The sequence below is a fragment of the Podarcis tiliguerta genome, assembly GCF_965153285.1.
Source record: "Podarcis tiliguerta genome assembly, chromosome: 3".
In the NCBI taxonomy this organism is placed as follows: Eukaryota; Metazoa; Chordata; class Lepidosauria; order Squamata; family Lacertidae; genus Podarcis; species Podarcis tiliguerta.
The window spans coordinates 29,797,257-29,912,583 of NC_139536.1; the positions used below are offsets into that span (position 1 = coordinate 29,797,257).

Here is a 115,327-nt window from a genome sequence, read left to right on the forward strand (position 1 = left end):
GTCAAGGCTTAGATGCCTATCCCACCCCAAGAATCCGGCATTCATTCAAACCATGCATTTCAAATACTGTATATAATCTAACCGTCCGAAGCTGCATTTCGCAGTTCGATCTAGATTTTTATGAGACCCTGAGTCAAAAAATGGTAGTATATCCCTCCCCTCCTCAAAGGGGTAAACGTATTAGAAAGGAACAAGGGCACGCGCACCACCCGCCAAGCTTTTCCACCTTTCCCTGCTCCTGGAAAACCCGCTGCCCTATACCAGCCGCGGCCGCAGGGAGATGAGACCGCGTCGGGGTGGCGCCACGCTCAAGATGGCGGGGTCGCCTGCGCGCCACGCTCAAGATGGGCGGCTGCTCCCCTCCCCTCTCCCTCTCTCCCTGGCCCAGACCTCTTCCCGGCAGTGATTTCCGGAGCGAGAGGGATTCCGTCCCATGGTAACAGGGCCACGGCGGGGGACGCCAGAGGGGCTGCTCACTTCCTGCCCCGCAGAGAGACGCGGCGCGGAGAGAAAGGGAGAGGACGAGGACGAGGGCGACGAGCTCCACACGCGCCCCCTCAGCAGCAAGCCGGGCAGGGACCGCCCCTCGCAGGGACCCAGGTAGGAATTGGTCCTGCGCTCCGCGGGGTGGGGGACGGGCAGGGGGCTTCTGCCCCGGGGATTTGCACAGGTAGCCAGCGCCTCGGTTGCAGAGGAGGCCCAGCCTTGTCTGTGCGGACTGGGGAGGTGAGCGCGCGACTGCGGGGGGAGCTGCGAGGACCCGCTGGGGAAGGGAGGAGGAGGAGGGGGCCCCGCTACTCGTGAAGCCGCGCTTGGCCCAGCAAACTGGGGGACGAACGAAGGGCTTGCATCTCTGCAAGCCTGGCTCTACGGTTGGCTGCAGTACCCTTCCCTCCTGAATAATGCTAAAAGTGAAGAGTTGCGGGGTTTTTTTTTTACTCACAACAGCCTCCCTCTTGCAGAGCTTAAGCATCTTCTTTCTCGGGTCTCAGTGACAACTCTCGTATGCAATTGTTTGCAAAGTGTGTAGAATTTTCCTGTCTCTTGCCCGCCCCACAAACCCCTTTCCAGTAGTGCATAAGGTCCAGAATACCCAAAATGAGCTTCACATCCGACTCTTTGTTAGTACTCTATCCATCTTCTGGAACGGAGGAGGATTTCCTTAGGTAGACTGTTGCTTTCCTTAGGTTTCACCCCAAATTTAGGTTTCATCAACAGAACGGCTTTGTTTTCCTGCACTCTTCACATGCAAACATGCCCTTTGTATGTGTCGTTCTGCATATTTTGGGGAGGAAACTTGACTCATTTTCCCGCAGGCATAGTCAAGGTAGTGATGTTGATTTAGCTATCACACTTGATCACTTTCTGCTTGGGGCTGATGGGAATTGTAGTCCACAACATCTGGAAGGCACTACTCTGGCTACTCCTGTATGATGTGCTCCCTTTTTGAATTCTGAATTGCACAACAAAGAGCATTGAAGGTGACGTGGGGAATTTCAGGGATCTTTTATTCAGCTAAATATGTGAAAAGAGCTAGGAAGGCAACACAGTCTGTGTTGTTCTCCATCTGTGTCAACTGTATGGGGACTTTCGTGTAGCTCAGTTGTAAAGCACACATTCCTTGCACAGAAAAGGTCCCAGGTTCTCTCCCTTGCATCTGTAGGAAGGATTGGAAAAGGCCAATGTCTTCAGAGCCTGCATAGATGTTGCCAGTCATCATAGAGCTAAATGGACCAATGGTCTCCGCATAAGGCCACTTCCTATGTTGCTGGTTGAGGACTGGACTCTGGGGATCGGAATTGCTGAAAGAAAAGGTGCTTTGTGATCTCCATAAATAGAGCTGTCTGGTCATGTTATTATTAGAAATAATAACATGACCAGAAATAATAACATGTTCCACTTTGCAGGGAGATGGGAAATGTTCCACTGATGGCTCATTCTTTGATTCGAATAAGACTCCTTTAATTATTTATTTTCTGTGATGCAGGATTTTTATTCTTGCATGTTTGAATTGGGTATTAAGAGGATGCTTATACACACATACAGTATCTTTCTAAAGGGTCTTCTACAGATAAAAGATACATGTTGACTGAAGGTCAAGCATGGAAGGTGAAATTTGAAGGAAAGGACCACATGGTTTGTCTAGTCCAAGGATATAGTGCCCTCCAGTTCTAGTTAGACTTCAGTTTCCATCATTCTGACTGTTGGCCATTTTAACCTAGTGTCGCCTGCCTGCCCTAAAATTGGATCCGATTCCAAAGCCACCTCTAACACTTAAGTCAGAGACAGTAGGGAATTTCACCGCCTTTTGGGGTTAATTGAAATTATATTTGAATGCATTATCCTATAAAGTTTCTGTATGCTGGGTCAGACCATTCATCCATTTCGTTAAGTATTGTTTACTTCGCCTAGCAGCAGACTCAAGGTCTCATGTATTTCCCAGTCCTGGCATCTGAGAGCCTTTAATTGGAGGTGCCTGAGAGTGTACATGAGACCTTCTGTGCTGGTTCAGTGAGCCGCAGTCCCAATAATCCTTTGGTTAATTATCTGGTGTACAAGAATCTGCTACATCAGAATATTTACATTCCTGTGCTAAGCACATATTCAAAGCAAAGAAAGCTCTTTTAACTTTAGCCATAACATTTATAAAACGACTGCTGCTTGTCTTGGATTGTTCAGAATTAATAAAGGCTCTGGTCATTTTATTACTCTGTAGTAGAAACAGGCTCCAGATATTATTCCACTTATTTATTTTTTACCTCAGAGGGGGCAGAATTTAGTTTGGGTTTGCAACAGGGGTTGCATTTTTAAAGTACTGGAAGTGTTCATCTCCCCTCTTCCAAATATATCAAGGCTTGACATTATTTCTTTTATCATTGAGGTGGGTTAGAACATGTCATTTTCCACTGTTTGTGTGTGTGTAGTTTTTTTTTTTTTAAAAAAAACCACATTGACAACATTTGGTTTCCCCCTTAATTTCCCCTTTCACTCCCCGCCCACCATAAAAGAACTCAGACATAGCTCATTGATAGAAATGAATACAAGAGAAATAAAGGTCACTTAATTACCTGAATAAAACATTGTTCCACATGTCAGAAGAACCTTGGCTGGTCTTCCCTTAAACGGAGGTGAACCTAGAGTTACAACCCTTTGCATACTTACTTGGGAGTAAGTCCCACTGAACGTAAGAGGGATTTAGGTCTGAGTAAACTTGTATAGGATTTCATTACATGTATGTCAACAGCGTAGTAGGACCATCATAAAAATGTTGTAAGGTGAACCTTTTTATATATTGGTGCTCCTCAGCAAACCTACAATCATGTGAATTTCCTGAGTTGATGAATTTTTAAGGTAGAGCATGCCTAAATTAGAAACAAAACAATTATTCAGTAGTAATGTAAACCTTCGCACCTCATTGGCTACCCAGCTGATTTTAGTAGTTGCTTAGGTTTCCTGTTTGGAATGGGATGTAGAATTCTGGATACTTTCCAGCACATCTGGTGCAGGAAGAGGAGAAAGAAGCAACCCTTTAAACTCAGCCTTCCCCAGCCTAGTACCTTCCAGATGCTTTGAACTGCAGGTCCCATCATTACTGACCATTGGTTGATGGGAGTTGTAGTCCATAAATATTTGGAAGGCACAAGCTTGGAGAAAGATGCTCTAACTTCTCTGTTGTGCCTCAGGGATTTTTTGTTAGTGAAATGGAAGTGGCCTTCAGCCATATTTTGGCCTGTTACTATTTCAGATATTGGGTTATCTATGGCAAAAGACAGAAGGAGATCATCCCAGAAAAAGTATGAACATTTCTTCTTCCCCCACACCCCCTGCTTCTGCACTGGAGATGTAGACCGTGTCAAACATTGGAACTTGGAATATGTTTTAAAGGGTTTTCCAGGAACAAAATAAAGACTTCTTACAATGCCGACTCCTAAATCTTCATATTTTACAGCAGTATGTGTCAGTTTCCCACATAAAGCATCTCTTTTCAAATGCTATGTACAGTATTCTTCTTTGAGATTAGTCACCCTCTTAAAGTTGGCTAACAGACCAGAGTTAAGGTTTTTTGTTCTTTTTCCTGGTAGCTTAAATCCTTAAGTCACAAAGTGATGGGAAACAGGTGGGGGTAGGTATTCTGGAAGAATACAGTTTGTCACTCACATGCAATGTCTAATGAGTTGTACTGAATTTTCAGCCACATTTTGGAACATTTCAAATAATTCCACTAGGTGTTAGCCAAGGGGTGTATGAATGAGCATGTGTGTGTTTGTGTGTGTGTAAGAGAGAGAGATGTCAGGTGACAACATCTTGGAATATTTCAAATCTGTTGTCAAGCCCGCATAACTGGGATCATCTGAGTGTTCCTTTTTTATCAGCAACCACCCAAAAAGGGCTAGAATTGTAAAATCAATGGGGAAAAAGCCCAAGCACAACTAAGTTTTGAAGAAAAAAAAACCCAAACTGCTCAGTTCATAAAATTTCAATAAATATTTCTCATCTTCCTGGAATCCTCTTCAGATGTTAATGGTTTGTACACAAAACTCTATCCTGAAGATTTGTGGCAGCTTAACAGTGTTTTAAAAGCATTAAAAAGCCTAATCAGTGAAAATAAAACCTACTATTAAAACTCTTCCACCATACCAGACACCAAAAACCAGACTAATTTTTTTTAAAGCCTTAATAGCATTTCCAGAAGATGCTCACATGCTACTTTGGAGGAATCCCTGGGGAGGGGGAAATTGAGGAGCAGAACTGATGGACAGTGACTTAATGTGCTCTTGCGCTCTTAAAAGTGGGTTAGTAACTTTTTGCAATATAAGTAGTATTAGAAATTCTCCCTTCTCCATTATGTGTGGATGTTTTTAATTAATGCTGAAACCATATGAGGCTATTTGCATGTATTGTATACTATTGAAGAAGCTTCTCTCACAACACTTTCTAACTGTGACTTCTTTTCTCTTTGTGCTGACTGACTGCTGAGCTTCTTTTTAGAAGTTATTTCACCTAAGTTTGTATTACATCTCAGAACTAGTGGCTTGGATCTGTTCTGTATCTGAAATCAGTCTTGAAAGTGGACCATAGTAAGCGTGTGTAGTTGAGCTGCATTTACATTTTAAATTTGCTAGTGTCTTGCCCAGTAAGGCCTTCCTAAAAGGTAAAGGACCCCTGAAAGTTAAGTCCCATCGCAAACGACTCTGGGTTTGCGGCACTCATCTCGCTTTACTGGCCGAGGGAGCCAACGTTTGTCCGCAGACAGTTTTTCCGGGTCATGTGGCCAGCATGACTAAGTCGCTTCTGTCAAAACCAGAGCAACGCACGGAAACGATGTTTACCTTCCCGCCGGAGTGGTACCTATTTATCCTGCTTGCACTTTGATGTGCTTTCAAATTGCTAGGTGGGCAGGAGCTGGGACCGAGCAACGGGAACTCACCCTGATGCGGGGATTCGAACTGCCAACCTTCCGATCAGCAAGCCCTAGGCCCAGTGGTTTAGACCACAGCGCCACCCACGTCCCAAGGCCTTCCTACACAGACACATTTTTAAATAAGTTACTTTCATCAGATGAAGGCTTATTTAAAATGTTGCGTCTGAAAAACCTATGACTGTTGTTATGAAATCCTTTAAATCAATGTAATTTCTTCACTAGAATTTTTTCCCCTCTGAAAATGTGTTGCAAACATTTAGTACTGTATTTCTATACAAGCTAAGGTTGAACCTTGACAAGATGGAGTTGCTGCAGACTGGAGTTCCCGGGTTTAGGAATTGGGTTCACAGATTGTTTTGGGTGAGGTTGCACTCTCCCTAAAGCAGAAATAGGGAATGTGTGGCCCTCCAGATGCTGTTGGACTACACCTTTCATCATCCCAGACCATAGGCCATTGTGGCTGGGGCTGATGGGAACTGTCATGCTTGCTCTGTGTTCCTGGACAGAGATAGCTTAGTCACATGCCCCAGTAGCTTCCCAGCTTGCCCACTGTAAGATGCTCTCTGTGGAGATGCCTTTGAAGGTGGTTTGGAGGCTGCAGCTTGAGCAAAATGCTGTGTACGTACTGACATATTCAGTGACATACACAGTTTGGAAACATTTGCACTGGCTACCTGTTCATCACTGAGTCCAATTCAAGGTGTTAACTTTGATGTTAAGCTCTGGACTGTTTGGGGCCAGTTAGCTGAAAGACTGCCTCTCCTGATATGCTGAGAAGACCCTGTTGGTTGTGCTATCATTATACTTGGTGGGAACCTGGAACAGGGTCTTCTTGATTGTGGCACCCTGGCTCTGAAACACTCTTCTTCCCTGCTCTCCCTCTCCCAATAACAGGCAGACTCCTACATTGGGTGGAATCTGACAGGTTAAGGCATTTCTGTTTCACGTTGACTTTGAACACCATTAGTGACTTAGGATTGAATTGTTATTAGATAAAGGATTGAATTCTGATTGAATTCTGTACTTCTGATTTTAACTAAGATTCTGTTTTTGTGTAATTTGGCTTTGTGTTATGTGTGTATTTGTACAAATTATAACCTGTCTTGTGACCACGGGGTGAAGGATGGGATATACATTGCTTTAAATAAAAGAAATATAGAAAACTGTTTGAGCATTGTGAAAATGTTAAGTTGTACAGTAAGCCCGCAATTTACACACCTAAAACCAAAATAGTGTATAGTCAAAACACATTGGGTTCAATGGCGGGTGGGATTGCCAAAGTAATTTCCCCCCCGAACCTCATTCTCTTTCCGTCCCCTTTTTATTTATATTTTATTTTTTGCTGAATGCGCACAAGTTGTGCAAGTTGTGAGCTTACTGCATTGCATTGCACATTCTAGTTACAAATCCACAATTTTAAAACCGTAACCACTTAAAATGGTAAAATATTTGCACCTTGAGAAACAGGAGAAGTGAATTCTTCTGTTCCTTTTTAAGTTAGGTGTATTTAGTCCTAGAGTAAACTTACTTTAAAATTCAAGGCTCTGTTGGGGGGCTAAAAAAATAAAAAGGATTAGCTGTGGGAACAATTCACACACCTCCGGTTTAGCTGGAATGCTAAAGAATGATATTTCTCACATTACAGTTGTGCTTCAGGGTTAATGGCTGATTTAAAGGTGTGAACTAAGAATGCTTCATTGGAAACCTTTTATTTCTCAACCATAAATTACTGTTCACTGCATGGGTGTGTGTCTGTGTGTCTTTAAGTCTGAACAAAGAAAATGCTTACTAGTCTATTCATACAAAGTTGCTAGTTAAGACTTTGCCATAGGCTGCAAAATTGCTTGGTAGATATCCCTTTCTTCTGGCAAAAGATGCTGGTAAACTGTGGCCAACATTGTCTCAGAACTCTCTACTGTCTCTGAATTAAAATACAGCACTTCTTAATCCCTGTTTGTTTACTGTGTGCCGTTCCCACATCAAAAAGGCCATTTAAACTTCTATTCGAAAATCTTGCCATTTCTTGGGTCTCCTTCACCACTATCATTTATATCCTGCAGTGTATTGATTGATGGGTTAGGTTAATCAATTTTTAAAGAGTGCCCCATATTAATTGGGTAGTGGATTTTTAAGAAATTCTGTGACTCTCAGGACTGAACTGTGTGTTCCTTCTACTCTTGTGGCGAAACAGCACAATCAATTATAGATGGGAGAAAGGAAACAATTATGTTGGGACATTCAGGGTTTTTTAGGGTTTATTTTTTGGAAAAGTGGCCTAAAACTAATACTATACAAATTTGTCTATCTAGGTTAGAATATACAGTGGATGCTCAGGTTGCGAACGTGATCCGTGTGGGATGCATGTTCGCAACCCGCAGCGGCATGTCTGCGCACGCACGGGTTGCAATTCAGCTCTTCTGCGCATGCGCAAAGCACGATTTAGCACTTTTGTGCATGCGCAACCCCCGAAACCTGGAAGTAGCCCATTCCGGTACTTCCAGCTTTTAGCGGAAGTAACCTGAAAAAAATGCAACCTGAAGCGTCTGTAACCCGAGGTATGACTGTATATGAGTGAGCTTGCTCCAGTGAGAAATTATTCTGGGTTCCTTTTTTGCTAACAATACTAGAATTATAAGAGGGTTGGGTTGTTGTTTTGTTAAAAGGTGAGATGAGGTGGTTGAGTGATGGGTGGGTCTGCTCACCTGTCAAAACGTCGCACAGGGTGGGGCAGCCCAGCCAGCCAGCCAGATCTTTTACCCCACACCTCATTTAGTGGGTTTTATGTGGGACTCGGGTGGCTCTGTGGTCTAAGCCACTGGGCCTAGGGCTTGCTGATCGGAAGGTTGGCGGTTCGAATCCCCGTGACAGGGTGAGCGCCCGTTGCTCGGTCCCATCTCCTGCCAACCTAGAACTTTGAAAGCACGTCAAAGTGCAAGTAGATAAATAGGTACTGCTCCAGTGGGAAGGTAAATGGCGTTTCCATGCACTGCTCTGGTTTCGCCAGAAGTGGCTTAATCATGATGGCCACATGACCCAGGAATACTGTCTGCAGACAAACATTGGCTCCCTTGGCCAGTAAAGCAAGATGATGAGCCCAGAGTTGTTCGCTACTGGACTTGACTATCAGGGGTCTTTTACCTTAACCTTTTATGTTTGACTTCAGATAACTGCATATTTAATCAAGAATTGTGGTATTAGCAAACAACATAGCAACAGCCCATTTTTTCATGATATGGTGTGGTATAATGTTCTCATAATTTGTAGCTTCTTTCTGAGGAAATGGGAAGAAAAAGAGAGTAAATACACCCCCCCCCCCCATCGTCAGCAGGTTTGCTTATTTGGAAGTATATATGTTCAGATAAGTGTACACCTAGGATTGCAGCCTAGGAGATGGAAAGGGTGAATTAATATCTGCACATCTAAAACTCAGCATCACCATAGTATCGTAATGAATAGCTATGTGAGCTTTCCTTGAGGCTGCCAGAAATTTAAAAATTCCTGTTGTTGGAGTTTAATTGCAGGAGTAAAGATTTAGCTAGATTACGCAACGCTTTAATTACATAAGAAGATAAGCTGTCCCAAGGTTTGTCATTATCGTAAACAATAGTCCTCTGAAATTTTACTATTGGTAACTAAAAGATGTCTGTAAAAAAAACTGAATGCAAGTTGAATGTAATGTCCCTTTGACAGTTTTATGTAGATGCTTAGAGCCTTGCACTACTTGGAAGTAAGCCTCCCCAAGTTCAGTGGTGGGGTTGCTTGCTAGTAAATATCCCTAAGATTGCAGCTTTACAGTTTTTGGAACCAGCCACTGATGAAGTAGACTGCTATGTCTGAGAAACTTGTTCCTGCTTGCTTTCTAATGTGTCACATTGGCTTCAGACATGCCTGCACATCATGCATGCTTCTTTGTCCAAAAGGGTTCTTAAAATATAGGTTTTCACTTTGGCATACATTCACATCTGAATATTGTTTTGCCTCTAGTGCTTTTTATGGCTTGAAAGCTGCCCCCCCCCCCCAAAAAAATAGCTGGCTTCAAGCACTACTTAAAAAATGTCTGTGATTTATTTATGGCCTTCTAGAAAGTGACTAGCAAGATGTAAAGAAAACTATTTTGGATCAGTTCTGAAGAAAACACATGTGGTGCTTGCTTTTCCCTTTCCCCTTTCTGCAGTGTTCACCCTTACCCCAGTCTTTTTTATTTCAGTTTTGTGTTGGCTCTGGAGGTGGTGGCTTCTTATCTTATGTTGGAAAGTCATACCTGTTTTCATGCAGTCCAGAACAGAGCTACAAGCTTTATTTCTTCAGTGGTTAACTGTGGGATGGTGTCTTAGCCTCTCTACTGGTACCAGCTAAAAGGCAATAATAAAATATCCCCAATTGCATTTTTAATTTTCTGAAATATTTTGAAATTTTATCAATACTTAATAAGGTACTTGTATTCTGCTGCTTTTTACCCATTTGAAAACCAGTGCTTGCTGTTGTTCAGTAGTACACTATACCTATATATATTGCTTTAATGTACAGGAAGAAAATCAGAACAATCTATCTACTCAGAGGTAAAGTCAACTCTGCACAAATTACTTCTATGGGTGTATATATTTCAAGCAGCAGGTGAAACTGCTTCAGTCATCGGAGCGCTGCTTATCTCCGAAACCTCAGACAACAAGTGGTTAATTGTGAAACGCTGTATAAACTGATAAAAGCATTGCTGTGGAAGAGCATGTGTAAAATTATAAATCATCCTTCACAACCAATGTTGGCCATAGCTCTGAAAGACACTTAGGCTGGAAACACATCAGAACTGGATAAAACCCGTAATGTGTTTCTTCATCACCTTAGATCATGAGCCAAATACGTCCTGCTCCATATCTTCAACAGCTGCCTGGAATGCTGTGCCAATCCTAAAACGCTGTGGAAGGCAGAATTTTATTGCAGGAACTAAACCTGGCAAAACTGTTTTGCGTGAGTTTTTCAGTGACATGTCCTATGGTTAATCTATTTCAGCCTTGAGATTCCAAGCGAACTTTAGAGCAAGTTATTTGGCTAGCTAAAGATTTTTATTGATTTCCTCCCCTGCCGAGCCATTGTGCTATATATTATGCTATTCTGCCGGGGTTCCTGAGTTTAAATTTGCCAGTTTGAGCATATCTTGTCACTTTTGAAAGATCTGCAATGCACCAAATTGTTCCTGGACACATTTCAAAGTTCTGATGTTAAAACCCCAAATCATTTGAGACCTGGTTATTTGAAGGACTGCTGTTTCCCATATGAATGTGTATTGGGGTTTTTTAAAAAAAAAATATTAGAGAGAAGAGGTACATCTCTAGGTACCTGAGAGAGAACATGTTCTTCCCTGCAACTGATATTGAGAAGTATGCAGCCTCTGTTCCTGGAGGTACTGTACAGTGGTACCTCAGGTTACATACACTTCAGGTTACAGACTCCGCTAACCCAGAAATAATGCCTTGGGTTAAGAACTTTGCTTCAGGATGAGAACAGAAATTGTGCGACTGCGGCGCAGCAGCAGCGGGAGGCCCCATTAGCTAAAGTGGTGCTTAAGGTTAAGAACAGTTTCAGGTTAAGAACGGACCTCTGGAATGAATTAAGTACATAACCAGAGGTACCACTGTAGTACATAGCCGGTGAAGACCTCTTCATTTGTAGCATCATGTCTGTGAAATGCCTTCCTTACACGAGGGGAGGGCACTTAACATTGACTAAGGTAACAGTGACTGTACCTACTTACTTAAGAGTAAACCCCATTAAACCCAATATGACTTATTTTTGAGTAGAATGATGTATAGGATTTTACTGTTCGGCACAGAGTTAAAACTTACTTTCATCAATATGTGATTACTTCAGGATTTGCTATCTTAACAGCTCTGCTTCCTTACTGTTTCTGACTAAATGGTTTAATTTTGTTTGAGTTTCACTGGTTATGCTGCTGTTTTTTATTTTTCTCTCTAATGGCACATTTCAATTTTGTTATAGGCCGCTTTGTAGATCTTTTGATGTGGAAACATGGGATACAAATGTTGAAATAAAAGATTCCTCACGTATCTTCCTTAGAACAAGACTTTTGAAATGTCCAGTCACACGTACTTTGATTTTATTGTTCTCAACAGCTGTTGCTGACTTCTTAAAGACAAGTGGAACACACTCAAAACATTTTAAAATTAAACATCTTAAAACCGGAATTAATAAAGTTGTCTCAGCATGATGAGGAGTGTTTTCTCTAGGGTGTTAATAGACTGACTTGTCTATATTGTACACATTTACACTGGAGTAAGACCCAGTGAACTCAGTGGATTTCGCCTCGGATGATACATGTATATAGGATTGCACTCTGAATCTTATTGCAGTGAGCAACTTGCAGTTTTGAAATACATGTACAATTCAGTAAATCTTATATTCAAATACTGTCTGTCTGAAGCAATTTCAGCCAGGAACTTAAACATCAAATATTTCTCCCTGTGTTAAACTTGGTCGATAATGACTCGTATCTGTGCAAAATGTAGTGCTGGCTCTATGTGTTCATCTGAGCAAATGGAAGTTTATTCAAACCTTTCCCTTTTAAGTGAAATCCCTGGTGCATTACATGAGCTAAAACAAATTCAGACATTTGGTTTTCATTAGCTTTGTAACTGAAACGAAAACATATTTAATCCCAGAGTATTTTGAAGTTAATGTGCAACTTTGCTGGGAAGGTATTTAAACCGTGGTATCAGTTGCAAGTCGGCCACATGCCAATGTCTCAAAACTGTCACTGAGCAAGATGTTAAATTACTTTTAACGTGCACAAGATTACATTTGTGTGGTGTAGTGGTATGAAGAGATTTGGGTGAGGTGCAAGGGAGGCTTGAGAACAAAAGCAACTGGTGAAAAAAACAACTGATAATGAAAAGCAAAACCAACCCTTGCAGTTGTTTCTGCAGTGATGGCTTTCTTGTGGCCATTGTGCAATTTTGTCAGCGACAGGCAGGAGTCTGAAGGGTGGGCAGAGGAGGCAGGGGGCAGGAAGATGACCCAGAAGAAAGAGCTGGTGATTTGTGGGGTTCGGTGCTACCTGTGAGGCAGGGGGAGAAGAAGAAGCTGGGCAGACAGAGACAGAAGAAAAGCAGGCAGAGAGAGAGCTGCAGGGAGGCGTAGAAGTGGAAGAGACATTTTCACAGAGATAGTTGGCTCCTTAGAATCTCCTCCATCCCCTCCCCACAGTCTCCAAGGTCAAGGAGGGGCTTAAAGCAGCGTCAGGAGCAGGTGGAGATGCCTCACAGGTGAAGTCGCTTGTGCACACCACATCAGAAGAGAGGGTTTAAATCAGTGATGGCCAAACTTGGCCCTCCAGCTGTTTTGGGACTACAGTTCCCATCATCCCTGACCACTGGTCCTGTTAGCTAGGGATGATGGGAATTGTAGTCCCAAAACAGTTGGAGGGCCACGTTTTTGCCATCACTGGTTTAAATTGCCTGGAGGAGGTGTGGTGCGCTGTTGCTGGGATGGAGCACAGGTCAGAGGAAGGAGATGTCCAGCTAGCTATTTAGCAAGAGATACTTGCACTTAGGAGCTGATGTATTCAAGTGCTTTGCCAATAAAGATCTAAACTTCCAGTTGCATGGCCTCCTTGCGGGGGACCGGATGTGCTCAGGAAAGATCTGTCCTTGCTATTCTACGTGGGAGTATTTAGTTTGAAATGAAAGCAACTAGGGCTGTCGTCTCACTAAGGAAATCTTAGCTGGATAAAAAGTTTTAATTAAATCTGCAAGAATTGGCAAATGAATTAAAAACAAGGGAAAATATACCTTATTTGTGGGGGGAGGGTTTTTTGTTATGGCGATGGATATGTGTGTTATAGCAGGCAATCTCTTAGAAGAGGCCTCCTGTATAAGTGTCAGGGGGAGGGAAAGATCATGCATTTCCCAAGATGGTGCCCACCTCCTGCAATTTTCATAAATACCTGTGTTAAAAAAATATTTTTTCTTTTGAAAAATTCCAAAAAAAGGACCTTGACAATCAATCCAGCCCAGCCCTGCAGGCCTACAAAGAAGCATTGAGGACAAAGATTGTGGAACATAAACAGGAAAGAGGGCATAATGGAGAAGTGATGAGGATGAGAGATCCCAGGGCAGGATGCGACCAAAGAAATGGAAAAATGTATCGACAGGACTACACAATGTGCTGATATAGGATGCTTGGATTGAAGGAGCATGCTATTATGGGCAATTATCATGTAAAATACTATTTATTGTTACTCATTTATATACTGCTTATATGCCAAAATAGCTTCTAAGAGCTTATAGAGCCTGCCAGCTATTCATCTGAGAACTGCTCTCAGTGTAAATTATGACATCATCATCATAATTATCGAATCGTAGAATGTTAGAGCTGAAAGAGACCCTGCGAATCATCTCACCCAATCCCCTGGAATGGAGGATTATACATTTGTCCCATACGGGGATCAAACCTGCAACCTCGGCATTATTATGAATGTTTTCTATCCAGTTTCTTATTTTGTTTAAGGGATAGTATATGTTACTGATAGAAAAGTATAGAGTGACTGCACAGTGTGTTTTTTGTTGTTGTTTAGTCGTGTCCGACTCTTCATGACCCCATGGACGCCAGGCACTCCTGTCTGCCACTGCCTCCCTCAGTTTGGTCAAACTCATGTTAGTAGTTTCGAGAACTCTGTCCAACCATCTCGCCCTTTGTCGTCCCCTTCTCCTTGTGCCCTCCGTCTTTCCCAACATCAGGGTCTTTTCCAGGGAGTCCTCTCTTCTCATGAGGTGGCCAAAGTAACTGATTTTTCAGGTACTATCCTAATTGAATTATTCATATTTCCTTACCCTGATTATTTATTTATTTATTTTATTTATTGAATACATTTATATATCGCTTAATACCAGGACAGTCTAAGCACTTTACAAAAAGAAGTGTGTGTGTGTGTGTGTGTGTGTGTGTGCGCAAACGATGAAACTAAAATACTGCAATACAAGATAAAACAGTAAAATCTCCCCTCCTGCCCAAAGGCAAGAAACACAGCACATTTCGAAAACATCTTAAGAGTCAGCGACCCCTTTGCTTTGTTGCAAAGGTTTCAAATTCTTCTCTTCATATCACATAAGTTATTTTGGTGTCACATGAACTGCTGTGTAAGTGGATGCTTGCAGAATTGGTCTTTTATGCCTTGGAGGGAATAGTTTAGCCTGATTTTTAAAGGAGGAGGAGGAAGAGGAGGAGGAGAAGAAGAATGATGATTTTAACATGGACCTGTCTTATATATTGTATAGTATCCAGTGCTGTCACTTTGCTGATGGAAGGTGTGAGCAGAACAGAGAAGGATGCAATTTTTAGTGACTGCACCCCACCAGTCCCTGAACTTTCCTAAATTTGCTCTGGAGGCTTGTGGAGCCCAGAGCAGATTTTGGGGGTGCAGGGTGCTTCAGAGGAGAGAGAAAATCTCCCTCCTCTTTCACCTGACTGATGCCTTCTATCAGCAAAGGGCAACAGCACCAGATACCCCCTGTTCTTTATAGCAGCTCATTGGCTATCTTGACTTGAACAAGAGTTAGCTCGGGGGGGGGGGGTGTATTTATTTAACATTCAGGAAAAGGGCCAGGATCCTTTCAAAACTGTTCATAGATTTAAGGTTAGGTTTGGAAAGTTCATGGTGAACATACCAGTTTGATGTTTAAAAGTACAATATATGTCAAAATGTCTTCAAATAATTGGGCCTTAATGGCAAAGTTCTGACCATAACTGCCAGGCAGAAACAGCCATCTGTTCTCCATGTCGTTTCATTATTTTCATGCATGCTTGAACCATCCTTTGATTTCCACTTGCTTACTCCGTTTCCTTTGAACTGTAATGTGCTTAATAATTTTTAGGAATGTGAAAGCCTGAAGAATTTAAAAGATGTATATTGGTGTCTCTTTAAGGTAGCAAATTGGAACTGACAACCTTTAAAAGGTTGTAATATTAACTTGAAGCTTTTTCTTTTTCTTTAAGAAGTCAGATTAAGGATGCTCAAGATGGAAATAATCCAGTTTTGCTTCTAATGCAAGTTTGCCAGCTAAAATAGGGCAAATGTGCTTCCAAAGCTAATATAGAAGTGGTCAGAGTACCTTTGCCAAAGAGCTGCCTATTAAAATCTTCACACTGTCAGGTCCCTCAGGCTCTGCTTCTGATATTGCAGGAAAGACTTCTGATGTCAATGCACCATTCCTCTTTTTTGGGGGGTGTCATTTGATAGTTCAGTACATTGCAGACCTTTGATTTATTCAGATATATTTCTGAATTTCTTGTGGCTCTTTCTGTTATGCAACTTATTCACACTTCCTTTTAAAAATCAAAACTCCAGTTTTGGAGAGGGGTGGTACAAAAGCGTTTTATTATAACTCACCCCAAGAAAGAAAGAATGTAAAAAATTATACGTATCTGAACTGTAATATTAGATTTTGTGTGTATTTACTACATTTTAACAAATACATTGTGGGAAGAGCCAGCAAAGTTCAGTATATAGTTGTAATGGCTTCTACCATACTTTTTCCGGTAAACGTAATATTCTGTTTCATTTAGGAGATTTTCTGTTGCTTCAGCACAATGATGATCTATGTTTCCTTGATGTACCTCCGGTGTGCCCATCCAGTGCTAATTAAAATGTATTCTTTATTACCTCAGCAGTGCTGAGCCAATGGATTTCATTAGGGAACCATTAAGAAAACACCTCTTACCTTTTCTTCTACAACAGAAAACTTACTCATCCAGTAAAGTTTTTTAGAAAACAGAACAGCAGAACAGAACAACACTACTCCATTGTGGGCTTGGATGTTGCCTTACTTTAGAGCAGGGTTTTCAAACTTGGGTTCCCAGCTGTTTTTGGACTACAACTCCCCTCATCCATAGCTGACGTCATGGATGATGGGAATGCAAAAAACAGCTGGAGACCCAAGTTTGGGAAACCCTGCTTTAGGGTAGGAAACTCCAGCCTGTGGGCCTGTTCTGGCCTGTCAAGGGGGCCAGTTGGCACATGCCATTTTCCCCAAACCTTGCCCACCTGTCAACCAGGTGATGCTTGCAGTATGCAGGCTTCAGCTGTTGTGGAATGGAGAAAGAAGTGATTTGCCAGTGCGTTGCTCAGAGCTTCTTAAAGTGCTGAGCATAAGGCTAGCAAGGCCCCATGAGCTGTGGTATCCAAGGGATTTTATTTTGATGTCTCCAGACAAAGCAGAGGTATCATAAAGCTATCATAAAAAGCTGAGAGAATATTTCAGTCCCGGATGAGAATGGAGCTGTGAAAACATATTTGCAAAGGGCAAGGAATAAATGTTAAAGATTTATCAATATGCATAACATTGCAGCTGATGGAGGGTAAATTACCAAATACCATTATCTCCAAAAGCACACAAAATTAGCCAACCAAGGAAAAGTCAGAGTAAAAAGTTTCATAGAGTCTGAGGAGAATGACTCTAACATACTGTCCAGTAGCACCTTAGAGACCAACTAAGTTTGTTCTGGGTGTAAGCTTATATATAGTGGGAGGGTGGGACTACTGTAGGACTAATTGCAGTCATTAACAGTTGTCAACAGGTTTACCATACCCATTGAGTTAATCACTCATCCCCTACTACCCTTCTGAGAAAAACCGCACCCCACCCTCCCACTATATATAAGGGTCTGGTGACTTCTTTTTCAGTGTATCTGAAGAAGTGTGCATGCACACGAAAGCTTATACCCAGAACAAAGTTAGTTGGTCTCTAAGGTGCTACTGGAAATTTTTTTTAATTATTTATTTGTTTAGACTGCATCAGACCAACACGGCTACCTACCTGAATGTAAATCTACAGACGGCAATATGAGGGAATTGTAAAGGTGGTGTATTTTCTTTTTCCTTATTGCTGATTCTGTTTGGTGCAATAAATACTTTCTGGTCCAGTTTGGGCTACTAAATGGTAGTTTGAACACTGCATCAGGCAGAATGGAAAATAATCAGCTATATGGAGACCACATTATACTCGCATGGTTTAAACCTCAGCACAGTAGGACAGAATGCTCATAGTGGGTCAAATCCTTTTGCAAGCATCTATAGTCTTGTGACTAAATCCGAATAGATGGTATTTTTCTTGAAACTGGATTCCCTTTCCATGTCTCTATAGAAGGAAGTGGTTTAGCCAAAGAACACATTTAAGGACACAGAATTTAATTCTGCTGTAGTCGAATATTCAGTTTTGATAAGAAATAAGCTTTTGGACTAGGGATATTGTGTACATTTTGAATTCAAATAAAGTTTCCAAGAGCCTGTTAGTGTTATTTTTTATCTGAAAAGATTAAAGTAGGCTGTTATTGCCTTCTGTCTCAACTTTCCTATTAGCCGGCAGAATTATTTCTGCTTCACTGTTCCAGATTGTTAAGCTGTTGCGGAGAAAGTTATGGGCATACGGCTAGAAATTTCTGATAACCTCATGGCTTAGTCCAATTGATCCTATTAAAACTATGCATAATCCACCGTTGCCGGGGGGGAGCAGTGGAGTTTCTTTGCTCTTACACTCCATATATTTTTACAACCAGGAGTTGTTATTGTTGTAATAGCGCTTGAAATGCATTTTTTTAAAATCCAAGGAAAGTAAGTTTTGTTTTTTCATTTAATTGAAGTGCATTGTATATACAGTGGAACCTCGGTTGTCGATCACTTCAGAAGTCAAACGTTTCGGCTTCCGAACGCGACAACCTAGAAGTGAATGCTTCTGTTTTCAAACGCGCCTTGGAAGTTGAACCACTTCCGAGGAGCATTTCTCCATTTTCTCAATTGATTTTGCCGACTGGCAATTGATCCTCGGTTGTCAAACGTTTCGAAAGTCGAACGGTCTTCCAGCATGGATTACGTTTGGCAACCGAGGTTCCACTATAGCACATGTGGGGGAACTTCTGGGAGAAATTTGCTGTGCGTGCAATGAATTGTTTCCCATGAATCAACTAGTTGCCTCTGCTTAAATAGCTGGTCTTTGGGGTGGTACCGGGCCATGAATGGGAAGGATGGAATATTTCTGATATGAATTAAGACCTGTTGGCCTTGAGCCCCAGAAGAGCCTCCTATATCTGTAGGGCCAGAACCTGAACCCTTCTGGACAACGTCCTCTGAGTCTGAGATGCCAAATAAATGCCTTCCCAGAACCTCACCAGTGCAGCTGTTCAAGGAATGCACCAGCCAGGAGACCAGGGAATGGAGTGCCTGTCTTCAACCCAGCAGCTCGGCTCTTTAAGAGGACCTCGCCTGTCCACCAGCTAGAAGACTAAGGGAATGGAGTGCCTGACTCTAGTTCAGGAGGCTGGCTCTTTGAGAATCTACATCTGGTCACAAGGGAATGGAGCATGAGAGAGAGGTAGTCTCGAGAGCAGGAGCTTAAAAAGGCTTGGTCTGCTCTCAGTCTTCATTGGATCAAGTTGATCACTCAGACCTAGCTGCGGTCCTGCAACACCCTGATCAGCTTTGCTTCTAGCCTTTGCTTGTCATGCCTGCCAACCTTGGTGTCAGACCCATAATCTTTCTTTATGACCATCCTCTTTAACTTTAGCCATATTTCGATTTTGGATCAGTGGTTCTCAGACTAAGTGGGCTCCCTGAGTAGAGCATGCCTGGCTGGAAGGGGTGGGTGGGAGACACATTCCATCTAGAGCAGTGATGGCCAAACTTGGCCCTCCAGCTGTTTTGGGACTACAGTTCCCATCATCCCTGACCACTGGTCCTGTTAGCTAGGGATGATGGGCGTTGTAGTCCCAAAATAGCTGGCGGGCCAAGTTTGGCCATCACTGATCTAGAGGGTAGACCCAGCAGTGGGCAGAACTGAGACACTTTCTTCCAAGTAGCAGGCATCGTGTTGATGCAATCTAGACTGCTTTGCAAACCATGGACACTATAGGGAGGGCATCCAGAGCTGGGGAGGAGAAACGAAAGGCCCATTATACAATTGAAACTCTGCATAGCATTGGAAACAACCCTAAGAAAGGAGATAGTAGAAAACCTACCTCTTAACAAGGACTCTAGTCCAGGAATCATGAAGAATGATGCATACATAATGCCATAATAATGTCAGTTCCAGATATTTTAGATAAATTAAACTCAGTTTTACAGTTGTTATATATTCAAATAGTGCATTGAACATTGGCGAGTTCTTCTATAAACTAGATATACCCAGCAAACAAGGTGGTCCAATATGATCAAATCAGCAACAGCCTAACAGTATGTGAAACCATCACATTATGGATTACTTTTCTAGGGCCTACTTTTGAATATAGTGGTACCTCGGGTTAAGTACTTAATTCGTTCCGGAGGTCCGTTCTTAACCTGAAACTGTTCTTAACCTGAAACACCACTTTAGCTAATGGGGCCTCCTGCTGCTGCCATGCCGCCGGAGCACAATTTCTGTTCTCATCCTGAAGCAAAGTTCTTAACCTGAAGCACTATTTCTGGGTTAGTGGAGTCTGTAACCTGAAGCGTATGTAACCTGAAGCGTATGTAACCTGAGGTACCACTGTACATGGGATACCTAAGGGAGTTTGGTATCTTTGATCTCCCTGGTCCCGGATCCTCCCTGACAGTTTGGCAAGTTCTGCATATTCTGTCAACTTCGCCTGCCACTCCTGTATAGTTGGTATATCTTGTACTTTCCATCTTTGGGCCAGAAGGGTCCTCGCGGCAGCTATAGCATACATGAACAGATTTTGATCTTCTATTTTAATTTCTGTTCCTATTCAGCCTAATAGACACGCTTCCGGTCTTTTGGGGAAAGTATATCTAAGTATTTTTTTTGAGTTCATTATAAATTGATTCCCATTTTTTTTTTTACCTTATCGCAGGTCCACCACATATGGAAAAAGTCCCCATTTGCCTTTTTACATTTCCAACATTTTCTTTCTTTTTTCCTATACATTTTAGCTAATTTTACTGGTGTCAAATGCCATCTATACATCATTTTTAGCAAGTTTTCCTTTAAAGCCATGCATCCTGTAAATCTCAAACCCTCCTTCCATAATCTTTTCCACGCATCCAATTCAATGTTATGCCCAATATCAATTGCCCATTTTATCATTGATTCCTTTACTTCTTCGTCTTTTGTATACCATTCTAGCAATAAACTATACATTCTTGATAAAATTTTATCTTTACAGTCTATTAACTCGATTTGGAATTTCGATTTTTATCTTCGAACCCATTTCTCTTTTTGTCTTCCTTTAATAAGTCACTGATCTGGTGGTATTGCAGCCACCCTGTTAACATCTTTTCAATTTGGTCATATGGTTTGAGCTTTATCCCTTGGTCTGTTTTCCTAGTAATATCCTCATATGTTGCTCTTTCCCCTTCCATGTTTACTTTTTTTGTTGTCAACACCTCAATTGGTGATATCCACCACGGTCTTTCTTTCCAGGAGGTTTTTATTCCGATCCCATACTTCATATAAAAATTTCCTAATCACATGGTTTAGAAAACCTTTATGTACCTTTACTTTGTTGTACCATAGGTACGAATGCCAACCGTATCTATTGTCGTGGCCCTCTAGATCTAATAGGTCAGTGTTTTCTAAAGTCAGCCAATCTTTTAATCATACCAAGCACAAAGCTTCATAATATAAAGTCAGGTCTGGTAAATCAAAACCTCCTCTCTCTTTCTTATCTACTAGTATCTTCATTTTTTAAATTTTTTTAAAAGAACTTGCCATAGTTTGCTGTGGTCGACACAGTCAAAGGCTTTTGCATAGTCAATGAAGCAGAAGTAGATGTCTTTCTGAAACTCTCTAGCTTTCTCCATAATCCAGCGCATGTTTGCAATTTGGTCTCTGGTTCCTCTGCCTCTTCTGAATCCAGCTTGCACATCTGGGATCATCAGATCCCAGATCTGACCATCTTAGCCAAAAGCAAACAGTGCTTGGTAGATATGGATTGTATTTTCATAAGCTTGCAATTTTATATTGTAAATGTATTTCAGTGTGCTGCTTTAATTCACAATGTTTGCCTCAGATCTGCGAGCTGCTGAAGCACTAAGTTTGAAGTTCTGACAAGCAGATCTTGTCTTCAGGTAGATCAAACGTTTCGTGAAAGGCTGAATCAGTCTTCACTTCCAGTAAGAAATGTTGGCTATTTATTATGTCATAAAGACACAGTAAAATGCATCTTAGATTTTTGTGTTTCTTTGTTTAGAGTATTTTTGTTTAAACCCCATTTTTAATTTTCTACATCAAGTTAACAGCTAGGTTAACCGTTGCATCAAACAGATTGATGTGTGCTAGTAAAATAGAGGTTCAGTTAATGTTTCCCTTTCATCAATTTCCATTGTAAAATGCAGCAGCTGGAGAACTTTGAAGAACCACAATAGTATGTACACGTAGCTACTTGACTTTAAAGCAGTGTTTATTTTTTGAGGGAGTAATTTTTTCCGAATGCTTTGAAGTTCTGGTCATCATCTCTAGAGATGGCTTTGTAAAAAGATTACACGAGAGTTTATTCTTTAACGGGATTAAATCAGTGTTTTTGTTTTTACCAGCTATTACTATGCTACAAACTGTGTGGGGCAGGGCAGGTGTAGGATTTTATCATGTTCGACTATATTCCTGTGTGGATATTTACTTTCTTGACATAGCTGTATTATGATAATGAACAGGGTGGTAAGAGATTTCCTGTTTTGGCAGATTCATAATCACAGAACATGGCAAACGTGATTTTGTGTGTGTGGTGTTACACCAGTCTCTTACAACAGCAGTATGCATACATGTACACAACTTAAAATGTTCACATATGTGGAGCTAGAACCCCTGATTGGTCCAGGCTTCCGAGGAGGATGCACACAGGTCTTTATAAATGTTTTGCGCTTGAATATGATAGCCATACTCTGCTTATGGCCTTTCCCCAGTTGGTGTAGAAGTTAACTTTTATTTATATTTCCCTGGATCTTTGTTGGGGTATGTTCTTACACTTTTGGGCAGCTGCACCTATACCTTAAAATTGATCTGCTCATTTAGTATTAGTTATATCTAACCTCTTTGCAATATATGTTTAGGGAAGTTTTTAATGTTTGATGATGTTGCTTTTTTATTATTGTTATTGGAAACCCAGCCAGATGGGCAGGGTATAATTAATTAAATTATTATTATTATTATTATTATTATTGTCTTCTTGAGCCTTTTCCATAAATGTTGAGTAAGAATGTATTATTCTCTTTTGCACAAAAATCACATGTTATAACTGGTGTGGCTCCATACTTCAGGTGATAATTGTGCTCCTCACTTAAAAACACGACACATGTAAAGTGTGAAGGATATTCTAAACTTTGAGCATCCAGGTATTTGCATCACAGGGGCCGTTACTGAATCAGGACTATGCAGAGATGTGCGCGTGGATCTGAATCAATTTTAGACAGTGACTTTGGAAATTAATGCATGTATATACAGCAGCTTTGGTCTTTTGGCAGTCATTAAGTAGTTAGTCTGAAACTAATTAAGCCCCATGAAGGATTTATGGCATACCTTGTCATCTCCCTTAAATATGTTTTTCACATTGTTGTAACATCTTCTAAATGGAATTTTAATGCATGCTTTAAACTTGATACTGATTGCCAGTACAAACTATCTTGAATTTTGGGCGGGAAAGCCCTAGGCACAAATCCTGCAGCAAGGTCCTCCAGGGTGAGGAGGTTCACATCTAGTGGAAAGGAAGCCCTGTAACCAGGAACCCACCACTCCCCCCCCCCTTATGGGGGGAGGGAACCATGTTTAAAACTGCTAAGTAGAGATAGCTATCAACCTGTCCCCTCCCTCTCCCTGCCCTGCTTCCTCCAATTGGGGTTCCCACAGGTGATCACCCCCAAATGGTAATGACAAGAGTAGCAAGGCTGGTTGCGCCAGTGATTTTTGAGGTACCACTTCAGGTGACAATGGGACCCTGCCCGACTTCCCTTGTGTGGTGGCATTTCTTTGCTTGTTCAGACCCAGAAACCTCCTCCCTAAATAAATTCACACTTGACTCAAAATTTTGGTTTGGTATTTGGCAGAATTTAGGCCACAACTTTATTGATTACAGACAGTGACTGGTTGCATAGGCCATGCAGGTAGCGCTGACCCAAGACACCAGCATAGGTCAGCCAAGGGTGAACACCTGGATAAGCGGAAAGCCGGGCACAGGCTAACTCTGCCACCCAAATGTCCCCCTGGACTCAAGCACGGGCACAACCCCCTCTCAGGGGTTAACCAAACCATTGAGTCCCTGGATTCCTTTAACGGGATACCCCTCACACAGGGATGACGAGAGCGTTCTCCCATCCCTATCACCTGAACCAGAGCCTATCCGCAACCTTACAAGTTGTGATGATTTGCTACGCGGCAGGCAAAACCCAAATGGCTACAGCCTATCAGCCAAGTGGGGAAAATTCCTGCAGTGCCCCAGTCCTAACGACAGACGACACACAACAACATAGTAAGGTCAAGCGCAACAAGCCCTAAAAGTAGAGAGAGGTGGGCGGGTGTTCCGAATGCATGCGCCGAAAGACGAAGCTCTGGGTCATGTGCATGGGCATAAATAGGTCCCTCAAACCATTTAGACTGCATCCCATTGGCCAGATTGTACCCAGCTTTGAGGGACCTAACATTCGGGTGTTGTGGCTAACCAATTGTACCCACCCACAACACAGGGTGTCGGTTGTCCAGGTCTCACCGCAATTCGTGCCCTCTTTAAGGGAGGACCTGATTTGCCTGAGGCTCTCTTCCTGTGTGTGTATATATATATATATATATATATGCAAATGCTGGTAGAGGGTGCCAAACTGGATCTTTGACCCTGGTGAAATAAAGGCTAGTTTCGCCACTGCTTGTATTATGTGCATGTATCTCTTTTAGTCTTGAACAAGTTATGACTGGGTGTGTGCTCACTGGAAGGACAGATCGTGAAGCTGAGGCTCCAGTACTTTGGCCACCTCATGAGAAGAGAAGACTCCCTGGAAAAGACCCTGATGTTGGGAAAGATGGAGGGCACAAGGAGAAGGGGACGACAGAGGACGAGATGGTTGGACAGTGTTCTCGAAGCTACCAGCATGAATTTGACCAAACTGCGGGAGGCAGTGGAAGATGGGAGTGCCTGGCGTGCTCTGGTCCATGGGGTCACGAAGAGTCGGACACAACTAGACGACTAAACAACAACAAGTTATGTATAATATTCAAGGAAGGTTATAAAGAATTCTGGTTTTGTGTAGGGGTGTCAGAGAATATGTAAGCTTCACCTCTCATGGAGAACCTATTGTAAAGCTAGAGATTCATTATGAGACACTGACCTGCGATAGCTGTGTTTTGCGATGGCCTCTGGCTTTTGTGGGGAAAAAATTAGAAACCAGAGCCTTTCCATAGTGCAGTAATAACAATATTGCGACCCTTTTCTTTGGGCAAGTTAGTTAGAAAGCTCTCTTTGACTTTAATTATTAGTTTACCCTGCCATGTGAGCAGAGCACCTCCTAAATCCGGTTTGTGCCTTGAAGGCGTGAGAATTTCTCTACTGCTTGAGGTCTGTGCAAATCATCTGCACTACAAAGGAATCACATCTCAGTCCATTTTGGTAATCTGGGAAGGACAAATATTTAGAAACGGCTGTGTAACAATAGCAAAAGGAGAAGTAAATTAAAGTGTGCTGGGATCTTGTCCTAAATTGTATTTGACTTGAAGTTCAAGAAGGAGAAAAATGCCTTCTTTGGTTTAGTTTTTTAAATGGGAGAAGGAACTAGAGCATCCCAAGAAAGCAAAAATAAGCATTTGCTTTGTTGTTTTTAAAATAGTGTCTCAACTTTTTAATTTGATTTTTTAAAAATACATTGGTGTAGCACAAGCTTTAATTTATAATTCAGAACAGTTGAGAAATGGTTTTATTTGTCTTGGCTGTTGCACCTTTATTTAACATACTTAAAACATTTATCCTCTGTTGAGCTTTAGAGATCACGGTGAACATGTAAAATTAGGCATTAGCAAATAAAACTCTCAGTATAATATTACAGCACTGCAATATTGTGGAGTATTTGTGTATATTCTGCACATGATCAGAAACCTGCTCCACCTTACATAAATATGCTTCAGAATAAAATAATTAAAAGTGCAATTAAAAACACACCATAATAAAGTGAAAACTCTGAGGCCCTGCCGTTCTGCCCAGTATCTGAACTGGGGACTCTGAGGCCTGATTTATAGTTGTTGTAGAGAGAAGTGATATAAAATTATTAAATAGTGAGTGACCTGACTTGGTTCTCTGAAGGTTTTAGAGCCTGCTTCAGGCACAAAGAGAAATGGAGTTGTGAAAGATTGTTCTTTGTAACAGGCAGACTTTACGAAGTCAGTGGATCCTGAGACAGACGGATGCCAACAAGGGGAAAGTGAAACAAGTAGATTGGCCATGCCTGGCTTAAATACCTAAGAGCCTGACCTTTTGATCCAGCAGGGGAAATACAGCAGGACCTTCTGCCTGCTGATTTTAGGCATCCAAATATTTCTAGTCAAATATTTCTAGCTCAAATCTCCAGCTGTAGCAGGTAAAAAACTGATTTTTGTTTAGTAGTCTTTGTTGGAAGAGAACAGAGCTGCAGAGAACATTCAGTGTGTGAATTATAGAATCATAGAGTTAGAAGGGACAAGCAGGGTCATCTGGTCCAACCCCTTGCAATGCAGGAATCTTTTTGCCCAAACCCACAACTCTGAGATTAAGAGTCTCATGCTCGACCAACCGAGCTATCAGGATCATAAGAGGTTAATTCTGTTATTGGTCTAACTGACAGCAGACTTAATTGGCTGGAGGTTCTAGTCTGTTGGGTTTCGGCTGTGAGTGAAGAAGAAGATTGAAATTTGAGTAATGGAGGAATTGGAGAGGAAAGTGATTCTGCAGGCAGTTTGCTCCCTTTTTAGGCTTGACATAACAAAGACAACCCCCTTCATTTCTCATCATATTATATGTTGTTCTTGTTCAGTTGGTTAGCATTAAAGTATTATCAGAATTTCATTTTCTCTCTGGACTCGATTCTGCTTTATTCTTGTCAGTCTCATAATGGTTGTTGGACACGTTAAACACACACAAACAGTTAAGTGCAAGGTATTGAACCTGAGATCTTTTATGTACAGTACTTGAATTTAGGAACATGGGCCTTTCTCCTGGGCATGGTCAGCCAATTGGTGCCAAAGAAGGATAGAACTTTTTTTATGTATGCAACAACAGCAGCAAGAATACTCATCGCGAAGTATTGGAAGACACAAGATCTACCCACCCGGGAAGAATGGCAGATGAAGTTGATGGACTATATGGAACTGGCGGAAATGACTGGCAGAATCCGAGACCAGGGAGAGGAGTCAGTGGAAGAAGACTGGAAAAAGTTTAAAGATTATTTACAGAAATACTGCAAAATTAATGAATGTTAAAATGCTGGAATGAAGTTATATGGCTTTAGTAGAAATGTTATAAGGATTTAAGTATAAATAGATTAATGGAATTTTAAAAGTAAAATAAGGTTAGAATGTGTTAAGATAATTATACGACAGATAACAGAGGAAGATGGAAAGGAATTGCTGAAACATTTGACAGAAGTGGAATACAAAAAGGGAGGTGTGAGGACGTCGGTGAAAGAAGTGAATGAAAGATATGATATTGAAATTGTTTGAGTGCTTTAAATTGTCTTGTTTGGTTTTGTTTAGTTTAATGTGTTTAGTGTTATGTAGTGTCTTTATACTGTATCGTATTGGTTTTTATTTTTCTGTTTATGTTTGGTTTTGTAATGTTTAAATTGTTCAAAAAGTAATAAATATTATAGAAAAATGGGAAAAAATGAATTTAGGAACATGTTTCCTGAGCAAATACAGTGGTACCTCAAGTTACATACGCTTCAGGTTACATACGCTTCAGGTTACAGACTCCGCTGACCCAGAAATAGTACCTCGGGTTAAGAACTTTGCTTCAGGATGAGAACAGAAATCATGCTCCCGCAGCGCAGCGGCAGCAGGAGGCCCCATTAGCTAAAGTGGTGCTTCAGGTTAAGAACAGTTTCAGGTTAAGTACGGACCTCCGGAACGAATTAAGTACTTAACCCGAGGTACCACTGTAGTTTGAAGTCCAAGTCAGTCCTCATACACTAAATCTCTTTCAGCTCCTACCTTCCAGCCAGGCAAGCAGCCACACAATTTCTCTGCCATAACAAAAATATTCTCTTTCTACTATAGCTCTATGAAGACCCACTGTTTTTTTTGGGGGGGGGGGTTGAGCTGGCTAGTTTTATGTTTTATTTCCTTCTCATTACTGTACTTGGAAAAGCACAGATTTGCCATAAGGTTTAGCCAGATTATTTAATGATGAGAAGCAGTACAAAGTCATGGTTCTGCTCTTAGTATATTTTAGCAGAGCCTGCTGTATGGCTGGCTGCTTATTCAACATCTCTGTGAATGTTAAAAGAACAATCACATTAAAAATCACATTAAAATTACTGGTCCATGGGTTTGTCACATTCTAAATTGCTTAACTTTTTGCATTCAATTAGACCAAATGAAAGTTGTTTTTTTTGTCAGAACAATTTGGTAGGTAGCAATGTCAGTATCTGCTTGTCTTCTTTTTCTTTCTTTGTACTTGCCTACTTTAAAGTGCTTTTGTTTCTGATCTTCATGAGCAACTGATGATGAGCAGAGTGAACGAGCATTGATGGTACTCTCAGTGTATTGTGCATAATTTCCCCTGACCTGAACTGTAGGCTGTATTGTTGGGTAGAAGTGTGATACAGCACACCAACCCTTCTGAGAAATTATAGGGGTGGAGCCAATCCAAACACTGTTTTCATTAGCCTTCAGATTACTGAGAATGCTTGTCAGAAACCTTTGGTTTTGGAGGGTGATGTCATGGTCATTGCACACGTTGCTTTTACAAGGGGGGCAAATATACAAAAAAAGCCTTGTGCAGTTCAGCCCTGAGACTGGACATGATGACACTTTAACAAGTATATCTTGGAGAGAGGGAAAAGGAAGGGTCTGTCCAAAGGAAAATGTGAAACTTGTTATTTTGCATTTTATGTACCGTTGGTTGTTACTTTTTATATATAGTTACTCCAGGTTATTTGAGATCACTTTGATTAAGATCCTACAACTCAAACATGCATTTGTTTTAATATTAAGGCTACATTCCTAAGGTTGCAAGGGAGAGGAACTGAAGACATTTGAACTGCTTTATCCTGCACCTGGCTGGGCCTATATGCAAGTTTCCAACAACAACTGTACTCTTAACGCTTTCCCTTCCCCTTTGACTGGCAGTGGCTTTTCAGACAGGAGTCTTTCTCATCCCTACCTGGAGATACCAAAGATTGATCCTTGGACCTTTTCCATACAAAACATGTGGTCTACCACGAGGTAGAGGGAAAGGGAAGGAGAGATTTAGACATGCTCAGATGTTTATTTAAATTTCTCTCTGGTTTGTGGCCTGTCACAGTGCCAGGGGGACTTTGGACCCAAGCCACAACTCAAGATAGCAGCCCCCTTCTGCTTCTTCAGATTATGGAGCTCTAACATCTGCTGGCTTTGAAGGAACCAGCCATAGGGAGGGAGTCTATGACATCAGATCTCTTGACATTGGAGGGGTAGATTTGACCTAATTTGCAGCCCCTGGAATGCCCTTCCAGATATTGTAGGATTACGCTCTGGGTTTCTTCATTTTGACAGTTTTCAGGGTCCTACTATAGAATCATTATATCGGCCTTTGTTTCCCTACCATTGGGGAAGGCTCAGGGGAGAAGTTTGGTTTTGCAGATGGGTTGTTTCAAAACAGGGATGGATCTCTTACCCACTTGAGAAGTTGGCTGCTTCTTTGTGATGCACACTCATCCCTGTAGCTTTCAGATAATTTTCACTTCAAGGCAGAGGTGCCCCTAGTAGGCTAATTTTGTGTGTGTGTGTGTGTGTGTGTGATCAGACCAGCACCTAATTGGTGCTAAACAAATGTTTAATTCATGACAAAACTTTCTGCTTGAGAGCAGCACCTTCATTTCATCTTTAATATGTTTGTATCAACACCAGGTAAATAGCCTTTCTGTTTTCTTGAAATTGATGACTATTTCATGGTCAGTTACTTTACAGAGGTTGACTTATGGGGAAATGAAATTGCCCTCAAGTGTATCGATCAGGAATCAGCTTCTGATTTGATTCCAAACTAGATTTTATTATGGCACTTCCATGTGCTTAAACAAGAATTGTCCCGGGAACTTAGAGCAGGGTCCAAGTTTTAAGACAAAAAGGGGCATACAGATGAAATTCAAAGCCTCCTAACCTGCAGCCCCCACTCATCCGCTGTGCATTGGCAAAACACTTTGGGGAGAAAAGCTGTAGGTGATGGGGTAGTTTTGTACTTTGTGAACTCTGTGAACTCTTCTTGGCTTCAGAATCAGACCCTTCCCCACAAATGTTCTTGATTGATTGGGGAAGTTCATGTTTAAGTGCATGGGACTGCCATCATCAATTTTATTTTCGTCCTTGGCTTCTCATTCTTACTGTGTGGATTGTAAAAGTTATACTTATAGCGCTATTGTGAAAGCAGCATCTAAACTAGCATTGATGTATATTAGTTTGATGCCTCTGTCATCACTGTAGAAGACTGTTGTGCAGTGCCTAACTTGCTGTTTGGAAGAGTTCTTATCCTGTGCACATCTCCTTCTGGTAGCTTAAAAAAATCATTTGTCATTAGTTAAATTTATGGTGGCAGTTTTAGATTTTGAGGAAGCTCTAGTGACCTCTCAGGTAATTCAGTGAACCTGTCACTAATAATTCCATTCCTTAGCTAATAGTACAGCGTTTAATACAGAAATTATGAGCTAGGCCTCTTTCCACCCCAGGGAAGATTTTTTTTTTAAAAAAAACCATTTTTGAAGGGTCATGGTGCATGTGTAATGTATTTAAACAGGGGTTAGGAGATTTTGTACTTTGAAGAGGAGTTAAGCTTTCTCTAAGCTCTAAAAGTGTTCTCTTTTTAAGAAGACTCTTGGTATAAATCAGTTATATAATAACCCTTGATTCTTAACTTTCTGTTCCTTACCATGAAACTATACACAAATTAATATGAACGCTATTGGAATATCGGTGTACTTCCAAAGTTTTACATAGTTCTAGTATTACAACAGTTCCAACTTGCCCAGCCATATACAGTATGTGGGCTCTGTCCTCATAACTTTCTGGCCTGGCTACAGGTTTAGGGACTTGGGAATGTGAGAAGAAAGAACGTTGTTTTAGGCTGTTGAAGATTGAGTCTGAGGCTGGCACTGTCTGTCTGTCTGTCTGTCTGTCTGTCTGTCTGTCTCTGTGCTGTGGTTGGCATGGAATTAATTGGCAGGCTCATATGTTGTGTGGAATTTGTCACCATCATCAGTATTTTTTGGAACAGCTTCCATTTTCACTGGTGTTACAGATGCTGAATAAATTTTTGAAAGGAAACTGAGAGCCTGTAGAATGCAAAGGCTGACAAAGTTTATTTGGAACTAAGTGTTAAAACACTTATCAGCATTACCACACACTTTTAAAAGTAAAAGAACACTGAGAATTACAGGTGGGTTTCTCCCGCCGCCACCCCCAACTTGGTTGTCATGGGTGCGGGGAGAGAACCAATCTCATATGCGTAATATTAGCTTTTCTGCAAGTACAGCTCTTCACTCATTGCTGTTGGAGAAGATGGAGCCTGAAGCGCCTTCACATATAGCACTTCCTAAAAACAACTATGATATATATTGTAGTCATATAATTGATCATCATTCAACTATATTTTCTTACTTGTGAATAACAGTGAGGAGGCTGACAAATCCTGCATTAGTTTAAGGGCTATGGAAAGCTGTGCAGTGGGAGCATATACCTCCTTCATTGCTCAAGCTTTAAGTTTTTTGAACCTTAAGCTGGTGCAATTGTAAATGGGTTGAACCTTTCCCATAGCCTTGGTGAGTTTGGAAAGGAGCCCTGATAAATTTGTGGCAAGGAGGCACAATGGATTATTTCCTTCTGTCTCTTCAGAGACTGTCAAATCGATGTAATGTCAGTGCTTTTTTTAAAAAAAATGAAGTTATGAGGCTACTTATTTTAATAATAATAATAATAATAATAATAATAATAATAATAATAATTTTTATTATTTATACCCCACCCATCTGGCTGGGTTTCCCAGTACACTCAAAATGGTGTACTTGCAAGAGTGAGCCAACACATGTGCAAATAATCTTAAATGCACATGATGATTAGAGATTTCTATGACTTATTGCCTTGAAATTAATGATAACTTTATTAAATAAGTCACAGTAAGTTAAAGTCCCTTAGCAGTGTACTAGTTGTGCTAGTGGAATGGCTTGCACAGGAGACGGGCAGGAAGGCAGCACACTTATTGTTGCTAGTTGTGCCTGATACTTGTTGCAGAACAAATTTCCGCAAGTGTTGCAATGGATTTCTTATTGTGAAGCCATTATTCTTGTGCTTAATGCTACTGCAACAACCCTTGCACTGACAGTCAAAAAATGTTGAATTTGGGCTTCTGGTTTGAAGAAAATAGTTGAATTTATGCATTGTTTTCAAATAATAATAAAAATTACCTCATATATTTGTTGAACTAAGCCCTTTTAAAAGTTACCAGCTTATAATTAGAGCTGGTGGTTTTCCTTTAGTGTGAGCTATGCAAAACTGGAGTGTCCCAGAGACATTTAACACATGCTTTTGAAGGCACTGAAGGTTAGCTCTCTCTCAAAGCCCGGCCATTGATTTATCTGCATGCAAGAGGAATTCCCAGGCTCCCATCTCTTTGCCAAGAGACAACTAGAAAATATTGTCTCCGCATTGGAAGAGCTGTGTTTGGGCAGTGCTCTCAAACCCAAGCAGCCTAGTGAATAAACATTTAAATTTGTGCTCAAACAACATTTTCTCTTGCCTTGTCTGCTTCAGCCTTCATTAGTGTGTCAGCAAATCTCAGATCAGATAAAACCTTCTGTATGAGCTGTTGCAATGACCATTTGCTCAAATCACTTGGACCTCTTTTGTAAAGAAAAAAAACCCTGTAGTCTTAATACTTATTTCATTACCCTAAGCAGGAAAAAGTGTAGGTGCTGAATAAAGTCAGCTATTAGAGTCCATGGTGTTACAGTTCTCTGACTTAAGCATCAACCTCCCAGGTTGATGCCATAACTGTTCATTTGATAAAAGAAACATTTATGAGAGCCATATACATAGCTTAAGTTGTCCCTAATTGAACATTCACAGCCTCCCCCTTTGTGTATGGAAAAACTTTAGCACAGGCAGATTCCAGAAGCCTGCAGAGAATGTAATACAGTGTTATAGAATATTCATTTGTTAAATGCCAAAAAACGCAAATCGAGTAAACCAAATGAGCCATCATAAGATGCAAAGCAGCACAGATTTATTTATTTTTTAAAAAAATTAATGGCTGCACTCCGATTCATCTAGCCATGTAAAGAGTTGATATCATCTCATAAAGCTTAAAAACATAGCCATGATGAAAACAGACATAAAACATCAATAACAGTCTTGCATAATGCTAGTTAATAATGAAAGGTAATGTTCTAAATTAGCCGAGTGAGTTTTGCGACTGGCAACCATGTGGAAATCTCTGGATGCTAGGTTGGCAATGGACGTCTCCATCTAGCTGGCCCCTCCAGTTTTCTTAAGCAGGCAAGCAGAAGAGCTTATTTATTGTATTTATATCCCACCTTTTTCTACAAGGAGTGCATGGTTCTTCCACGGCTCAGTTAATCCACACAACACCCTTGTGAGGTAGCTTAGGTTGAGAAGCAAAATGTCACATGGAAAAGGATCTGAAATATTTTCCTTGAAGCTTGAATCTGTTTTATTCTGCGTTGCTGTATTTGATATACCGGTATTTGATGTTTAAATGTGTTGTAAACCGCTTTGTGTTTTTTCCCCTTTAAAATGTAAAGCAGTATACACATGAAATGAATAAGAACAATAATTGGACCTGCGCCAGTAGCAAAACACGCCTGGCACTGGGGGAATTTTGAACACTGCTGCAAGACCCTGAGACGTAAATGCTATGTGGTCCAGCATCACCTAGAACCAGCTACCCACATATAAGTAGAATCACTACAACCCAGTGTTGTCTCCACCCAGCTTGGACCGCTGCTCCAGAATTCCATGACTGATGATACCGAAAGCTGCTGAGAGATCTATTGTTACCAGTTCTCCTGAAACTAGTAACAATAGAGATTGGCAGGACTCTTCATGATACTAATAGTAATTAATTAATACATACCCCACCCATCTGGCTGGGATTTTCTTGAATGGTTTCCCTTGAATACAGTGTGGCTTCCAAACTTGTAAGAGTTGACCAGGGTGTGGGTGGGTGCAGTTAGACAGCTAGCTCCGATATGGTGGTTGTGCTTTTCACCTTGTCTTAATTCTCACAAGGTAGAATTGAGAATACTTCCTTTTTGTTCTAACAGCATTGTACATAAATGGACAGGTGATGTCTTTTCTAGATGCCTGCCAAGCAATGTAATCAGTGTGTAACATCATGATGGTGGGATTTCTAAAGTACCAACCTTGTCCAATTTATGAAGTGCTGCATGTGGCTTTTTGCATCATTTATTATGTTTACGGGTGATGGACTCATATCATCTCCCGCCTTGGCTGCTTGTAAAAATAGCCCAGTCTGGGGGTTTGCGTATACTTGTTCAAGTTTCCTATTAGTTGTAACTCATAGTGGAAAGCCAACACCTGTGATAATGGAATGCATATGACTGTGTAACTTTGTATAAATGTTAGTACAGCTGCACTCCAGTGTAAGTCATTTATTATTGGTGCATGTTTGTCAGATCAGGCAACTTGCTTGAAGTTACAAACAGGCGTGTTAAACTCTACTTTAGAAAGCCAAGCTTCTATGACTGTTGAAACAATTTAATTTCCTCATCCAATTTTATACATTTTGAGAAAGGTACACATTTTGAATGTTATTTGAAACATGCAAATTTTTGCACCTTTTTATATTTTAAACCATACACTGCAGTTGTTTGATTTCTTTCAATAATTTTGGTTTACATCAGTTGTTTAACAAGGCTTTATGGTGTATGATGGGGGAACGACTGAATTGAACTGCATGATTTGTTTGTGTTGCGACTTTTAAAATCATAACATAAATTTTAATATTTACATTTTTATACTTATTCTGAGATCACTTGCAGTTACTTTATGTGGTACTACAAATGCATGGCAAGTTGCTGTTATGAGTAGCCAAATACACAGGAAATGTGTCAAAATGAGAACATATTCACAAACAACTAGAAATTGTTGAAGGCATTATTCCTCCCCATGTGTGCACTGTTGCACATGTGAGAAGGGATAAGCATAGTGTCCACTCCCTGCTTAATGCTTGGGTACCATAGATATTTTCTTATTTAACAGAATAATGCAATCCTCTAGCCATTTTCCTCCTCTTGTGGATCTTGCTTGGTTTAAAAAATGACGTGTCCAAGGGTTTTATCATCTGGGGGAAGGAAAATGGGCACAGTGATGTAGTAATAGTAGTTGCTAGTAGTAATTTTTCACCGTACATAGGACAATGTGGTCTTGAAAGATACCATACCATCAGCTGTCTCAAAGCGACAACTTAAGTCATGGTACACACCAAACCTATCCATTCTTAAGGAAATCAGCCCTGAGTGCTCACTGGAAGGACAGATCCTGAAGCTGAGGCTCCAGTACTTTGACCACCTCATGAGAAGAGAAGACTCCCTGGAAAAGACCCTGATGTTGGGAAAGATGGAGGGCACAAGGAGAAGGGGACGACAGAGGACGAGATGGTTGGACAGTGTTCTCGAAGCTACCAACATGAGTTTGACCAAACTGTGGGAGGCAGTGGAAGACAGGAGTGCCTGGCATGCTCTGGTCCAGGGGGTCACGAAGAGTCGGACACGACTGAACGACTAAACAAAAACAACACACCATAGTGCATGCTGTTATTCCAAGATCAGATGAGGTTGTCTTTTAGTTGTCAGAATAACTGGACCTTGGGATACATTACGAAACAAATGATTGAATTAGCCAGCAGGGAAAAAGCAAGTCAGACTGTACTTATTTAATTTCTCTGGACTTATTCCTGCATATTTGCAGAATATAATATGCATGTATGCATTCTTATGTTTATAGGTCCATAAGTGCTATTAAGGTTGGCATAGGACCAGCTATCATACCTCATAATACGCCACCAGAGCTTTTAAGCTGCTAAGGTAAGATACATATGACCCAACTCCACCAATGTCACACATTCCTTTGCTTATAACCAGCTGACTGTGTGTAGCGGAGATCAGCCTGTTTAACAGATTTTGTGGTTTGATTGAAACTCCACAGGTGTGTGTAGTGTTCCTTTTGAACTCAAGAGGTTATATTGTTGGTTAGCTTATCCATAAAGAATTGAAATTAAAGCATGCCTGCTGAGGTTATTAGTTGGCCTCTATTGTATGAAACCCTTTTGGTTTCTTTACTTAAATGCCTGTCTTCACTACACGTCTCTATCACAACCACACCTATTTATTTATAGAAATAGAAGATTCTTGTGTCTGAAAAGCAGTAGGTAGCAGAAAATTGGCCGATAAAATCATGCTTGTGGGAAATGATCATCACTAGTCATAGAAACAAAACAGACAGATTTCTGCTGTTCATGAATTGTGACTTCACAGCTGAACTAGGCATCTTACTGCTTTTCATACGTGTTTAATAATAAGTGGCTGCCATAGAGGCCAGTTGCATTTCTATAGTCTTCCATTGGTTTTCAGCCTGTCTTCACATGTTAACAAAATGCTTGTTCTTATTTTTGAGAGTTTGGCTACATCTTTCTTCAACATTTCTCTGGTTACTAGGATGCTGCATACTGCTAAGCTGAGTGATATGTGCAAGTCTCTGGTTTGATAGTAATTAATGTCTGGGTCTGTATTGTCAAGGGCTACTCTAGTCTCCAGACAGTAGTCCTAGGGCTAGAATTATATTGGGCTATACAACTTAACCCTTTTGCACAAGCTCTTGCTCACTAATAACGCCTTCAAGGAGGTAATGGCCAGAGTATTGCATATAAAACCTAAGGAATGATATTCCACTGAGGTGCATAGAATCTTTTTCGCAGCCCTTGACTATTGTAGCTTTCCCAGGACAATGGTGCATGTCATTTGTGGAAGAGTGTGGTTCCAGTTACCTTTAAAGGAACAATTGCATAACTTGGGAATTCTTGGGAATTCTGCCCTGTTTAGGGAAGTTTTTAATGACTGATGTTTTAATGTATTTTTAATCTTTTGTTGGAAGCCGCCCAGAGTTTATTATTCCTGTCTCACCTTTGCTCCCGGATGCTTAGTTGACAGTTGTACCCATGAGTGTCATTCACCTCTTCTGATATAGTGTAATAAAAAAAGTAATGTAATATGTACAGTGGTGCCTCGCAAGACGAAAAGAATCCGTTCCGTGGGTCTTTTCGTCTTGCGGTTTTTTCGTCTTGCGAAGCAAGCCCATTGACGGAGTAGCACTATTAGCGCTATTGGCTAAGAAAAGAGCTAAAAACGGCTTTTAAACACTTGGGAGATTAGTGGTTTTGCTACTAAAATGCTTTTAGCAGCTTAGCGATTCAAAATAAGGGGTTTTGGAGCAAAAAAAAAATTCAAATTTTTCCGTCATTTTTCGTCTTGCGAAGTGCCTCTGCAGACGGAAAACCCTTTCGTCTTGCGGGTTTTCCGTCTTGCGAGGCATTCGTCTTGCGGGGCACCACTGTAATATGCCTTCCTGGAAGACGGTGATTTGGGCACTGTGGTATGTTCCTTTCTGGATTAATTACTGCAGTGCTCTGAATCACAGTGGAGATACATTTTATTTCAGTGATTTAAATCAACAAGTTAAAAGGCTGATTTAAGAACATAAGAAGAGCCCTCTGGATCAGACCAGCTGGCCATCTAGGCTAGCATCATGTTCTCACAGTGGTGCTATGGGAAGTCTGCATGAGCACACCATGTAGATTGATAACTCAGTTGATTAGAGCGTGGTGCTGATAGCGCCAAGGTTGCAGGTTCGATCCCCAGTTGCATGTTCCTGCATTGCAGGGGATTGGACTAGATGATCGTCAGGGTCCCTTCCAACTCTACAATCCTATGATTCTTCCTATTTCTGCTCCCTAACATGCAATGTGCTTTGGCCATAGCTGTGTCAGGATCTTCAACCAACCATCCACTACAACCACAGGATGTTTTTTCCTTGTCAGTTACTGCCAGTTCAGGCACCATATATGTGAGGTTAGATTTTTATTTATTTTTAATTTTTGCCCCAACTCCCATCACTTTCCGCTTGTTTGTTTTGCCTTTGCAATTTTACTGCCCATTTACCAAGTTTGGGTAGATCCTTTTCAAACTCCTCTCAGTGCCCTTTTTGTTTTGACCATTTGTTGTCACCAGCAAACTTTGCTCTCTCGCTATTCACTCCTAACTCCAGGTCACTTATGAACAAGTTTAAAAGCTCAGGTCCCAATATAGATCCTGAGAGACCCTACTTCCTACATCCTTACATTGTGAGAACTGTCTTTGTTTTATTTTTTTACCGTCTGCTTCCTGTTCTTTAACCCACTACTGATCCATAAGAGGCCTGCCCTCTTACCTCATGAGTAAGCTTGGTTTGCTTCCTCTTTGATGAGGGACTTTTCCAAGAGCTTTTTGCAAGTCAGAGTATGCAGTGCCATCTAGATCGCCCCTATCCACATGCTTTTTGACACTCGAAGAACAAAACAGCTTCAAGTGGATTTGTTTAAATATAAGTGGTCTATAAAAATAATCCAAATAAATAAACACTAAAAAGGTCATACAGGCAGGGTTTCTTTTCACAAAGACTTATTCTAAGTCAGGGGTAGGCAACCTAAGGCCCGGTGGCCAGATCCGGCCCAATCGCCTTCTCAATCCGGCCTGTGGACAGTCCAGGAATCAGCATGTTTTTACATGAGTAGAATGTGTGCTTTTATTTAAAATGCATCTCTGGGTTATTTGTGGGGCCCGTCTGGTGTTTTTACATGAGTAGAATGTGTGCTTTTATTTAAAAGGCGTCTCTGGGTTATTTGTGGGACATAAGATTTCGTTCTTTTTTTTCCCTTCCAAAATATAGTCTGGCCCACCACCTGGTCTGAGGGATGGTGGACTGGCCCATGGCTGAAAAAGGTTGCTGACCCCTGTTCTAAGTGCTTGGTAATTCTAGCTTTATCATCAGTATTGCTTTCTTTCAGTTTTCCCAGAACGGACATGTAATTTTCTAGATCTTCCTGCCCTCTATCCCTTTATAAAAATAGCTGTTACACTGTCCAATTTTCAGCCTTCTGTAATGGAGGCTGATCTTACAAGTTAAAATTTTTTGTTAGAAGATAAGCAATTTCACGTTTGAAATCTCTTGGGTGGATGCCATCTGGAACTGATGATGTATTGCTTTTTATTTTGTCAGCAAGACCTTGATTTCCATCTCTTGTCACAACTGTTTACCTCAGTTTCTCAAACTTCCTTCCTGAGAAAATTAGTTCAGGGACTGGGCTCTGTCCTGCATCTTCTTCAGTAAAGCTGCAACAAATTCATTCAGCTTTTGTTGTTTAGAGCGTAGTGCTGATAACGCCAAGATTGCGGGTTCCATCTCTGTATGGGACAGCTGCATATTCCTGCGTTGCAGGGGGTGGACTAGATGAGCCTACGGATCCCTTCCAACTCTACAATTCTATGATTTCCTCCTTTTGCACACCTTTTGACCTCAGATTCCGGACACATAAATTGTTTGACCGCAGATTCAGCAGACATAAAAGAAGGTGATTCGTTTATGCCACCACAAGATTTGGTGGCAGTGGCATCTCCAGATGTAAATGTCTTTTAAAAGGGTAGACAGGTTTGTGGAGGATAGATCCATTCAACATGATACCTAAATAGAACCTTCCAGGTTCAGAGATGGAATGCCTCTGCATACCAGTTGCCGGGATCTGGAGAACAATGGGAGAGGATTATTGCCTTTATTCCCTGCTTGTGAACTTCCCAGATGCATTTGACTGGCCTGGCCTCTGTTGGCAGCTGACTGTTGGAGTTGGTAGACTTTTTTGGGACTGACCCAGCCGTGCTTCTCTGCTGTTCTTAGTGTAGAGTTGGGACTATGTTTGCAAAGTGTAGTGAAAAATCCATATACGTGATAGATCTTACAAATGAGGTACCTGGACGCTGGAGTTTAAAGTTTCTCTAAAATAGCAAACCAAATAAGGCCATTTGAAAGGGTCTTAATCTAGCAACTAGCTCAGTTTAAGGGGAAAAAACACAGATATGTTTAGCAGCAATATTATGAGCGTCTCCTGCAGAAACGGGGGGGGGGGGGGAGCCATGTTAATGGTAATATCCTGCCTTTCTAACCTTGCATGGAAATCAAGCCTTTGCCATACCAGCTGTTACCACTGAGCCCTTGCCCCTTGAGGCTCATTAGGAGAGAAATTCGGCTGTCCAATAGGAGAAAGAGAGCTGGAAATTCCAGCCCCCAACAAGCCTGATTTAAGGCAATTTGCATGTGCGTGTCATACAGAATCCTCTCTGCAGTATTGCAGAGCAGCCTCAACCAGCTATTTTGTCTCTGCTGTTCTGAGCAGTTAACCAACAGCTTTTGCCGAGAAGACTTCATGAAAGATCGTGCATATAGCTTTGAGTTTCCTTTAGTTCGTTTCAAGATAACGATTTTAATTCTTCCAACACTGTTCTTATTTGGCAATCAAGGAGAGATTTCTCCCCCAAATATTTATCTCTAGTTTCTGCACTACATTTTTTGATGCGGCTTAAGCCAGGAATTTCAGAATAATTGGGTGAGTTAATGCAAGTATTAAGAACTTATGGGTTTGTTTATTTGTTTTTGCAAAGCTGTGTTAAGTATGCATATGATTGTTGACTTACAATGAGACTGCAGTTGAAGGGGGAGAGTTAAGAAGCCCGTGGCAAAACTTAACGGGCTGCCAGGGAACGTGTCTAAAGTAAGAGATTTCCTGGTTTTGTTCGGACCCAACAGGAGGCAAAATGCTTTTATAGTGATTGAAGAGAACAAATGCAAGTGGGTATTGTTTTTAAGGAAGCAGAATGTGCCTGCAAAACTGGCAGAAGGCATTCAGCAATTAAACTTGATTGGTATCTTAAATTTACTTGGGGATATGCATGTACAACAAGCAATTTTCTCATCTGATAAACTGAGATTAGGAAACCTGCACTGAATGTCATTTAAAACATGTTCATCATATGCCTATTTAGCATACTAAAATATTGTATGGTTTATGACTTTTTTTACAACAAAACACAGTGCAGAAGTCTAAAGGTATTCTAAATATATTGTCACTTTGAAAAGTGTGCACATGTTTAGATACAAAAACATTTAACCAATTATATGCTAAAATCATAGCTCAGCTGTCCTTAATGATTCCTGTGTATCAAAGCCAGTTTAATTTAATTCAGCTTTGCAACTTTTGTTAGCAGAGCACACTGGGAGGTTCTAGATAATACACATTATCCAAAATTGGTTTCAAACTTACTGTGTTATGTGCCTTTCAAAGGCATGTAGCAGAACAATTATTTTACAGTTGTGCATTATCTTAACAGGATTTTCTACTGCTGTGGGTTACTCTAAATATTGACATTCCCTGTTTACATAATTTATTGTGGATTCCCGTACATGTTTCAGTTCATTTTCAGTACAAGTTACTTCCTTTTTCAGCTGAAAAAGAGCATATCACTGTGTGTGTGTGTGTGTGTGTGTGTGTGTAGCATTATTGTAAGCATAAAGGATTTATCATAATGAAAACTTGCCTTTACATACCAATTAAAAGTCATTTAGCTGTGTATATAAGATTTAGTGTAATGACGGTTCTTAAAATTGTAGGGTGTATGACTTAGACTTCTTGCATTAGGATTCTTAGAATCCTTTTGCATTGTGCTAAGAGTGCACAGCTTTCTTTGCTTGATACAGGGATGTCTTGCAAGCATATAATTTCTAGTCTAAAATGTTATTTGTAAATTTACCTAACTCTTAAAAATGGCTCTTTTGCTGTTTGGTGAAGTGAAGAAGCTATTGACATATTTAGCTAAAAGTTCTGCCAGTTCCTCAAGTTACCTAATACATTTAATTTTTTCATCTTGATTTACTTTAAGTTGTACAATGTCCTTCTAAACAGAAACTACAATTGTATATTAAAGTCTCTTCTAGTTTGTATGGCATCATCCCAATGAAGGCGAGAACCCATTATGTGGGTTGTTCTTACACTTGGATTTAATCTTTACCTTTAGCTTCTTCTGATAGATTTTTAAATCTATCAGATTTTTAAAAAAGGCTTTTAATTTCATCTCTCCATCCTTACTTCTATTCCCAGCAGTCATTCCTTCACTCCATTGCTGCCAATGCTGAATTAATGTGCATTCTCTGTGCCTATCTGTAAAGCAATTTTTATTACCTTGGCATGGTGATACCTGGAAAATCCCTGCCAGTGGAATTGCAATTCCTAGCCCAGCCCTCAGCCCAGGAAATGAAATAATTTCTCAAGGTCAGGGCAGACACATCAAGTCTTTTGGGATGTGGATTGGCAGTAATGCAACAAAACACTTAAATACGAGAGAAGATTAATCCTAAAAATGTTTCGTGACTTGAAAGGTGTTGAATAATGTGATGGATCCATTTAGCTCTTTATGAAGGACTGGTGGATTATGTTGTGACACAAGAACCAGCTTTCTCTTTAAGACCATGATCATGGAAGACAGTCTTACTCTGCTACAAGTGATCGCCAAAGAAGAAGATGAATAGGACAGTAGAGGCCCAGATGTGAAACACCCTCCCCTTGGATGTTTGGCTAGTGGCACCTACAGTGTAATTATTATTATTATTATTATTATTATTATTATTATTATACCCCGCCCATCTGGCTGGGTTTCCCCAGCCATTCTTTTGGTGGATTACATACTGCCCCAGCCTTCATAGGTGTTGAGATTATATAATACGTCCATAGCATTTTTTAAAAATAAACAATTCATTTGAGAATTGGTTTTATCTGCTTTATATGTTTATAACACACCCTGGGGTCAAGAATGATGAAAGGCAGTATAAAGGTTCAGTGTGTGCGTGTGTGACACATACAAATGAGGATTTTAGCAAATGAATATTTGCAACAATCAGCTGAGTGACCTCAGTACCTCTGAATTCATGTGTTGTGAGCAAACGCTATGCATTAATGATTGATTTAGGTTTAAGAAGGATGTAATTTTTAAGTAGCATCTGCAATAACATATACTTACACCTGTACATAATTAAAACCCGTGGCCTGTGCAAAAAATGGCTGAGGAAACATTCACATCCAAGCTTCAGGGGTGAAGAATCAGATAATAGGCATCCTACTTAACACATAATGAGTGCTCTCGGCTCCAAGTATTAGGAGGAGACAGAAAAGGGCTCTGCTCAGGTCGAGGGAAGAGGGCTTTGCAAGCATATGCCTCCACCCTTGTTTGAAGGAAAGGAGTTAAAATACTTCATTTTAACCATGTTGAACTTTACGTATTAATACTTACTACAGCAAGCTTGTTGGATTTAACACACACACACATTTTCTTTGCACACATTAAAGTAGACCTAAACTACTTCAATTAGGGAATGGCATTCTGCAGAAACAGAGCCTCCTCGAGGAGTAAGTTATCATAGTTAAAGACTATGTTCAGTGTATAGCTAGCGGCCTATAAACAAAATAAAAAGCAAGTGCCAGGAAACTGTGGGAGACTCCCTTGGCCTGTGAATAGCAAAGGTACTAGGGAATTTCAAAAATGTCTAGCTGAGAGCCGGAAGCTAAGATCAGTGCTTTTTTTCTGGGGGGACGCATACCCCTAAACATTTTGTGAATCTTAAGTTTGACCTCATTGAGGGGCAGTATTTCAGTATAAGTAGGAAAATGAGAGTACCCTTAAACTTTTTTTTTTTTAAAGAAAAAAAGCACTGGCTAAGATCAATGACATTAAGCATTTTAAAATCTCTTTAATTGCCTTAAAAATACTGGCTTGAGAGATAGATAGAAAATCCAAATATCAAGGGCCGTCTGTCACTTCTCTCACATCCACACCCACATAATTTTGTTGTAAAATGAGAGTAGCGGAAGGGTGCAGGCTTGCTGTATAAACATTCTGTAGAAAAATCATAGAATTTATTTTAATAATGATACAGGTTGTTGCATATCACTCCGTTGCATATTGCTCAGTTTGTCTGTCTTGCAGCATTTAAGGAAAACACCTTAATGAAGACTTTAGAATGAGAAGACATATTTCCATCAGCTAGCATACTGCAATCTCCTTATCTGGCAGGAATTGATTTAAACCAGGCATAGGCGAACCCGGCCCTCTAGATGTTTTGGGACTACAACTCCCATCATCCCTAGCTAGTGGTCAGGAATGATGGGAGTTGTAGTCCCAAAACATCTAGAGGGCTGAGTTTGCCTATGCCTGATTTAAACAGCACAACCCCCCTAAACCAGGACTGTTTGCTTGGGAGCTTTCTTTTCCAGCTTATATATGAAATAATTTCATGTGCAAGTTGAATCTAGGTTAAATGTTATAGAACAGTTGTCGTCGTTTCTTTAAGTTGAGTTTTTGTTGGATTTAAGAGAGGCTGGGGATGAATGGTTCAACAGCTAATTAGCTGGTTCCTAAGGCCATCTAAAGATTTATAATGCTCTGCACTAAATAGCAAATGAAACCACATTTCCAGTACTTCATTCCCACCTGATTTTGCACTTGTCTTTTTCAATAGTAAGTGGTGTTAGTCCAGATGGCTTTTCTTGATCCAATGTTTTTTTAAGCCTCCTTCTCCTACCCCCACACCCTTTCTTAATAATAACATAAAAAATCTCTTCAGAGTAATGAAATACGTCATCTTGGCCTGAAGGAATGGGAGAGGTTTACCCACATCTAAAATTAATATTCACTTGAGTGAACACAAAATCCCGCACACATGTCTGAGTGCAGTACAGCATTACAGTTCTTCCTTAAACTCTTGGACCAAACACAGGTGAGAGTCTATGTGGAGGTGATGGCATCAGAGACGGCTCACTTTATAGCCACAATTGCCTACTCGGTGAACTACCATGGGGACCTTTTCCTAAAGCTGAAGGGTCTGGTTAGTATCAGCCCAGCAGATGTAGCAACAGATCACTGAGTAGCCCACTGTACTAGTTTTGTGAAGCACTTTGAGGGGGAAAGTCATTAATTTCCATTCCTAATTTGATGCTACTGTTGAAGCAGATCTCAGGGAGGCTCCTCAAGTACCGTCTGGTCCAGGTTTGTGGGATCACTTTCACTTGGTTTGGCCTGAGGATTTGGGCATGGGTTCTGACTATCTAGATCAGGCATAGGCAAACTCGGCCCCCAAGTGTTTTGGGACTACAACTCCCATCATCCCTAGCTAACAGGACCAGTGGTGCCTTCAGTTGTCTTTTAAAAGTAAAATAGTTGTTTATTGCCTTGACATCTCCTGGGAGGGCGTTCCACAGGGAAGGCGCCACTACCGAGAAGGCCCTCTGCCTGGTTCCCTGTAACCTTACTTCTCGCAATGAGGGAACCTCCAGAAGGCCCTCGGCGCTGGATCTCAGTGTCCGGGCTGAACGATGGGGTGGGGACGCTCCTTCAGGTATACAGGACTGAGGCTGTTTAGGGCTTTAAAGGTCAGCACCAACACTGAATTGTGCCCGGAAACGTACTGGGAGCCAACACAGATCTCTCAGAACCGGTGTTATGTGATCCTGGCGGCCACTCCCAGTCACCAGTCTAGCTGCCGCATTCTGGATTAATTGCAGTTTCCGGGTCACCTTCAAAGGTAGCCCCACATAGAGCGCATTGCAGTAGTCCAAGCGGGAGATAACTAGAGCATGCACCACTCTGGTGAGACAGTCTGCGGGCAGGTAGGGTCTTAGCCTGCGTACCAGGTGGAGCTGGTAGACAGCTGCCCTGGACACAGAATTAACCTGTGCCTCCATGGGCAACTGTGAGTCCAAAATGACTCCCAGGCTGCGCACCTGGTCCTTCAGGGGCACAGTTACCCCATTCAGGACCAGGGAATCCCCCACACCCGCCCGCCCCCTGTCCCCCCAAAACAGTACTTCTGTTTTTACAGACAAAAAATTCTTTAAAAAAATATTAAAGCTTTTCCGTAATACAGTAAGATAAAAGAGATTGGTATAAATAAAAACAGAGAGAGAGAAGAAATCTCAGAGTCCTGTCTCAAAGGTAGCTCTTAACCCTTGTCTCACACAGAAAGTGGTGGACCCTCCCAGCTCTCACCTGGGAACTTTCCTTTCTTCTCCTAATCTCTCATCCTGGGAGGCCTTCCTTTCCCTACCACTCACTCAGGGTCCTTCCATTCATCCACCGCCTTCATGTATGTGTAATCCTTGGTCCCCAAAATTGGCCCTGAGCAGAGGACACCAAAGGAAAGCAAAACAAGGGGGGGTGAGAGGATGAAAAGAGAAAGATATTGCCATGGCTAACCATCCCATACCAAGGTAAATCCTTTATTTGAGAGGTTGTCTTAGCAGAAAGAGAATCCCCCAGAATGGAGAATCCGTTGTAGGATTAAAAAGAGAAGGAATAGAGCTTTTTTTCTCCTTCTGGAGTGCTGTAATAAACTGCTACCATAGCCATATACACCTTTGCTTCTTTTATTTTGGTCATAGTGCCAGACTCCGAACAAATTCAGACAAGCCTGCTGAAGCCTGGTAAACCAGTTCTCCAAATGATACCCTGGCAGCCCCCTCTCCATTCTTAAACACCAGAACTACAATTTTCAACCTTCCCCGCAGTCTGTTCTTCTCTTTGCGGCAACAGCTTGCTGAAGGAGCCCCATGACAAGCAGGACCTCTTTCGCCACCAGGTTCTATGGAATAGCCTCCCACAGTTTGACACCTTCCCTTTCAGCATTTTGCAAGCAGGTTAAAACACATGGGTTTCGCTGTGCTTTTTGTTGCTAGCTTGCTGCTCTTTTATTGCTGATTTGTGTGTGTCTGCTGCGGCTCTTGTCTCTTATCATGAGCAGCCGGGAACCTGCTCATCTTTGCCCTCTCATCATAGAGAACAAAGAAACCACAAAATGTTCTCTGTAGACTTGGTAGGTCATAAAGTCATTTTTCAGCTGCCTTTTTTGTATATTTGCATCCTAACAGCAAAGGAACTGGTCTGTCTTGTCCCAGTCATGACCTTTTTGGGTTGCCCGGAGTTCAGATCAATAAATGTTTGTACCTACTGCTTTAGAAATCCTAATGAAAATATGGAAGAAGCTGTTGGTTGACTTAGATGCTTGAATTTCCTGTTCAGAAGATTTCTCCAGCTTGTCAACGTGCTTCTGAATCTATTGCACAAAAGGGAAAAGTGTACAGATGTCTCTTTAAGGGAAAAACATCTTTTCTTTTTAATTGTGTGCTTATTGTTACATTCCTTTCTGCAGCCATTCTGAAATTGCCATGCAATCCATGAGAAAACTACTCTACTTCAGCCATACAGTATTTTTAAAATTAAATGTTTTCAGACAGCAACCAACTTCATTCAACTGCTTAAATTTAAAACTTGGCAAGTGTGTGTTCAGTAACTTTTTAATGGGGTCTACTGGTTTAGGGTGCAGTGGGTCGGGAAAGAATATTAAACATAGGAATGCAAGGAATTGGATTCTGAAGGAAAATATTCCTGTCTTGAAAATGCTGTCAAGTTTTGACTGGTTGCCGTTCGGTATTAACTTTGCAGAGTGTCTGAGTGGAACATAGAACAAATAGTTTTAAGTTACATTATTCAGGGCTCTTTCTCCCCCACCTCCTTTAGCTTTAGGCATTGAGGATTCCAAACCCAAACGGCTCTGAGAATCAGCACCCAGGGTTGCTATGGGCAGCATTCCATTGTGCATAGCACCTTCTGTTCGATATTAGTGATGAACCAATGAAATAGCTTGGCTGGCTGTACAGTTTCAGGCACTCTTAACAGCTCAGTAGTAGAGAAGAAAGAGAAAATTAATGTTTATGGGTCCCTGTAGAGCAAGCAGAATCTTAGCAAGCTATTAACAATCACAAAGCTTTAATGTTATGTACATTCTAAACATGTTAAATCAGTGATAGCAGTCTCTTCTTCTAGATCAGGGTGACTAACCTTTGGCCAGTGTTGTTGGACTCAAATTCATTTGTAGTTAGCTTGGTCAGTGGTCAAGGACAATGCAGAAGTCATGATGCGGGGGGAAACGTGAAGCCAGCCAATGTCTATACTGTACTTAAAAAGGTAAAGGACCCCTGACAGTTAAGTCCAGTCGTGAACAACTCTGGAGTTGTGGTGCTCATCTTGCTTTACTGGTTGAGGGAGCCGACGTTTGTCCGCAGACAATTTTTCTGGGTCATGTGGCCAGCATGACTAAGTCGCTTGTGGAAAAACCAGAGCAGCGCACGGAAACACCGTTTACCTTCCCGCCGGAGCGATACCTATTTATCTACTTGCACTTTGACGTGCTTTCAAACTGCTAGGTTGGCAGGAGCTGGGACCAAGCAACGGGAGCTCATCCCGTCATGGGGATTCAAACCACCGACCTTCTGATCGGCAAGCTCTAGGTTCAGTGGTTTAGACCATAGCTCCACCTGCGTCCCTATACTGTACTTAGTTCCATCCTTATTTTAGACATTGTGATATATTGGTATACCGTGATGTTTGGCTGACGATATATTGTGATGGTGAAAACCAGCTATGGCCCAGCCCTAATTGTAACTGTACAGATACTTGGTGCATCCTTAATCCAGGTTTCTTTTTATTCAGCAGATCATATAGAACACAGACCAGTATATTATTGACAAAATTGTGCCTTTTTCATTTTTAACTTTTTCTTTCTTTTTCTCCCTTCTAGAAGCATTGCAGACCACCAGAACTTTGGAGCATGGCTACAAGCAATGGGAGCAATGACTTTGTCGTTCTGAGCAATGGTAACATCCCGACCAATGCAACTAGTCCTGATCTCCTTGCAACCAGTGATGGCAATGTTGCCGTCCAAAACCTCCCATCTAAGGAAATCACAAGAAGAAAAGTGAGTGCAAATGGGTGCCTTCAACTTAATGGCATGCTAAAACCATCGTTTCTGCCTGTAGATGACCAAAGAACTCCACAGGTATTATCACAGTGTTGTCGCCCTTGCCCATACCATCATCAGCCTCTAAATCACCATTGTAATCAGCAAGAATGCCTTTCACTGTCTGGCAATGCGGCGCCATCTCCATTAACTTCCTGCTGCCCAAACCTTCATACAGAATATTCAGCATCCGCTTGCCAAAAACATACACCCTTGTATCAGACTGCCTGCTGTCTTCAGTCCTCGCCCTCATTCTGCCTACATCATCAGTGGCCTGAACATTTTCAGCATCAGCCTGTGCAACAACATATAGCCAATATACGGTAAGTATATTCAAATTGTAGAGTTGGAAGGGATTACAAGGGTCATCTAGTCCAACCCCCTGTAATGCAGGAATCTTAACATTTGGTCCCCCATCCAATTTGAAACCATACCGCACCCTACTTAGCTTTGCAAATATGTTAGCAGTTTTAGGACGACAGTGGCTCTTTCCTATAGTGTCTGAATTGTTATTTTTATATGCTTTCTACTTTACTTGTTTCACAATGTAGATAAAAGGTTTTAAAGCAAGCCTATAGTAAGCTAAATCCTTCCCACTATAGTCCTAGTGCATCAGACATGTTTCATCTAGAAGTATGTGCAAACTTATGCACCAATAGCCCATGTTGAATTAAAGATAAAGAAGGTTTGGTTATTTTATATACCTTACATAAGGCATGGCATATCCAAAAATTGTAAGTCTTAATGATTGATTGGCAGGATGTTAGGGGTAGCAGAATTCCAAATTGACCCAAGTTAGTTGGTTGGGATTGTTGGTCACTATTTGTTTAGGATAAGGATCACTATTTGTTTATCTCACAACGCCTGATTGTAGTAAAACAAAGCAGTTTACAATAAAGAATAAAACAATAAAATCATCAGACTATTTAACCCTACAGACTACATAATTGTCTGGGTGAAGTGCACTCATTTATGTATGAAGCCTTCTTTTGTGTCGGTAAGGCAAGTTTAATCATCTTGGAATAATCCAAGTGCAATCCATTTTCAGTTTTAAAATGTGCATCAATTCTGAAGTTACTAAATTTTGTAGTAATAAAGTCAACGCAGCATATTCTTTCACTACAAAAATAGTATTTTATTACTTACCACCCCAACATCTGCTACACATGATCTAAAACTATTTCTATCTTACATATTTTCACATTAAGACATGCCATTTTGTGACTTGTTATTACAAATACTTTTTGATGTCTCCTTCATGTGGTGCCTTGTTTCCCGAACTCAATCCATTCTCGAAGTCCATTCGACTTCCAAAACGTTTGCAAACCAAGGCACGGCTTCTGATTAGCCCCAGAAACAATGCCGACAGCCAAAATAAACGTTTGGCTTCCAAAAAACGTTCACAAACTGGAACACTTACTTCCAGGTTTGCGACATGCGGGAACCAATTTGTTCAGGAGCCAAGCCATTCGAGAACCTAGGTACCCGAAACCTTGGTTATTGGAAAGCACTCGTCTTTACCACACATTTCCCAGGGGGTACATTATTTGGTAGAAAAACAATGGTAGGATGCAGTTCTATACCAACTTGGGTAACTCAGTGGGACTTGCTTCTAAGTAGACACACAGTATTTCATTGTTAATCATATATATGTAATATCTTATAGTGTGGCTGAAGACAAATCAAGTTGAACATCTGACCAGGACAGTAGGCAAGCTGTGTCTCTCTGCATATATGTATCTTTCAGATTACTGCAAGGTGGAGGTTTTTCTCTTGACTAGTTTACATAGTTGTCTCATACGATCTCTTGGCGTTGGTTAAAATACACAGAATATAAAATTGTAATGAGAATTGTTGTTCTTCAGCAACATCTTTCATGTCAAATCGTATTCAAATCCCAACAGTTGAGCTAAACTAAATGCAGTTAGATCAGTGTTTACAAGGATTGTGATCTGTGGATTTTAACTTGGGCTTTTTTGATTCTTTGTACTCTTCAGTATGGGACGCGGGTGGCGCTGTGGGTAAAAGCCTCAGCGCCTAGGGCTTGCCGATCGAAAGGTCGGCGGTTCGAATCCCCGCGGCGGGCTGCTCTCCCGTTGTTCGGTCCCAGCGCCTGCCAACCTAGCAGTTCGAAAGCACTCCCGGGTGCAGGTAGATAAATAGGAACCGCTTACTAGCGGGAAGGTAAACGGCGTTTCCGTGTGCGGCTCTGGCTCGCCAGAGCAGCGATGTCACGCTGGCCACGTGACCCGGAAGTGTCTCCGGACAGCGCTGGCCCCCAGCCTCTTGAGTGAGATGGGCGCACAACCCTAGAGTCTGTCAAGACTGGCCCGTACGGGCAGGGGTACCTTTACCTTTACCTTTTTACTCTTCAGTATGATCCTAAAGAGGTTTAAAAAAATACCTAACACTTGGTATTGGTAGGAAATGGCATTTTCATAACCAAAATGGACAGCACATTGATCCCCACATAAACTAGGTATAGGGTGTTTTTGGAATGAGCTCTGTAAGAAAATATACACGAAATATGTAATGTCAGAATTTTATCTCCATTGTGGACGTTACTGGAAAGTTCTTGGAGCAGAGTACTTGATTCCTCTTTAGACTTTCCACCAGGACTGAGCAGCAGGCTCTGATCCATCTGCCCAATTCTTTTAGTGGTCCAGCCCAAACCAGCATTACACCATGGCATCTGGCTCTGCCACCTGCTTAGGTGTTTCGTAATTGGGTGCTGGCATAGCCTTTTCAAACTTTCTCTGGCACTGGCAATCTCTCCTATATCTCAATTTCTGTTCTTGTTCTCTATACCCGGCCTGCTTGGCTTTCTTTTAGTATGAATGATGGAATCAAATCTACTTTTCTAGTAGCCCTCCCCCCCACCCCCGGGTGTAAGTTAAAGTTAAATTAAGCATCCTTGGTTTGGAAGTTGAACATTGTGTGTTGTTCTATAAATATCCTTATCTTCTCTTATTTTTAAAACTCAAATTTATTAAATGGTGCTATTTTTCAAAAGTGGACATGAAATTGACTTTTCCCTATTGCATTAGATCCATTCCACACACAAAAATTATATTCTTACATAGAAATAATGTAAGGGGTTTTTTTAATGTGCACAGAGCATACGGACCTCGGTTTTGTCCAAAAGCTGGGAAGGCAATTAAAAAAAAAAGTGTGTAAAACAGCCCGAGTTGGAAGTCGTTCAGCACTGCAGTCTGCATGTTCTGACAGTGTAATATTAAATGCAGGTGTCCTTCCATTTTTGTATGACACATTAATTAAATTTAGTGTATAATGAAAGCAGCTTTCATTACTGTATATCTCCACATTGTTAACTTTAATTGGGAATTGGAAAAGGTAGGGGGGAACCAATATTATTACAGAGGAAAGATCTCTCTACAAATTTAACGAAAAATTGAGACTTGGCAAGTAACCAGTTTGGCACAGCAGGTCATAGCAGGTTTTTCAAGCCTTCTAGAGCTTAGCATTTGTCAGTGACCTAACATTAAAAGAATGAAGTGTTGATTCTTCATGTTCTAAATCAGTTTTTAAAAAGTGAAGAATTACTTTTGCTGTTTTTCAGCTGAATTGCATTTGGCATAGTATTTACCTTTGAATTACAAAAACTAATGAATTTGAAATAACTGTGTACACTCAGATTGGTTTCAACATTTCAAATAAATGTAGTTTCTAAAAGTAAAGCTGATGCTATAGAGCTTGATATCAATAACTCACTAACTTTTTTGCTTTCTTATATTATGGAGTAGTAGACAGCAGGGACATTGTGTCCCTGTTTGCTTCCCTGGGTGGGCACGCACGCCAGGGGATGCGGTGTGCTGGGGGCGGGGCGGGCTCACCCACTGGAGCCCAGGTGCCGGTGCCCGTCTCCAATGATGCTGTGGATCAGGGGTCAGCAACACTTTTCAGCTGCGGGCCAGTCCATCATCCCTCAGGCCGGACAGTTTTTTTCAAAAAAATATGAACAAATTCCTACACCCCACAAATAACCCAGAGATGCATTTTAAATAAAAGGACACATTCTACTCATGTAAAAACACCAGACAGGCCCCACAAATAACCCAGAGATGCATTTTAAATAAAAGGACACATTCTACTCATGTAAAAACACCAGACAGGCCCCACAAATAACCCAGAGATGCATTTTAAATAAAAGGGCACATTCTACTCATGTAAAAACACACTGATTCGCGGGCCGTCTGTGGGCTGGATTGAGAAGGCGATTGGGCTGCGTCTGGCCCATGGGCCTTAGGTTGCCTACCCCATCCTCTCCACATGTGCCCCAAAACCACTCCAGAGAATCCTGCAACCCTCTGCAGCAGATTTTGAGGGTGCACAAGGAGTTTCAGCAGAGAGAAAAGAGGGTAGTTCCATTGCACAGGTGTAATGGCAACTCTGGATACAATCCTATGTTTCCCCTTGTCTGCACAAAATTGGAAAAGGTTTTCCAGTATCTCAGATGCCTTCAGAATGACACATTTTGTACTCCACAAACTTCTGATCTATGGGTTCTCTGGAATGTCAGTGCGTCAACGACACTTGCTAGGCCTGCCTAGCTCTTTGCTCAAATAAATTAGTCACAGTCAACATTAATTTAGAAAGTTTGTTCAGGCTTTATTAATATCTTTCCACAGATCCCATTGTGCTTATTTAGTGTGCATATGAAAGCAATATGCTGTAGTTTCATTAAAGCGTTCCCCATTGCCTCAGGTTCTATGCAAATATACCACACTGTATTGAAAACCATTTCAAAGTTAATGTCTGGCAAGTTAATGTCTACATACAGTCTGTGGAGGCTAAATTTTCTTAGTTTAATAAGATAGCACATTACATAGTCAACCTAAGGCCTTGTTGTAATTACTGTCTTTTTAGAACCAGAGTTCTTTGCAGTTTCCAAAAGGGTTTTGTAAATTCTTGCTTTGGCCTCTGCTCCACAATCCCGGAGTAGTTACGTCTTTTGACCTTTAGAATCTGGCATTTGCAAATGGTAGCAACAAAGTGTTTGAAAACTCATTTCCCATGCCCTTCATCTCTCACCTTCTAAGAAACAGAAGAATATTCAGTACTTAACCTAGTGATCTGTTAGTCCTTTGAACTGTAGCGTGCAAATGAGATAATTAATATAACAAGAGTATACCTCCGTCCCACTGTTAATTATGAAAAGTATTATTTCAGTCCATTTTAAAGCTTGTAGCAAGTTATGAACAAGCTATGCTTGATAGTGCTGAAAATGTACACCGAATGAACTGTGAGCATCTTAATTCACAGACAAAAAGGCTGAGTTATTTTGGGACGATAGATGAATAGCTTTCAAAACACTTAAGCAGCAAGGCCCTAATTCTTTAAAAGAATCAGGATAATGAGGGGGAGTCCAGACTCAACAAGGGTGTCTGCTTTTCAACATTCTTGAATGTGTGCAAGTGCTGGACTTTTTATTTTTCTGAAGTTTATTTATGGAACGTGAATGTCAAATATTTGCATAGTTTCAGATATATATTGGGAATTAGAAAGGTTACTCATGACTTCATGACATTTTGGTTGGTTCTAAAAGAGGCATTACTTTACTGTAGATCTTGGATTTCTCTCTTTCTAATGGATTATCTACAAGTCTTCCAAGACTTCCTCTGATCGCCCTCCTTTACTTAAAGGCTCTTAGTGTGACCGCATATAATTTTAGTTTACATGTTAATTTTTCAACTAATCATAAATCAATTGCATTTTACCAAATGAACTTCTAACACAGTGGCGCTATGAATGTGAGTAGAACATGCAAGGTCCCAGCCACTGTTGTTGGCTTGTTCTAGTTTAAAAAAATATGAGGGTCTGCCTTCAGGACAAAATAGACATGGTGGCAGCAGGCCAGAGTTTGAATCCCCACTCATCTGCGAAGCTTGTGGGGCAACTTTGCGCCACTTGCAGTCTCCCAGACTAACCTACCTCAAAGGGTTACTCGAGGATAAAATGGGGGGGGGGCCTTCTTGGACGAAAGGTGGGATATACATGTAATAAATAAAATGTATGAGTTTGGCCAAACTGCTGGAGGCAGTGGAAGACAGGAGTGCCTGGCGTTCTCTGGTCCATCGGGTCACGAAGAGTCGGACAGGACTAAACAATTAACAACAAATATGTATGTAGGAGATTTTAACTTGGTGGGGGCCAGTTGAGCGGAAAGCTGAACACTCCCCTCCTCTCTTGTACTCCATAATTCACCAACTATCACTCCACAATTCGCCAACTATTGTTCCTCTTCTGGGACTCCAGAAGCAACCCATACCAGGAGAAAAATGGCTGGGGAGAAGTGATGTTGGGGAGACAAAGGAACATTGGTGGGGAAAGGTTCAGGAACCTTTTCCATCCCTCCCAACTGCACATTAAATCACAGGCCCTACTTTATAGGCCCTATACTTTATTGGGATTTGACATGATCCAAATGAAAATAACTAGGTTTCCTTGCTGGAGGTCAATAATAACACAGTAGTAAATCAAAAACATTCATTTTGCATGTGCAAGGTGGAAACTCCAGTGCAGAAGCCGCTGCAAAGGATTCCAACGCAATGCAAGCATAGGTAACAGCAACGTAAAATCACCAAACCCACCCCCCTCTTTACTGTTGTTTCAGCACAGTCTCAAAGCATCATTTCAGCAACACTGACTAATTAAAGCATTATTTCAGCCATGCTGACTTAATTAGATATGCTGTTAGTCCCCTTTGTTACTACCCTGTTTTACACCATCAGCTATGCATAAGTGCTCAATCTTCCATTCTCTTTGAAGCTTCTGTAGCATGATTTGTTGCATTCTCCCATCTCCTGATGGCTCCAATATGCGTCCTTATCTGTAACGCAACTCATTCACTCCCTTTCTATCATGTCCAACATGGCCTTGTTTTCTTTCTACCCTCCTGTTCCGCAGCTGAACCATACAAACAAGTTGCCTTGTCCCAGGCTCCCACTAGGTTCTGGGGCAAAACTACCTCGGCTCCCACGGTGAGAACTGTGGCAATTTCCCCTGGCGCCTCGCAAGCTGGGGCCAATGCAGCTTTTTCCCCCCAGCATCACGGTATATCGCCAGACCGCGATGTTTGGCTGGTGATATACCACGGTGTTGAAAAAGCTGGTATCTCCCAGCCCTATTGACTTGGGGCTTTATCTAGCATGTCCCTGGAGTAGTTAAAAAAAATCCTTTGGGGGCATTTTCTTAGTTCTTTTCTGTGGATGAAAAGAAACAACTCTACTAAAAGCATACCTTGTACATGTGAGTAGCCTTATCTGACATTCTGAGTCACAGAATAATTTCTCAGGGAAGCAACATTTTGATTTGTTATACATTTGAGCGCTGCAACCTTCCAACAGCTTGACCTCACTCCCAAAGGGGAGTTGTCCATTGTCTCCCGAAATTGTCTCCATTGTCTCCCGAGACAGATGGATAACAACATTTGAGTACTATAAGGTGGACAAATCTGTATATTGTACCAAGCAAGTACAAACTTTACAGCAGCATCACGGTTTGAAATGTTAAGTGTTTGCTACTCAAGCATGCAGTTGGCTTGTTGCTCACACTGCAGCAGTTAGATTTGCACAGTGCTACCTTGAGTTTGCTATACATAGAAATCATATTGGAGGTGGGGAGGCAGGCTAGCGCCATTTTCCCTGACATCTGTGTGCAAGAACTTGTCACATCTATCCGTCCCGTGAGCCTCCACCTCTATTTTCAAGTGATTCCATCTAGACACAGATTTATCTTCTGAGAAGCAGCCCCAAATTTTGGTTGTAAGTACATGTGGAGGAGTGTTCTTAGTATCTACCCCCAAAACATGGTACTCCTTTCCCACAGGAGTATATGCTCTATATGACATGATAATGCCAATCTACTCTAGTTCTCTTTGTCCCAAGCCTTTTGGAATGGCACAGAAATGTAAATAAACACTGCTGTGTTTGTATCTGGTAGTTCAATTCTCTAAATCTTTTATCTTTTGCTTTAAAAAATTAAAAACAATTCTGTACGCGAATCTCCCTTCCATTTCACTGCTCAGTACTGTAAGCACTTTAATGCTGCTAATGCTATTAAATTTTATCCCATTTCTGTTCAGTTACTCTGTATTTTTATTTTATTTTATTTTGGTTCTTTCCCCACACATAAAATCAAATGCTGAACTAACTGGCATTTTCTTTGGACGTAGCCTCAAATCTTTCTTTCACTTTTCTCTTAATGAAGACACCAGATTAAAGGAAATAGAGGGTTGTTTTTTCCCCCCTAAGCAAAGAAAGTAAGTGTCTAAACTAGCTAAAGAAATTTAATAACTAGGTGTGTCAGGAGTGAGTCAACCCCCATTACTGGATAAGCAAGAGACTTGTTTTATACCGCTTGTGGCTAAGCATTGCACATGCTTGGTGAAAACTACTAGTAGAATCTAGATCTCCTTAATGTTGATGCTGGGCTCCCAGTTCCTATGAAAACTGAGAGAGAAATAGCAGTAGAAAAAGAGGGAGGAATGTATAATTATATGAGCAAATACAGCACAACCCAAATTTTCCAAATGACTTAGGTGACATCTAAGTCATTCAGATATGCTTGGAGAGCAGGAATACTACTTTATGATGGTTTTGTTGACTTAGGCCCAAAGAGTAAAACGTCCAAAATTAGGATTGCAAACTATTTTGAAGATGTGTGTTTTTATAGGGGAGTTGCTTTGTACAAGGTACAGATTTAGCTAACACCCTTCAGGCTGTTTCTAAATTCCACCTCTTAAATAGCAATGTTCCAAAGCTGAACTACTTGATTCATTTTTAAAATCCAAGACAAGGCAAAGCAGCAAACTATAAAATGGCTGATGTCAGGGGTTGCAAGCCTGGTGCCATAGACAGCTGCAAAGGCTTTTACTGGTGCCCCTGGGCAGATGCCGCAGACTCTTAAGCTTTAATTTTTCTTTTTAAAATTTTTTCTAGCCCTTTGGAAAAAGGAAGTTTTGGGGCAAAAAGTGCAGGTATCATTTAACCGATTTCTGTGAAATGAGAGTGAGTAGTGTGGCCAACTTGTATCTTTTTCCTGGTACTTAGGAATGTGGCCTGTTGCTATTAGATAGCAATAATAACAGTGAGGGAGTGTGATCGTGATCTCCACAATTGGAACCAATAGGGCATAGCTGACTTCCTATGGTTTCACATAAGGCTGCCAGGGGTGGCTGCCTCTCTAATTTTGTGTTGTACCACACACATAACTAACTCTCTCTCTCTATCTCTCTCTCTCTCTATCTCTCTCTCTCTCTCTCTCTCTCTCTCTCACACACACACACACACACACACACACACCAACAGCTGTTACGTGACTGGTGCCCCAAGCACTCTCTCAAAATTTGAAATGATCCAAAAAGGTTGGCGACCCCTGCCTTGGACCCAGGTGACCTTGCAAATCACCATATCCAACATGACCATTTCCATTCCCGAAGCTCTTGCAGAGGGGCCCCTTCTCTATGTTCCAACTATGGAACCTCGACTGGTGGGGATGGAAGAAACACCTTCTTTGTGGCTGCATCTAAAATATGTGAACTCTTTGCTCCATAAGGCTTGGTTGGTCTCCTCTGTGGTGGTTTACTCTATGGTCAAAATCTTTCTGTTTAAGCAGGCTTTAAAAAAAAATTATCTGATGCTTTTGGTTTGTCTGCTGTGTACCTATCTGCTTTGTTATATTGCCTTGCTTTTTATATTGTGTTTTTAATTGTTAGGTGCATGAGCACTAGAAAAATATGGGATAAAAATATGTGTATAAATACATCAAACCACCCCCCACCCCTCGCTGATCCATAATGCATGAGTAGCCTTTTGAAAGCCTTAGATGCTATGACAAACATTTGTAATATTTGGCATGTTTTCACAAATATCTTGAGGATTTCTCTGTAAGTGCATGTGTTATCTTTTGGAAGGTCTCTGCATCATAAGAAAAACTTTTAAGGGATACTAGGAAACATGCAGCTTGCGTTGAGTTTTCAAAACTGTAGTTTGGATACAGTAAAGAGAGAATTAGTATTTTTAATGAGCAACTATAATCATGCATATAACTACCAATATTCACCCTTCATGTCTCTCCTCTTGTGCAGTTTTGGAGGAGTCTGTTGTCTAGTGTGATTTTGCTGAATCGTTTCAGTTTCCTCTCAAAGATATTAGTGACCTTGACCTTGTGATGCTTGAAATAGGAGGTGTAATGAAAGTATACAAATAAAGTCTGTTATGGAAGCAACTATGTGCCAAAAATGCTGCTGAAAGCCACTTGGTCATCATTTAGGCCAACTATTATTCAATTTCATTTCGGTTATGGAAGGGATGTGGAGAAGGCAGCACAAAAGAATTTCATCTTATGAAGTATTTAGTAGTAAAATGCCTGCTCCAAATTAGATGTTGGCCTGTTCTCAAATTGTGACTCACAGTGATATTAAACTTTTATTGTCTTTGAATATTTCAGAACCTTTTATTTAGCTAACCCAGCAAACTGCATCTTTTCATGAGAGGCCATGAAAGTAGGGTTGGGGGAGAACATTATATGCAGAAATGTGTGCACCAAAAAGTGTTTTTGCCATGTCTGTTAGGGTAAAGCAGATTTGGGCAGGGTTGATTTGGAGGAGAGAAGAGCCAAGAGGGCCCTTTGTTTCTACTCTGGCTGCTTCCCTTCAGACTTCCAGATGTGTGCATTTACTCTCACAAATATGCACCTGTAATTGCTAGAGGGAAAAGCAGTTGAGGTGGTGGAAAAGTTGCAAGTAAAAAGATGAACACCTTCCTCTTCTGCCAAGCATTTTGACGTATAAGTCCTATGCTGGGATAGATGTGAGGGATGTTGGCAGTTCTAATTACTTCTAATTACCTTTACCTAGCCTTACATTATTTTAAATAGTTGTTACCGATCTTGAAATACCATATATATATTTTATAAATTAAAATAAAATCACCTTCTTCTTTGGCGATCACTCGTAGCCGAGTAAGATTGTCTTCCATAAACACGGTTTTAACAATGAGTCTGTAAGTGACTGTGGAGGCCAATTCTGGACGTTCAGGGCATTATGCATCCATGCCAAAGTAATGCACTTTGCATCTTTGTGTAGGAAAAGGTAATGTTTGAAATGGTCCTGCTGGTTCCAAAACTGAAGACAGAGAATGTCAGAAGAAATAATTGCAGTGGGCGATGCTCAAGGAAAAATAAAGATGCACAATCCTTTGAAATGCAGTATCTCATTTTTGCCTTCTTTTTTAATGAAGGGTAGTGACAGCTGGAAAAACGGCGATCTGTAAATCATTTCTAGTAAATTCCATTTGTTCCAAAATCCAAAGCTTAAGCACCATTTTGGATCCCAGCAAGACCTCATCCATTTATAGTCAGTTCCTTTGATTTTCATGCCAGAGACGAATAGCCCTAGTGTTCAAAGGCTGCCAGGACTTTGTAACAGTCTATTTGGATGATAAAGTAATGCATAGATCTCAAACATTTAGCTTCAGTGCTAGGGAGGGGGTGCGGAAAGGGGATCTGGTTTAACCATCAGTCTCTTAAGAGAGTAAAGAATGCAGACCCATTACCCAAATATGATACAGGGAAGGGAACATTAGTAAAATCTTAGGTAAGGCTAGAGGCAATGCAAGCTGTTCTAAGATACAAATCCCAGCATATGGGGACAGCATTTTCACTAGCACAACCAATGCACCAGTTTCTAGATTAAGCTATTGTAGTCACGTTTCAGTATATATTTGACTGCTCTGGTGGTTTTCTATTAGCATAGTGGCAGGAAAATTGTAAGAAATAACATAATAATAAATCGGGGACTTTGCAATGATATTGAAAGACAGAGTGGCAGGATCAAATTGACAATGAAAGGCACTTGGTGGTGGTGTGACAACTTTGATGCACATTTATCTTGATTTTTTCCATTGTTTTTATTGGGTGAAAATGAGAGTGCTGTTCAGTATGCATAGACCTTTTCCCTGTAACTTTCCTGCAGTTGACTATCTATATTGCCCACTTGGTGCGAGTCAGGCTCCCTCTGCTCCAAAAGTTACAGTCATAATGAGAGCTACTTTTCTTTAATTACAGAAAGATTTCCCACTTCCATGCTGTGGTCTAAACCACTGAGCCTCTTCGGCTTGCCGATCAGAAGGTTGGCAGTTCGAATCTGCACAATGGTCCCAACAGTGGTCCCAACTCCTGCCTACCTAGCAGTTCAAAAGCACACCAGTGCAAGTAGATAAATAGGTACCGCTGTGGCGGCAAGGTAAACAGCATTTCCGTGTGCTCTGGTTTCCGTCACTGTGTCCCATTGCGCCAGAAGCAGTTTAGTCATGTGGCCACATGACCCGGAAAGCTGTCTGTGGACAAACACTGGCTCCTTCGGCCTGAAAGCGAGATGAGCACTGCAACCCCATAGTTGCCTTTGACTGGACTTAACCATCCAGGGAGTCCTTTATGTTTACCTACCTATATCCAAAAACCTGCAAATACTGGGATTTTCACATTATGCTCATGCAGGGATGAAGTACCTCCCCCCTATTATTGGGCTACAACTCCCATTTTCCCTCTCCATTGGCCATGCTGCTTGGGTCTTATAGGGAGTTGGAGCCCAATAACATCTTGAAGGCTATGTGTTCATCTTCCATGAACTAAAGGGTTTGTCTTGATATGCTGTCTCTTAGCTAGAAACTCAATCATATTGATGAACACTGGTGCAATGTGAGTCAGTGTTGTGCTTAGGGAAATGTAAAATAGCTTGCAACTATTGCAGAATGCCACTGTTAACGATAGAATATAATAGCATTGGCACTCCCCAAACCACCACTTTCCAACACGAGTTCGTAATTAGGCTGCAAATCCCCTTCCCCATCTAAATATAAAGCTTCAGTTATAACAATTTATTTTGGATTTCCATGACTTTCACTGATTTCAACATACTGGAGCAAAAGACAAAGTTAGAAATCATTTGAAGCCAACATGACTGACAGGAAAGCTTCTGTTAATATGCACCCCAATCACCCATTATTAAGCAAGCTACAGCATCCTGTACCAGTTTTGTGCTCTATGTATATTTGAACCTAAGCAGTAGAACCTTGAAGAAATACAGGCCTATTTATGAGTGACAAGACACAACGTGAGAAGAAAAGTCATGTCCATCTTTAGGCAGAGCTGGGGGTGAAATACAATTGGATGCTTTTTCTCAGAACTGCTAGCCAAGCATATGAAGCTTTAACTGTGGCACTGTATACATTTAGAGAGAACATTTGTTCCGCATTTGTCAGAATGCCAGCATCCTTCAATCATCATCTGTTTTGAACTGTAAGCACTTAAAGTTCATGGATCAGCTTAATATGCACTCATGACTTAAATTATATATATAGTAGTGGAGCCATATAAAATAACACTTGAACCTGTGAATGTGTACTCTCAAAAGTTGGAAGGTAAGGGTTTGTAGGGAAGAAAGCAGCATTAAACATTATCATGTTTATACTACCCCAGGTAAGTGTTTATAGTTGCTTTCATGTCCCCTATATTTACAATATGTGGCTTAGGGCCCTCGTATTTACGGGACCGCCTCTCTTGGTATGCCCCGCTGAGAATCTTAAGGTCCATGAATAACCATAGTTTAGAGGTCCTGGGCCCTAAGGAAGTCAGACTATCCTCCACCAGGGCCAGGGCCTTTTCAGTGATGGCTCCGACCTGGTGGAAAGCTCTGTCCCTGGAGACTAGGGCCTTTCAGGATTTAACCTCTTTCCATCGGGCCTGTAAGACGGAGCTATTCCGCCTGGCCTTTAATTTGAATTCAGCCTGATCTTTTATTTCCCCTTCTCTTTCCTCCCCTTCCCCTTTTATGAAGATTACCTGATCTAGGACCCCATAGCTAATTCTCCCCTGGCCTCCTCGCTGACCCAAGTAGGACTAATTCTGCCAGCTAGCCCTGGTGACTCTCTAATGTTTATTGGATGGATTCCCCGCAAACTGATTTTTGAACTTTGCAAATAATACAATTTCCCTTTCTGCTTCATCTTGAAAATGATGGCAGTAGTTTTGCCAAAGCAGTCTTTTCTCTCATCATTCTGAATGTTGAGTTGGTTTACTAACTTAGCCTTGAACTCTCTCCATAGTATACGATTTAGAGAGTTAGTTTATTAAGCAGAGCCCAGAGACCCGAATTCTGTTCTTGAGCAAAACAAATTAATTTCTTCAGAGACCATAAGCTATCAGTGAGTATCTCTGGCAGTATTTATTTCTTATGTCATACTTGGAGGAGACCCTCTGAAACGAATGGACTTAAGTCTGCTGATTTCAATGGGCCTATGCTGAGTATGACTTTATTTGAGATAGCGTTTAAAAATAACGCACACAACATCTTTCTGGGAAACAAGGACATGAATCCAAATAATTGCAGTGCAGCATTTTGTTTTCAAAAAGCAGGGACCACCCTTACCTTTCCCCAGCAATACTTCAAAGCAAGCCACTCTTAAATAATATAAAAAATAAGGAGTTTGAAAAGCTTTTGGTGACATGGCATGCTGAAAGTGTTTAAACACACACACACACACACACACACACACACACACACACACACACACAGGATCTGTGCAGGCCGATGGATATGCCCAAAATTGTTCTGGAGAGATCCCAGCTTGCATCTATGTTCCCTTTTCTACCAACTCAGTGGCTTTAAACATATTTGAGCTGCACAAAAGCGATGATTAAGTCCTTCAAGTCTGAAATGTTAAAGGTCACACCTGCTATCAAACTGTTTTGTTTCCAAAAGTATGCATTAAAAAAGCTGTGCACCAGAATGAAGCCCTGCACTGTAACCAATACGTTGCAGCTGTTTTATGACGACTTTATTATGTTGGTTAGGAACATTATCCATCTTCGACTTCAACAGTCTTTTCTGTTATGCTTAAACGTAGAAAGGCATAGCAAAATAGAATTTTCCCGCTGCGTTAATGGATGATATGCACAGTTTTAAAAGGTCTTTTTTATGCTCCAGTTTGGTTTGTCAAGAACACCTTCCCCAACTGCTTTGTGGCAAACACTCCTGACTCCCCACGAGAGAATTGTGGATTAATGTAATTTATCCACGCATTATCCAAATGTTATCAAAAAGTGCATTCCAAGCAGGGCTTGGTACAACATAGCAGTATAATGAATTCTATAGAATGCCTAATTAAAGCAGTGATAAAGCATGACCAGGTCCCCACATGCTTTGCCCTAGATCCAAGTGTAGGCATTTTCTGTTGCATATTGGAGAAATGTGTATATTAAGGACTGAAGAAGATGGAGTGCATAAGACTGAGGCTCATGTGTTTAAGAACACACTATTGTTGGTTGCATTGTCAAAAGTGGGCCACTATGTCGAGTGTGATGGTCTTTGAATTCATAGTTGCTTTTCGTGGTTTCATAAATAGCATTATCATATAGCAGTTTTGAAAACTGTCTTCTTTCAAAACTAGAAACATAATACCTTCCTTCAATTGAACTTTTCTTGAAAAAAACTATCCACCAACTCAGTAGCTTAGGAGCAAACAGAAGCACCTTTTAGAGTTGGCCTTCAATGTGAAGTAACATTTCTTTTTTTTTACCTGAAGCCATGGCTTAAGTTATTTCTGAACATCTGTTTGTTATGTTTGTCATGTCCATATATCTGGCATTTTTCAGAGAATTTTCAGCTTTCCCAGGAGGGCCTTTTTTAGTCATCTGATTAGAGTTTGGAAACCAAAGCTTGAATTGCTTTTTCTAAATCAGAGCATGACCTCTTGTTTGTTTGTTTGAAGGGAGCAAACAGCTCAGAACTCTTGGCCACGTTCTCTTACTAAAATAATATTCGCATATTTGTACTTACGGATCCAAGTAAAGATAATGTGTATTGCATTTTGGTGTGTACATGAAATATTTTCATATTTAATGCATAGCAGTTTAAAAGCAAACCGCTTTTAAACAATCTAAGAATAGAGGTTTTTAATTTCCTATTTGTTTCTTTCCTGTTAGCCAAGAAAATCAGTGTTGTATAGAGTGCCTTAGGTATGAGCTTGACTTTGGAAATCGACTTGGGAAACGTTTCCAGAATACATTCTGTAGAAAGGAAAGGAAGTGCTGTGGAGCATCGTGCCCCCCCCCCCCAATTTTCTATTTAACTTGTAAAATTTGCCTTGGTTTTGCAAGCTCTTAATGACAAAGTACATCTGATATATCTGCATCAAAATACTAGCACAGTATAGATCCTTGAAAAGCAAACTTACTGTACTAGTTTAATCCATTCACTGCCTCTTGCTGATCTCTATAAACATGATGAGGAGAGGGAAATTATTGGGCATTGGTATATATATGTTATCTATCTAAGATTGTTTTTCTTTCGATTTTCAGGCCAGCCAGAACATTAACATGGCCAAAAAGGTAAGATGTGAATTATTTCCATGCTTTATATTCTCTTCTGTGAATATTCATGGAAACATCTTTTGTGTACTAGTTCAATCCACCTCAGGACTCAAGTAATGAGGAAGCCAAATAAGTATAAATACTGGGATCTGGTGTGGCAAGAATCCTGGGGGCTGAGGGGCACTCCAGAGGATACCTTCATTGTCTTGACCACATCACCACCTGATGTGACTAATTTATATATAAATTTGGTGTGCAGGGTGACGAATGATCATAAGAATACAAAATTAATCGAAAACAAGCCACAAACAAGAGACAGAGGCGGGAAAGTAACACCTTCATTGTATTAAGCTGAAGACTAAATTTCTATCAAACAATCTCTCAACCCACAATGCTCATCTAAACAAAGTTTGGTGCGATCATTCTGTGATATTATGGCAGTGGACAAAGCTATATTGTAACTTTTGAATAAATGTGGGTTTTTTATTTTAAAAAATCTAAACAAAGTTTGTATCAAACAGTGTAGGTAGGGATGGACCGCCGACAAGAGTGACTAGAGCGTTTTATTGTTGTTACCTTTCCCACTGTTAATTTTCTCTGCCTTGGTTATATAATACACAAATCTGCTCGTCTCACACACATTCTAGAGAAAGGTTGACGTCACCACCTTTTATCAGTTTTTGTTTAAATGTTTTGTTTTATTTTTTATTTTTTGTAGCAAACATTATCAGAAGCAGCCTGAAGAATAGATTCAGCTCATTTGAAGGGGGGGGGTATTGTCCCTGTTTCTAATCCTTCCTAGTTTCTCTCCCTTTTTTTTCTGGTGAAATTGATTGTGCATCTTTGTAGTCATTCACTAATGAAGAGACCGTTCAAAACATTCGCTTTTTGTTCCCAGTTTGTTAATAAGAAAAACAAAAACAAGAAGCCATAAGAGTTGCTAGCAGACACAAAACAACACATGCTTATGTCCTTAGGCAGCAAACTTTTGCTGAGAGTAGCAGTTGGCATCTCTTCCCCTTTTGCTGAATTCACATTTCCTTAGCTGAGGAAGATAACTGCCTGCAAAGACAGTTAAAGCATTCTGCCTTACAGCTTATGTTAAAGAGAAATCTGTTAAGTGAAAAGAGAAACTTGCCGGAGTAGGCATTCCTAAACATTGCCCAAGATGCCCAAAACAGTCATACCGATGTCCAACAATACACTGTTGGCATATTTTTTTGTGTTAAATAAAATAAAGGTTCGTCTGAGTTCCCTACTTTTGTGAGCAGTGCAACACAGCAGCTAATTCTTCTAAGATTCCCCCCTTGCAAGTTGGAATGTTCCCGTTCACAAAAGAGCAGTTGAAATCTCACATCAACTCAGTATTGTCAGAACATATTGTTGGAATTAACTCCCAGCATGGACCCACACCAGTCCCAATAAATGCAAGATTCCTTAGACAGAACCAACAACTGATCGGTATTCTAAAAATCTTTATGGACGAACTCGCTGCAACGTCTCTGGGTAACTGCCCTAAAATTCTTATAGTTGGGAAATCCTTTCTGATATCCACCTTAAATTTGCTTTGCTGCAATTTGAATCCATGTTTTTCATCTTTTTTTTTCCTTCTTTTTTTTGTACATCTGGTAAGCATGTGACCTCTTTGTCATGGCAATGGTCTACTTATTTGGCCCTCTTCAGTCTTCTTTCCTTTAAGTAAATATGGCCAGTCTTTTACCTTTTAATTGTATCTTGCATACCAGATAAATCTTCTTCAGTTTGTTGGTGCTAGCCTTAAAACTGGATATAACTCTTCAAGCACAGAGTAATACAGTACTGTTTCCTTTTATGTCCGAGCCACCGTGTTTGAGTTAACTGGGCCCAAAATTACATTTCCATGTTTTGCAATATAATTACATTAAATCCCTGAAACCCTTTACAGAGGAGCTGGAGCCTAGCCCTTCTCATGTTCTAACATTGTATGGGGTTTACTTTTGGTATTGAATTTGGAAATATTCTGACCAGACCAAAAACATGAACTTGAGGAAGAAGTTTAAAAAATCTCACAATACCCTGGAGCAGATTTAGGGGACACAGGGGAGACTGCAGGTAGAATGAGAGGAAGCAGCAGTCCTGTTGCATTCGTGCAACATTGGTTATCAGCCTGATTTATTTTGGAAGTGCCACTCCTAAATTGCCACAAACATTGTGGTAATTGTTTTTCTTTTTTTAATTACCTTCATGAAGTAAAAACAGATGTAAAGTAAAATTTATCTTCTCCTTGGTTCTACACACACACACACACACACACACTCACACACACACACGAACCTTCCCCTTTTAAATAATTATTTTCCATTTTCTTCTAGCTATGCAGCTCTGATAGCTGACTGGCCGGTGGTGGTTTTAGGCATGTGTACTGTGTTAATTGTGGTGTGTGCATTGGTTGGAATACTAGTCCCAGATCTTCCAGACTTCTCTGATCCATTATTGGTAAGTAAACATTATCATCTTGTGCTGTCAAATCGTTGTGTTATTTCCAGCAGTAATGGTAAGCAGAGAGCTGTAAGAATTCTCAGCAAATGTATTATATTGCTTTCAAATACAGATGTGCGCAAATCAAAACGCCAAATCTGAATATTTATGAAGTTTGGTAGTTGAGCCCAGATGTCTTCAAATATGTCTGCGCAGCTGCTGAACCTTTTAATCAATAACACACAAATTGAAAAGATTTCTTCCAGCAGCACCTCTGAAAATAATTCGAGTTTTGAATGTGCTGTATAGAAGGCAACTCCAGTAAAAGGAAGATTATGGGTTTATTAAATGGTAATGACTAGATTATAGAGTATAACACCATCAGTGTTATGAAATGGTACATGGAATATCTATCCTGTTAAGTTTCAAAATGAGTTTACCAAAAGTATTGTGTAATCATATTTGGAGTAGACGCATTGAAGTCAATGGGTGGAGTTCAACATTACACTATTGGAAACATTCTGTCTGTGTAAGCATAACAGATCACCCAATGGAACAATCCTCTTCCCATCCTCCTGCTTGCCGACCCCTCCTGAGGCAATTTTGGGAGGATGCAGTTTAAGCGGGGGGGGGGGGGGAGACCTTTGTGAAGAACTTCTGAGTATCTTTAGTTTTGGGGTTTTTTAAAGACATTTTATTAATTTTACAAATAAAAAGTACAAATAAACTCAAATCAGTAGAGTAATACTGTACGTGGAGATTCTCTGAATCTTGCGACTTCCCCCAATCCCGTCTATGAAGTCTTATTTTGAACATCTACAACTGTGCATATTAATCTGCACTCCAGTTTTTATATCAAACCACAATGTTTTTTACACTACAAGTGTGTCAAAATCCTGCTCTTGTTTCCATCAGCGTGCAATGGCCTCCTAAATAACTTGTAAATTTTTCCCATCCTTTTATAAAGTTTTAATCCTCTTGGTTTCTGAGTTTTCCAGTCAGCTTTGCCATCTCGGCATAGTCCATCAACTTGGCTTTCCATTCTTCTCTGGTAGGGACCTTTGTCATCTTTCCAACTCTGGGCCAATAACATCTTTAGTTGAGATTCCTGCATTGCAGTGGGGTGAACTAGATGACCCTTGGGGTTTTTTATGTTACATTTATATCCCTCCACTTTTCCTCCAAGAAGGTACACATTTCTCTTCCCCCACATTTTCTCTTCACAACAACCCTGTGAGGTAGGTCAGGCTAAACTGGCCCAAGATCACCCAGTGAGCTTCACGCCTGGGTGGGGATTTGATCCCTGGTCTCTCAGGTCAAAGTGGTTAAGAGCGGTGGACTCGTAATCTGGTGAACCGGGTTCGCTTCCCCGCTCCTCCACATGCAGCTGCTGGGTGACCTTGGGCCAGTCACACTTCTCTGAAGTCTCTCAGCCCCACTCACCTCACAGAGTGTTTGTTGTGGGGGAGGAAGGGAAAGGAGAATGTTAGCCGCTTTGAGACTCCTTAAAGGGAGTGAAAGGCGGGATATCAAATCCAAACTCTTCTTCTTCTTCTTCTTCTTCTACTACTACTACTACTACTACTACACCACAATGAAATCGTTGCAGTCTTCTGTTCTTGCCTGGCATTTAGCCTCAGTGGTCAGGCATTTCGTTAATCGGAGACAGTAAAGAGGATAACAGTGGCAATACAGCAAATGATCAAGGGGTTGTGGGAATCACAGCCTGCTTAACACAATCCCCATGACTGCATAACTTAGCTGCTCATGCAGCAAACTACTGGGTACAGATTTTTCCACATGTATTGAACGCTGTCAGTTTCTCTCTGTACTGCAATGAAACTCTGATAGTGTTTTTACAGTCAAATGGAGACAAACTAGATGATGGCAGCCAGTAGTGGGGCACTTCATACTGATGGATCGCTGCATGTAGTAACTATTATGGAGGTGGCTTTGCACAGTCTCAGGGGTGTTTTTTTCATGTGGAGCACGTCTACACATGCTTAGGTTATTGGAGAACAGCTTCATACATTTCAAAGCCCAGTGTGAGCGATATGGGAATTGTGTGGTCTCTCGAGACAGAGACAACAGAGCATGCAAACAATGGCAGCATGAAGATGAAAGAGGAATATTTGGTTAGTAATCGGCTTTGCTAACAATAAAAAACAAGCCATCAAAGGTACGGAGAGTCTTCTGGGCTGGGGGCAGGGGGAGAGAATAACTACACTATTAAAAGTTGTCGCAGAACCATCTGTTTGAACTATTTAGGTGAAGTCGGCAGTAGCTTGCTCCTCATTAGACATTAAATGTGCCACTGTTGGCATAGACATAAGAATCCATATATGGTTAAACAAGGCAAGGATATGAGTCCAAGCCCTCTAATTTTATCTTATTTTTAAAGAAACAACCGTTGGCAAGCTTTAGACAGTTTCATTTTATTGCAAGCACACCTAAAGCTATATTTCAGTCAGGGTCTAGACATCACAGTTTGTAGGCTTATTACTTGAGCAGCTCTATTTTCCCTCTTGGACTACCATAGGGATTGAATACATTGTAGGAAAACTCTCAAACAACTAAGAACCATGCTAGGCACACCATTAATTGCATGAATGGTGTTAATGAGCAGCCTAGGGACCTTGGACTGGAGAAGTTTCACTCTTATTCGCGTTCTTGGGCTCTCTGCCACAATCCCAACAAAACTAATTCCTCTGAAGTTTCAAGTGAAATCTCCATTGTCACCTATGGGAGCTTCCCTTTCAATGCAAATAGCAGCTTCCCAAAGGTGACCTTTGCAAGGCCCATGGTGGGGATAGAGAGGGAAGAAGGGAGGATAATTAAACATTTCTATCCACTGGTCCCCAGAATGCTCAATCTGTGTCTACCTTGGCCTATGGAAGAGCAAGACTTGGTGGTAGTGAATTTGTTATTGAAGGTTTCTCATCAATTGGACTTGCTAACATCCTTTTCAAATAGAAGGATGGCATGTGCTAGTAAAGCTCTCTAATGTTTTGCCATAGGGTTTTGAGCCAAGAGGAACTGCAATAGGACAGCGGCTGGTTACCTGGAATAATATGGTGAAAAACACAGGCTACAAAGCAACCTTAGCAAACTATCCTTTCAAATATGCAGATGAGCAGGCTAAGAGGTAAGAGCTTTTCAACCATGTTCTCTTCTGTTGTTGTTTTCCACTTACGTATCGTATGAAACGAAATGTGGGAACTTATTTTAAACCTCTCCTTCCCCCCCCCCCATACAACAAAAATAGCACTGCACGCTTTTAACATCTGGCTCTCTTAATCATAAGCCCTGGTCAGTGTTAATAACAAGGTGGCATGCTAACAAGCATTTACAGTGATATAAAAAACTATTTTGAATATTTGAATTCTTAAACCCTGGAAGTCATGTGAAACTTGATTTATTTTCTTAGGGAATTCTTACTTTATCCAGCGGCCACAGCCGAAAATGTGTAATGGGGCAGTATGCCCATATTAGTATAAAAAGCAGCGAACACAGAGTAATGATGTTGTTGACCCTGTTTTATGTTAGTGTTCTTTTAAGGATAGAACTGTTCTTAAAAATCATGGTAGGAGCAGCTTGTTCTTTGTTTGGTTGCGGATAGGTATTCATCCCCCTCCCTCCCGCATTCAGCTATCTTTTAATTAATTTATTTTTAAGTGATTCATGGGTGGGTTGCTCCACCCACCTGTCAGAGTTATCCTGCAGGTCGTGGGAGACATAAGTTCCCCACCCCTGCCAAAAACTGTTCTGCCAACCAGATTTTCCTGACCCTAACCAGTGACACCCTCAAGAAATTCCAAACATCTAAGTAAAGAGGTATGTCTTTAGCACCCAACCAAACTGGAGTACATGTATCTTCATGGCACCCCCCCCCCCTCCACTGCCGCCTTTTTGTGCAGTTACTATTGAAACAAAGATAACTGTTAAAAGTGTAAGCTGTTCGAATGCTATATTTTCAAAGATGAAAAATTGTTCTCTCTTAGCCATCGAGATAACCGATATTCAGATGATCACTATGAAAGAGAGAAGAGGGAAGCAGACTGGAATTTCCACAAGGACAGCTTTTTCTGCGATATTCCAAGTGAGTGTTAAGTGTGCAAAAATGTTAGGAAATGAATCTAAAGCAGGCATAGGCAAACTCGACCCTCCAGATGTTATGGGACTACAACTGGTCCTGTTAGCTAGGGATGATGGGAGTTGTAGTCCCAAAACATCTGGAGGGCTGAGTTTGCCTATGCCTGATCTAAAGCATGTGAGGAAGATTAACTAATATTTTACTTACAGTTGGTGCTATCTATTGACCTTTTCAATTTCCTAGGAAATTTTCTTTTCAGTTTGTGAAAAGCAAGGGATGATTACCAAGCTACAAGTTCTTTACTACATTTAGAGATTATCACCATAGTAGGGGTATTTAACATGCACTTGTCTCCCCACCCCCCACCCCCAGTGATACGAAAATGTGCATGGGTGGAATTCAGTGTCCTGGTACTAGAAAGAGTGGGTCTATACAAGCATATCAGACAGAACAATCCTCTCTCCCCTCTGCTGTCACTGTCTGGGGAGTCTCTAGATACACCCCCCCAAACGCATTGTGGGGGGCACACAGGGAAGGAGACCTCACACAAACAGCAGTCCTGCACATGGCTTCTGCTATCAGGGTTCATTAGATGAATCCTGCACGATATTTCCAGGAAATCAATTTTTTACTTCCTTAGTAGCTGCAGCTTTGTGAAGTTTGTCGTTTGGGAAGAAAGGGCATTTTGCATGTCCTCCTTTCTCACCACGGGAAGTAAATGGATAGCTGAATGCTTGCTTCTCCTTGGTGCTAGAACAAATGGGAGAGGTGTAAATCATCCTCCTCCTTTCAGCCCAACCCACTCACGCCAATAACACATTGGTCACTTTGGCGCTATTTTTCAAAGTATATTGATACTGAAAGTGTATGCACTAAAATAAGACACTTGGCTCTAGCAACTGATTATTACAAACTCAACATTTCTGAAAATGAATGCTAACTTTATAAAACATCCCCCAGTTTCTATGTGCTGCTTTTCTTGGCAATTAGTTTCTATATGTTAATATAGTACAGAAGATGTTTTAGGCACACCAATTTAGCTAGGCTATATATTTTATTCATTACATTATAATTCCGCCTTTCCTCCATGAAGTTCAAGATTGCGTAAATGCTTCTCCACATCCATCCTATTCCCACAACAACCTTTTGAGGTGGGTTAGACTAAGAGAGTGTCCCAGGATGCTACTGAACTAGAACATACCCTACACTTTAACTCTCAAGGTCTATAACATCAGAAACCTTCTTGATATGTCAATCTTATTTCAGGTGATCGCTATTCCCGAGTGGTATTTACATCAGCAGATGGAAATAACTTGTGGAATTTACCTGCAATAAAATCCATGTGCAATGTGGATAATATGAGAGTAAGTACAGATATCAAATTTTCATATGACTAAATGTAAAACTTCATGTTCTTGTCTTTGATAATTGCTAAAATCTTGCTTGTCACAGGGTACTTATTGGCAGGCAACCATTAGGACAAAAGAAACTTTGCCTTTTACACTGGTGATGATAATGTTGCCCAACATTTCTTTATGACCCCTTCTCAAGGTTAACAGTGCTGTCTGTTTCATTTTTTCCTACCCATTCCTATTCTGAATACTTTGTGTGAGGAGAGGAGAAGGATTTAGTATGCATTTTTCAGAATAAAACTTTGTCTTTCTCATTGATTGTTTTGTCATCTTGGCGAGGAAGCATTTTTTGCCCGTTTACAATACTCTTAAGTTGTTTTGTTGTGTGTGATTCCGCGAGTTGCTTAGGTTTGTAAGTCCAAAAGGGAATAGGTTGGCAATAGGGAATGCAGACATATATACAGTAACTTGCGTAAATACCCCCCTGCAGCCCCCCAAAATAATTCAATCCAGATCGTGGTGTTCTGAGAAAGCAAAGTTTGCTTCCTCTTCAGAGCACAGGGGGATGAAAGAAGACACTTTGGTCTTGACTGCTCTGATCAGGAGAGAATGTTTTCCATCATCAAAATAGTTAGGGCCTTTTTTTATTCCCCCAAGGAACCAAAATGTAAGAAGTAACAGGCAGCCTCAGGGACTCCGTGAGTTCCTCCTGCATGTGTTAGAAGTTAACGTTGCATATAGTTGAGAATGAAGTCTGGTTTTAACTAATGGACCTTAACCGATGCAAGGTCTTTGGTAAAGTGAAGAGAGTATGTTCATATTGTGTATCTATGATATGTGAGCTTGTCACTCTCTGAATCTACAGTAGTTGGTATACTTTGACAGGTGCTGGAGCCTCAAAATATGGTTGGTTCATGGTCCTGATCTGGATTGGGTCACCATGCAAACTGCGTGTGCTGGGGTCCAGTCCAGATTGGGACTGTAGCAGGAGACAAAAATACTGTTGTCCCCCTGCTCCTCTCACCATGGTCCCAATCTGGGCCTGGTGTCCTGTGCTGGCTATTTCCGAAAGAAAAGCCACAGACAAACCACATGATTGGTGTCACATGTAGTTTGCCCCTCGAGGGCTGCTTAGCGGGCTGGTGGGGAAATGGAAAACTAGATGTTTGTGGGTTATCGGATTGTTATGTCCAACAATGCAAGAATCCATGCAAGTGGAAGTACGAGCACTCAGTTGTGGGATGTGTGTGCAGGAATGAATGGGTAATAACTTATTTAGGGTTCACGTAACCATTCATTGTTGCAAGGCTTTCACAACCCAACCTGCACGCTAGATGTAAGGGGAATTGTTTCAGTTACTGCTTAATACTAATATCTGCTTTTGAAAAAAGAATGAAAGAAAAACTTGCTTTTGAAGCACCACAAAATTACAAAAGATAACTGAATTCAAGGTGAAGAGCTTGTAATAGTGCTTAATTTTTTTTTCCAGTTCTAGGTGATTCTAATAAAGCAAACAAGCCATTTATTTTATAACATAATTTTATTCAAGCAGCTTGACAGCTTTGCAGCACACTTGCATGGATGTTTACTTTAGAGGCACTTGAATAATTTGTATTATCATTATGATGAGGAGGAGGACGTCTAGCTGGGGTTGAGTTGAAATCGTGGGCTACTTTTAAACCAGATGATAGCTTCTCAAGTTATTTGCTATCTTTGTAGACTCTATCATGAGTATTTGGAGAAGTAGCAATACAATACAGTGGTACCTCAGGTTAAGAACTTAATTCGTTCTGGAGGTCCGTTCTTAACCTGAAACTGTTCTTAACCTGAGGTACCACTTTAGCTAATGGGGCCTCCCGCTGCTGCCACGCCATCACCATGCAATTTCTGTTCTCATCCTGAAGCAAAGTTCTTAACCCGAGGTACTATTTCTGGGTTAGCGAAGTCTGTAACCTAAAGCATCTGTAACCTGAAGCGTCTGTAACCCGAGGTACCACTGTATTACCCAGATATTAAAATGATGGGTTCTGGTTAGAAAAGCTTTCAATACTGAATGAGCTAAGGGAATGGGAAGTGCATTTAGTTATTCTAACAGAATCATTTTTTAAAAGATTAATTGGCTGTTCAAGCCATATGGAAATAGGTGGTGTTTTTAAGTGTGTGTTGTATTTAGAAAACAGCTCCACGCTATTGCAAACCTCTGGATCTTTGAACTGAGGCTGTCTTGCCCAGTAATGAGGCATTGATGTCTTCTGTAGTCTTTCATCTTTATTAATGTCTCTCTCGTTGCCTGCTATCTGTATCTCTTTCCAGTTCATGTTCCTTTAAAGGCCTGGCTCCTTCTGTACTCAAGTCAATGCCATTAATTCATGTGGAAGCAAATCCAATTGGTTTGGTGTTTTGAAAGCTTAAGTTTAAGGTTTGCCATATTTCCTTTCTGTGCCATTATGTGTTTTAATGGAAACTTTGATTAAATTCCCAGCATTTCCATAAGAGGGGGCGGGATATTATAAATTGTATTGCCAGCTGTGTACCAGTCATACACAAATTGTCTTGGGCATGCTGTATCAGCTTTAGCCATCTGGTTTACTTATGCTTGGGAAAAGATCCTATAATTCTTCACACATTGCACCCACATAATCTTAATGTTAATGCCATATGCAGAATGGCTACAGGATTCAGCCCCCAGTTTGTATATTGCTAACATTTAAGCCCTTTTAAAAATCGATCATATGCTTTTAGATTTTAACTGACCTAGAAATCTTCTCTAGGGTGCTTCCTAAAAACAGACTCACAAGTGAGATTCCAGTGTAGGAAAATCCTGCTGCAAGTAGATGTATAGATTTGTCTAGAACTATTTCAGTTTGGGTTTAGAACAGAGTTTGGGACTAAATTGGCCTGGAGAGGGGGGGGGGGAGTGTGACCCTGCTTCTTCTGGTTGATCTCTCATTGGCTTTTGATATTATCAGCCAAGGTATCCTCTTGGACCAACCTTGGGAGATTGGCACTGGGGGCACTATTCTGCCACGGTTCTAGTCTTATCTCCAGGAAAGGTTCCAGAAGATAGTATTGGATGAGTGTTTCTCAGTTTCCTGGCTTTTGAGTTATGTAGTGCTGCAGGGCAATGTATTAGCTTCCAATGCTATTGAACATCGATATGACGTTATTGGGATTGGTCATTAGGAGATTTGGAGTGAGGTGTCATCCATTCATTGCTGATACCCAACTCTGTTCCACTATAACAGAGAATTAGGACTGGCTAAGCAGGTGCTGAATCAATGTGTGGATGCATTGGTGGGCTGGATGAGGGCTAATAACCTGCGTGTGAATCCTGGCAAGCAGGAAGCTCTGTGAGTACGCAGTTCCCAGGTTAGGGAAGACAGACAGTTGCCTGCCCTGTATGATGTTGCACTATCCTTGAAGAAGCAGGTGCGTGGTTTGGGGGTTTCCCTAGATCTGGGGGTGCCCAAACTTTTTCAAAGGGGGCCAGATTTGATGAAGTGACCATCCATGAGGGCCGACCAAAGTTGTTGAGCCTTTTCTTTAGGATTGAAGTTGTTGAGGATTTTACCCCCAGACATATAGAGCCATGGGGTTCCAGTGGGCCGAATTAAGCCCCCAAAACGGAGTTTTGACATGCCTGCCCTAGATGCAGCTCTGTTACTGATGGTCTTGGAGTGCCTTCTACAGACTTCTACAGCAGTTTCTCAATCAGGACAGCTTGACCATGCAGTGGTAGCCTCAAGTTTGCATTGCTGCAGTGTCCTCTTTGAGGGGGCAACCCTTGACATTGTTCTGGAGGCTGTAGCTCAGGGGTCAGCAACCTTTTTTAGCCGTGGGCCGATCCACCGTCCCTCAGACCATGTGGTGGGCCGGACTATATTTTGGGGGGGAAATGAACGAATTCCTATGCTCCACAAATAACCCAGAGATGCATTTTAAATAAAAGGATACATGCTACTCATGTAAAAACACGCTGATTCCTGGACTGTCCACGGGCCGGATTTAGAAGGTGATTGGGCCACATCCAGGCCTTAGGTTGCCTACCCCTGCTGTAGCTGGTGCAGAATATGGCAGCTAAGCTGCCTGTGGGGGGTGAACTGCAGCCAGCACACGGGATCTACAATGCTTGCTAATTGCTGCTAGGTCAAGTTCAGGGTTTTGGTAGTAACATACATGGCTTGAAATAGTTTGGGGACCAGGTGGTTTGAGGTCTTACCTCTTATATACCCAGGAGGTCACTTGTTCTCAAAAGAACCCCTCTGTGAAGTCTCTAAAATATCAGAAGCCCCCGTCCACAGCAGGGCTTTTACTGCCACTGCCCACATCTTTCTGTTGTGTGACTGTTAATCACCCTGAAATTTATGTGAAAGCCTGCTTTCAAGCTGCTTTCAAACTGTTTTCTGAGGAACTCTGGGGTTCCTTGGAAACGTGTCCTCATTCTCCAGTGTGAAACATAGATAAAAGGTAAAGGGACCCCTGACCATTAGGTCCAGTTGTGGCCGACTCTGGGGTTGCGGCGCTCATCTCGCTTTATTGGCCGAGGGAGCCGGCGTACAGCCTCCGGGTCATGTGCCCAGCATGACTAAGCCGCTTCTGGCGAACCAGAGCAGCACACGGAAACGACGTCTACCTTCCAACTGGAACGGTACCTATTTATCTACTTGCACTTTGACATGCTTCCGAACTGCTAGGTTGGCATGAGCTGGGACCGAGCAACGGGAGCTCACCCCATCGCGGGGATTCGAACCGCTGACCTTCTGATCGGCAAGTCCTAGGCTCTGTGGTTTAGACCACAGCGCCACCCGCATCCCGAAACATAGATATAGCCCCCTAAAAGACAGGTCACCTGCCATTACCAGTCTTTCCTTAAAACAGAGATGGCTAAACTGCTATCCTTCTGATGTTGTTGGGCTTCAACTCCCACCAGCCCTAGCCACCATAAGTAATGGAAGACGATGGACGTTCCAGTCCAGCAACATCTGGAGGAGCAGAGGTACCATATTTTTATGTGTATAATACGCCCCTTATTTGGGGGACTTCAATTTAAGAAAATGGGGGGGAGCTCTATAGATGTATAAGACTCCCTGAAATTTTGGACATTATTTTTTAGGGGGGAAACCTTGTCTTATACACAGAAAAATACGGCAAGTTCCTCATGCTGTACAATACAGTATTACTAAGAAATGTGTGGGTTCTAGAGCACATGGTCACATTGGAAGTGTAAGAAATCTGAAAACCACCGAGAGATAATTTAAGCACAATATTTTCTTTAGATGTTGCAGAACAAGTGGAAAACATCACAATGATACATCTAATCTTGCATGCACAAAGTGGCCTTGGCAACACCTTTTGATGTAGCAACAAAACAGACCCTAACCCTTGCATGTGTTTGCAGTATTTCTAAAACAATGTTTTCATGAGGTATTTTGATAAGTTCCAGGCTAAGTCTCTCTTTCCAAGTTCTAACAGCCAATTTATCTTTATCTTTTGTGAGGCTTACTTTAACAGCAAATATGTAAGGTCTGCAATGTGTTGAGAAATAGCAAGCAAACTCACAGTTTCAGATTGAACTTGAATAAGTAAAGCGGATGATAGTTTTTTCCTCCCAGCTTGTCTGGCTGACCTGAAGGGCTTTCATGTTGTATCCTCCCTGATACAACTGGACATGGGCCATGAAAAATAAAGAGATGGCATTCCAGTGCTTCCTTTTATTTATTAGGTTGTTCGTTTTTTCCTGAGCTTGCATGTGTGAGTGTTTTTATCTGGAAACAATCAAATGTGAATTATCCTGTTTTTATGGAATGCTAGGTCATTATTGTTCTGAAATTGTTTGACAAAATTAAGGCCATATTAAATCTTTTATAACGATCGGGAGAATTCCTAAATCCTGCTCTTTTTTGCCTCTGCTATAAAAGGATTGCACATAGTCAGCCAAAGCAATTTCAATATGACTCAAAACCAGAATGTTTGGATGTCTGAAATGTGCCTGGCTTTCAAAAAGCTTAAGCACATGTGTAAGTGACTTAGTAAGACTAATCCTCTGATAATATTGGGAAAGTACATAAGTGTATCCAGGATTGGTCCTTTGTTATGCATTCCAAGTAGGAAATTTGACTAGTGAGTCCAGATGTACATTAGGCACAACTTAATTCTGAAGCTTTGCAGGCCTAACTAATGAGTATCCTGGCCCTCTGAATAGCAGTGCCACAAAGATCCCCACACCTCAGTAGGTGTGCCAACACAAATTAAGGAGCCTATCCCTCCTGTATTTCCATAAATATATATATTCTGATTTCTGGGAGTGATGGAATGAGTCTACATGGCAGTATATTCTCTGAATGCATTGACCAGTTAGGAAAAGGTAACACTGGAGGTTTGGGGGGCGGGGGGTTGTTACAGGTTTGTTGCTCTTGTGGGATATAGTATGTACATACCCTCTTTGTCACATCATGTTACAGTTGTTAAACTTGTCCAAGAAACTCTCTCAGCTTTTTGGAGATTCATTCCCCTTGTCTGCAGTCATGGGATTGTTTTCTATCACATGACTGTGTATGTTTTGACTCCACAGAGTGGGAAGTGAGGGAGACAGGATGTTTGTGTTACTGTGTTCTGTGAAGTGGGACTATTGTCCTCTGTTCTTTCTCTTAGCTCCTTCCTCTTTCTCATCAGACAGCAAAGTCAGAATGCTCCAAGTGCTTTATATGTAAATAAATGTAGATTAGCCAAATGCTGAGCTACTGAGTTCTGTTACGCTGACTGCGCAAACACTGCGGATCCCTAACTGTGCTGATGTCTGTTGCCATCAGTCGCTGTGATGTTTGGGCAGAAGAAAGCTTTTGAAGCTCCTGAACGATCGACCAGGAAGGAGAGAATATGCCAGTCGGGCATGTTTCTCTGCCAGGGTCCTACTCGAGAGTAGGACGGATCCTGACACAGATATCTTCCAACATTCCCTATGCAAAAAGATAGCATGGGAACCAGTTCAAAAGACTAGTCTGAAAAGGTATTGAAGCCTTGCCACAGTTTGTGCCAGTTAACTTCTAAATATGTCTAGGAAAATGACTTTCCTGCGGTCATCAGCAACTTTAATAGATGTGTGATAACCCTAGAAACATTGTGAAATGGCAGCCGTGTCAAGTGATTGAGAAATTCAAGTACCACATAAACGCTTAACCAAGCCACTTACCTGTCTGCCTGGCATTGTTGCCTTTTCTTGATCTGGTGAAGAAAGGATTCATAGTCCTGACTGAGAACCGAGGAAAGAAGCAAAATTTAATTATAGTTTTGTCCACACAAGTCAGCCTGTTTTATATCAGATGATTTTTCTGTTCTTGGCTGTAGTTAAAGATACACTCAAGACTTCCAGGTGACCAGTTTTAACCAATTTGCACTCACATTTGTATAAATGTAGCTACAGCAGCGTGCTCAGTTGAGAATTCCCGGTGCCTGTATTTTCCTTTGCCTTCAGTATACAGAAAAAAAATATTTCTGATGGAGTATATTGACTTTTTTGGTATGTGTTCAAATGAATCTATGAGCAGTAAATTTAGTCTCCAAAGTATGTTACCTTTAAAATTACATCTCATTTGCTATCAATACCACTGATTGCTTAGCATAAATTGCTCTTGCTAAATGTGCATAAGGGAAGGACAGAGCTCAAAAGTGTGTGCAATTAGTGATCGCAAAGAATTGCTTCCAAATCACTCAAATGCTTGAGAAATCCCACAGTTGGAACTAATATTTTTAGAGATGGTGAGAAGATTTTTTTTGTGGGCAACGGAAATGTTAAAATGGTGTTTGAGCTTTGCACTTCTGCTTCTTATTATAATTCTTTCTGTCTTTCTTTGCGCAGATACGATCCCATGCTCAGTTTGGTGATCTCTGCCAGAGGACCACTGCTGCTTCGTGCTGCCCCAGCTGGACGCTAGGCAATTACATTGCCATTTTAAACAACAGATCATCCTGTCAAAAGCTTGTGGAGAAAGATGTTTCTCACACTCTAAAGCAGCTCCGTACATGTGCCAAATACTACTATAATGGGACCCTGGGACCAGATTGCTGGGATATGGCAGCCAGAAGGAAGGACCAACTCAAGTGTACAAATGTGCCTCGTAAATGTACAAAGTACAATGCTGTTTACCAGATTCTCCACTACCTAGTAGACAAAGATTTTCTAAGCCCAAAGACTACAGACTATGTCTTACCAGCTTTAAAGTACAGCATGCTCTTTTCACCTACTGAAAAAGGGGAGAGCATGATGAATATCTATCTGGATAACTTTGAGAACTGGAACTCTTCAGATGGAATAACCACCATCACAGGGATTGAGTTTGGAATAAAGCATAGTTTATTCCAAGATTACCTTTTAATGGATACTGTGTATCCTGCTATAGCCATTGTGATTGTTCTCTTAGTCATGTGCATATATACCAAGTCCATGTTTATCACACTGATGACTATGTTTGCAATAATTAGCTCCTTGATCGTTTCTTATTTTCTTTATCGGGTAGTATTTAATTTTGAATTTTTCCCCTTTATGAACCTCACTGCACTGATTATTCTCGTCGGTATTGGGGCGGATGATGCTTTCGTATTGTGCGATGTGTGGAACTACACGAAATTTGACAAGTCTCAAGCTGCCACTTCAGAGACGGTGAGCATCACCCTGCAACATGCTGCCCTTTCCATGTTTGTCACCAGTTTTACCACCGCCGCTGCCTTCTATGCCAATTATGTCAGCAATATTACAGCAATCAGATGTTTTGGTGTTTATGCTGGCACCGCCATATTGGTGAACTATGTATTAATGGTAACGTGGTTACCTGCAGTCGTCGTGCTACACGAACGGTATCTACTCAATATATTTAGTTGCTTCAGAAAGCCTCAGGCAAGTGTGTACAATAACAAAAGCTGCTGGACAGTGCTGTGCCAAATGTTCCGCAAGGTTGCTTTCGCAGCCTCGGAAGCATCCCGGATATTTTTCGAGAAAGTGTTGCCACACATAGTTATCAGGTTTCGCTACATCTGGTTGGTCTGGTTCCTGGCCTTAACTGTTGGGGGAGCATATATCGTCTGTGTGAATCCAAAGATGAAGCTGCCGTCCCTGGAGCTCTCCGAGTTTCAAGTGTTCAGGTCTTCCCATCCTTTTGAACGCTATGACGCCGAGTACAAAAAGCTGTTCATGTTTGAACGTGTCCATCACGGAGAGGAGCTTCATATGCCAATCACTATTATCTGGGGGGTTTCTCCTGAGGATAACGGGGACCCCCTAAATCCCAAAAGCAAAGGGAAGCTGAAACTGGACAGCACTTTCAATATTGCAAGCCCAGATTCACAGCTCTGGATTCTGAAGTTTTGCCAGAGGCTGAGAAATCAGACCTTTTTCTACCAAACAGAAGAGCAGGACTTCACGAGCTGCTTCATTGAGACATTTAAGCAGTGGATGGAAAATCAAGACTGCGACGAGCCGGCTCTCTATCCGTGCTGCAGTCACTGGAGCTTCCCCTATAAACAGGAGGTTTTTGAGTTATGCATCAAGAGGGCCATCATGGAACTTGAAAGAAGCACAGGGTACCATTTAGACAGCAAAACCCCGGGGCCTCGCTTTGACATCAACGATACCATCAGAGCAGTAGTACTGGAGTTCCAGAGCACCTACCTCTTCACCTTGGCTTACGAGAAGATGCATCAGTTCTACAAAGAGGTAGATACCTGGATTGCGGATGAGCTGAGCACTGCCCCTGAGGGTCTAAGCAGTGGTTGGTTTGTGAGCAACCTAGAGTTCTATGATCTCCAGGACAGTCTCTCTGATGGCACTTTGATTGCCATGGGTCTTTCCGTGGCTGTTGCATTCAGCGTAATGCTGCTCACAACATGGAATATCATACTGAGCCTTTATGCAATAGTTTCGATAGCAGGAACCATTTTTGTCACAGTTGGATCATTGGTCCTTCTTGGCTGGGAGCTAAATGTTTTGGAGTCTGTCACCATTTCTGTTGCTGTCGGCTTATCGGTAGACTTCGCGGTCCATTATGGCGTTGCTTATCGCTTAGCTCCCGATCCTGACCGAGAAGGGAAAGTAGTCTTCTCTCTCAGCCGCATGGGATCGGCAATTGCTATGGCTGCGCTGACCACATTTGTAGCCGGCGCCATGATGATGCCTTCCACCGTTCTGGCATATACTCAGCTCGGTACCTTCATGATGCTTATAATGTGCATTAGTTGGGGCTTTGCGACCTTCTTCTTCCAGTGCATGTGCCGTTGCCTTGGGCCCCAAGGTACTTTTGGTCAGATTCCTCTGCCGAAAAGGCTGCAGTGCAGCGCCTTTTCCCAGGCGTTGTCGGGGAACAAAGGGGACGGGGAACAAAACAAAGCTCAGCCTGCCAGTAAGTATCAGTTGGACTCTAGAGGTCAAAAAACGGGCATGGAACATGAGCATTACGAATTAGAGCCTTTGGCATGCCATGCCAACAACTGCAGCGCATTAGAGAAGAGAACCTATGAAGAAACGCACATGTGCGCGGAGCTCTTAGATGACAGGCTTGCAAATGAGCACGTCCTTCCCCAGTCAGCGTATAACAGCGAACTGAACGGAAGCAGCAAAAATGAATTCAGGATAGGCATGTTGTCTTCTGGTGAGCAGGACACCACTTGCCAGCTCTTATGTCAAAACCAGCAGTGTAGTTGCTCAGTTGATTATAAGCATGTGAGCATGAAATGGAGCCCCCACTCATGTCAGCAGTTAAAATTTGGGGTCAAATGAAACTTCATGCTACCTCTCTTCTCCTTTGTCTGGGAATGTGCATAGCCAGAGCTCTGTAGTAGTTCGCGCAACTGCTTTGCATCATTCTTTCGATAGTTATGTGACTACCGCCCCAGCACGTTCTGCACTGTAACTGTCTACAGAGCAGGTTAAGATAGCCCCTGAAATATTTTTTCTCCACTTACAGCAACTGTTTCAATCCCAAAGTCTTCCAAATGCCAAGGAGAACTTGAGAACTCCTCCAAAGGAAGCAAGTTCTTCTCTGTTTATCTTCAAGGGTGTTGGTTCACTCTTGTTGTGAAATGGAGAAAAATGTATCTAATAATCAGAAGGGACTCTTGTGATAACTGCAGAGACAAATGGGTTGTAAGAGTCACTGAAGTAAATGGGAACGAAAACAGAACGTCGAAATCAAAGCAAAATCCACAAACTGAAACTGAGTGCCTCCAGAACTTACGACAAACTGCTTCAGGTGTGAGGGCTAACCAGAATAAATGGAAATATATAGAAAACAGTACATCAACAAAGGCTGGTTTTGAGTTGTGGCCTGAAAATTCCTGGTATTGTAACAGAACCATAACAATAAAGTGCAATTTTGTTGAGTGTCATATGCCAAACAGTGAAGCCCATGTGCCTGCTGTTGTTAGCACACCCAGAACTTTCCAATGAAAGTTTGCTAATAAAAAAACCTATAATAAATCTTAAACTTGTTGGTTCTGTCTTTTTTTGTGGGGGGCTCTTTTCTCTTTTTAAAAGTAAGAATATTCCAACCTGCCCAAGCTGTCAAACACAAAGACATTAAAGTTAACACTCTCGAATTAAATTCTTTCTTAAAAAGAAAGGTGTATGTGTGTTAGTTCTCTTAACTCATACAAGTTAATTAGGTATTGTTCTCAAGAATATGAAGCCATGTTTAATTTAGGTCTTGGTGGAAAAAACAGCAATGCATCCACACAAGCTGAAAAATAAAACATTACTAATCACCTTTTGGCAAGAGAAGATTAGTCATTGAGGTTATAATTATGCTGCTGAGGGGTTCTTGCAGTGTGGTCTGCATAAGTGATGGAGGCTCCGCCTTCCCCAGAGGAATAAAGTCACAGCTGGCAGGGAAACAGGAAGGTCCCAAGCAGTGGAAAGAGACAGACAAGGTACTTGAAATGAGCAGAGAATCAATGTGTTGGAATAAAGGAAGCAGCAAGAAAAAGAGGAGGAAGCTAAGAGAATGCATTACAGTTCCTAAACAACAGGTGGGAAAAACGTTTCCTGGTCTGCCAAGACTCTCAGCAGTTTGCAAGTGGTGTGGGTGTAGGTGTGGAGTTTGTGAACCAATGTGCTGTATTATTCTTACTATTCTCTTCTATTATCTATCTATTTACATTGGGTCAGCTAGAGACATCTCTTAAATGATCACGGAGGCTAATAAAATGACAAAATTCCCTTCACACAGATTGTCTCATCTGCTTTTAACATTGTAAAAATAATCTGCTTCTACCATATGTATCATGTTGCACGTTGACTTGGATCTAAAGAGATTACAGGTTTAAAATGGCACCAACACACATTAGCTATTGGCATGATGTCATAAATGAGATCTGTCTAAATTTATTGCTTGTATAACATTCACAAAGAAGACTGAACCTAATCAGAAGCACAAATTGTACAGACTCTAAATGTTACCAATCTGTTTCACAACTCACGGAATAGTACCGTTGGGTAAATTAGTTCAAACAAATGCTTGAATTTTTATGTGCTTCTCACTTTACATTCCCCAAGAGTTCCAACTGAAAAAGCACTTTCCTCCTGCTCTTTTGGCATAAATGAATGTCATGGGCACCTATTTGAATAGCAATTAAAAATAGCCCGCTCTTCATGAGTTACACTCCCTCTGAAGGAGCAGGTATGCAACTTGGGGATACTTCTGGACCCACTGCTGTTGCTTGAGGCTCAGGTGGCTTTGGTGTGACACAAAGTGCCTTCGATCAGCTTCGGCTCATGTCCCAGCTACACCCCTATCTGGACACAGGTAGCCTAAGTTCTGTTGTCTATGCTCTGGTAACCTCTAGGTTAGATTACTGCAACACATCATATGTAGGGCTGCCTCTGAAGACTGTTCAGAAACTTCAGCTGGTGCAGAATTCAGTGGCCAGGTTGCTCTCTGGGGCTGGATGCTTTGAGCACGTAGTACAAATCTATATTGTGGCCAGTTATTCCATAAAATCAAGATACCAAGCGTGGAGAAATTACCAGGTTGCAAATATCCTATACTATTCAGGAAGAATTCATTATTTGCTACATTCCAGTCGTGCTATTTTCCCATGCAAAATTGGATCTAAATTCATGATTATCATTGCTCTCCTCTGGAGACCACAGTGCATGCGGGATGCCTCCAATGCTGCTTCATCACCAGCACAATGACAGTCCATATCTGTTTTCCCATACTTTTCTACAGGGGAAGGAAGACAAGGAGTAGGATGTTGGTGCCACTTGGCTACATCCCAAACAGGATAAATGCTGCTACTTCTTTTTCACCTTCCTCCTGCCCATGCCCATCCCCAGGCCATCTGACTATTTTATGTGGTTGAACTGTCATCGATCTACACACAGGAGGAGGAATCAGCAGGCTCTGGGAAACCAAGATTTGTAGAAATATAAATGATCTTGTGTGAGGAGCCTAGGTGGGGTACCCTCCACCCAAAAGATATATCAATAAGGACAACATACTCACTGGAATGGAGTATCCTGGAAAGGGATGTGGTCCACTGGCAGGCACCCTGAACAGGAGCACACCACGCAACAGCATTTAAAGAGGACTACCAATATATTGAACTGCGCCTGAAATAGAAAGCCGTTACAATTGTTAAAGTGTTGCCGTAAATGCAACTCTCCCGTTATACAGATTGCTTCCAGTATGTCAGCAAGGTAGAAAGACACACTTGGAAACTAAATCCTGTCACTTGTTTGAGATCCTTATCACCCATAGCCATCCTAAAAAATTAATAATTGTGACTTTCCTGTTGTTGGTTGCTTTAATGCCCAGGGAGTCTTTATTTAGAAGGTTTATAGCTCTCTTGGGGTGTAATTCTGAAAGCACTAAAATACTACAGTAAATCAGGGCCAAATCAAAGCCATGAGAGTTGACACAAATAAAAACAAATGCTAAAACATGGAGAGGCTGCCTAAATAACATTTTTAGCCACCTGTTTAAAAAGGGCAGGCTCATGGTTCCAGAATCTTAGAGCCAGTCCTGAAAAAGATGGTTCAGCAGTGTTCTCCAGCCTGGGACCAGTGAAAGGTTCTCCGAGTGAGAAGGCATCCCTGGCCCAGACCATGAAGGTCTTTAAAGGTAAGCATCACCACAGCCCAGAAACAAATTGGCAACAAGCGAAGTCTGTGCACAGTGTTCCTTTGGCTCACATAAAAAAACTATTTTTACCGCTGTATTCTGAACTAATTGCAATTTATGAACAACCTTCTAGGGCAGCCCCCTATAGAGCACATTAGTGCAATTAAACAATTACCTGGACATGTGTCACAGTGTTCAAGAACAACTTTCTCTTAACTGAACATGTTGCATTAAATTCAACATGGTGGTAAACCAGTTATCTCCAGCCTTTCACTGGACTTAACCTTCCAGGGGTCCTTTACCTTTTATCTATCTTTGAAATACAAAAAGTGTTTTCAGCCTTGGGTCAGTGTGTGTGTGTGTGTGTGTGAGAGAGAGAGAGAGAGAGAGAGAGGGAGGGAGGGAGGGAGGGAGGGAGGGAGAGAGCAGGTACTTTAAGAATTCTATTGTGAAAATCTCGTAATTTTGCTCACCTCTTTAAGCAGAACTGAGCACTGAGTGGGTCTTATATGACTCAAATACAGGGATCTCTGTTGGCCGGCATCTGTAGCCACTAATTTAACTTCCTTAGTGAAGTGACTGACAATCATTTTCTGCAAAGGAAAAGGCAAGTCACACATTGCTGGTTCATATCTCACTAGTGTTTATTTTTGTTCTTTTAAAAGACTAGCCCCAAGCAATGTAAGTGAAGAGTTTAGAAGAGTAGCTGTGTTAGGGCCAAATTACATGTGTTATTAGTCATGTGTTTAAACAAGTGTGCTTAACCTTTCAGAGAAAAAGCAACCTCAGGGCCCCAATCCACGACTGATCTCACACTGTTATTGTTTTTCACTGAAAAGTGCTTACGTCTTACCTTTTCATTTAGTTTCTGTCTACTCCAAAATAAAGTAAGGCAAGCAATGCCACATTTTATTAATTTATTTTGGAACAGAAAGAAATTGAATATGCAGCCAGCTTATTCATGGACATAACCATGCCTGCTCTTCTCACCTTTGGAGTTCAGATTTCACTATTTTGCAATATAAAACAGCCAAACCTTTGACAGACAAAACATTTTAGTAGTGAGCAGCCATACTGAGGAGAGCTGGTTTAAAAAGTGATTAAAAAAAAAAAAACCTGAACAAAATTAAATGCTGATCAATTAAAATAAAAAACAACTGAACACTCTTACAACATAAATGCATGAGGAGAAGGTAGAGAGGAGAATATTTACTACCTATAATCAAAATGGTTAAAAAAGTTTAATTTTATTATCTTTTTATATCCTTTTATATCCATTTAATTCAGGATTGAAATCAGAACAGAAAAGCGAAGTAGCCGCCCAAATCCATCTCAAGTGTTTCCATTTGAGCTCCTATAGCTAGTACTGCAGAGAGCACTAACATGGGGCTCTCCAGTCCCAGACCAATCTTTGATCAGGATAGAAAGTGGAGTGAGACTCAGTGTGAGCTAAAAACAACAACAAAATGACAAAGGAATTAGGATTTTTGTTCTGCTCCGAGGAGAACCCAGTACAGTTAAGTCTAGTGACAGGATCTAGGATGAAGTTCACAGTACTTGATAAAGGGGGGGGGGGGAGTTACACTTTTTTCATAGTACCAGCTACTAAGCACCTTCGATAAAATATTCAGCATATCCCAGTGGTTTAATACACCACCTAGTCCTAGAACATTTAGTTTATGGACATCAAACTACAGAAAACGGTCAGTTGCACTCCCATTATTAAACACTTCATTACCCTGTCACAGCTGAAATAAAAGCATTCTAAATTTAGTTCTGCGATTCTATGTGGAACTTAAAATAAAACAAAGGGGGATGTAGCCAAATGTTTGTTTACTTTCTTCTCTTTCCAGTATCCTCCATCCCCAGTCCAGTTCTGAACTCATCGCGGGACATCTGGCATAGACTCTAACTTGCACTTGATTAAATTAGAATGAGGATGTTCCCTTGAAAATACATTTGGAGCACATTGCTTTCTGCCAGATGGAAATGGAGCAGTCAGTCCAAGAAAAATCTGTGTGTGAAATTGAACAGGACTATGGCTTTAATATTTGGATGGGGAGAAGGGATTTATCTAGTTACAGAGCGCTGATTAAAGATGGAACAATGATTCAATTTTCGGTGGTCAAGGAAGCAGTACAAAATGTTAAAATACACTGGTATAAGTCTGAAATATAATATTCACATTTATAATGGAGAATGTGGCAATGAGAGAACTGAATCAGAAAACTTAAAGAAAGGCAAACTTCAATTGTCTAAGACAGTGGTTCCCAAATGGGTGTCTGGGGGTCCGCAGAACACACCCAGGGTGTCCGTAGCACCATCCCCTGCCAGGGGACTCACTTATCTTGTTAAGTGTACAGTGAAAGCTTTTGACAGATGATCCAGCCTCTGCTCCTGACCAGTGCCTGCTTGCTAGCCAGGGAAAAAACTTGTGAAGGAGTTGCTGGATGGCAAGTGAGCTGGGATTGAGAAAAAAACCTCTGACGCACTTTCTTAGGGCTCTTGCATTTGGGGGGGGGGGAGTAAATGGCTTGCTCCACAGGGTGGGTTCACATGCCTATATTTTTAAAAAGTAAGGGTTCCCTTCCCCTTGCTCTCTACTTTTTAACTGCAAAGAAGTTCTAATTGCTTTCAAGGATTAGCAGGTTTAGAGTACTTTCCCACTGCTTGTGAGTAGGGTTTTTGGTGAATCTTGCCTTTTGAGTTTGTGTCTCAGCCTGGAAGTCCAACGGGGAAAATCGTTAAGCAAATGGCCACCCTCTGATGATTTAGGTAAAGGGACCCCTGACCATCAGGTCCAGTCGTGACTGACTCTGGGGTTGCGGCGCTCATCTCGCTTTATTGGCCAAGGGAGCTGGCATACAGCTTCCGGGTCATGTGGCCAGCATGACTAACCCGCTTCTGGAGAACCAGAGCAGCGCACAGAAACACCGTTTACCTTCCCACCGGAGCGGTACCTATTTATCTACTTGCACTTTGACGTGCTTTCGAACTGCTAGGTTGGCAGGAGCAGGGACCGAGCAACGGGAGCTCACCCCGTCGCGGGGATTCGAACCACCAACCATCTGATCGGCAAGTCCTAGGCTCTGTGGTTTAACCCACAGTGCCACCCAATTTTGTTTTCTTGTTTTCTGTGTGAAGCTATGCTGCTACATTTGGGGGTGGGAGGAAACAGATGTACGGCAGAATCCTAATAAATTTAAAAGTTGGTAGTTCCTATTGGGTAATCAGCAAGAATAAAAACCTCACTCCAAGTAAGTGCTGTATTTAACTAATTAATTTCTTTAAGCCGGGGATGAAACTTGGACACAGAAGGACTGTATTATTATAAATTACTACTACTACTATTACCAACATTATATAATTCCAGCTGTTTTCTACTCGGTCTTCACCAATACTTTACCAAGCCCTGACCAAGCCTTCACCTATGTCTTGAAGGTGCAATATCCCTCAGTTAGCTGCAAACCTTTGCTAAAATGTACCATCTCAGATTACAAGTAAGGAATAGCATGTTTGAATACTCTCTCATATAAAAAGCCTTCTGCATATAGAACACTTGCAAGCTAGGGATGCAGTTTCTTTTTTTTTTATTCAGTTGTAGAGGAGCAATGAAGACAAGTTTTTCCAACTGTCTGGGGATAAGTAGAGCTCAGCAGTAGAGCATCTGTTTTGCACATGCCCTGGCATCCCTATCTGAAATCCTGGAGAACTATTTACTGCCAGTCACTGTAGAGACAACGCTGAGCCAAATGGATCAGTGGTCTGACTCAATGTTGTTTTTTCTGACAGATTCAAAATTTCATGTTGATCAGTTGAACAACTTTGCATGGTTGTGTATGGTACAGTGGCGTAGCGTGGGTTGTCAGCATCCGGGGCAAGGCAAGTAATTTGCGCCCCCTAACCCGGGGCAAGGCAAGTAATTTGCGCCCCCCGCTGCACTGTCCCTCCCCCAGATAGTCCCTCGCTCTCTCTCCGCACCGCACCGCACGCCTGGCACCCTCCCCTCCACAGTGGGCGGCGACCCGGCAGCTCGGATCGGATTTGCACAGCCAGCACTGCAGTGAGAGAGAGTGAGTGAGCCAGGTAGGGGCAGAGAGCTGCGAGTGCGAGCGCGCGCCCCCCAGATGTTGCGCCCGGTGCGGCCGGCCCCCCCTGCACCCCCCACGCTACACCACTGGTATGGTAGCCTACTTAGCAGATGTGGTCACATACTTGAGCTCTCTCAACACAAGCCTTCAAGGTAATGATGTGAATATTTTTTATGTTGAAGATAAGATTGAGGCAGTGATTTAAAAAATGGTGGTTATGGGCAAGCTGAGTAGAAGGCCTCACTAACATCCCAACACTGGAGACATTTCTGGGGGCCACTGACAAAGAATTGATACCAGAAGTAAAACATTACATCACTGAGTACCTGCGTGATTTAGTGACTAGCTTCAGAGATTACTTCCCGGCACCAAATCCTGAAAACTCATGGCTAAGGAATCCTTTTGAATGTGGTGGTGTACAAATAACAACTATCTGTGGAAGAGCAAGATGTATCTGTTGACATGACTTGTGCGGGTTCATTGAAATCATTTTTCAAAGAATGTAGACTGGACCAATTCTGGGCAAAGGTTTTTGCTGAAAAAGCTTTGAAATGCCTAGTTCCTTTTTGTTCCACATATCATTGTGAAAACACATTGTCAACATTTTGTTATATGAAGAACAAGCATAGAAAATGACTTACTGTTGAACCAGACTGGACAATAAAAGTAGGAAATATTGAACCGGATGTGGAAGGGACAAAAAGAGGCATGGTTTTTCCAATCACATTTAGGTTGAGTGTGTTTTAACATTTTGTTGTGAGCCACCCAGAGTGGCTCCGAGCCAGATGAGTGGCATATATTTAGGTTTAGTAGCTGCTGGACATGTCCTAATTTGTTCACTTGTACTATGCATTAATGGGGACGTGGGTGGCGCTGTGGGTGCAAAGCCTAGAACTTGCTAATCAGAAGGTCAGCGGTTTGAATCCCCATGACGGGGTGAGCTCCCGCTGCTTGGTCCCTACTCCTGCCAACCTAGCCAACCTAGCAGTTTGAAAGCATGTCAAAGTGCAAGTAGATAAATAGGTACTACTCCGGCGGGAAGGTAAACGGCGTTTCCGTGCACTGCTCTGGTTCTCCAAAAGCGACTTAGTCATGCTGGCCACATGACCCGGAAGCTGTACGTTGGCTCCCTTGGCCAATAAAGCGAGATGAGCGCCGCAACCCCAGAGTCGTCCGCGACTGGACCTAATGGTCAGGGGTCCCTTTACCTTTACTATGCGTTAATAACATTTAATTTGTCCCCTCCCCAAACTAAATCTTTGCATTTTGTGTAGTAATATCACAAATTCTATGGTCCTAATATTTCGCTTATTAGGGGTTACCTCACATTTCCTTTTAAAAAAATGCTTTGCACAGGTAACTACTATAGAGTTATAAAATTTTTCAAAAGTAGGGGGTCCGTGGCTTGCCTTTTGAAAAACAGGGGGTCCTTTAGCTAATTGGGAGCCACTGATCTAATATATCTCCTCTGTTAAAGTATGATTGTGAACAGGAAAACATAAAAAGAGTATATGATAAGGTGAGCTCAGGACATAGAAAATAACATAAACCTAAATGTTTGGGAGAAATTGTGGTGAAAAGATCATCCATTTAATAAAAAAGGAGAAAATTGTTTAAACATTATGGTATGGTGGCATCTGACTCCTATAAATTATTGGAGCAATAAATACATCATAGTCAAAAATGTGCTGGAGATGCAAAAAGGAGAATGGAAAATATTACCGTATTTGGTGGATGTGTAGTTATGCGAAAAATGTTGTTGTTGTTGTTGTTGTTTAGTCGTTCAGTCGTGTCCGACTCTTCGTGACCCCATGGACCAGAGCACGCCAGGCACTTCTGTCTTCCACTGCCACCCGCAGTTTGGTCAGATTCATGTTTGTAGCTTCGAGAACACTGTCTAACCATCTCGTCCTCTGTCGTCCTCTTCTCCTTGTGCCCTCCATCTTTCCCAACATCAGGGTCTTTTCCAGTGAGTCTTCTCTTCTCATGAGGTGGCCAAAGTATTGGAGCCTCAGCTTCACGATCTGTCCTTCCAGTGACCACTCAGGGCTGATTTCCTTAAGAATGGATGCGTTTGATCTTCTTGCAGTCCATGGGACTCTCAAGAGTCTCCTCCAGCACCATAATTCAAAAGCGTCAATTCTTCGGCGATCAGCCTTCTTTATGGTCCAGCTCTCACTTCCATACATCACTATATGCGAAAAATACTGGAAGGTAATAGCATCATAATAACATATAATAATAAAATATGAAGTTCCCTTAGATCCATTATTAATTTGGCAGACCATATGTCACCTGCGACATATCACTTGGGGGGGGGGACCCACAAGGAACTTGCATTCCTGTTTGTTAACAGCCACAATGATGTTATTTGCTCAAAGTTGGAAAGTTACATTCCTCCCTCCTTGGAAACAATGGCTTGGTAAAATTTGGCGCTTGGCTATGAAGGCAAAAATAACATTTAAGATCGAGAACTGCAAGTGAATATAGGAATAAATTTGAGGGAAACTGGTTGCCCTTTCTACAGTACTGTCAAGAAGATAATTACCTGCTATGAATGCAAAATTAAGTCGGTTTTGAGTTGGTGTTAGAATAAATATTGTAATTTTATGTTTTGACTGGATAGATCATGACCTACAACCAAGCCACACTGTGACAATTTATCTCTCTTTATTTTAAATTCAGAGGAGAAAATAAATAGGAAAAAAACTGAAACTGGGAGGAGAGAAATGCATTAACTTTTTTTTTCTTTTTCTTCTTCCTTTTTTACCATAAAATGACTCATGGGTCTGAAGACAGCTGCTTTAAACAATGAGAATCTTATGTGTTTGGGCAGTTTTGGACAGGACTTATGATTGTTATTCACATCTGCTTACTTTCAAATATACTCTGCATTTCAACAGTCACTGTAAATATCACTTGCTATTTTATTGCAGAGTGGATACAAAAAGTATTCTTTTATGGTTGGTTTATAGTGCCACGCAAGTGCTTTCTGAGCCTATTTAATCACTTATCTCTGTGATGATGATCTTACGTAGCTCTATCCTTTTGCTTAGAAATTGACCTGATCCTGGGATCTGCAGCAACATTGCCCAGGCACTTTACTGCACCCCGTGAGTGTCGTGCGGCATCTTCTTTTACATTAGCATACAGGAACAAGCATTGAAGTTCTTATTTCACGGGTCACCTTGACTGAGAGTTGTAGAGAACCAACTATAGGGTCGTCCCTACCATTAGGCCGAGTGCAGCAGCTGTCTCAGGTGAAAAATATGAAGGGCAACGGTGGCAATCCACTCGCCACTCCTGAGACTTCCAGCTCTTCCCCATGTAGCCTTGTCTGGCACCTCTCAAATACCCTGCTGGACTGGAGGATGGGGTCCCAAAGTAAGATTCAACAGCCAGCCTAATCTTGACATTATTGACAATAGGCAGGTGCCCTCAATATATTATTTTAGACACCTGCTGCAAAATTATCAAGCCTATTCAGACACATGATTTAGTTACTTGTGTTAGTTTTAAGTTTTATTGTTTATATCTTAAGTTTTTAATGATGGTGGTTGTGGGTATAGTTTCATTGAATTGATTTATGGCTTTAAGCCATGTTTTATCTATATTTTTAGCTTGGAGAGCTATTGTCATTTTCTTAATAAGTGGTTTTCTAAGTAAATAAAATATTGTACAATAGGAAGCATGGAGGGGAAGGCAGGAAGTCCTGAGATTTGGAGAAATCTCAAAATATGGATATGCAATTTGGATTGTTAAAAACTAATATTTGTAAAAACCAAAACCATTATACAATGCTAAGTAAATGAAATAAGTAGCCTGATTTTTGTATGTGGAAGGGTATCCTTTGTCTCAGGGAGCAAAATGTCCTGGGCTGGCCTTGAGCAGCTGTAGGCAAAATCTAATTTCTTTCCTGTGCATGCTCTCAAGATGACTTCCTTTGTACATTGGGAATGATGATCCACTGTCATTTTTCCTTTCTGGAAAGCAAAGGCAATTAAATAATGATAATAATTAATCATGTGCTCAGTGAAAGTAGGCCAAAGAACCGCAGAAATGGCTTACAAGGGTCCCACATCTGCTGGTGAGCAGATGTCCCTACCTAGTCTCTTTTCCTGATGCCTTGCCAAGCAGCCCAAGATTCCTTTCAATTCCTCTTCTGTGTAGCCCATTCATGCCATTACAATCACCTGCTTTTCATTAAATCAAATAATGATGGTAAAGAGAATGAGTGGCTTTTCTCCTTACCTCCCCCCGCTTTCTCTTTTTCCTCCCTCCTTTTTTCCTTTCTTTCTTTCTCCTCTGGGTGAAGGGAAGCCATCTGCACATAATAAACAGTTTCCTTATCCTTTCTTGGGAGGGAACTAATTATTTATATTTTAAGAGACTTGACTCTAGGAATCACAGATCACAAATCCTCTATAAAAGCTGGAAAATTCAAAAAGCCAAGCGTTGGCATCTATAAAAGTTATCAGGAAAGATTTGGGGTAAATTCACTCGTTTTGAATGAGCGTACCTTGCCAAAGGGGGGGGGGGACGTCTTAATGAAGACAATCTCTCAAGTGTTACTTGGTTGATCTCATTGTTTGCAAAGAAAAATCGAGGCATGGGGTTTGAAGTAGGATATTTTAATGGCAAGATATATAAGCCCTGAAGCCAGAATTTGAGACAGCGCAGTGGGCGACCTGGACAGCTTGGATCTACAGCCTTCAATTATTAGACCAATAAAAAGCAAAAGAGCTGTGCCCCAGAGCCCAAGTGCTTGTCAAAATATACTGGTGAAGTTTAGTTTAACACTTTTTTTTTTAATTCCTCCAATTCCAGTTTTCTTAAAAAGCATCTCAGGGTGCCAGCCATCTTACTTTGGCCCACGCCCCTTTGCAATATGGGAATAACAGCTACCTGCCTGCCTTTAAGATGTAAGTTGATTGTGTTTAGGTCTCACTGAAATGAATGGGAAAAGGTAGTCACAGCTAAGAGAAGACCCACTGGTTTCAGTTGAAACTAAGTTCAACTGACCAATGCTCTTGTGAGGATTCCTGAGGTGATGGTTGAAATCCAAAAGCCATGGTGAAAACTGGCCAAGTATGTGTGCTTTGTGTCTTTGGCTTCACTGTTTTTGAAACATCAGTATGTTCTAAATTGCTACATAACTGCCAAATTGTTTTATGGTGTTTTCTAAAGTAAAACATATTTACTTGAAGTTTGGAGCTTAAATAGGGACATTCATGATGTGCATTTGTTATCCAGAGGTAAAGAACCGTAGCAGGCTTTCACACATTAGGATGGTTTAAAAGAAAGAATAAACTACTTAAAATGTAAACACAAGCAAAATATCATGAACTAAAAGGCTGGGGTTTTTTGGTGCTGAAAATGTAGTTCGGATATGCAATTTGGATGCCACCACAGAAAAGGCCCTCTTTCTGGAAGCTACCTGTTTGACCTCAGAAGGCAAAGGCACCCGCAGGAGCTCTTATTATGAAGATCTTAATATGCAGGTAGATGGCGACTCTTTGAGTACATTTAAGGCTGTTATTAAAATGCTAAGGTCTGTTTAGTCTGAGTGAAGGCAATGAATACAGGCTGTGGGGAAATCAGAGAATTCATATTCTGAATCAACTGAAAATTTAAAGAAACAGTCATGTTGACGAAAGTCATTCTCACAAGTGATGCTTATTTTCTGCATCTGTAATTCTGAAGGCAAAACAGGCATTGCCTAGAAAGTAAACTTGCTTAATTCTTAATATATTTATTTCACAACATTTATATACCATTTGATTATAATAAAATCTCAAAATGGTTAATGCAAAAAGAATAAAATTGGGCCCGCTTTCAGCAACCATCCATGATCAGCATTCCTAAGTGTTGCATTCCAAATGAAAATGTGTTTTTAAGTATTAATTCTAAATCATCTTTGGCAGAAGCAGCCAACTTTGGTACATTAGTCTAAAATACAAGAATATTCTTTGAAAGCAGTGATGTCAAAAACAAAACCTCAATCCAAAAGAGCACGATTTTCAAAGTTCAGGACACAGGATGTCCTGAACTGTTGATCGCCTATAGGTAACTCCAAGGTGAAAGGGTTACTTGTAGGCTAGTTTAAGGAAGCTCGTGTTGTTTTTGCCGGCCTGTAACAGGATGAGTGCTGTGACCTGTATTTGAACTGAGCCTGGTCCCTTTAAGAATTGTGTTAGGACATGCCAGTGAAAAAATTGTTGCCTGGGAAATTGTGGATGCTCTGAAGATCTTGCGAGAACATATACCGCTTACTTCTCAGTGTATGCATTGTAAAAGTGTCCTAGAATTTGATTGGTGTGCACAGAATTTGTACCTAATACAGGAGATACCTTTTTGTTGTGGCACTAAAATTTACAAATCAGATCTTGCCAATTTGCTTGAAGTTTTGTCATAGTAATGCTTCCCTGTTCAGGGCCCAGAATATTTAAAACTGTTCACCCATGCTTTGCTATGACCGTGTGGGAGGAGGCTCTCAACATGAATGTCAGCTGTCCCAGTGAACACATTGGCACTGAAGACTTTCCACTGGATTGCTAACTTACTTAGAACTCTGTCCCCACTATATAGCTCCTAGATGCTCTCCAAGCAGCTTACAAAAAGTTATCGCAATACAATTGCAATGAAATGTAATATTGGACAGAGGAATAACACTGTGTCCATATGGTTCTGGGATTATACAGGCAGCTTTTCCCATTCTCATCCTTGGTCTTTGGGGAAGGATCATAGCTCAGCGGCAGACCATCAGCTTTGCATACAGAAGGTCCCAGGTTCTATCCCTGGCACCGCCAGTTGTCACGAACTGGTTGGGCACAGAGGAACGGTGTGAGGAGCCCCCAAGGGAAGAAGGCTCAGAGTCCTGGGGTTGGTGGTGGGACAACAATGAGTGGTCTGAAGGAGTGAGGCGGAGATGTCAAAAGCTGAAATATACTCGGAGTCAACATTATTTACACAATGGGCCCCACGTGATTGGCTAATTCTGGGATTCACCTGTAGGCCCATCAGGTTGCGGATTCACTTCCACCTGGAGCTGGATTGGGTGGCTCCTGTGGACCAGTCAGACTGCTGCATTCTGGACCCTATTGTTCTAGGACCAATCAGACTGCTGCATTCTGAATCCTATTGTTCTAGGACCAATCAGAATACTGCCTTTTGGATCCTATTCAACTCAGTACATAACAAAAGCTGAAGAGGTAACAGGGCTGAAGGAGCAGGAAGAGTCTGTGGCAGAGAGCAGTCCAGAATCAAAGGCAGAAGCTGAAGCAGGACAGGAGAGGGGGATGGCCAAGAGGCAGAGATGAATCTGGCTGGTGAAGAGGCACGGGTGTCTCCCCCTCCTGCTGCAACAAGTTCCCCTCTCTCCTTGCTTCCCAGAATTGGGAGAGGCATGAAGAGGGCAGAGGAGCAGGCACAGTCTCAGATTGCTTGGCAAAAACCCTGAAAAGGAGGGAACTTAGGAAGCTGTGGGAAAGCGGGGGCCTTCAGCCTCCGCAATTGCTTCAGACCTGCCAGAGATGAGTTGCTGTGCTCATTAGACCGGCCACTCCTGTACTGTTTGCATTTTTGCCAATAGTTAATTCCAAATTGCTCAGTATAATTTACTGCTGGCTTGATCCTGTCACCAGGTAGGACTGGGAAAGAGAAACCCCTGGAAGCTCCTGCCAATCAGTGTAGGCAGAGCAGAATGAGTGGACCCAATTGTCTGTCTCACTTTGAGGCAGCTTCCTATGTCCCTCCCCTCAGTGACTCCCTTTGGCTCCTGCCTAGTAGGCAGCAGAGCCGCTGAAAACCTCTGAGGCAAGGGAAGAGGGCCCAGCAACAAGACCTTGCTCAGCTAATGGCAGAAGAAAGTGTTGCCAGGCTGCCTCACCCACCGTGATCCTCTGAGAAGGGGAATTGGGCGGAGTAGCTGGAACCTGCTCTGCCTATGATGGAAGCAAGTCTTCTGTAATGGAGTGATCCACATGCCAAGGAGCAGCTTTCTAGCATGATGGCCTTTGCAGAGCTTCTGTCATGTGGCAGCATTTTCATGTGACAGTCGTAGTGTTTGAATTGACCCGCCGTTCTCCGCATGTCCTGTCTGCTGCCCCTAGCAACAGAAGCCAGCATGGTCAAGAGGTGCTATCAAACTTCAAAAGAATCTCCCCGGTTTGTTTTAATCTTCAGCTTCCTTCCTGTATTTTTACCAACTGTCAGGGCTGGCTCCGGGTCCCAGCTCACCAAGGACCAACGCTAGCCGGTAGTAAAGTATCAAAGTCTTTATTGAAGAATAGATTCCATTTCAAAGCCTCAGCGTCCCAGCCCTACATCTGGACTCTAGACCGGCGAAGCTCCGTCTGAGTCTCCGCCCCCTGCGCACCAGTTTAAGACTCTAATCTTACTCCACCTCTTCCTTCTCTCTCTCTTCCTCTGGGTCCTACTACCCCCAGGGGTCTCCTCCCTCCTGGACTCTTCTGAGGCAGACGTTGACCCCTCTGACTCCTCCCCCTCTCTTCGGCGGGCTTTAGGACCTGGCTCCCTACCCGGGCTGCCCACCTTGCCGCCCTCCTGTACATTTGAACTTGGCGCGCGCGCGCGTTTAACTTTCCTGATGACCGTTTCCTCGCTCCCTGACGAGGGTGTGGTCCCTCCTGCCTCACGTTCTCCCGCTGCCCGCGCGCCCCCTGATCCCGATGCCTGGGACTCCTCCCCCCTACTGCGCTCTGGGGGGGACGCTGGTCCGGATTTCCAGCTGCTACTCTCTGAGTCCCCTCTGGCCCCTTCTTCCCGAGGTGCTCCCCTGGGCACTCCCCTTGCCCTGACTATGGGGGCCCCTTTCTGTGAATCTTCCGAGTCACTGGAGAGACTCAGAGACCTCGGACTGCTGTCTTCGCTGACATTTCCTTCGGACTCCTCCCCCTCGCTCTCCACTTCCTCCCTCTCCTGTGACTCTGCTCCTGAACCCCTGACACCAACACTTTGTTGAAACGGTAGGCATGCCTTTGTTCTGATTTAGGCTTTTGATTAACAGGATATGCTTGTTGCTAAGGGATCTTTCTGCCTTGAGACAGGATGAATAATTATTTTTATTTTTGGTCCAATTGGCATGCATCAATTCAAGGTATTTCAGTTTTCAGTTTCCAAATTATACCCTTTGACAGTGAGCTGCCACAACGTGATCCATCTACAAACTGAACCCTGTGATCGTAGGCGAGGACAGGTAGATGATCTACTTAAAGCCTTCAGACCTGGATTCTCTTCATGTCTTCTTTTGAAAGAAATGCAACATTCCTCGCGAAGGGGACAAGTGATTCACACATCATGGCCTGACATTTTGCAGTCAGGGTCATCTTTTTCTTTCTTTCCCCGACAGGCATCAAGGATTTCATAATTTGTGTGAAATCCTCCCCAGGCCTGTGTAATATCAGTTCCCTGTGAAAAAATATTTGTTCCTGAAACACTTGCATGAGGGTCCATTTTAGGACTTGGCAACTGAGGAGGGGAGGAGCGAATGGACCATGAAATGCGCAATCTATTGCCATGAAAAAGAATACAGCCCTAATTGCACAGAAATGAAGCTTCTCCTCCTTTCCCTTGGGGGGAAAAGTTAAGGCTCCAGCCTAATGGATATTGCAGCAATTTATTTTCCTGACATTTGGTCTGAATTCTTCCTTTCCTTGCTGTCCTTTGGCTTCTCTGCTCGCTCCACCAAGTGTTATTTGCACTCTGAATCCCCTTAAGAGTGTGTTTATCATCGCCGCACCTCATTACACAGAACGAAGCTTTTGGCGCTCTCCTTCCCCTTAGCTGGCAGCAGCTGCTCTTGTCCGTCATGGCACCTTCCTGGTTCACATTCCAAAACGCTCACGCCACCGCCTTGCCCCCGAAGTGCTTGCCAAAGGGGAGGGAGGCTGACAGGGCCTGCACTTTGGACGGCATCCCAGCTGAATGCAGCTCTTTGTTTCTTTCGTTGACAACAACAGGGAGTTCAAATACATCTTGATGGGAAATCGGTTGACTTGGTCAATACCTCTGGTGCAGCCTGCGCCATCATCACAGAGGCTATTCTGATTTCACAAACATGTAATTTCTTCCCTTCTTGCATGTAACGAACGATACACGCTTTCCTCGTTCAACATGAAGCAGAGGAACCAGTGTGAATTCCAGATGGATGCTACAGCTCTGATACTTGCTCTGGTTTCACACTGTTATGATTTAGGATTAAGAGAACAGAGATCAATATCAGATGTTTCTCATGACCTACCTCCCTCCCTGCCTGCCTGTTTGTACTTTTTGCGTGCATCTCCTCTTCCTTGGAAATTCAGAAACCAAAAAACTGGAGGCCCTTTGTGGTTTGGGGGAGAAGGGGCTGGGCTTTGCTTTAAGGGTTTGGGGCTTTTTTTGTAACGGGTATTTGTAGGGTGGAGAGAAAAGGTTTGAGGCTCAGAAGCTACACTTATAACCAGCTTTGTGTGCTCTCTAGTGCAGGGTTTCCCAAAGAAGTTGAAACTGACCCCACCACAAGTCAGTGGGACTGCCCAGAGGGTGACTAAGGGTTGAAACAGAGTCAAACGTGGCAGAAAAGGAGTTCATGAGGCACAGTGTGAAAAAATTACTTAGGAGCTATGGGCCTCAGAAGGGTATATAAAAAGTGCTCCTCCAGTGAGGAACCTCCCTATTTAATAAGATGATATCATAATGCAACAGTATTCTCAGACCGTGCTGCTTTCTTGCTTTTAAAAAATACTGTATTCAGGTGCTCTACTTTTGTTTACAGTGGCAAAAAATAATTCCAAAACTCCTCTTAAATATAGCTATGTCTTGACTTGATTTCATTTACATTTCTAAGAACTTGGGTTGGAGTCAGTGATAACTTTATAAGTTCATAGCGGGGTTAATGAACTCAGAAATTTGGGGCACCCTGCTCTGGTGAGAGATTAGTGCTTGATGAAGGACTGTGTCAGGCTTGCATCCTCCTTTGCCCGGAGTGGAAGGTATTTACTCTTTGAGTAGCAAGAATGGGCTGAACCCCTCTAAGCAGCATATTTGGTTTCATTTGCCAGTGGCTTGAAGGATGGAAGAGCAAAGGGGAACCTGAGGACAAACTCCAAACTTCCTTGCATGTCCAAACCATTAATGGGTAACTCCTGTGAGCTGATGTCCACTTCTCAAGGGCTGATGCATCTTTCTCAATAATAACTTCATAACAAACATGTTTTGGTGCATCCTCCACCTGTTCTGTTACTAGTGTGATCAAATTAATTGCCCGCCTAAGCTAAATGCTCTGAATCTCTTGCTGTGTTTTTTCTACTTAAAAACTGGAGATTCATCCAATCAGATATGAGAGTTAGCAAAGCTGCTATCAATGTCTCTTTCCAAGGGAGGTGTAAATCCTCTTTCTGTATGTAGTGTAATCATATTATATTCTCCGATGGCAGAGTATGGATTCCTTCTGGCCCTCAGCTGGGGATCAGCTTAAATCTTTTGAGTTCCAACAATGCGGAGCTATCCTAATACTTATCCCATCTAGTGTAATGCCAGATGCTGCTGCTCTTTATAGAGGCTGTCTAATCCGGCTTTGTATTCTTCGAGCTGCCTCTCTAAAGGCGAAATACGGGAGGAAAACAAGCCAGAGATGCTGTTGTGGTGCTGGATGAGCACAGTGTTTTGTCAATTTGTGTGCTAGCAGTTGCGGGCTTTCCCTTCTTCAGGGTTTTGCTTCCTTTCGCCTGCAGCCTCTCCAAAGATCTGGCATCAGCCTCTCATATTTTTGTGTGTTCCTAATAATAATAGTGTTGTGGAGAAGTTGGGGCCTCCCCGCTGCAAAATATTGACACGACCTCAGGAAATTACATGCGCTGCTGCCAAAGCAAAGTTGCGCTCAATCAAAACACAGATCAAACAACTCCAGTTCAAGTGAGGTAGGAAGTCGAAGTCTTCCCCCAAACCATTGTGGTTTAGGAATTCCTTCTGCATGCTTGCCAAAACCCAAATTTGTCTGAAAAAGCTATTCAGCGAGTGCAGCAAATTCCGTACAGGATCTTTAGAGCTCCATTGTGATGTTCTTAGAGTGCGGCTGAAAAAACTGCCACTGTTTTTTGGTGTTCCTTCTGCTATCTTCTCACTTTCTCCTGCCAATAAGAACATCAATGCTCTGGGCTGTCTGAGGACATCGAAACAGCTTAGCTAGTTATAACAGGGATGGGGAACATCCCGATGCAAGTTGCAAATGTGGGCTTCCACACCCCTCTCCCTGACCATGCTCCTCACCAGCCTCCTTTGATGGTGCTTGCCTGGCTGAAATGCATTCTTGAACTGTGATCATGCCTCTTGGCTGCCAGGAGGGAGTAGTGGATGTATGTTCTATAAATAAATTGATGGGTGTGCGTTTGTGGGTGTGCATGCTCTACCTGTTGCCTCTGCTGCATGTTGCTGTGGGGAAGGAATTTTTTTAAAATAATAATTTTATTTTATTCTAAAAGTATAAAATTATGACAATATAACCAAAAACATCCACACTTGAAGATTCCTCTGAATCTCTGGGGGACGCAGGTGGCGCTGTGGTCTAAACTACTGAGCCTAGGGCTTGCCGATCAGAAGGTTGGTGGTTTGAATCCCCACGACGGGGTGAGCTCCCGTTGCTCGGTCCCTGCTCCTGCCCACCTAGCAGTTCGAAAGCACATCAAGTGCAAGTAGATAAATAGGTATCGCTCCAGCGGGAAGGTAAACGGCGTTTCCTTGCACTGCTCTGGTTCGCCAGAAGCGGCTTAGTCATGCTGGCCACATGACCCGGAAGCTGTCTGCCGACAAACGTTGGCTCCCTCGGCCTATAGAGTGAGATGAGCGCCGCAACCCCAGATTCGTTCGTGACTGGACCGAATAGTCAGGGGTACATTTACCTTTACCTTTACTGAATCTCTGGACTTCCCACCTTCCCCTCTGTGGGTCCTATTATTAAACCTTTTCTACCGTATCTTTTTCAATAGTCCATATTTTATATAAATCCATTATCTCCATAGCACTTGCTGCATTACAAATGTTATTGCAATCCTGCTAACGTTTTCATCTGCTTACAGTGGTCTCCAAGATAAATTGTAAATTTTCCCCATTCTTTGTTGAAGTTTTGGTCTTCTTGGTTCCTGAGCTTCCTGGCCAGTTTTGCCATTTCGGCATAGTCCAACAGTTTGATTTGCCATTCTTCTCTTGGTAGAGACTTTATCTTCTTTCCATCTCTGGGCTAATAGCATCTGTGCAGCACAGATGTGGGGAAGGGATTAGCTGGGTGAAAAGAAAAGGAGCTGGAGGCTGCACCTACTGACCTGGACTGAAGAAGAGGCAAATGAGGGGATTTATCACATGATTCCTATATTGATATTGCCAAAGATTTCATTTCCTAACAGAGTTGACTCTCTGTCTCTAACAGGTGAGGTACAGTGTCAGAAGCAAAGGCAGGAAACTCCCCCTTCTCTCTGAAGCTTTCTGTTTGGAAGTGTGGAGTGAGTGGGCAGGTAAAATAAAATAATAATAATAATTATTATTATTATTATTATTATTTATACCCCGCCCATCTGGCTGAGTTTCCCCAGCCACTCTGGGCGGCTTCCAATCGAGTGTTAAAAACAACACAGAATTAAATATTAAATATTTATTATATTTATTATAAATATTAAATATTAAAAACTTCCCTAAACAGGTAAGCTTCCCTTGCTGAATTTGTGCCAATCCTGATCACTTCAAAACAAAAAGAAAGAGGTTGCCCTGCTACATACACAGGCTTGATGGCAAGGAAAGAGCAAACTTGAAATGAGGATTGGTCATGCTCACGTTATGGCCTTCAGTAATAGTAGCACAAACATTCCCTAAGGTTTCTGTAGGAAGTTTTGTTGTTTGAAAACTGCAGTTGAAAGTGGAAGCAATAGAACTGAAGATGCCTGCATTTGCTGAGATAGTACATGCCCTGATTGGATGTGTGGTTCTGTCGGAAGCCTTTGCTGAATGTAGAAGGCCTGAAGGAAGACAAAACTTCTCTGTTCCCTTTTCCTTAAATTCTACACTGTTTTGGTCCAGTTTCCTTAGTAACTCGGTAAAACGCATCCGTTCTTAAGGAAATCAGCCCTGAGTGCTCACTGGAAGGACAGATCGTGAAGCTGAGGTTCCAATACTTTGGCCACCTCATGAGAAGAGAAGACTCACTGGAAAAGACCCTGGTGTTGGGAAAGATGGAGGGCACAAGGAGAAGGGGACGACAGAGGACGAGATGGTTAGACAGTGTTCTCGAAGCTACAAACATGAATCTGACCAAACTGCGGGTGGCAGTGGAAGACAGGAGTGCCTGGCGTGCTCTGGTCCATGGGGTCACGAAGAGTCGGACACGACTGAACGACTAAACAACAACAAAGTGTTATCAGGATTTCTTTTCTCTCTGGACTCCATCTGCATTATTTAGGCAATGTTGCTACCAAATAGCATTCGAAGCAAGCATTTTCACACTGTATATGTATTGAGCTGCAAACTATATCATCAAATTCAGAGAAATGCAAAAACCAGAGAATAACTTTGTTATGATTCTGAATGAAGACCTCAAGAACAATTGCTCTATGTGAGGCAGTACCATTGCTCCAGTTGACACTCTGTTGATTGAGTTTCTCTAGCTTTGCTGCTCTGTTTTTGCTTGGCCTGGCCCTGCTTACCAGGGCTCAAAGGAGACTCCAGTGGTTGTCTAGGTGAACCTTACTTCCGAATGATATAGTTGCAAAGGGAGTATATACTTTTCATTTACTACTTTGCTGCTGGAAAGGATTTTTATAACTGGACATTTAACAGCAAGGCCAAGTAATATCCTCAACAGTGTCATGCATTTAACAGTTTAGAAGACTGCACAGCAGGCCATGGTGAAACATTAGTTATTTCCTTTCTTTGCTTTGAAGAAGAATTTTGTGTGACCCAAAAAGTAGGCTTTTCCAGCATTTAATGTGCTAATCATGCCCAATAAAGACATTGTTCAATTTGATGTACATCTTTTGCTTGAGTTGGATCAACCAAGCAATGATGATTCCTGTTTTACTCATGATCGGCTCTTTGGAATTTCCTAAATTGGAGGGGAGGGAGCTCTGCCTTGCCCCAGAAACTGAATGCTATTCAGTTAAACCTGCATCTGCATAAATCCTCAGCTGCTCAAGAGAGAGAGAGAGAGAGAGAGAGAGAGAGAGTCACCCACTTCTGCTCTTTATACAACACTCTTCTTTCCATTCTGTTACACAAAGATCTCCTTTAATGAAAGCATTCTGCTTTGTCAAATAACCCTCTGAGGACTCTGCCTTTTTGTTTTTGTTTTCTCAAGATGGGATGGAGTCATGCAGCTTAATTGGCCAGTTATTGACATTTTGTCCGAACAAAACACTTCTGTCCAAAGGGAAGTAGTAATAGGTTTGGAATGGTGCATTTCAGCTAGGAATAGCATTTTTTAAAAAAAACCCGAAGAGCATTTGATTGGGGACCATCAATGGCAAAATGCTTAGCTAAACCAGTTGATAATTTGATTCACTATAACAAGACATCATCAGACTCTCATGGCGAACCCAGAATTGCAAATGTGTCACACAAGGCATCACATTTGAGTTGAGAGGAGTTTTCCTTTCCATGGCGTACTCACACCGTTTTTTGTCCCGTTCTTGTTTCTGGCTAAAAAATGTATTGTAGGTTTTTGAAATAATACAAAACTTCTTTGCCAGAGACTATAATGCAGTGTTCTCTTCAAGACTTAGGGCAGGAGAAATCACCTTTCAGCTTTACGGAAACCTAGAGTTGAAGTTTAAATTCCCATGAACACTGCCACAATCCATCACACTGATAGAGGGACTTGATTATTGTTTCAGAAGATTTATATACCACTTGAGTTCTATAAAACTTCAAAGTGGTTTACAAATGGAAAAAACAACTACTGAAAATGTTCAGAAAAATAATTAAAATCAATGAAAACCTGAAAACCAAATTAAAGCAACATTCTACATGTCTGGATAGGCTTGTCTAAACAAAAATGTTTTTAGCAGGCACCAAACAGAGTAGCAAAGCAATGGAGCCTGCCTGATATCAATAGGCAGGGAGTTCCAAAGGGTAAGCCCTGCCACACTAAAAGATCAATATCTTACAAAAGCAGAACAAGCATTATGTGGCACTGCCAGTTTCAAAGCAATGGCATATGCGATCTGGCAATGATAAGCAACTGTGCATCGGATTTTATCCCAGGTTAGCTGCACCTTGTAGCTGTCTGCCTCTGGGGAATTGCTATCTGTGGCTTAGGAGCAAGATTATGATGATGGGGGGTACATGTGTAAGGATATTTTGTGTCACAGAGATTATGAGATAGCTCTGGCTGCAGAGGGCCACTTGATGTGGCTATAACGCAGTTGCAGAGAACGTTTTTTTGCATGCAGAAGGTCCCAGGGTCCATCCCTAGATAGGGCTAGGAGAGACGCCTGCCTGAAGCCCTAGAGAGCCATTGCCAATCCGTGTTCACAGTCCTGGTCTAACTCTGTATTAGGCAGCTTCCTGTGCTCTTTCCATCAGCCCTTACATCCTCGTTTCATCTTAATGCTGTCAGTGCTCCTGGACAAGCTTTGTGAGTTTACATGGCCTAGTAAAATGTTCAGGGCTTGCGGCCATATATTTTCATGGACAGTCAAATAGATCACCATGCATAAGTAATAACCCACTATGGTTCTGCAGCCCTCCACAGGATGTCAACCATCCATTATTTTACTTGCCCAGCTAATAAAACAGCATTCTGGCAGGCAACTAGGACTAGGATTTGAGCGGCCAGTGAATGCCAGAAGCAGCCCGACAGTTTCTTCCTTTGCTATGAACCCTGTCCCTAGACCCACCAGAATCTACCAGGCTCTGCCCTTGACCTATCTTGCCCCAGCTAAAACCTGCCAACACCATCTCTGCCTCAGCACCTCAGGGATCCTTCATCTCTGTAAATTGAGGCAAGAATGCCTGACTCACTAGGGCTATGCCTGTGCTTGCAGAGCAGCTTGAAATTTCTAATTACTTTATAATTACTGATTATTATCATTCCACCAGTAAGCAGAGCTGCTTCGACAAGAGCTGCTGTGCTTGACATTTCGGCACAACTTGATACAGAAATGCTTTCCTAGGGCAGCACACACACACACACACACACACACAGAGGGAGAGAGAGAGAGAGAGAGAGAGAGAGAGAGAGAGAGAGAGTACTCACTGATGCTCTGGTTGGAATGGGACTCAAGTGAAGCTTAAGCACCTTCATGTATTATCCCAAATGTTTTTTGGTTTACATTCTGCTTGGGAACACATTTGCATTACCTTGTGTCTTGGGCTTTTCAAACTTCAGCTCTGCTTGCAGGGGCTATTAGAGTTTTATTCATATGTGTTCTTCCTCCTGTTGTTGCCAGTGTATTTTCGCTGAGTATCTGAGTTACCAAATGCTCTATCCTGCCATCCTCAGGCCATACAAGTTCTAATTGTTCCACCCAGATACTTTGGCAAAGAGTCCATTACAAGACTGTTTTTCTTTACTGATGAGAACAGAAGCTGGGACGGAACTCGGAGGCTTCAGCTGCTGCAGAAAGGATACTTTTCTAGATTGAGTCCCACAGAACCAAATTAGGCTTCAGTCAATGTGGGCCCAGACCCTATTATTAGGCAAAGTGAGGCATCTGCCTCAGACACCAAATACTGGTGGGTGGGGCAACAACCTCCAACTTTCCCCAAGTCCCCTAAGTTAGGCAGCCCTGCACCTCCTAAGCTAGTTTACTGCCCTCAGGTGTGGTAGAGGTAGCTATCTCCTTGCCACGGAAATGGGGTTGGGGACCATGTTTTCTTGCACCAGTCATGCAGCTTCTGAGTCTTGGATTGCTGGTGTTCCTGAAGCATGAAGAGGCACTTGGGGACAGGAGCTGAAGAACCATTCTGTGTAAGCCACCAATATACCTTGTCATATTGAGAGAAATCCATAGACTACCATTGACTTGAAAATGAAGCTGTGCCAGCATTTAAGTCATTGTAGGTGGGATCATAAGAACATAAGAATAGCCTTCTGGATAAGTTAGCATCCTGTTCTCCCAGCAGCCAACCAGGTGTGTGGGTAATGATATCAAAAATAAAACCTGCCTTCATTTTTCTCAGTGAAAATGGCAAACAATGTAGAAAGGGACAAGGTGAAGCTAGAGAGTAGATCATACAATATTGGGGTTGTTGGATCAAAAGCAAGCCAGAATGCCCATAATAACTGCATGTATGAAGGCTGAACTAGCTGAACACCAGTGCTTTTAATACTGCCTATAGAAAATACCAGAGGAGAGGCGATTTTCCTCTGAGTATCAGTGGTAGTCAGACTTGAACAAAATAAGGTAAGTAGTGGTGGGGATGCTCACAGGTAACAGCAGTCAACCAATATCTAAGCAACTGTGTTGCACTTGGGGGTCGGGGACAGGGACACACACAGCATAACCCTGAGCCCTTAAGGAAGGAACACAAAGCAACTGGTTGAAGTGACAAAGCAGATTTATGTTGGATATCAGAAACTGCTTCCTAATCTTAAAAAATGTCAGACGGTGAGGTGAGGCCTATGCTCTGGAATTTCCTTTCCTGGAGGGTTTTAAGAAGACTCGATGGGCACATACTGAATGCAGCAATTAACTTCCAGGCGATTGAAATAGATTACCCATAATCTGTCTTCCAGATCCACAGTCCTATGATTTTCTGTCATAGCAATCATCTCGCAGGCTTTTTATTACAGTTGCAGTACCTCTGGGTTATCCATCCCTTCCTCAATTTACAGATGGAAGACAGAATGACAAAAATATGTACATGCCTGCATGCTGCCTATTGGCATTACAGCCATCATGGTTTTAACATCTGCAGAGGGACAAAAGTGGTACTTTCCAGACCTTGTTACCCTTTCGCAAGAATGTACAGAGTCTCCTGCTGGACCAGGCTGAAGGCCCATCTAGTTCAGCACTCTGTTCTCAAAGCAGCTAACCAGACGCCCGTAAGCAGGACCACATTGCAATGGTCCTCTCACCGCTTCTGATTCTCAGCAACTGATCTCTAGACATACAAACAATGGAGTTTGAACATAGGCATCAGAGCCAGTAGCCACTGGTAGGCTGATCCTCCATGAATTTGTGTAACTCCCTTTTAAAGCCAACCAAGTTGGTGGCCCTCACTACTCCATATAGGAACAAATTCCACGGCGTAGCCATCTTCCGTGTGAAGACATACTGTCATTTGTTCATCCTGTATTCAGGTTCATTGGAGGGCACTGGGTTCTAATATTATGAGAGACAAAACTGCTCTATATCTACTTTATCAGGCATGTCCAACAGGTAGATCGCGATCTACTGGTAGATCGCGGGGTGCTCCTGGTAGATCTCTGGCCCCTCAGCAATCTCCTTACAATAAAGCAAAAAAACCAAAACCAAACCAAAAGCGAACTTTGGCTTCCTAAAAAAAGCTCCACAACTTTGGGTAGATCACTGCCAGTTTTTTAAATACAGTTGGGAGTTGGACGTCCCTGATCAACACCATGCATAATCTTCTACTCAGTCATATCCTCCCTGATTTGCATTCAAAAACAACACTAAAAGGCTCCAAATGTTGTAGGCTTCCGTCACAGGAGAGATGTTTCATCCCCTTAATCATGTTGGTCCTCTTTTCACATGATTGTTTAGCTTACTCAAGAGCCACGTACTTTGTCCAAAACCCTTTGGAAGTCTTAAGTACACATTGTTGACTGGATCGCTTCTATTTTTCATAAAGTTGAGACAGGGCTTATCCTTGGAGAAGTCATTCTTGTTCTTGTGAGTTGCCCTCATTCTTCTAAATGCTTGGTGGTGGTTGTTTTTTAAATAGTGTCGGAACAGTTGTGGTGTGCGTCTTTTTTGTGCTGCACCAGCAGCAGTGTTAGACCATACTTATGGTAAATTAGGAGTCCACAACAAGGCTCTTTTACATACAAGTGCCACTGCTGCTGGAGAATGTGGCACCTGCAAGGTGAATTCAGGCTTCTGACAGGATCAGAGCAATGCAAAAACGGCATGTGTTGCAGTGGCTCTCACACTGCTAAGGTAACTTCTGAAGGGGCCTTCAGAAGTCACCTCAGAATGGTTCTGAAAGTGATGTGCGAGCAGCTTCCTCATGATGTAGACTTTGAGCTCATCTATATGGGAAAATTCTTTCCCATGCTCTCATTCCATGCTGTTGAATGCTTCATAAATAAACAAACAATTCCCAAGCCATTTTTGGTCCAAGGTGGTGTGCATTAGTTCGTGCCAGAATACTGCATTATTGTGTATGAGTGCACACTTAAACAGTATCTATAGTCCAGAATGTCTCACGTCTACTGTTGAGATAAGATGGGACTGTGACACTGGCAACATGCACGGGTGCCATGTACAAATAAAAATATAATATTTGTACCCAACAACTTCAAAAGCTCTGTGCAGGAGTATCCTTTTTGTGCCAGATGATTTAGCCAACATGATTTACCAAGACAGCTATAACAAATCTAGGATTCAGATCTAGACACCTTAACATATTTCAAATCAACACAGTTATTCCTTTCCCCCAGTAGAGTAGTTTTCAGCCACCAGGAATGTAAAGTGAGGGGAAAACAGCAACTCATTCTGCAAGTTCTTGCTTCATTGCTCTTATTAATGATGAGGGTTTAAAAAATATCTGCTACTTGAAAACATTCCCCTCTTGCCGTTTTTCAACCACAGCAGAATGTTATTGCTACATTTAAAGACAATGACAAGGTCTGAAGCTCAGGGAGGAGAACCAAACAAAACAATCATCTGTCTAACATGAACCGAGAGCTGACTGATAGTAATTAATATGTTCCTGATCTATCGCATCTACAGACATGTTTTTATCTGCAAAACTCAGATTCCGTGCAAATTGCTTGAAACCGATCCATTAAAAGATCATCATTCTTTTTGGCACTAAAATGCAGAAAACAGGATAAATTTCCTTAGTCAGTGTTCAGAGAATATGAAGTTTTGATTCTGGCTTAAAAAGAATAAAGAAAAAAGCTAAATTTTGAAATGCTAACAAATCTTAACAAGATTTGGGAGAGACAGAGGCCCCTCCTATTTGAATCACTGATGCAACAGCTTCAGGGGATAATACATCAATGAGTGGCAGGATGTAAAAGAGTCTTGAAAATTATTTTGGCTTCAGGGATCTGCCTGTGTTGCTGTTTTGGTTCATTTAGGGGTTAGAATCATGACACAATCTGAACACACATTCTGAAGAAGTACCCAGTTCACTCTGGTTGCATTTGACACCAGTGTAGAAGATTCTTCCTCACACACTCTTGTTCATCAGCAAACATGATATGAAATTGGACCAAGGCACATGGCCTGCTTTAATTTCCCTACTCCATCATGCAAAGTCTGCTGGTGCAATGGACATGGGTGCAGATATGCGTTGTCATTTTGGAGTTAATAACCATCTGCACTCTCCAGTCCCCAAATGCGTACCTAAACGAATAAAATGTGTACTAGAACATCAGGTGCACCATCTAATTAGACACATTTGAATTCCCATGGTCTATTTTTAATAGTAAATGGTGCTCTTTTACTTCTTTACTTCCCCCTCCCCACAAAAGAAATCCATGTTAAACTTCAGAGTTGGTGAGTGGAGTGGATTTATGTGCCGAGAGTATTGGGCCAATGACACTTCAGTTTGTTTGTTTCAAGTCAGTTTATTTGGTCGCTTAAATCTTAAACAAAAACTGCATAAGGCCCTCAAGATAAGAACAGTTGAGTGGGGGGGGGGAGCACAATATATATGCACACAAATGTAATTCAAACTTTTTGAGGTAGGTAAGGAATCTCAGTATGTAGGATTTGCTTCAAACCCCGGTTCTAAAGGCTGGCTCTCGTAGGCACATTTACTACACCAGGATCACAGAACTCAACAACATGCATGCTCGGTGTTATGTAGTGAGTTGAATAGGATTCAGAATGCAGCAGTCTGATTGGTCCACAGGAGCCACCCAATCCAACTCCTGGTGGAAGTTAATCCGCAACCTGATTGGCCTACAGGAGAATCCTGGAGTTAGCCAATCACGTGGGGCCCATTGTGTAAACAATGTATATAAAGCAGACATTTTGGGGGAACTTGCATTCCTCACTACTATGAGCTGAATAAAGAGCATGAAATCCACACTCGACTCCGAGTATAGTTCACTCTGCTTGAGGTTCGGTCACAGAAGTATGATCTTACATGTGTGAACTTGCCTTCCAGAGGTCTGGCACATTGATAAAGTTTTAGGCATCCTCTCCCCGCTCCCCTTTCCCTGCTGGTTTCAGGTATTTGGACTCACCTACGAGAAGCAGGAGACTGATAGCTGGCAAAACATGCTCTGAGGCAAAGGTTTGGACTTGGACTTCCAAACCAATAGTTCTATGGTTTATTTTATGGGTTTGGCAGGAAACAAACTGGGCTCAACATCCTATTTTATCCCAAACATTCTTTTTTAGAAGAAAAAAGAAGTTCCAGTACTGTACTCGTTTGGATAGAGTTTGTGCATTTAATAGGCATCTTCTCACAGCATAAAAAGAAAAAGAAACCAGCTCTGTTTGCATGGCTTTCCTCACAGCCGGTTCTGATAGTATTTTAAGCCTTCGACTAATGTGGCTGCAGAATAAATGTTTTGGGGTTTTAATATGACATGCTCTCCATGGAAGCACATTTTGAGGACATCATTTTAATGAGTAGGATCTTGGTTCTGTTTGTTCACCAACAACCCTTGAATTTTGTTTTTGGTTCCTTTTTAAATAGGTGGCAAGATTTTATCCTTGCTCCATAAATATGGATGAATAGTATATAGAAAGCCTGTTCCATATTTAGGATCTGCTAAAACCAGGCACGGCTTCCCCAAGTGATTTGCCTACAACTGAGCAAACAATAAATATCTGTATAGGGCATGCTCCAGCAATTTAGTTCCATTGGTTTTAATAGGCTTACTCTCTTGTGTGCTTAGGATTGCAGACTTTATTGGAGATAACCAGAAATAGACTGGGCTATGTTCTCCACCCTCCGCAAGTTACCTTCTGCCCACATAAACTGTCCCGATTATCCCCATATAAACTGTCCTGGACTCTGCATTCATCATCTGAGGCCCTTTGTGTGCCTCCTCTACAAGAGGAGAACACGAGAACAGGCCTTTTCTGTAATGGCTCCCTGTTTGTGGAATAAAGGTTTGCCTGGCACCTTCATTATATATTTTAGGCGCCCGGCAAAAACGTTCCTCTTCAAAAAGTCCTTGGGCTGATTAATATTATACAGCCTTTTAAATGTGTCTGTAGGAAGGTGGTGGGTGGGGTGGGTCATGTTGTGCGGATGCCTGATTATCACCTTCCAAAGCAACTACTCTGTTCCAAACTTAAAAATGGAAAGCGTAACACTGATGTGGTCAACAAAAGAGGTTTAAAGATTCTCTCAAGGCAAATCTAAAAAAAGGTAGTATAAACACCAGCAACTGGGAAACACAGGCCTGTGAGCACTCCAGTTGGAGAACAGCCTTTACCAAGGGCTTTGAAGATGCTCAAACTCTGGAGGAAAGGGAGAAATGTGGTAAGAGGAAGGCACGTTTGACAAACCCTCACCATGATCAACTCTGAAACTTACATCCCCACTGTGGAAGGATATGTGGATCCAGAATTGGCCTCCACAGTCACTTAAGGACTCACTGTTAAAACCATGTTTATGGAAGGCAATCGTACTCAGCTACGAGTGATCGCCAAAGATAGTTTTGTTGTTTTTGTTTTAAACCTTGTGTTTTTATCTTGTATTTTATTCTGTGAACCATCCTGAGATCTTGTGATGTATATAAATTTAGTAAATAAAATAATAATAATAATAACAATAACCACCTTCCTCCTTTTCCTGCCGCCACCAGAGATTGCTTTTAGGTGATGTGTGTCTTTTTTTGCCACTACAAGACTATTTGTTGGGCTGGCTGGTGGGGAGTTATACAGCTACAGTACATGCCAGGAGGCTGAAAACATTACTTGGCCACCAATGTTGCCGTGCTTCTATAGTGCCCCCAAGGTATACGAGTGGTGGACTGAAGCCACATTTCTCTTGGGCAGCTATGGCTACTCCTGTCTCCTGCTCATTCTGCTTCACTGTAGCCTAAGCCTCTTGCAGTCTGGTCCAATGCATATTTACTCAAAAGCAAGCCTTGTGGATTTTGGTGGGGCTTGCTCCCAGGGA

General features: G+C 41.8%; 1 protein-coding gene across 1 annotated transcript; it reads left to right on the top strand.

Annotated features, from left to right (window-relative positions):
* Nucleotides 1-363: 363 nt before the first annotated feature.
* Nucleotides 364-84,335, top strand: DISP1 (dispatched RND transporter family member 1). Its single transcript, XM_083434397.1, is given in 9 exon segments — nt 364-584; nt 587-600; nt 48,352-48,893; nt 64,951-64,980; nt 67,314-67,437; nt 70,437-70,564; nt 71,421-71,518; nt 72,779-72,876; nt 80,720-84,335. Coding segments are annotated over 9 exon segments (4,095 nt in total). The 5' UTR covers nt 364-433; the 3' UTR covers nt 83,630-84,335.
* The last annotated feature ends 30,992 nt before the right edge of the window (nt 84,336-115,327 follow it).